The following is a 133331-nucleotide window of genomic DNA, read 5'->3' as shown; positions in this document are numbered from 1 at the left end:
TCTTGTCCTGTGACATCACTGTGTTTATTATCCCTGCAGTGTGACATCACTATGGTTATTATTCCTGTATTGTGACAGCACTGTGGTCAGAGGTCGCAATAACGCCTGTACAAGCGTCATAGACATCTGTTCAGGCCATTTTACTCCCTAGAAAAAGTCTAAGGTGTACCAATACGCCTTAGACTTTTCCCTGCCATTCATCAGCGCAGTGAGCACCGTGAGCAGCACAGACAGCGCAGCGATGCTGCTGCCTGAAACAACCAATAACAAAGGGAGGAAGGAAGAGCACGATCCTCACTGGCGGGGTAAGTGGCCTTGCTGTGAAATTAAATGGGGGTCCTGGATCTGAGCGCCTTGTTTTTCTCTATAATGACGAGTCTGAAGCGCTCAGCCGAGCGCTGTCTCTCCTCCCTGCTGAGCGCAGTACTGAAGACAGCCTCAATAGAAGGTCTAGGGGACCGTCTTCACTACCGCGCTCAGCAGTGAGGAAAAGCGGCTGAGCGCTTCAGACTCCGGCTTATAGAATTCAGCGAGGGTCTCAGCGCTGGACAGGCCAACAGGAGACCAGCAGCAAGCAACACCAACCTCAGACTTGGGTCTGACCGCCAGCTGCAAGGCAGCGAGGACACGGGAGGGAGACCCTCAGGGCAGGTCATGCTATTGTCCCGTAGCCAGAAAAATAAAGGAGGAGCAGCTTATAGATGCAGCAGACTGTGATGTGCCGGTGTACCCGATGTGGGGCCCAGCACAAGCCTCCTGGCTGATACACAGATGTCACAGCATGACTGACTTACAGATACCACTACTCTCATTGCCATTGCAAATCCTGGAGGTAGCAGGGGGAGAAGAGAGGATGTTGCAAGCACCATGAAACGGGAGGCTGCATGAGGGGTAGGGTCGGGTTAACACACAGACAGTAGTGGCCAAGGAAAAGCATCGCTGTCCTACTATATACAGTACACTATTAAACTATGTGCACTATAGTCCAGGACACTATCACACTATATACCGTATACTGTATCGCTATGTACACTGTAATAGTATAACATAGTATAACAGTACACAATCACACTACATCCCACTATGTGCACTACATACAGTAAATTATCACACTGTGCTACCCTAAGCCTACCACCCTGACCCTGCAGAGCTCTCTGTGCCACTCTAAGCCTACATAGCCTCATGCTGTGCCAACCTGACCCTGCAAAGCTCTGTGCCACCCTAAGCCTACATAGGCTCATACTGTGCCAACCTGACCCTGCAGAGCTCTGTGCCACCCTAAGCCTACATAGCCTCATACTGTGCCAACCTGACCCCGCAGAGCTCTCTGTGCCACCCTAAGCCTACATAGCCTCATACTGTGCCAACCTGACCCTTGCACAGCTCTCTGTGCCACCCTAAGCCTACATAGCCTCATACTGTGCCAACCTGACCCTTGCACAGCTCTCTGTGTTGTGCCACCCTAAGCCTACATAGCATTGGCATCCAATCTGAGACCGCTGCAGAGAGGGAAGCTCTCAAGTGCGCGGTGGTTTGTACCAAGTTGCCCCTAAACTCTGTTTCCGCTGAGTGTAACAGTGTCCCCAGCTTTAGGTGTTGGAGGAATGACTGTAATAAGGAGTCTACTGTTCGCATCTATATCGGCAAAAACTGGTGGCACTGTTTAGGTGGCAGTGGTCTTATGTTTAGTATATGATGTCAGCTAAATATAAAATTGTCTAAATTTGCTATTTATGCATGGAAGACAGTTCTAGAGTACTAGTAATGGTTTCCCTGTATAAATAGCAACCCCTTAATGTTATATAGGCCTTCGTATTAACTATTTGAATTACTGTAACTTTCGTACTCCTCGTCGGCTAAAAATACTCCTCAAAAATGGTATAAGGAGTATTTTTCCAGAAAAAATGTAGCGCGACCTCTGAGTGTGGTTATCATCCCTGCACTGTGATATCACTATGGTTATTATCCCTGCAATGTGACATCAGTGTGTTTATTATCCCTGCAATGTGACATCAGTGTGGTTATTATCCCTGTACTGTGACATCACTGTGGTTGTTATTCCTGTACTGTAACATCACTGTGGTTATTATCCCTGTAATGTGACATCACTATGGATATTATCCCTGTATGATGATATCATTGTGTTGATTATACTGGTACTATGACATCACTGTGGTTATCATCCCTGCAGTGTGACATCACTGTGTTTATTATCCCTGCACTGTGACATCACTGTTTATTATCTCAGCACTGTGACATCACTGTGGTTATCATCCCTGCAGTGTGACATCACTGTTTATTATCTCAGCACTGTGACATCACTGTGGTTATCATCCCTGCAGTGTGACATCACTGTTTATTGACAGCACTGTGACATCACTGTTTATTGACAGCACTGTGACATCACTGTTTATTGACAGCACTGTGACATCACTGTTTATTGACAGCACTGTGACATCACTGTTTATTGACAGCACTGTGACATCACAGTGTATTATCTCAGCACTGTGACATCACTGTTTATTACCAGCACTGTGACAGCTGTTTGTTACGCTGCACTTATACATCACTTCACATTAATAATTATCCATGTACTAAATTCACTCACTATTGTTATTTCCCCTGTATTGTGAGACTGCTCTGTTTAGTATCTCTTTATTGTGACTTAACTGTGTTCATTGTCTTTTTATAGCGGCATGTGTATTTATTATACCTAGGATGGGTTATGATCATGTGCATTTGTTCTGTGACACAACTGTAAGAAATACTTTGGTGTTGTGACATCACTGTGAGCATTTTTAAGTGCATAGGTATACGTGAAGTAGAGGAATCAGTCACAACTGGACAATGACGCTTGAGGTGGCTTAGTGTTTTTTTTTTCCATACAGGGGGGGGCACCAGTACTATACATTGTATGTAATATTGAGGAGCCCTGTTACAGCTTTGCATTGAGTCCCAGTAACCTCAAGTTGCTCCTCTTTCAAGAGAAAATGCACAGCTTTTGAAAAAGTAAAGTACAGCACAGTCTATCTCATCTTGGAAAAGAAGTTAAGGAGAAGAGGAGGCATCTAGGACAGTCAGAAACTGATGATTGGACTGATATGCAGGAAGGGTAGCAAATGACACCAACGTACAAGATGCTGAAAACTTAGTCGGACCTCAGATGTGCCAGCAGTTTAGCAGTGCGCAGTCTTTGCTGGCATTTATTGCTAGTCAAATATATACGAATGTAAGAACAATGCAAACATCATCCCTAAAATGATTCAGAGACCAATGTCATTGACACATGAATCCAAGGAGTGTTAGTTTTGGCAGAGTACTGGTGAACTTAATGTTTTGATGTGTTAAAGATTAACCAGTGTAATGAGCTATTGTATGGAGTGTGAACACAAGTGTAAATGCTACTAATCTTTTTTTACAATCATCTGGTGTTATTCACTTCTATGACACAGGAATATAAATTTCCTGGAAATCAGCAGAATGAGCCGTCGGGATATGTTTAAACTAGGCTACTTTCACACTAGCATTTTTGCTGGATCCGGCAGGGTTCAGCAAAAACGCTTCTACGACTGATAATACAACCATCTCCATCCGTTATGAATGAATGCGGTTGTGTTATCTTTAACATAGCCAAGACGGATCCGTCATGAACTCCATTGAAAGTTAATGGAGGACGGATCAGTTTTCTATTGTCAGATTGTGTCATTCTCCGGGTCAGTATGACTACAATTATGCCACATACAGATAGGTGCAAAATATTTGGACAGTGACACTAGTTTTGGCATTTTTGCTGTTTACCAAAACATATTGAAGCTACAGTTATCTAATCAATATGGGCTTAAAGTGCAGATTGTTAACTTTAATTTGAGGGTATTCACATCCTAATTGGTGGAAGGGTTTAATATGTAGCTACCTCTTTTTCAAGAGACCAAAGGTAATTGGACAATTATCTCAAAATCTATTTAATGGGCTATGGGTCATTCCCTTGTTAATCCATCATCAATTAGGCAGGTAAAAGGTCTGGAGCTGAGTCAAGGTGTGGCATTTGCATTTGGAAGCTGCTGCTGTGAACAAAAAACATCAATCAGCGGTGGCTGTGCTTGCACACTATAGAAAAAAGCACCAGTCTATGTGCGCTCCCACAGTCCCGGCCACCAAGAGACTAGCGTTTTTCTATAGTGTTCAAGCACGGCCACTAATTTTGGATTGCAGGGAAATGAACAGTGCATAATGTGATGGAAAAATGCATCCAGCCAGCAAAGGAAGCAAAATGGATAATAACAATACATTAGTAGGTGCCTTGCAGGGCGATCTGTACTTTTCATTGATACCATTTTCGGGTGTGTATAACTTTTTGATCACTTTTTATTAAATTTTTTGTGGGAGGTGAAGCAAAAAGATGGCAAATAAGCCACTTTGACTTTTTTTTTCTGTTTTGCTGTATGAAATAAATATTTTTATATTATGGGCTTTTTCTCAACTGCCGATGGCTATGATTTTTATTTTTTTGTTTATATATTTTTATTATGGGGTGCAGTGCAGTGCAGTGAAGTCTATGAGCATTGCCACAGGCAGGGTCTCCATAGGAATCTATGTGCGGCAGCCTCAGATCATTGGGGACCACGGAGACTGCCAAACACTACATCCAGCTCCCCTGATCCTAACTAGGGGGACCCGGTGCACGGTTGGGAGAGCGCGCTCCCAGTTTTTTAGATCGCAGATGCTGTGGTCAAATTTGACGACAGCATCTGAGGGGTTAAATTTGTGCGATTGAGGTTATCGTCGATTACATACATTAGCCCCTCAAAAAGACCCCTTTCCACCCCCTGCACATAGTCTCCCTCAACTCTCTAGAGACCAGGGTTAAGGCTATGACTGCTCTCTTAGCATCTATGCTTTCTATGCCTTAGTCATAGTATGCTGTACAGTCTGTTATTTGCTCCCATGCCTCCCACCATGGAATAACATCTCCCCTCACTTAGGGCTAGAAAATCTGCTCCTTCTTTGGCAATAAGTTGCCTACTTTTTTTTTTACAAAGAAAATAACAAAATGATTTTTTGAACATCGTATCTTCAACATTATAAAATTTCAAATTTTTACCCCAAACTAAACCCCCCAATCCCTCTCCCTTCCTTACGATGCGTCTTCTATCCCCTTCGTCCAATAGGGGGTTGAACGCGAAAAGACCTAAGACTTCCAAATCCCCCATATCTTTTTCCATTTCTCCTCAATATATCTCTGTTTATATAAGATTTGTTCATAACTCTTAATCTTATTGACCAGATTTAACCATATACACACAGTAGGAGCATTTAGTGAAAACCAACCTCGCGTGATTATAAGTCTCGCCCAAAAAAGTATTTTAATCAGAAGAGTCGTTTTATACTTATCACAATTAGTTTGGGAAAAATCAGCCAGAATCCAATATTCCACCGTTAATGGAATCACTATTTTCAATTTTTGGGTAATAAGTTTGTCTATTGCCTCCCAATATTCTGTTAGTTGCATACAAGACCAAAACATGTGCAAAAAAATCAGCCCCAACCGAGTCACATCGTGGACAATTAGACGTACCTCTCAACCCACATGTTTTAAGCCATACTGGTGTGACATATAATATATGTATGATATTGAAATGAACCAGAACATGATTATAATTGTGTGACACTGCTCTTAAGTTAGTCATTATTTTCCCCCAGTCATCTGGCTGGATCCTTAAAACAGATCCCCAAACCATTTGTCCGGCGGAACGTAAACCATTAAATTGTGCATCAAGAAACAACTTATAAAGTTGAGAAATTTTAAACTTCTGCACCGAATTCCGCATCAAATCATTCAAAGGTGTAAATTTCCTATTTACACTACAAAGTGCTGAACATAACTGTAAATATGTAAACCACGATAGGTTAATTATATGTTCTAACTCCAAAAAAGGAAGTATATCTCCATTACTCACCACTTGTGCAACATACAGAATATAGTTTTTTTGCCAGTACTTATCTTCAGTTAGATCATCCAGCTCCTGTAAATAATAATTATACCACAGGGGCATTCAATGAAGAGATCCCCTTATTCCCAACCAATCTCTAATAGTAAACCACGTCTTAGTAAATAACTTTAAAAGAGACGTTAAAAGAGAGAGCCCACCTTGAATTCCCTTTTTAAGCCCCTTGGTTTCATGGTATCAAGTTTGAATATATATTGTAATTCTTTCTCTCCTCCTCTCCTCAATGGTGGGATACCAGCTATAATCTTGAATCTCAATCGTGAGATGTTGTGTCGACACTTCCAAAAATGTTTCAGCACTGGTAATTCTACCTCATCCCTGTTCTCTTGTCCCTGCTTCTTAGACATCAGTTTGCGGATCGTGTATCTGTGTTGGTTTATTCTATTCTTGCAGGGTTGTGTGGTCTCTCCCACATAGAGCAGACCACACGGGCACTGCAAAACATACAGTTGCAAGAAAAAGTATGTGTACCCTTTGGAATTATATGGATTTCTGCACAAATTGGTCATAAAATGTGATCTGATCTTCACAACACAACAAAAATAGACAATCACAGTCTGCTTAAACTAATAACACACAAAGAATTAAATGTCACCATGTTTTTATTGAACACGCCATGTAAACATTCACAGTGCAGGTGGAAAAAGTATGTGAACCCTTGGATTTTATAACTGGTTGAACCTCCTTTGGCAACAATAACTTCAACCAAACGTTTCCTGTAGTTGCAGATCAGACGGGCACAACGGTCAGGAGTAATTCATGACCATTCCTCTTTACAGAACTGTTTCAGTTCAGCAATATTCTTGGGATGTCTGGTGTGAATCGCTTTCTTGAGGTCATGCCACAGCATCTCAATCGGGTTGAGGTCAGGACTCTGACTGGGCCATTCCAGAAAGCGTATTTTCTTCTGTTTAAGTCATTCTGTTGTTGTTTTACTATGCTTTGGGTCGTTGTCCTGTTGCAACACCCATCTTCTGTTGAGCTTCAGCTGGTGGACAGATGGCCTTAAGTTCTCCTGCAAAATGTCTTGATAAACTTGGGAATTCATTTTTCCTTCGATGATAGCAATCTGTCCAGGCCCTGACGCAGCAAAGCAGCCCCAAACCATGATGCCTCCACCACCATACTTCACAGTTGGGATGAGGTTTTGATGTTGGTGAGCTGCGCCTCTTTTTCTCAACACATAGTGCTGTGTGTTTCTTCCAAACTCAACTTTGGTTTCATCTGTCCACAGAATATTTTGCCAGTACTGCTGCAGAACATCCAGGTGCTCTTGTGCAAACTGTAAACGTGCAGCAATGTTTTTTTTGGACAGCAGTGGCTTCCTCTGTGGTATCCTCCCATGAAATCCATTCTTGTTTAGTGTTTTACGTATCGCAGATTCGATAACAGGGATGTTAGCATATGCCAGAGACTTTTGTAAGTCTTCACTTCATTGAGCAGTCTGCGCTGTGCTCTTGCAGTCATCTTTACAGGACTGCCAATCCTAGGGAGAGTAGCATCAGTGCTGAACTTTCTCCATTTATAGACAATTTGTCTTACCGTGGACTGATGAACAGCAAGGCTTTTAGCGATACTTTTATAACCCTTTCCAGCTTTATGCAAGTCAACAATTCTTAATCGTAGGTCTTTTAAGAGCTCTTTTGTGCGAGGCATCAGTCACATCAGGCAATGCTTCTTGTGAAAAGCAAACCCAGAACTGGTGTGTGTTTTTTATAGGGCAGGGCAGCTGTAACCAACACCTCCAATCTCATCTTATTGATTGGACTCCAGTTGGCTGACACCTCACTTCAATTAGCTCTTGGAGATGTCATTTGTCTAGGGGTTCACATACCTTTTCCACCTGCTTTGTGAATGTTTACATTGTGTGTTCAATATTGTCTATTGTCTATTGTTGTGACTTAGGTGAAGATCAGATCACATTTTATGACCAATTTGTGCAGAAATCCATATCATTCCAAAGGGTTCACATACTTTCGCTTGCAATTGTAGATTACAAATTCTGAAGTACAGGTATAGAAGTCCTTATATTTTTATTTTTTTCCTATACTAGGGTGACAAAAGGTATCACCCTTTATCAGATTGCCGCAATTGCAGCAACCCAAGCAAGGGTAACAACCCTTTCTACCTTCCTGTTTGCTCTTCACAATAATATCTGCAAGTGTCAGATTATCACTCAAATTTCCAGACCTTTTTATAGGACATCTGTCGCGATGCGGTGTTCTGGGAAGCGGGGATGGCCGGGGCGCTCTCGCGTCATCAGTGCGCCTGGCATCGCCCGTTCCCATGACAACCGCAATAGGGCCGAGCGCCGAGCTGATCACTCGGCTGCATCAGAACTCAGGAGTCATGTGACGCTGGTCACGTCACATGACTCCACCAGCGCTCTATTTAAACAGGCAATCTACTGGCCTGTTATTGAGGTCCTTCCCGCATGATACTCACTTGGTTTGTTCCTGCTTGGCTTCCGATTTCCCATCCGTCTCATCCTCTGGTCTTGGCGTGCTCTCCTGGTTTGACTTCGGCTTGTCCTGACGATTCTCTGCTTGCTCCTCCGGTACCTTTTCTGCTCTCTTGGTTTTGACGCGGCTTGTTTGACCCTTCTGTTTTTGTGTTTGTCTTCCATGCACTATGCTAGCTAAGGGTTTGTCGACCAGTTGTCCCTTGTTGCTAGGACTTGTGAGGCAAGTAGGCAGGGACAGGGGTGAGGGTGGAGTTCAGTGGTCACTACCCCACCCCCTGTGTGTGTGTGACAGAATAACAGGCCTACATTACCACTGTCATCATGAATCCTTTAGTTACCCTGACGGAGCATGTTTCTAATCTGACTCTGATGGTTTAGGAATTAGGGGAGAAACTCCATTTACATGAGTCAGGACAGAGTTCCCCCAATCCGCATGTATCTAGTCATCATATGGAGCCTCAGATTAAGCTTCCTGAACCGTTGTCAGGTGACCGTAGAAAGTTTCTTTCCTTCAAAGAGAATTGTAACCTTTATTTCAGATTACGCCCCTTGTCATCCGTGTTCTGAGAGCCAGCACGTGGGCATTGTAATCTCCCGTCTCCAGGGAGATCCCCAGGATTGGGCCTTTTCCTTGCCTGCTGGCGCTGGTTGTCTCAGCTCTGTCGAGGGGTTCTTCCAGGCTCTAGGTACCTTGTATGATGAACCTGACAGGGCCATGGTAGCTGAGACCGCTCTTAAGGCTTTGATACAGGGAGACCAACCTGCCGTAAAGTATTGTACCCAGTTCAGGAGATAGTGTGTTCCTTCTGGCTGCAATAAACCAGCCCGAAAAAGCCAGTTCAGGTCAGGGTTGTCTGAAAATCTTAAAGACCTGTTAGTGAACTACCAGCTTCCTGAGACATTAGAGGAGACCATGACACTCACTGTTCGACTTGACAGACGTGTTAGGGAGGGACGGCAGAAACGTTTGCTTTTTTCCCAGGAGGTGCTCCAGTCAGAGGTCTGTCCTGTGAGCAGAGACGATTTCTCTTCTGAGGAACCCATGCAGGTCGGGATGACTTGTAGAGATCAGCGTCGCCGACAAGGGGCTTGTTTCTATTGTGGCAAGTCAGACCATTGGATAAACCAATGCTCCAAGAAACCTTCTTCCGGTAAATCTACCCAGACGGGGGAGCTGAAGAACCAGGTATTTTCTAATGTGGTCAAGAACAAGTTATTAGTACCTATTACTGTCTCCTTGGGTATTAACAAATGTCCTGGTAATGTGTTCATTGACTCAGGTTCTGCTGCCAACTTTATTGATATGAGATTTGCATTAAAGGTCGGTATTCCGATTTTGACACTACCTACTCCCATCCACATCATGGCTATCGATTCCACCCCCCTGGTGGGTGGTACTGTGAAGTATTCTACCCCGGAGATATCCTTGACTGTGGGGGGGTGTCACTCTGAAATGTGTTCTCTGTTGGTTCTAGAAAACTTACCAGTAGATGTGGTACTGGGAATGCCTTGGCTCCAGTTACATAACCCCATTATTGACTGGACCAAGGGGGAATTGGTGAAATGGGAGGTTGAATGCGACTCGTGCTTGTCTGTAGTGCAAGCGGGAGTCTCAGCAGATTCCAATACATTGCCTTTACTCTTAAAGGAATATATGGATGTGTTCTCCTCCTCGAAACCCGAATTGCTACCGCCCCAGAGACCTTATGATTGCGCCATTGAATTGGTAGAGGGGGCCAGATATTCCAAGGGATGTATCTATAATCTTTCCAGACCTGAATGCAAGGCCATGGAAGATTATGTTGAAGAGAGTCTTAGCAAGGGACACATTAGGCCTTCTGTATTTCCTATGGGGGCGGGATTTTTCTTTGTCAAAAAGAAAGATGGAGGCCTCAGACCTTGCATCGACTACCAGGAGTTGAATAAGATTACGATCAAGAATCAATACTCCCTTCCATTGATTCTTGGTTTGTTTAATCAAGTAATGGGGGCTTCCTGGTTCTCTAAAATTGATCTGAAGGGGGACAGGGGTAAGGGTGGAGTTCAGTGGTCACTACCCACCCACCCCCTATGTGTGTGACAACATCAGTGGAAGAGATTGAGATTCCTCCACATCAGAGAAAGATTGAGACAGAATGTGCTAATTATGTCTCAATATTTCAGTTATCCTTCCACTCATCTTTGTATAAGTGGATACAAATGGTATCCTTTTTGCCTTCTATCGTTCCACTTTATCACTTGGTAACAGTAATTGCTGTTGCTCTCTTTGTCTCGCCTTTAATAAATGACAATTCACCAAATTTCTTGGATACCTTCTATCCCTAAATTTTTTCCTTATTGTCTGTAACCTATCAGGTTCTCGTCTGACACTATCCTTCTAGTTTCGCAAAAAATGATTATATGGTAGAGACTCCACCATCCTCCTAGGATGCGCACTATCAAATCGCAGAATATTATTGCGATCAGTAGGCTATACCAGTGATAGGCAAACTGCGGCTCTCCAGCTGTTGCAGAACTACAACTCCCAGCATGCAAAGACTGCCTACAGCTTTCAGCCTACAGCAGGGCATGGTGGGAGTTGTAGTTTTGCAACAGCTGGAGAGCCGCAGTTTGCCTATCACTGGGCTATACAAACAGATCAGTCTTCAATCTCCCATTTTTCACATATACCAGAGTGTCCAAAAACTGTAAGGACGCTGCTGAAAAGACCTTGGTAAATTTCAGCTGACTATGTAACTGATTAATGTGATCATGAAAGGCATGCAAATCCATGACTGTGCCCTTCCAAATAAAAAAACCATCATCTATATATCTCATCCACCCCCTCACATGTACGTAGAGGGTGGACGGGTAAATACATTGTTCCTCTAGGCAAGACATATTAATATTTGCATATGTCGGGGCCACATTGGACCCCATTGTGGTACCCCGACACTGCACATAGAATATGTCTTCAAACAAAAAATAGTTGCAAGTAAGCAGGATTTCCAACAAGGACAAAATAAACTATTTCATTTCTTCCCTATACTCAGATTTTTCTAAGGCCCATTTGACCGCCTCCAGACCCAATTCATGGTCTATGCAAGTGTAAAGGCTAGTTACATCAAAAGACACTAGCAAATCACCTTCTTCAAATCCAATAGTATTTAACCTAGATAGGAAGTCTGTGGTGTCCCTCACATACGACGCTGCCCCATTGCATAAGACCTTAGCATCCTATCTAGATAAGTGGCGGCATTGGAGAAGACGGAGTCCATTTCCGAAACTATCGGACATCTTGGGGGATTTTCCAAATCCTTGTGGAGTTTAGGGAGGACATACAACAATGGGGTCATCGGATTCTGTGGTATAAGATAAGTATGTAGTTTCTCATCAATCAGGTCATTGGCATAGGTGTTGTCTACCAATAGCCTACAAATAGGCAATTTTCCGTATGATCTCCCATTTTGGATCTTTATTCAGGGGCCTACACACTTCGCTATCTTGTACCTGCCTTAGAATTTCCAACCTATACTTTTCAGTGTCCATCACCACAGTGGCTCCTCCCTTGTCTGCCTTCTTAATAGTGAGTTATTTTCTACTATTTAAAGTGGACAAGGCTTCTTTCTCTCCCTAAGGCTACATTCACACGTCAGTATTTTCCTATATCCCGATTTTCGGTCCGTTTTTTGCGGATCCGTTGTTCCTGAAAATGTTTCCGTATGTCATCCGTTCTTTGCGGATCCGCAAAAAACGGAAACATGTATAAATTTCAATAATCAAATAAAGTTGTTTGGATTTCTTTGAAAAAAAATTGAAAAAAAATAAAATAAAAATTTGTTATGTGTTTCCAGGAACGGATTTCGCATAAAACGGATGACATACGGAATGACATCCGAATGTCTTCCGTTTTTTGCGGATCCATTGACTTGTATTGTACCAGGATCCGAATTTTGCGGAAAAGAATAGGACATGTTTTATATTTAAACGGACATGCGGAACGGAACAACGGAAACGGACAGCACACATTGTGCTGTCCGATTTTTTCCAGGACCCATTGAAAATGAATGGGTCCAGATCTGGTCCTGATCTGTTCCGCAAAAAACGGAACAGATCAGGAAAGAAAAAACGGACGTGTGAATGGACCCTTAGTCGTAGATTAACCTCCACCTGAAACCAATCCACATCAGTTGCTGGACAGAAAGAGAGTCCCTTACTGAGGAGAGACATCTCCTCCTTTTTAGTTCATGAGAAGATATATTTTCCACTAATGTTGTGTCCATAATTTGTTCTTGCATATAGTTAATTTTGTCTCCAACCGTGTTGTAGGGTGTCTGCTCCCCAGTGGCATTCCTAGGGTATTTGGCACCCGTGGGTTCTTTCTCTGCCCCCCCCCCCCCAATACTTGACCACATACCTGTTACATCCAGGGACATCTCCTGTCATGTAGACCTTCTCTTTCCTCTTCTCCTCCGTTAGACCACATGACAAATTCAGCCACATCTCGTCTCTACAGAGTTTGTAATACAGACACGTTAGATTTTTCAGTTTTTTCATCAACCTCCCCATCCTGGTGTCCCCACAGTGTCATCCTGCTGCCACCCCCAATACTGTGCCTGTTGTGCCCCCCAATGCCCCAGGTTCTATACTGCTGAAATTATAGTGACCCCAGTAGAAATAATTGGGGTCATTTATCAAACTGGTGTAAAGTAGAAATGGATTTCCAAAAGAGCTGTCAAAAATGAAAGGTGGAATCTTATTGGCTGCTATGGGCAACTAAGCCAGTTCTACTTTACACCAGTTTGATAAATTACCCTAAATGTCCCTATAGTGTCCAAAGCAGCTATAATGTCCCCTAGAGTGCCCCCAGTAATAATAACACCCTATATTGTACTCCAAGCAATAATCCCTGTATAGTGTCCCCAGAAATAATAGAATTGCCCCTATAGTGCCTCCCCAATAGCAACATCCCCCACGCTGCCCCCATACAGTAATTTCCCCCACACTGCCCCATATAGTAATTTGCACCACACTGCCCCATACAGTAATTTCCCCCACACTGCCCCATATAGTAATTTGCCCCACACTTGTCAAAAAGAAAGATGGAGGCCCCAGACCTTGCATCGACTACCGGGAGTTGAATAAGATTACGATCAAGAATCAATACTCCCTTCCATTGATTCTTGATTTGTTTCAAGTAATGGGGGCTTCCTGGTTCTCTAAAATTATCTGAAGGGGGCACAAGACAGCTTTCAATACACCAGCTGGACACTTTGAATATCTTGTAATGCCTTTTGAACTCAGCAATGCGCCAGCTGTGTTTCAAAACTTTATGAATGATATTTTTAGAGAATTCTTGGGTAAATTTGTAATTGTTTACCTTGATGATGTTTTGATTTTTTTTTCCCTGATATTGAGAGTCATGTGTCTCATGTAAAACAAGAGTTGGAGGTTTTGAGGAAGAATCAATTGGTGGCCAAACAGGAGAAATTTGTTTTTGGGGTACAAGAGATTCTGTATCTTGGGTATGTCCTCACTCCTCATGCTTTTAAGATGGATCCTAGCAAGGTATTGGCAATTTTGGACTGGGTAAGGCCATCATCCTTAAAAGTCTTACAACGTTTTTTAGGATTTGCTAATTATTACCGTAGATTTATAAAGAATTATTCGGTAATTGCTAGGCCCTTGTCCGACCCCACCAAAAAAGGAGCGGACCCGGAGAACTGGTCTGTTGAGGCTACTGAAGCATTTGAGACACTTAAGAAGGCTTTCAGCTGCGCCCCAGTTTTGATTCAGCCGGATCAAGAGAGACCTTTCATTGTGAAGGTGGATGCCTCTGAGGACGGAGTGGGGGTGGTCCTCTCTCAAGGTCCCGCTAGTCTTACCAATTTAAGGCCTTGTGCCTTCTTTTCCAAAAAAAATTCTCCAACCATGAGAAATTATGATGTGGGGAATCGTGAATTACTGGCCATTAAATGGGCATTTGAGGAGTGGAGACATTTTCTTGAGGGGGCTAAACATTGTGTTACCGTTCTTACTAATCACAAAAATGTTATGTTTCTGGAGTCTCCTAAGAGGTTGAATCCCTTTCAAGCCAGATGGGCATTGTTTTTCACATGCTTTAATTTCTCCATCACTCTCAGACCAGGAAGTAAGAATGTGATGGCAGATACCCTATCCCGGAGTTTCTGTGCGTTCCAGCCCACGGACGCACCATCTGAAACCATATTGCCAGCTAGTGTCTTTTTAGCAGCCGTGTCCCAAAATCTTACTGCTCTTATTAAGGCAGAACAACATCTGGCCCCAGCACTCACACCAACAGATAAGTTTGTTTCTGAACAGTTCCGTCTCCGGCTGTTGGGTGTGTGTCATGACTCTGTTTTGTGTGGACATCCTGGTGTCAAGAGTACTAAAGAGCTGGTATCCAGGTGTAATTGGTGGCCCACGTTGTTCAAGGATATCAAGTCCTATGTGTAGGCCTGCGAGGCGTGTGCCAGGTCAAAACCCCTAGAACTCATCCTGCTGGTGAACTGCGACCTCTACCCATTGCCAGTAAATCCTGGTCCCATATTTCTATGGACTCCATCACAGATCTATCACCTGCTGATGGTAAAACTGTGGTTTGGGTAGTGGTCGACAGATTCAGTAAGATGGTACATTTTGTTCCCTTTGCTAAACTTCCGAATGGTAAGTCTCTGACCTCTGTATTTGTGGAACAAATTGTATGTTTGCACAGTGTACCCGAGAACATTGTGTCTGATAGGGGTGTCCAGTTTGTGTCTAGATTTTGGAGAGCCTTCTGTCAGAGGTGCCAAATCTCATTGTCCTTCTCGTCTGGTTATCATCCTGAGAGTAACGGGCAGACGGAGCGACTTAATCAGTCTGTCGAACAATTTCTAAGGGCATATGTCTCTGGTGATCAACAGTTGTGGGTTAAATAACCTTTCTTTTGGCAGAATTTGCGATTAACAACCATGTTAATTCCTCCACTGGTGCCTCCCCATTCTTTTGTAACTACAGTTTCCATCCTCGTTTTCATTCTGGGTCATCTGTCTCCTCGTCTAACCCTGAGGCGGATAAGGTCTCATCTGAACTGTGCACAGTTCACAGCTAATAAGAGACGTGGGGGATGGATTTTCAGGTTGGGGATCAGGTGTGGCTGTCCTCTAAGAATGTGCCTCTTAAGGTAGCCTCCAAAAAGTTCACACCTCGTTTTATAGGTCCATACGAGATTATGGAGGTAATCAATCCAGTGTCGTTTAGATTAAGTTCCACATCCATGATGTCTTCCATAAATCTCTGCTGAAAAGACATGTTACTCCTGTTGTTCCCTCACAGCCCGCTCCGCCGCCAGTACTGGTTAATAATTCGGAGGAATGTGTGGTTTCAAAAATGTTGGATGTTAGGAGAGTCCACAACTACCAGCTAAGAATGTTCACGCCACTAGGCTTGTCAAGAAATTTCATAGGGAACATCCTGAGAAGCTGGGGTCCATGGGTCCGGTGGCCCCACGTAAAAGGGGGGGTACTGTCACGATGTGGTGTTCTGGGAAGCGGGGGACGGCCGGGTTGCGCTTGCGTCATCAGTGCGCCCAGCGTCGCCCGTTCCCATGACAACCGCAATAGTCTTCAATCTCCCATTTTTCACATACACCAGAGTGTCCAAAAACTGTAAGGACGCTGCTGAAAAGACCTTGATAAATTTCAGCTGACTAATGTGGTCATGAAAGGCTTGCAAATCCATGACTGTGCCCTTCCAAATAAAATAAAAAAAAACATCATATATACAAACCGGATTCCAAAAAAGTTGGGACACTATACAAATCGTGAATAAAAACTGAATGCAATGATGTGGAGGTGCCAACTTCTAATATTTTATTCAGAATAGAACATAAATCACGGAACAAAAGTTTAAACTGAGAAAATGTACCATTTTAAGGGAAAAATATGTTGAATCAGAATTTCATGGTGTCAACAAATCCCCAAAAAGTTGGGACAAGGCCATTTTCACCACTGTGTGGCATCTCCCCTTCTTCTTACAACACTCAACAGACGTCTGGGGACCGAGGAGACCAGTTTCTCAAGTTTAGAAATAGGAATGCTCTCCCATTCTTGTCTAATACAGGCCTCTAACTGTTCAATCGTCTTGGGCCTTCTTTGTTGCACCTTCCTCTTTATGATGCGCCAAATGTTCTCTATAGGTGAAAGATCTGGACTGCAGACTGGCCATTTCAGTACCCGGAACCTTCTCCTACGCAGCCATGATGTTGTGATTGATGCAGAATGTGGTCTGGCATTATCTTGTTGAAAAATGCAGGGTCTTCCCTGAAAGAGATGACGTCTGGATGGGAGCATATGTTGTTCTAGAACCTGAATATATTTTTCTGCATTGATGGTGACTTTCTAGACATGCAAGCTGCCCATGCCACACGCACGCATGCAACCCCATACCATGAGAATACATGAGAAATGCATGCGAGCAGCCACAAGACATAGACATACATGTCTGTCACCAGATGGTTGAGGGCCGCACAGAATGACATTGAGGGCCGCATGTGGCCCCTGGGCGGCAGGTTGTGCACCCCTGCTTTAGAGCCTTTAAGTATATGTCATTGTGGTCTCATCCAGACTTTGAAGTAGGAAACACTAATAAAATGTTCCAACACTGGGGACAGAAGGGAATTGATACTATGCAACATTTATTACATGTTAAAGAACAAAGATACTTGACGCTATCAGAATTGTGCGATAAATATGGGCTTCCTAGAAGACAAGAACTTCAGTATTATCAAATAATGCATTTCTGTAAGTCCAGACTGAAAGAGGTCAGCCTGGAATGTAAAGTGAATGGATTCGATTCATTACTCAAACAGTTGGGGAATAAATGGACATTATCAGACATATATAAACAACTTAGAGACCGGGACAATGATAAAACTTTCACTACAATTAGTAGGGGGTGGGGTAAACTCTTGGTAAGCCCGGACTGGAGAGATAGGATAATGATGGGGTGGAATAGGACAAGAAAAGCAGTGATATGTGAAAGATGGAGAGAATCACAAGTGAAACTGATACATAGGGCAATATACGCTTTCAATATATCTGGTACACGTAGTAATGATACCAGAATCATCAAGTGTCCAAAGTGTGGTTTATTGAAGGCGGATTTAGATCATGGGATGTGGCTGTGCCCCAAAACGCGACAGTATTGGGAATGGTTGCTGTCATGGATTAAGGATACGTGGCAGATCGACTTACCATGCGAACCAGAAGTAGTGTTATTTCGTGTATTTCCGGACACAATACAGGTGCCCAAGTTGATAGATGGGGTGTTACTGGTAGCATTGAAATGCCTGTTACAAAAATGGTTAGAGTCTCAGATCCCTACAGTTACAGAATTTTTAAGTCTAATAAGGTATTTCCTGTTAATGGACCAACTAGACGTGGAATCAAATAAAAATAGCGGTTCAACAGGTTTTTTGAATAAATGGTCAACATTTATTGCCAAACACTTATCGACAGAGGAAACACAAGCTCTCATGAGTAACTTTACACATACTGAATGGTACTTATGAAAAGATATTCGAGGGACTTTAGGAAGGTTGAAAGTGTCATAAATAAATGGAGATGAGAGAATATGGTTTATATTCTATTTGCTTTTCCTGACTAGCCTTTTTATGGGCAAGGGAATAATAGTAGAAGGGAAGAGGTGCATCCAGACGGTATAGGGTGGGAGGGAGGAGGGGGGAAGTTTTCATAGTTATTGTGGGATTGATAATGGTGATGTTATCATTTTTGGATGATACTTGATGCATTCAAAATGTATGTAACAATACTCTTGTACTAATGTCCAAAAAATCTGTGATTGTACATGCCTACAGAAATGAAATAAAATATTTTGGAAAAAAAAAAAAAAGAGGTGAAAGAATCCCTTTAATCATCAATAGCTTAATAAGTTGCCTTCTTAGACCTCTTTTTCAGCATACATCTCTTTCTCCTTTCCTCACCCCCAAGTCCCTCTGTCCCCTGTACCTATACTGTAGTGTCCCACTACGTAAAGATGGGCACTACTAAGGGTCAATTGGGTCATGTTGTCCCCCACCTCCTGTGGTAGATTGCTATTATGTTTTGTATTGTATGACTGCATAATTCCATGTTAATTCCTGTGTACCAGGCCTGCTAGGGGTGTAGTTTCTCCTCCTAAGCTGTAGAGGGAGCTAGGTAACCCCTATATATATAGTTAGGCCCAGACAGGAAAGAGTTTGTTCAGTCTAGTCCAGGAGGCTAAGTAGTTCAGTCTAGCCTGCCTGAAGTGCTGAGCAAGTGAAGCTCAGAGGTTAGTCCAGGAGAAGAAGTTTCCTCCTGAAGTTATCCTGCACCTTGCAAAGTACAGAGCAGTGCTAATCCTATCCAGCCAAGTGGAAAGCTGAGGGGCAGAAGTTTATTGTCAGCAAGAGAATTGATACCAGAGGAGGTTTTCCTACCCAAGGATAAAGCCAGCTATTAGGCATACGGGCCTTGGAGAAAGCCAGACAGGATTCTGCAGAAAGTATAGCCTGATCTGTGAGTTTTATTCCCTCTGAGTTACCTTGCTAGGATTCTACCTGCCATTGATGTAAAGCCTGACTGTTACCAAATATTCTTCATATGGAACTGTTTGGAGTCTGTACATAGTTGAACTGTTCAGTAGAGAAGAATTCTAGTTCACTACAATCGTGTGTACCTCCATTATTCCTCCTAACAATCAGTGTGCCACCATTACCGGCACTGGCGTCATGAACTGTAAGGGATCTTGCCATAGGCACGCTAAGCCTTTAACACCCAGGGCACCTCACCTATCACCCGGCCTGGTCCCTATATCCAGAGAGTGCCCCAGAGGATCTACGTGCTAGCCTCTTCATCACTGCGATACGCCTGCCCAGGGAATACTACAAACTGTGAGTACTAAGAGCAACCCTCGGTCTGTCTACTGACCCCCGTGACCTCACACTCGCTCACCCTGAAGGACTGGCGTACTGCATATTTTGGCGTCACGAACAGGATGCGAATATTTCTACACCATAGTGGAATCTGAACTGTGTGCCATATTTGCCTACTGAGTGATTGATGCCCTATCTGTTTATCTTAAAATTTGGGGGCCAAAGAACTGTGGAAAATCGCGGTGTGAAAGTGTGCATTGCGTACTGTTTGCTGGTTTCCGTGCCACCGCTTGCTGTCAGTGAATCGACAGCGTTGTGCTTCAAGATGGCCACCTAAGCTGTCTGGAATTATTGTTGCGCCATCTTTGTGTCCGCCTGGCACGAAAAAGAAGAGAAGGCGCTGCCCCGCCTGCATAGAAGATACAGCTACCGCGAATCCTGAAGCTTAGGGAGGCCAAGCCTATCTCCTGACGCTGCGCATGGGACCTCCGCACAACGTAACCATGTACCTCGCGAGACTTGGACTGCGCATCACCGGAGTGATTAAAACTTCTGTATTAACCGGCCCCTTTGTGTTCAAGTGCCGGGAAGATTCCGATCCTTGCTGGAAGTCTGGGGGGAGATCCCTCATTAGTAATAAAGGACTCGATTCGGGGAAAGCACGTCCAATTTGGATTTTGGCCTGCTACGCCGCACCTTAAAGGGCCATACCCTCTCCGTGGTCACCCTTAGCAATGGCCTGTGAGAGTGAAGTCCAGCGTGAGTCTGCCTACAGAACTTGCATCTATAGACCACGCCATGTCCGCATCTGAGGAAACAGGGCAGGTGGCCCCCAACGAGCCTTCTGTAACTAACGCAACTGGGAACAGGGTGCCCGCCGCTGCGACAGCATCCAGTCTGATGCCGCTGACCATGCCATATTATTTTGGGGCCCCCTGCGATATTCTGGGGAAGCCCACAAATTGAAAGACTTTAAAGACCAGATCATGGCCTTATTCCGGCTCTATCCTATCTCCGCTGAGCAACAGATGGAGATTCTCTTAGCGCAGCTAGAAGGGGCCGCCCGCAGGGAGGTCATGTCATGGCCCAGCTCCGAAAAAATAACATGGAACAAATCTTTGATTGCCTCAGCACCACGGTTGAAGTGAGGACGGTGTCAGAAGTTAAGATGCGATTTTTCAGCAAGAAGCAACAGCCCGGTGAGTCACTCCGTGATTTTGCTTTGTCCCTGCAAGAGACCCTGAGGGCCGTGGTCCAGGTGGACCCCCGGGAGGCTGAGAACCAGGACCGGACCCTGAGAGAACAGTTCATTGCGGGGGTAAACGCTGAGCACTTAAAGGGCCAGCTGAAGATGCTGTAGGCCCCACACCCCAATTGTACGTTTTTGGACTTTAAAGAGCTGGCCATCAGTATCCTGGGTCAAAATCCACCCACAGGGCCGGCGGCCTCCCTGGAACCTCAGGTCTGCCAGCCAAAAATTATTGATGTGAAACCGTCTGGAGCCAGTCAAGCCATCCAGGCTCCAGTAATGGATGTGGTGGCGGCGTTAATGGAGCAAGTTAACCATCTCACTAAGAGCCTGGAGAAGGTGTGCAGGAAAATAGAGGAATGGGAGAAACCATTGTTATTGGAAGACGAAGGCCCCCTACCTCAAATGCTCCTCCCGCCTGCATATAAAGAGGTCTACCCCAAAGATCCCGATGGACAACCGAGTTACCGGTCTAAGAACCGCAAGCAGCCTGTCTGCACCTCTTGTAAAAATATGGCCATACTGAGACAACGTGTTGGCAGTTAAACGGGCCACCCTCGAGACTGAGGACCGCCCCTCGGTAGGTAGAACAGTAGGTCCAAAGGATCCAAGTTGGATACCCAGATACATAGGATCTCGTCCAAAAATTAACATATGTATTAACGGGATACCTTTTGAAGCCCTGCTGGATACTGGGTCTCAGGTCACCACCATCCAACGACCCACCTTTGACAAATTCTGGGATTCAAGTCTCCTCACCCAGCCACCAGAATCCTGGCTGGATATCATTGCTAGCAACGGCAAGCCGGTGAAAGTCCGGGGGAACCTACCCTTCAGGTGGGAGAAGCCACCTTACCACAGCAAGGTGTGATTGTGGCGCAAGCCGGAGAGAAAGGGGGACACCCCGTGATCTTAGGGACTAATGTCTTTAAAAATTGTTACTCCGAGGTACTTAAGGCACTGAACCAATCCATACCTTCAGCTTCACCTGCTTCTAAAAGAGTCATTCAAAAGACTATCGGTGTGCTGTGTGCTCAGCAAAAATTTGCGAATGGAAAAGGAGAAATCTGTACTGCCCGGATCCGGGATAACCGGACGGTAATCCTGCAACCAAATTTTCAGATCATTCTGTGGTGCCGTGCTGTACTAGGGATCCAGGGCCAAGACTATCGAGCCCTGGTGGAGCCTATCCAAATTGAAAATCATCCCGTCGTGCGAGCAGCCAAGAGCCTGGTGACTGTATCTCAAGGTAAAGTGCCTGTCCGTTTGATTCATTTCAGTGATCACCCTGTTGCTCTCTCTAAGCACTGCCCTGTTGCTCAGCTTTTCCAGGTATCCTTCCAGGATGTTATCCGTCTGCCTGCCACGGAGACGTCTCAAACCGCACAGAGCAGCAGCGCCCCTGCCAGCGCCTCTTCAGTATCCTGGTGGGAGGAACTTCATGTGGGGAACAAATCCACCCCGAAGGAACAAATAGAGGGAGTCCTGAATCTGGTGAAAGAGCACCACCAGGCCTTTAGCAAGCACTCCACGGACTATGGAGAGGTCAGTGTAATCAAACACACCATACCCACTGGCTCTCATCCTCCTATCAAGGAGAGATACAGACCCATACCACCTACTACCTACCAGTCCGTAAAAGAGATGATACAGGAAATGAAGGACTCTAATATAATCCGGGACAGTCATAGTCCCTGGGCTGCACCCCTAGTTCTTGTTCGTAAAAAAGATGGCAGCATTAGGTTCTGTGTGGACTATAGAAAAATCTATCAAATCACCCACAAAGACGCTTATCCGTTGCCACGCATTGAAGAGTCTTTGACTGCCCTGGGGTCATTAGCCTGCTTCTCAACTCTTGACTTAACCAGTGGATACTGGCAGGTACCTATGGCCCCGGAAGACCGGGAAAAGACCACTTTCACCACGCCTATGGGCCTGTTTGAATTCAACTACATGCCTTTCGGATTGTGTAATGCTCCAGGGACGTTCGAGCGGTTGATGGAGCGTTGTTTAGGCCATAAGAACTTTGAGACTGTATTGCTATACTTGGATGACGTCATTATCTACTCCAAGACATATGAGGATCATTTAAAGCATATGGCTGAAGTGTTTCAAGTCCTCATTAAATATGGCCTTAAAGTCAAGCCGTCCAAGTGCCATCTGCTGAAACCAGCGGTAAAGTACCTGGGACATGTTGTTAGTGTAGAAAGAATCCAGCCTGATCCTGATAAACTTGCTGCTGTCCGTGATTGGCCTACTCCTACCACCGTGAAGGAGGTGAGAAGTTTCCTCAGTTTTGCAGGATATTACAGACGTTTTATCCCGCATTTCGCACAGATTGCGGATCCGATCCAGGAACTCCTAAGGGGGCATCCCAAAAAGAGTCCAAAGACTCCTATCCCTGTTGAGTGGAATGAAGAATGGGAGATTGCCTTCCAGCTCCTGAAGAAGAAGCTGACCGAACCCCCTGTCCTGTGTTACCCGGATTATCAGAAGCCGCTCCACCTCTATACAGATGCCAGTAAAAGAGGCCTGGGAGCCGTGTTGGCTCAGGTGCAAGATAACAAAGAGAGGGTGATTGCCTACGCCAGCAGATCCCTGAGGGGAGCTGAGAAAAACTATCAGAATTATAGTTCCTTCAAGCTGGAATTCCTTGCTTTAGTGTGGGTGGGCTGTGATTTAAAAATTCAAGGACTACCTTGCTGCCAATCCGTTTGTCGCCTTCACTGACAACAATCCCCTGGCGCATCTGAATACAGCCAAGTTAGGGGCTCTGGAGCAAAGATGGGTCTCCCGCCTTGCCAACTATGACTTTACTGTGAAATACCGGGCAGGCCGCTCAAATGAGAATGCTGATGCCCTGTCTCGGCTTCCCACTACAGAAGCACCAGATGAACCAAAGGATGCCTGGGAAGAAGTGGAAATGCCGGCGTTTTACAACAAGTTTGCTCAGCAAGATAATGTTCACACTGAAAATAACTCAGCTGCTGATCCCTCTCCACCGAACAATGCCGAGTCCAGGGGCGAACAAGAAAGGTGGATTAAGCTCCAGTCAGAAAGTAGAGTCCTCGGTGAACTGTTCGACTTCCTTACTAGTGGAAGAACTCCTGAAAGAGTCCGCAGGAAGAGTGCAGACCCAGAACTAATAAAATTGTGGAGACATCGCCACCAACTCTTCCTTCAAAAAGGCCTGTTGCTAAGAAGGAGCCTGGATCCGGTGTCCTGTGATAGGGTGTACCAGATCCTCATACCACGTTGAGACGCCGGTCTTGTATTAGAGATGTATCATAACCGGTCTGGACACTTCGGCGTGCAGAAAACTGAGGCCACCATTCGCAGAAGGTTCTATTGGATTGGGATGAGGGAAGACATTGAAAAATGGTGACGGGAATGTACTGCCTGTGCCGTCGGGAGAAGTGAGCGCCATGACCAGAGAGCGCCTCTCCACCCTTTTGTGAGTAAAACTCCCCTGGAGCTTGTTGCCATTGATCATGTGAAGTTGGAGCCAAGTCGCTCAGGTTATACTTATGCCATGACCATTATTGATCACTTCACTAAGTTTGTTGTAGCAGTGCCTGTGAAGGACCTGACAGCCAAGACTGCGACGGAAGCATTCTGGAAGCATTTCCTCCTGCCCTACGGCTGCTCAGAGAGAATCCTCACCGACCGGGGTCTGCATTTGAATCACAGTTGTTCCAGGAGTTGTGCCTGCTACACAATTGCCAGAAGGTCCGGACCACAGCCTATCATCCGCAATGTAACGGACTCTGTGAAAAAATGAATCAAACTCTCATTGAAATGTTGAGAGCAGTACCCCCTGAGACAAGGGGTAATTGGCCTACTCTGCTGCCACAGCTTATGTACATGTACAATACAATTCACTGCTCCACCGGGTACACGTCTTTCTATTTGATGTTCGGCCGTCAAGGGAGACTGCCTGCCGACCATTGAGCCAGAGTTTCCTGAGCCAGAGTCGTCAGCCCAACCTGTTGATCCTATGCAGGCTGTTGAGAACCTGTTACATGACAAGGAGCCACTTTATTAGTTCCTAACACCCTGGTTTAACTTGGTGGTACCGGCTCCAGCTCCTGCTAGTCCTCGACCCCAGGATGACCTGTCCCAGGGTGTACCTGAAAGGGCTCCAGAGCCTGTGGATCCCTCTTGGCCCCCTGAGCCAAGGCAAAAAGAGTCTCTGTCAGTAAGGAGGTCCACACAGCCTACTAGGGGGCACCCACCTGTGAGATTCGGAGACTACGTTGTTGACCAGAGTAACCCCTCTCGGGAAACTCCTGTTTAACTGTCTACAAGACCCGGGTACGGACTCATGTTTTTCTTTTGAGCCTCCAGGAACTTTTGTTACTAAGGCATTCTTATCATTATGGACTATCCTGGTTACTCCCGATACGCTGTACCAGGTCAGCGCCCCCATTCCATGTACCAACTTGTGAAGAGAATGACGGCCCTTTTGACCACACTTGTCCTTTTGCCAGCGGAGCTGCCTGCCAATTTCATTGCAAATGTAGTGATTGTTGTATATGCCTGCTTTGCATTTTTGTCTTTCAGGTCACAGTTTCCAGCTGGGCGGGCCCCTGTGTTGCGCCGAGGTCGGGCAACCTCAAAGCAGCGGGGTATGTAGTGTCCCACTACGTAAAGGTGGGCACTACTAAGGGTCAATTGGGTCATGTTGTCCCCCACCTCCTGTGGGAGATTGCTATTATGTTTTGTATTGTATGAGTGCATAATTCCATGTTAATTCCTGTGTACCAGGCCTGCTAGGGGTGTAGTTTCTCCTCCTAAGCTGTAGAGGGAGCTAGGTAACCCCCTAGTATATATAGTTAGGCCCAGACAGGAAATAGTTTGTTCAGTCTAGTCCAGGAGGCTAAGTAGTTCAGTCTAGCCTGCCTGAAGTGCTGAGCAAGTGAAGCTCAGAGATTAGTCCAGGAGAAGAAGTTTCCTCCTGAAGTTATCCTGCACCTTGCAAAGTACAGAGCAGTGCTAATCCTATCCAGCCAAGTGGAAGGCTGAGGGGCAGAAGTTTATTGTCAGCAAGAGGATTTATACCGGAGGAGGTTTCCCTACCCAAGGATAAAGCCAGCTATTAGGCATACGGGCCTTGGAGAAAGCAAGACAGGATTCTGCAGAAAGTACAGCCTGATCTGTGAGTTTTATTCCCTCTGAGTTACCTTGCTAGGATTCTACCTGCCATTGATGTAAAGCCTGCCTGTTACCAAATATTCTTCATATGGAACTGTTTGGAGTCTGTACATAGTTGAACTGTTCAGTAGAGAAGAATTCTAGTTCACTACAATAGTGTGTACCTCTATTATTCCTCCTAACAATCGGTGTGCCACCGGCACTGGCGTCACGAACTGTAAGGGATCTTGCCATAGGCACGCTAAGCCTTCAACACCCAGGGCACCTCACCTATCACCCGGCCTGGTGCCTATATCCAGAGAGTGCCCCAGAGGATCTACGTACCAGCCTCTTCATCACTGCAATACGCCTGCCCAGGGTATACTACAAACTGTGAGTACTAAGAGCAACCCTCGGTCTGTCTACTGACCCCTGTTTTCACCTTCCTGCCCAGGCCATTTTTTGCAAACCTGACCAGTGTCACTTTATGTGGTGATAACTTTAAAACGCTTTTACTTATGGTATACAGGCCATTCTGAGATTGTTTTCTCGTCACATATTGTACTTCATGACAGTGGTAAAAATAAGTAAAAAAAAAAAAACATTTTTATTCATAAAAAAATACCAAATTTACAAATTTCAATTTCTCTACTTTCATAATAGATAGTAATACCTTCAAAATAGTAATTACTTTATATTCCCCATATGTCTACTTCATGTTTGGATCATTTTGAAAAGGACATTTCATTTTTTGGGGACATTAGAAGGCTTAGAAGTTTGAAAGCAAATCTTGAAATTTTTCGGAAAATTTCCAAAACCCACTTTTTAAGGACCAGTTCATAATGGAAACCACCCAAAAATGACCCCATTTTCGAATCTACACCCCTCAAGGTATACAAAACTGATTTTACAAACTTTCTTAACCCTTTAGGTGTTCCACAAGAATTGATGGAAAATGGAGATGAAATTTCTGAATTTCACTTTTTGGGCAGATTTTACATTTTAATCCATTTTTTCCAGTAGCAAAGCAAGGGTAAACAGCCAAATAAAACTCAATATTTATTACACTGATTCTGCGGTTTACAGAAACACCCCACGTTATCATAAACTGCTGTACGGGCACACGGCAGGGCGCAGAAGGAAAGGAACGCCATATGGTTTTTGTAAGGCAAATTTAGCTGAACTGGTTTTAAGATGCCATGTCCCATTTGAAGCCCCCCTGATGCACCCCTACAGTAGAAACTCAAAAAAGTGTCCACATTTTGGAAACTACGGGATAAGGTGCTAGTTTTATTGGTACTATCTTGGGGTACATATGATTTTTTATTGCTCTATATTAGGTTTTTTGTGAGGCAAGGTAACAAAAAAAGGGATGTTTTGGCACCGTTTTTATTTTTACAGCGTTTAACCGAGGGATTAGGTCATGTGACTTTTTTATAGACCAGATCGTTACGCACGTGGCAATACCTAATATGTATACTTTTTTTTTCACTTTAGCACAATAATAGCAGTTTTGAAGCAAAAAAGAATCATATTTTAGTGTCTCATAGTCTGAGAGCCATAGCTTTTTTTATTTTTTCACTGATTCTCTCAGGTAGGGACTTATTTTTTGCGGGATGAGGTGACCGTCTGATTGGTACTATTTTAGGGGGCATAGGCCTTTTTGATCACTTGCTGTTGCAATTTTTGTGATGTAATGTGACAAAAATTTCTTTTGTTTACACAGTTTTTTTAGTTTTTTTTTACGGTGTTCATCTGAGTGGTTAGGTCATGTGATATTTTTATAGAGCTGTTTGTTACTGACGTGGCGATACCTGTATGTATACATTTTTTTATTTTTTTTCACTTTAGCACAATAATAGCAGTTTTGATACAAAACAAATTATGTTTTAGTGTCTCTATGTTCTGAGAGCTATATTTTTTTTTTTTTTTGGGCGATTGTCTTAGGTAGGGGCTCATTTTTTGCGGGATGAGGTGACTGTTTTATTGATACCATTTTGGGGGGCATACGCCTTTTTTATCGCTTGGTGTTGCACTTTTTGTGATGTAAGGTGTAAGGTTTTTTTTTATGTTTTTATTTTTTTATGGTGTTTATCGGACAGGGTGGATCATGTGATATATTTATAGAGCCGGTCATTACGGACGCGGAAATACCTAATATGTGTGGGTTTTGTTTTTGTTTTTTTCTTTTTTTTTTATAAAATAAGGGGAAAGGGGCGTTTTTTTTTTCTTTTTTACTTTATTAATTTTATTACTTTATTAATTTTATTAAAAACACTTTTTTTTAAAAAAAAATGTTTTACTTTACTTTATTTATGATATTCTTTTTTGGGGGTCTGATCCTCTCTGCAATGTATTACAATACATCTGTATTGTAATGCATTGCCTGTTCGTCTATGACACTGAGTCATACACTAACAGGTTGCCTAAGAGACCCTGAGGCAGGATCTCCTCGGCTCCCGTAGAAGGAAGTTCCCGATGCCGTGCAAGGCATTGGGCAGCCTCTGCACGGCATCGGGCTGCCTTGTGTCGCATCGTGTCCCCGCCACAGAGAGCATGGGGACTCGATGCTCTCCCTCACCGGATACAAACCTCTTCTATGTCGTGGTCAGCCGCATAGAAGAGGTTAATCCGCCGGCATCGACTTTTACAGCGATGCCGGCGGATACAGCAGCGGCCTGGCTACCACCGACTGCCGGGCCCCTGCAGTGACCGGAGCGGTGCAGGCGCAATCACTATGACTTACTATTACGTCAAATTGCGGGAACTCAGTGGTTCCCATGACGTAACAGTACGTCAAAGGTCGGGAAAGGGTTAAAGACTAGGCATATTTTCATTTTTGAATTTTTTTTTTCCTACCCACATTCCAATAGCCATAACTTTTTTAATTTTCCATTCAAATAGCAATATGAGGGCTTATTTTTTGCGGGACAAGATGCACTTTTTAATGCCTCCATTTAATTTACCATTTCTTGTATTGGAAAACGGAAAAAAAAAATCTTTGTGGGGTAAAACAGAAAAAAAAAAAACATAATTCCACCAAGTTTTGGGGGATTTTGACATCACGTTGTTCACTGTGCGCTTAGAATGACATGATGTCCTTATTCTGCAGCTCAATATGATTACAGCGATATCAAACTTGTTTTTATTTTGTTTAATTACTTTTCTTTTTATCGCAATTTTCTGACAGACATAACTTTTTAATATTTCTGACAACAGATGTGTATCAGGCTTTTTTTTTTTGTTGGGAGACACGATGACAAATAAATGCCGAATAGCGTATTTTTCCATTCCGTTAATAGTTCAGACATTTTTGGAGGCAGCGATACCTAAAATGTTTATTTTTTATTGTTTGTATATTTTTATATTATATGTAAAATTCTAGACCCCCTCTTGTCCTTTTGACGCGCTCGCTGCTAAGCTGTGCTTCGTGCATAGTTCAGCAGAGAGCTTACCGTGACAGGCCTGGGAAGCTTCCGAAGCGTCCAGGCTGCCATGGTAACCGATTGGAGCCCTGCGATTTCACTGCGGGGGGCTCCGATCGAATGGCAGAGGGAGACACATGCCGGATTCTGCCTTAACTCACAGATGCTGCAAGTGTTGAATGCGGCCTCTGAGGGGTTAAATGATGGGGTTCGGAGCGACTGCTCTTCCCTGTCACTGCGGCTGGGTGCCTGCTGTGTCATACAGCCGCCACCTGTTATAAAGCCGCTTCATGCTTGTCGTCAATGATAAAAGAGAATGTAAGTCCAACATCACAAAACTCCTAGTTGTAAAGAGAGTAATTGAAGTAAAAAGACTATGGGGGAGATTTATCATAACTGGTGTAAAGCAGAACTGGCTTAGTTGCCCATAGCAACCAATCCGATTCCACCTTTCATTTTTCACAGCTCAATTGGAAAATGAAAGGTGGAATCTGATTGGTTGCTATAGGCAACTAAGCCAGTTCTACTAGACACCAGTTTGATAAATCTCCGCCTATATCTGGGAATTGCATCACCAAACCTTGTTTCATTTTGTGCCCAGCCACTATATTACCTTTTGAATGGACCAGCTGTTGTCACCCTCCAGCACCACTGCGCGTCACCTTAGCTGGGCTGCACACCCCATATATTGCTGCAGACAATCACTGGCCATAGTGGTGTATGGTATGAGACCGCTGAGGCCAGTGATTGGCGGTAGTGGTATATGGGATGTCACTGCTGCAGCTAAAACAATACGTTACTATTGCAGAAAGGACAGAGGGGACTGAGCAGCAGAGGGGACACCAGGTAGGGTGGGGACCAAGGACCCCCGTTCTGGAGATTGCTTCAGATTCCCTGGGACCCGCATTTATATCTTGTGGATATGCCATAAAGGTCTAAGATCAGAATTCCCCTTTAATGCAGGCAATATTTGGCAATTCAGTTGATTGTAAATGGAATTGGTTCTTGAGGACAGAGATGTAGCGCTAGGGCGCCTTTACACGAGACAGAAAATCTGCCACATAAGGACTTCCCCCGTCTTATCCTACAGGGCTGAAACATGTCAACCCCTGCCCTGTGTTCTGCTGCAAATAATGGCCGGAGGGTAGAGAGAGGCGCTCATAGGGTGAGTATGTTCAATAAGTGGATAATCCACAATAAAACGTTTTTTAGGTATGCTCACCAATTTTGGTTGCACCTAATTGGGTGCAACCACAGTGGAAGCTGAATGTAGACGGTTCAAAGTTGGTGCAGCCCAGATATGTCCAAACCCCTTGGGCGGGAGCCACCCCACCACTCGGGCGAGACAGTAGAAATGAAATAAAAGGACGCTTGACTTTCTCGGTCGGCGTGTCAGCGTTCTCCTCGTGCTGCTGATACACCGGCCGCGCCGCCCGCACCGCACAAGGTTTTTATTAATGATCACAAAAAAACCTCTGACTTGATAAAGGGGTCAGGAGTACCCCAAAATGCATTGTCTACCATTAAATCTGAAAATTGCTAAATACCCAGTTGTGATAGTGCGCCTCCTACTGTCGGCTGAGAGTCAAGCGTCCTTTCATTTCATTTCTACTGTGTTCTGCTGCGGAATTGCCTTCCGCGGGGTAAGAGTCCATTCGCACATCCGTATGAATGGGTATGCATCCGTTCCGTCTGAATGAGCCCTAAGTGATAGAACTGACCAAATAACTGAAGTGTGAGCTCAGCCCAGTAAGATTACCACTGCAGGTCTGTAGAAAACATCCCGTGATGAGCAACCCGCTGTTATTAGTACCATATGGCGGCATTATTGGGTACAGTGTGGCAGTGTTTGGCCAGTGCAGTGGTATACTCTTTGGTTCACTACACTGTTTCCTAGCAGGGGCACCCTATAGATAGTAAAGTGGTGGGCTGGGCGGTGTGACCACCGGTCCTGAGTCCTGACAGGGACTGTGCTACACTGCACTGTATGAGGCATCATCCCTGTTCTACGTGTACTACCGACAGCCAATCACCGAACACCACATGTTTACTGGTGCACAGCAGGCCCCTCCCACTGACGTCACCGCACGCCCCTCACGTACATTAAGAAAAGCGAAAGGTCTCTTGCCGACTACGACGTGACGCTCTGTTCCGCCATCTTTATTGATGGAACATTGTTTGTAAGGACTCGGGAAAGAACAATAAAGGCAAGGAATAGTGCATTCCACTTAAAAAGACGCATTGACTTATTTATTCGTTCAGAAGTAACGGTAAGGTTTCATAGCCGTAGCGTTTTGAACGCCAACAGCTTAGACTCCGCCCTTATGGGGATTCTGCCCGGAAGAAAGATGGCGCTCTCGGCGCAACCGTTGCTTTTCACGTGATCCGTAACCGACGCGACTCCTCCCCGGAGTGCTGACGTGGTGTAAAGCAGTGGTAGTGTATAGCGTCATCTCAGAGAGATAGAGAGGAGGAGGCGGTGCACCTGGTGGGTTGCAGCCCCAGTTGTCCCTGGTGTGTGCGAGAGACAAGTGCCATCCGTCATCATGGGCATCCGCAAGAAGAGCAACAAGACCCCTCCGGTGCTGAGCCATGAGTTCATCATCCAGAACCACGCGGACATCGTCTCCTGCCTGGCGATGCTCTTCTTACTCGGGCTCATGTTCGAGGTGAGTGGGGCCTGAGAGGCGCAGACTGGGCTCCCAGCCGGTGCACTCTCTGCGGGACGTTGCACCGGGGAGCAGCTTGTGGGACTAGAGGTTCCAGCATGCCTCGGAGCTGGCCAAGTGCGCAGCAGCTTCTCTTCTGTCCTGTACAGTGCACTCGTATGTACGCGTATATGTACACGGGTGGTGTGTTGTAGTCACACGTGTACAGTGCACCCCCCTCCCGAGCATTGTGGGGGTGCAGGGAAGCAGCCAATCACAGCCCACCACTCCTGTTATTTTTTTAGTTTTTTTTTAATGAAAACAGTGCATTGGTTGCTATTGGCAACCTCTCATTTCCATTGTGCGGCTTGTCATACACGTCCCCTACATGGATCGCTTGTTCCATGATCACAACATGCCAACTGCTCCTGACCAGGGCCGATCCCTGCCAACCGGATGGCAGCGTCCGTTAGGGTTTGGTATATTGATATCCAGTATATAAAAATTAGGGAATTAATGTCATCAGCATGAGGCGGGTAGGAGAAGTGTAGCCTGGTGATCAGGTCCTGCAGTGTACCGTACAGACTGACTCACTAAGAGGAAGTCTCAGGACTTGCCTCACGTATGTAAATATCCTGTAGATGCAAAGTAAAAAAAACTCCAAACAATATGGTGCACGCTACCGTGGCTGACATGCAAAAGCCAAAGTATCCAGCTCCATGCGCAAACACTGGAAACGTGGATTATACACAATTGAATTACTACTATACTTATGCCTTGGGTCAAAATTGTGTCAGGCCTATCTACCAACGGCAAGGTGGCTTCTACACTATCCTGAGCCCAGGCCTACAGATTTCAGGGCAGTGCAGGATCCAGCTATAGTTAAAAGCCTTGGACAGACAGGTACGGTCCTGTAGATATAGTCGTCTTCTGTACCCTCTGAGTAAAAGGTTTTTGATGGGCGCCGGCTGGATGCTTTGGCCTTACGTGGCGTGTAGTGTTGCTTTTATGGCCCTGTAGTAAAGTTGACATGTCGGGTAGCACTTCATAAACTTGGCTTTCTTGAGAGCACATTTCTTCTTGGTCCATAGGTTTTATTATTGTACCTGAGCCGTTTTCCCTTACAAGTACCATATTTCCCTACGTCTGTGGTATTTTTATGTTGGGAGAAGGAGGGGGGGGGGGGTTGTTCACATGTCTAAGGACAGGGGTGTTGGTGTATTCATCGGTAGAGCTGGCCATACGTTTTATGGAGCTGATAGCGGTCTCTTCCAACGTTCCCATAAACAGGCAGACTGATTTTTGGCTTGAAAGGGGGGAGAACTACTGGAAGACACCTGTAGCAGCTGTGTACCTCCCAGACATGTCGACATCCAACAGTACTGTCCTCTCCTTGGGAGTCTCCCATACATATGAGATGGCTGGCACACCTGTCATGTTATGTGTATGGTAAGCTTAAAGTGGTAGTCCAGATTATTTTATTTTTTTTTTTAAATCTGCTCCAACCCACGGGACCTGTGGAGAAATCCATACTCGCCTCATCCTTGTCACTTGTGTCTTCACTGGACATTCGCTCCCCATCTGTCAGGATTATGTGGCTGCTGCAGCCAGTGACTGGCCTCAGTGGTGATGGCAACCACTCAGGAGTGCTGAAAAATCAAAGGTGGAATCTGATTGGTTGCTATGGGCAATTAAGCCAGAATGTTAATATGTATCCGGATGCCTTCGTTTTTTCACACAAGCCCTATTCACTTCTATAGGGCCAGGGCTTTGTAAAAAATATAAAACATGCTGTGGTGTTTTTTCTTTTTTTTTCTTTTTTCCTGAACGCAAAGATGATCCGTGATAAACGATTTAGTCTGGATGCTGTCAGTTCACTACACATCTCATTCAGACGGAAAACTCACTCCTGTGAAAGAGGCCTTTATTAGGGCTCATGCACATGACCGTATATATTTTGCAGATCCATTGTAACAACGCCTGCCCTTGTCTGTAAAACGGACAAGAATAGGACATGTTCTATATTTTTTTTTTTTTGCAGAAACAGAATACACACTGAGTCATTTCAGGTTTTTTTGTTGACCTATTGAAATGAATCGTTCTGCATACAGACCTGGAAAAAAAATAAGTTTGTGTGCATGAGCCCTGAAGATATATAGGTAATGATACAAGCAGGATGTCTGCTGGGAGTTGTACACTTTCACAAGAACAGATCGTAAGTGCACGGTGATGAACACGTCCATATGTTAGAGAGGATAATGGCCGCATTTACCTGCAATTATCGGATTCATAAAGGGGAAAAGAATGTGCAGCGTCCGTACAAGCCTGGACAGAAACGACTGCTGGCTACAGGAGGGAGCAGTCGCCAGACCCTGCCTGCATCTGGATCACGCAGACCGGTGTGTGACATCCCCACTATCCTTCTATATTGGTAGACGTATGTTCAAAGTGGGCCAAAATTGCTGGTTATTGATTTGAAAGGGTTAACTTCCACCTAGGGATCTGCCAAACTGTCCCAGGACTGCAATGTTGGGGGTGAAGGGGATTTCAGCATGCCTGATCCAGTTTCCATAGCAGATAAGCTGCTGCCAGACACCGCTCCCCGTCAGTGTAAATGCATACGCTAGGCCACACTTGTGTATTTGTGCTGTAGATGGCAGAGCTAGTGACCCGCCGAGCTCCTTCATGTGTAAGGCCTCGTGCACACGACCGTTGTTGTGGTCCGCATCCGAGCTGCAGTTTTTGCGGCTCGAATGCGGACCCATTTTCTTCAATGGGGCTGTAAAAGATGCGGACAGCACTCCGTTTTGCGAACAAGAAAGGCATTTCTACAATGGGCCTTCCGTTCCGCAAATTGCAGAAGGCACACGGGCTGCTTCCGTTTTTTGCGGTTTGTGGACCGCAAAAAACGGAACGATCGTGTGCATGAGGCCTAAGTAGAGGCCGTTAAGTTGGCATTTGCACTGCAGGATTCCGGATAGCTGGCACAGATTTTCCTGTTTCTTTCATAAGGGTGCATTCACATGGAGGTTTTTAGTGGCGTTTTGGTTAAAAAAAAACAGCTCTAGATGTTAGCTGAGGATCTATAGCAAATATGAAGCGCAGGACGCTACTGGCACGTTATTCATTAGGTGGTGGTTTTTGGCTTTCTGACTCTTTAAAAACGCAGCGTGCTGGAGATCTTGGTGCCAACACCTTCTCTTTTACAGGGGGGAAAAAAACAACACGAAGAAAACACTAGTGGTAAAACACACTGCAAAAAAGAGAGGCCGAGTTCACACTAAGGTTTTTTTGGTCACTTATTTCTATCAGTTTTTGTGAGCCAGTAGTGCTGTCCGCATCTTATACGACCCTATTAAAGTGAAATGCGGCTCGGATGCGGACCCAAACAACGATCATGTGAATGAGGCCTAATTGTACCTTTTTTGTGGGCTACTAAGGCTAGTTTCACATATGCGTCAGAGCCTGGCAGGATGTTTCTGTGGCTCCGATACTGCCGCATGCCGTACCTATTGACTATAATGGGGTCTGACACCTGGCTACAGATGTGAAGGTAGACTACATTTTTATTTTTATTTTTTGTGGCAATTTTCAGTCCCCCAGCCGCCATATGTTAGCTGTAAGCGAGCTATATTTTTATTTTTTATTTTTCTATTGGCATTTCTAGGAAAAAAATGGATGGAAAAAAGCACCTTAATTTTTTTAAAATTAATTTTTAATAAAAATGTATGAAAAACATACTTTGGGTCTATTGATCTGAACGTAGTCTCATAGATCCTTATGATGCTGTTAGCTTTGGATTTGAGGACCTGTGGTCAGGCCAAGATTTGCTGCGGTAATGCTATGACCGTCTGAATGAGGTCTAGGGAAGATTGGGTACACCACGTGCGATTAATTCCCCCTTATGGTACGCTTGTCTGATGCCAGTGTACATTTACCTCCGTCATCAGTAGGTGCCGGGAACATGTTCTCCATTTCTAAAATAACGAATTGTTTATGACCTTGTTGTATCTCTGCATTTTCCGGTGGCTATTGTTTTATGCGGTTGGATTACTATTATGGCTTTGTAGGTGTTTGACATCCTGCACTTGTAACGCATACAGGATGATATTGTGCAGGGCATGGATATTACCGCACGGTTCCTTATAGCGTCGTGTACCTGGGGCTCTGGGTGGCCTGCACTCCTGGATATCCTCTCTGCTCCGCCGGCTGCAGCGTGCCTCTCTGGCTGTGTGCCTAGAACTACAAGGAGATGTTAACGTGGCAGCTCGGTCCTGTCATGAAGAAGCTTAGCTTATGGCGGTGAACGGTTGAGCATATGTAAGCTGACCTCTCAGACTTCACACTGGTATATCTGATGTGTGGCAGCAGTCACTCATTTATCACCGCTAATTAAATTTTTTAACTCTCAACTATGAAAAGCTAGTTTTAAGGGTGGGTTCATACTTTTATTTATTATTTATTTATTTTTTTGCAACCAGATGTTGCGTGCTGGCCAATAGGAAAGTATAAAACGCTCGAAAAAAGCTTTTATTTTATTTTTATTTTTTTAACCCCATAAAACTCACTTATTTACAGTCCCTTCATTTCTGTGCTGCTGTCTTTTTCCTGGATCTTCTTCATGTTCCTTTAAGACAAGTGAACCGAAAGTGACTTGCAGCATCAGTATTGACGAGGCCACTTCAGTTCTTTTAGGACCAGAAACAGCCGGGGCCAAGGCAGCAAAACAGAAATGGTGGGAATGTGGACAGTGGGGTGTGTTATTATTTTTTTTTTCTTTTCTTTGTACTTGGCCACAGGTTACCACGCATGCTAGGAGTGTGATTTTTTTATTTATTTTTATTATTATTTTTTGGGTGGAAGGTAAAACAGTCTTAGTTGTCCATAGCAGCCAATCAGATTCCACCTTTTATTTTTCAGCACTCCTTTGGAAAATGAAAGGTTGAACCTGATTGGTTGCTATGGACAACTAAGACTGTTCTACTTCACACCAGTTTTGATAAATCTCCATCACAGTCTGGGCCCATAGGATTGTCTACTGAATTTAGGAGGAGCATGACACAGATCTACAAAACCTAATTATTTTGTAAATCCAGTACAGTGTCACATGGCATGGCTGGTCCTGACAACATGGCATCCTTTCATCTGGTGTTTCGCCACAGTCCGTGGGGAGCCGTGATAGGTGAAGGTGAGGCTTCTACCGTTGCTGATGGCTTCAGGTTCCCTACTTCTTTTTGGGATATTGGCTATGGCGATCTTCTGCCTGTATTCACTTGTTTAGAACAATTGTACTCTGGAATATAGTGTGCTACAAAAATAAAGATTATTAATTCAAATATTTTTATATTTTTCTCCTTTTTAGATTACTGCAAAGGCGGCGGTCATGTTTGTCACGCTGCAGTATAACGTCACCATTCCAGTGGAAGGTAAGCAGCAAAGAATTTTATCTGTGATGTTGCGTCCAAAAACTTGAAACAATGGGGATTAACATGAAGCCTTGGTTTCATTTGTATTCCTTGCAGACACTATTAGTTATTTTTAGATTTTTTTTTCGTAGTTTTGAAAACACGCTTATCAATGAAATAATTGTTGGTCATTACAGACGTGGCACAAACATATGGGTAATATTTTTATTTATTTTTTTGCAATTTTTTTTATTTTTTTTTTCCATTGATAAGCGTATTTTCAATGGAAAATAGTGACGTGAACAATTAAAAGAAAAATTAAACAAAGTTAACCTAAAGTGATTTAAACAATAGGTCATTTTCTGATTACACATTCACTTTAACCCCTTAGTGACCAGCCTGTTTTGGGCCTTACCCTGGGTTCACACCTGAGCGTTCTGAAAGGAGCGCTCTGTATGCGCGATTGTACCAGCGTTTACAATCGCGCATACAGAGTCAAGCGAACGCCCATTGTCGCGTGTTCCCGAAAGTCTATGTACGGGAACGCGTGACAAAACGCCCCAAAGAAGCTCAAGAACTTTTTTGAGCGTAGGGGAGTTTTTCAGCACGTTCAAACGTGCTGTAAAACGCTCAAGTGTGAACCAGGGCCATAGGGAAGCATTGGTTTTCATGTGTTGAGCATTTTACAGCGCATTTTGAATGCGCTGTAAAACGCTCAGGTGTGAACCCAGTGTCACTGACCAAGCGTATTTCTTTTTTTTCATAGTCTCGTTCTAAGAGCTATAACTTGTAAAATAAAAAAATGTCTTTGCATTGCCGCTTCCAAAGACCCATAACTTTATTTTAGCGGGACGACTTGTATTTTTCATTGGTATCATTTTGGAGTAAATGGCGCTTTTTGATCGCTTGTTAAGTTTTTTTTTTTTTTTTTTTTTTTTTTCAGTGACAACTAAGAATAAATTAGCAATCTGGTTTCTTTACATGCTATTTATGTAGTCTGGGTCGTTACAGACGTGACAATACCAAACATATGGGAAATTCGTATTTTTTTTTTGCAATTTTTTTCATTGATAAGCGTATTTTCAATGGAAAAAAAGCTTAAATTTTTTTATGGGATTTTTTATTGGCTTTTTTTTTTTTTTAACACTTAAGTCAGCTTTTTGATTACTTTTAAAATGCAATGCACTAGCCCTATAATGCATTATATTTTAATGGCAATGCCATTCTGACATTGACCTGCTGGAAAGTACTGAAGGCTGGTCTGGGGCCTACATCAGACCCCAGGCAGCCTTCACACACACACACACACACCGGCACCCCGTGATCGCATTTGCTCGGTGCCGATGGGAGACAAGAGGGAGTCCGCCATTGCCCGCGGCATGTAAAGTGTTAAACAGCTCGGATCGGCACTCTTGCCGGTCCTGGCTGCATGGGTGAGTGGTCGCTAAGGGGTTAACTGATGCCCTGTCTGTCTTTAAGGGGGATGTTGTTTTTATGTAAAAGCTTTAATCATATTATGGACATTTGCAAGCTTCCGTACATACTGTGCATTAGTTGCTTACAGTTTTCAGTGGAAACATTCTTGGTTATATGCAGAAGTTGAAACTTGTCTTTGCCCCATTGTTGCCAAGGTCTCAGAATTGACCACATTGTATCCAGTTTAGACTCTGTCACAGCAACAGCACAAACCTCCTTCCAGTCTGTTTGCCACAGTGTATCAGCCTGTAGTCTAGTTACTTTAAAGCAGGCATGTCCAAACTGCGGCCCTCCAGCTGTTGCAAAACTACAACTCCCAGCATGCCCTAATAGCTGTAAATTATCTAAGCATGCTGGGAGTTGTAGTTTTGCAACAGCTGGAGGGCCACAGTTTGGACATGCCTGCTTTAAAGGGAACCTGTCACGTTAAACCTGGTGTCTGAGCTGCAGGCGGCATCCTATAAAACAGGAGACCGTCACCAGATTTATATTAGAGTTGCACCGGGTATCGATACCCAATCAATACTTTTCGACCCGTATCGATGCAATACTGGGTTTTACTATTTAACGATACTAGGCTGCGCAGCCTAGTATCTGTTAAAGAACATGGCATGCGCTGCTCTGAGTGCACGCCATGTTGTCTTCAGCAGCACAGTGGAGAAGGAGGAAGTCTAGGCAGCTGGTGCCGGCGGCAGTATCACATACCCCGCTTCAATAACAGGGCACAGCGATCCCTCGGACTTCGGCAATTAACCCCTCAGGTGCCGGCGCTCAGGACGCTACTAAAGCCTTGTTGCTGTATGCACAGGGTAGCAGGGACAGTGTAAAGTCCTTTTCACCCTAATAGAGGTCTATTGGGGTGAATAGGACAAGGGGACTAATAATAAGTAAAAAGTAAGAAGAAAAAAAATGCTAAAAGTTTAAATCGCCCCCTTTCCCAATGTTGCATATGAAATATCTAAACAATAAAAAAATAAACATATTACATTACATATTGCATCGCCTGAAAAAGTGAACACCGTAACAGAAAAAATGAAATAAAAACCTTATCACCTTGTCATTGTGCCCCCCCCCCCCCCCCCAATATAGCATAGGGCGGTTCTTTAATGGGCAGGACATTCCATAAAATGTGGAATGCACGCAGCTGGAAGGAGGTTTGTGCTGTTGCTGTGACAGTCTAAACTGGATACAATGTGGTCAATTCTGAGACCTTGGCAACAATGGGGAAAAGACAAGTTTCCCCCCCCCTTAAAGACAGACAGGACATTAGTTAACCCCTTTAGTGACCACCCATACGTGTTTTTGCGGAAGGTACACCGAGGGGCCCGCTGTATGGAAAGTGCTGACCGAGGGAGCGCACTCCCTCTGTCTCCCATCTGCACCCAGCAAATGCGATCGCAGGGTGCCGATGTGTGTGAAGGCTGCCCGGGGTCTGATGTAGGCCCCAGACCAGCCTTCAGTACTTTCCAGCAGGCTGCGCCTCAATATCAGAATAGCATTTCCATTAAAATACAATAGATTATAGGGATAGTGCATTGCATTTTAAAAGCAATCAAAACTATTAAGTGGTAGAAAAAAAAGTAAAAAAAAAATGAAATAACTCATTTATTCAATAAAAAAATCCCATAATTTTATTTTATTTTTGTTTTCATTGAAAATACGCTTTTCTATGAGAAATTGCAAAAAAAAACCTCCCTTATATGTTTTGGTATTGCCGTGTCCGTAACGAACTGGACTACATAAATATCATGTAAATTATCCCCTACGGTGAACACCGTAAAAAAAAAAAAAAAAAAAAAAAAAATACAGAATTGCTAATTTATTCTATGTTGCCACCGAAAAAACTTAATAGCAAGCGATCAAAAAGCGCCATTTACTCCAAAATGATACTAATAAAAAATAAGTCTTCCTGCAAAAATAAATCCCTCACACAACTCCATAGAAAGAAAAATAAAACAGTTATGGGTCTTGGAAAGCGGCAATGTAAAAACATTTATTGCAAAAATGTAAAAAAAAAAAAAAGCTATATGTATTTGGTATCGCTGTAATCGTACTGACCAAGAGAATAAAGATATTATGTTATTTATACCACAAATAACCAGTAGTGCTGTTTTTTCACCTCTCCCTCCTCAGAAAGTTGTGTGTACCCCAAAATGGCGCCATTAAAAACTACAACTTGTCCAGCAAAAATCAAGCCCTCATAAAGCTATTTAGACGAAGAAAAAAAAAAGTTATAGCTCTTGGAATGCGACGATGAAAAAAGGAAGAAAAATGCAGGGTCTGTAAGGCCTAAACAGTCTGGTCACTAAGGGGTTAATGTATAAAATGCAGGTTATACTTTCTCTCTCTTCAGCCTCTGCCATTAACCCTGGTGCAAGTGGCAGGGAGTGAAGAGACCCTGCACAGGCTGCAGATCACCTCTCTGGGTGCATTGCCGAGCTCCCTTGTACCGTCAGTGGGATCTGGAGTAAGTGAAGGATGTAGCTGGGATTGCTGTGGCGGTGTGCGTGCATGGAGTATAGCCATTCTGGATGCTCCTCGTCCCATTACCTGTCCTGTATAACCTCGAGACACAGAGCACATTACCTCAGGGTCATAGTGGTTGGTAAGGGGAACGTGTGAGCGATGTCAGGCCCAGTCTTTTGTAGAGACAAGGATTTTTGCAAAATCGCCCAACCCTTCAATGGAGAGGTGTTATTAAAGCACCTCCCCTGCCCGTGCCAACGCATCCAGGTTTAATTTGAATGCAGAGGCGGAGAGGATTCCGGAAACAACCAAGCTGTCTCATTTCCATAGCTCCCAGAAATGGCCGCGGTTACTGTGCTACAAGCCTCCTCTCTGCTCATTTGCCACCTGGATGCAATGACCAGATTCCTCCCCAGTAAGCGGGTTGGGGGTTGGTGGACCCCTTTCTAGAGATTGGTGGATGGGATTCCCCAGAGGTAGGACCTGCCACAGTCAGACATTTATGGAGTGTCCTGTCTCTCAGATGAGAATAGACTTCTAAGCCCTCTTTCACACGAGATGAGATGCGTGTAGCGAAAACAGGAAAAATCGCAGCATGTTTTATATTGTGTGTTTTTCACGCAGCTCTGGTTCCATAAAAGTGAATGAGGCTTCAGTGAAAACTGATGTAGATTGTCAGTTTTTCTTCACAGGTGTGAAAAACCCACGCAATCTGGATACAACGCGGTAAAAAAAACCGCACACTGAACGCAATGGCAGAAAAAATTTGGCTGAACTTGCTTGCAAAACCAACAGATTTTTTTTCCCTGAATAGGTCCTGATGCAATCTGTATCGCTTGTGTGAAAGAGGTCTTAGGCCCCTTTCGCATTGGCGAGTTTTCCGCGCGAGTGCAATGCGTGAGGTGAACGCATGGCACCCGCACTGAATCAGGACCCATTCATTTCTATGGGGCTGTTCACACGAGCGGTAATTTTCACGCATCACTTGTGCGTTGCGTGAAAATCGCAGCATGCTCTATTTTGTGCGTTTTTCACACAACGCAGGCCCCATAGAAGTGAATAGGGCTGCGTGAAAATCGCAAGCAAGTGCGGATGTGGTGCGATTTTTCACGCACTGTTGCGATCGGGATGGGGACCCAATCATTATTATTTTCCCCTATAACATGGTTATAAGGGGAAATAATAGCATTCTGAGTACAGAATGCATAGTACAATAGCGCTGGAGGGTTTAAAAAATAAATAAAGATAATTTAACTTGCCTTAATCCACTTGCTCGCGCAGCCCGACTTCTCTTCTGTGCGGTGTACAGGAAAAGGACCTGTGGTGACGTCACTCCGGTCATCACATTATCTTTTACCATGATGATGGACCATGTGATGACCGGAGTGACGTCACCACAGGTCTTTTTCCTGTACACAGCACAGAAGAGAAGCCGGGCTGCGCGAGCAAGTGGATTAAAGGGAACCTGTCACCGATATTTTGTGTATAGAGCTGAGGACATGGTATGCTAGATGGCCGCTAGCACATCCACAATACCCAGTCCCCATAGCTCTGTGTGCTTTTATTGTGTAAAAATCCCGATTTGATACATATGCAAATTAACCTGAGATGAGTCCTGTTCCTGACTCATCTCAGGTTAATTTGCATATGTATCAAATCGTTTTTTTTACACAATAAAAGCACACAGAGCTATGGGGACTGGGTATTGCGGATGTGCTAGCGGACATCTAGCAACCCATGTCCTTAGCTCTATACACAAAATCCCGGTGACAGGTTCCCTTTAAGGTGAGTTAAATTATTTATTTTTAACCCCTCCAGCGCTATTGTACTATGCAATCTGTAGTCAGAATGCTATTATTTTCCCTTATAACCATGTTATAAGGGAAAATAATACAATCTACAGAACACCGATCCTAAGCCTGAACTTCTGTGAAGAAGTTTGGGTTTAGGTACCAAACATATCGATTTTTGTCACGCACGCGCCAAACGCATTACAATGTTTTGCACTCGCGCTGAAAAATCGTGCATGTTCCCGCAACGCACCCGGCACCTTTTCCCGCAGCGCCCGTGTGAAAGAGGCCTTAGTGTGTAACATAGGAGTCAGACTTCAGTACAATACATTTTTACTGTGTTTGGCAGTATTTTACTATAGCTCATCAGTCACCTCTTTTTACAGGACTCTAGATGAACGTAGTGTTTGCTGTCAAATAGTCTAGAGAAAAAAGTAGTAAAAGACAAGCCCTAAAATAGAATCTGGTTTCTAGCAGGGAGCTCTTTCAGGACGCTGCCAGAGCTTACGTTGTGCAGCCCACCAGTATAACCAGTCACACACTGAGGCTAAGGCACTGTAATGCTTTTGTCAGTTCTCTGCGGTCATATAAATAGGGACAAAAGAATTTGGCAGCCTCGCTACACCAGTGATGGCTTTGGGTAGGGGGGTTCAGTTCTTGAATGCCAGTCTTGTGGCCAGTGGATCTATGGGCACTGCCCCCTTTGTATTCATGGGAAACATACCGAATTGAATAGAGCCGTGGAGAGAAGAGATTAGCAGTTTATCCGAAATGCCTGCACTGCCACATGCTGAGGCTACTGTCACACTAGCGTTTTTACTGGATCGGGCAGGGTTCGGCAAAAACGCTTCCGTTACTGATAATGCAACCATTTGCATCCGTCGTGAACGGATCCGGTTGTATTATCTTTAACATACCCAAGACGGATCCGTCATGAACTCCACTGAAAGTCAATGGAGATTGGATGTGTTTTCTATTGTGGCAGAGAAAACGGATCCGTCCCCATTGACTTGCATTGGGGGTCATGCCTGATCAGTCTTGCTCTGAATCCCAGGATGGAAAGCAAACTACACCATGTTGCAGTTTTCCCTCCGGTATGGGAACGCAACTAAACGGAACAGAATTCATTTTGGAGCATTCCGTTCTGTTCAGTTTTGCCCCCATTGCCTCTCACCGGCCCTTGGAGTACTTGCACTACCACTGTATACTGTACAGCCTGTACCATTACCCTCCCGGAGTATTGCAACTATCACTGGATCATATATTCCCGGTATCATTGCCCTCCTTCCATAGTGTGTGTATTTACACTTCCACTGGGTACTGTACATTCTGTGACATTATCCTCATTCCATGGAGTAATTGCGCTACCACTGGATCCTATACAGACTGTAGCATTACTCTCCTTCCTTAGGAGGAGTAATTGCACTAATCCAGGTTATCTTCTGTCCGGTTGGATTTCCACCTTCTATAGGTGGACTAGTTGCACCACAATCGCATACTGTACATCCTGTTGCATTACCCTCCTTCTATTGACGGAGTAGTTGCACATCCAGTAGTGCCGACCCACCCTGTACATCTGTCGGGTTTCCCTCTACGTCAGCGGAGTAACTCCACTACCACTGGAAACTGTTTATCCTGTTACATTATCCGTCTTTCTTAGGTGGAGATGGGTACCACCCCTGCATATTGTAGGATCCTGTAGCATTACCCTCCTTCCATCGGCGGGGTAGTTCCACGACCAGTGGTACTTGTTCTACCAGTGGATACTGTACATCTTGTTGGGCTCCCCTCTTTCCATAGCCAGAGTATTTCCACTACCTCTGGAATCTTACGCCCTATTGCATTATCTCCTTGTCGAATTCTATCCTGTTCCAAGGGTGGTCTCCTTGCTAGACACAGACAATCTCCTTACCCCCTGTCATAGGCGGTATTTTGGCACTACCACGGGATACTGTGACTACTTTCACATATCCTTTTCCTCAGGTAGTCATTGTACGGATTTGGGTCGGGCACCTACGTGGCAGCCTGTGTTTCCAGGGTGTTGACCCACGACATGCCTCTCCTCGTGCTTGAAGTCCCTGTGCGGAGCATTATAATTTTGTTGCTTCTCCTTGGTACGCTCTGCGTCCACACTTCTTCAGTAGGTGAAACGTCTGCACGGGTTGCCAGTTTTCTTCCTTCCCTGGCGGAGTATTGCGCTTCCAACAGTTCATGTTGGCTACTGCTGTTTGACCTCCTTTTCAGGTGGAGTCTCCCCTCTGGAGAGGCCATGGGTGCTGGTATGGCTTCCCCCTATGAGGCAGTCTTTGCGCTGGCCATAGATTTTTGGGCTACTCCTGTTCCGTGGGTACTACTGTGTGACCCCCTTCCCAGGGGAGTTTTTGTGTTCTTCCTTCAAATGCCGACACTGGTTCTGGCTTACAGGACACATTGTCAGTGGGCGCGGCACCAGAGGTTCCTGTCGCATCCCCTTCCTCCATGTGGGGTATAGACCCTGGTAATTCATGCAGTTTTCTGCAACACATTTACCATGCATGACTCCATTCACATGTCTGTAGCGTGTTTTTCGGATCCGCAAAACACGGAAACTGGCAACGTGCGTTCCGCATTTTGCGGACCACACCGCCAACACTAATAGAATGACTATTCTTGTCCGCAATTGCGGACAATAGGACATGTTCTATTTTTTTCGGTATCCACATCGTGCGGCCCCATAGAAATGAATGGGTCCGCAATTCCGTTCCGCATAATGCTGAACGAAATTGCGGACATGTGAATGGGGGCCTATGTATGGTGTTCCTGAGGCGGTGGCTGATAGGTTTGCTTATTCCTTATGGCGCTGGTCGAATTCCCATACCAAGCCATGCTACTTGTGGTGGGTTTGCTCACTGCTGGTGGGCACTAGTGTCGTTTTATGTACCTGGTATAACCTACCGATTTTCTGTGGCGCTGGTTTAGCGCCTTGTTCCCTTCACATGTCGTGCCTTGCCTTTACCATCTGCTACGGTGATGGCATCAACGTTCTATCCTTGTGGAAGTTTGGGTATGCACTTATCCAGTTTGCCTCTGTGAGTTGTCTTTGCTACTTCCCTCGCAGAGTACGGCGGTCGTACTGTCCTTGTTTTCACCACTTTCACTAGTTCTCTACTGAACCATATTAGCCTCTTCTACTTCTCCCCTTCCGCAAGGCGAGTAATTGCACTTCCCCAGATACAGATTATGCTTGCTCAGCCAGTTTCTATAGCCTTTGGGTTCTTGTAGGCCCCCTTTCCTCTGTGGAGTATCTGCATGGGTAGTATGGTTCAGTTACCGTTTTTTTTCTTGGAATTTTGTGGCGTTCGACATCCGCACTCCCTTCCTGGCGCAGTATTTATTCCATGTCTGGTTCCGGTCTGGCTGTTTAGTACATTCCTCTCATAGCCGCCTCCTCTTCTTTAGGCGGAGTTGGTCCGCAGTGGCAGTCGATAGTGTCTGATGGGTTTACACAACTTTTATGTTTTCAGACATGTGCGTTGCTTCTTACTGTTCCCTTGGCCTTGGTACTTTTTCTTTAGATTCTGGTTAGGTCTGGCAGCCTTCCATAGGTATCAGAAGGCTTCTCACTTTTCTTGTTATCCTCCTCTCCATGTCTCTACATACTACATTGTTCCTCAAGGAGAATGACATTCTTATGAGACAAACCCTGTGGCCGTAGGTCTAAAGGGGACTTTTTATATATATCCCGGGGGACACTCTTTTCCTACCAGGTTACTCCCAAATTATTATAATTTTTTATTTTTATTATTTTCTGGGTTGATCCCACTGCCTTGTTCCCATTGTGTCTCTTTCTCAATATTCTTTTCTTGTGGGCCATGGTCATGCCTGACATCCAGGTTCTCTAGCCCTGATTTCTTAATGGTTCTGCTGGAGTGCACTTCTCCTTTTGATAGCCTGGTATGGAGTTGGGGGTTGTCGCCTTCTGACACCTCTACTTACCCTATTCGGGGGGGGGGGGGGGGGTTGTCACATCCGCAGTTCTCTGGCCCTTGGTATCTAGACACCATTTTCAGTTTTTCTTCCCAAGCCATGCCTGTGTATTTTACTCTAGGGGGGGTTCTTTTCCTGGGGTTCTGGTCCTTGGGTATCACCTTCCTTAGAAGTCTTCTGGGCCCAGGCTATGTTTTCTCTCTCCGGTATATTCCGTAGTCACTCCGTTTGCTCTGGCGCCTAACTTGGTTTCATTCTTGTCCATCTTGTGGATATTCGTTGTGCTCGCCACTTCTTTCGAAGTCTCCTAAGCCGTGGCTTATGTCCCCGGGGCTGTTCTTCTGCCCAACCGGGTCATCTGGGTATTCAGACGCTCTCTGGCTGGCCTTCTTGGGAATGGCTCTTGCTGTTCTTTTTCAGGGGGCCGGGTGTGTCTAGGCCCCCACCCCCCCTCGCAATTCTGTGCGGGACCTTATGACAGGCCTTGGATTCATTCTGGTCTTGTTCCCTCCCCATGATACTGCTCTCTAACGTCCCATGGTCTTCTGTGTCCCCCAATGATACGAGCGAGAAAGTAGGATTTTTTTTTTTTTTTTTTTTTTTTTTTTTTTTTTAAATCTGTAAAATCCTTTTCTTGCTGAGTTCATTGGGGGCACAGCTCCCACCCCATAAGTACATTGCTGCCTCTCCTTGATGGGTCCCTCCAGTTCTTGATTCTGACCCATCTTTGCCTTTCTTACTTTTTATTGTTTTATGTCGGCTTCTCCTGGCTGCTACTACTGCTTTCGTACAAACTGATTAGCTCAGTGTCTGCAGGAGGGGTGTAGCTGAGAGTAGGAGCTAATACTTTTTTGCTTAGTGTCGCCTCCTAGTGGCAGCAGCTATACCCATGGTCTTCTGTGTCCCCAAATGAACTCTGCGAGAAATGGATTTTACAGGTAAGACAAAAATCCAACTTTTTCCGGTATTGAGCCCTTATGACGGATCTCAATACCGGAAAACTAAAACGCTAGTGTGAAAGTAACCTAAGAAACGTATGTGCCCGGTGAACATTTCCATTGAGTCCTATGTGTCATGTGTTTGTACTGTTCAGTGTATGTATGTGTTAAAGCAGACGGTTTATTCTTATCTTGCAGGTGTTCTCGCTGAACCAGTATCATTGTATCACTACGGCATCAAGGACGTGGCCACAGTGTTCTTCTACATGCTTGTGGCAATAATATTGCACGCTGTCATACAAGAATATGTCTTAGATGTAAGTATCCTTATTTTATTTATTTTTTTGTATTTTACCAGTCCCTGCAATTTTAGCGTGGGGAAAAAAAGCTATGAAAATTTAAAGCTGTCGAATGCTGTGTGAATCCAGGCGAAGACTAGGAGATGCCAGGGAAAACTCCTCCTCATGCATTGTGGTACACCTTATTTTCTATAGATGTAAATTTGCTGGTCTCCCTATAGCAACTGTTTCTGTGAAATATATCATTAGGCCAGTGGGCCTCAGTCTAGAGAATTAAAGGGGTTCTCCGGGAATGATTTAAAATTGCCACCGGCAACCTGTCTTACAATAGTAGGAGTACCGGTTGCCTCCTCCTGCAGAGCTGTCTGGGGGTGAGGGGATGGGATCTGGCACCTGTGAGCTCTGCACGTGGTGACAATCAGTCTTGCTTACATTCAGGTTGCTCTCGGCCATTTTAACTCCTTCTCCGAGAACCTCTTTATGGTTCAATCTGTTTATTGGGCAGTTAATGGCAAAATGACAGTACAACACGACCCAATATATTTTCGTAGTACAGGCAAATCGAATAATAACAAATAAAATAGTATAACTGATAGAAGAAACAAGACAGACAAGAGGGAAGGGAAGGAGGGGGAAGGAGAAGCATAAGGCGCAGACCCAGGACAAGGATGAGGGAAAGAGAAAAGTACCGAATGCATGAGGCTTGCCAAAGCCTAAATCGCCAAGCGGGGAGAGGCATCATCAGCCAACCAAGCCAGGAACAGAGGAGAACTTCTGAACTGTAGCCATGGCTCCCAAGTCTGAGTATAAACGGACAGCTGGTTGTGTGATTCCGCACCCAATTCCTCCATACGCACTAAGGCGTCTAGTGCCGTCGCCCAAGTGATTCTCCTCAAGCTATCGGCAGACTTCCAGTTACGAGGAATAATTTGTCTCATGGATTGGATAAAGGTCCGAAGGGCACCTCTTTTGACCTGTCTGATATGGCCTGGAAATATAGAGGGGCAGAGGGGAAGGTGAGACAGTCGACCGATAAAGGACATTATATGGAGCAAAAACAGCCTGCCACAGAGGGTGTACTCCCGAGCAATCCCACTAGATATGCAGCATTGTCCAGTCTCGGATTGGCAACGGTACCACTGTGTAAGAATTTTGTAATTCAATTCCTGTAAACGACAAGAAACAGTCGATTTATGGGTAAATAGAAGAGACCTGTCCCATTGATCAGCGGGATTGGTAACTGCTAATTCACTTTCCCACTCAGAGGCAAACCTCCGAGAACCTCTTTAAAGGGGTTTCGCAAGAGTGGGTGTTTTTTCCGCTTACCTCCCTTCTCCTCCTGGCCTGCAATTCTCCGCTAGGCTTCCTTGCTGAAAACATCCAGTTTGATGCCGCCTGGCGGTAATCACAGGCTGTGACTGTCACTGGCTCTTCTTATGTCATGACAAATGGTCACATGACACAAAGGGATCTGGCCACCGCCACGGCCAGTGATTGGCTGCAGACTGCGTCGAACTGGATATGGCTACTTTCACACTAGCGTTTCTATTTTCCGGTATTGAGATCAGTCATGGGGTCGCAATACTGGAAAAAAACGCTTGTTTTGTCCCCATTCATTGTCAATGAGGACAGAATGTAACTGAACAGAATAAAATGCTCCAAAATGCATTCCGTTCTGTTTTTGCTGAACCCTGCCGGATCTAGCAAAAATGCTAATGTGAAAGTAGCCTATTTTAAGGGAACCCAGTGGAGCATCATAGACAACGAGGTGAAGGAGCAGAGACCAGCGCCGGGAAGTGGGCAAGCAAGTTTCCCTTTTACAGGTCTTGCCTAGTGGAGAGGTTTGCCAACACCCCCCTCCACCCTGCACCTCATTCTAGCACAACCCCTTTAAGGGCTCCCAGTCTCCTCCTCTCACCTTCCCAACCAGAGAGTTGGTTGTGTGTATGGTCAGCACATATCCTTTATAAATGGATTTGATTGTTGGAAACAGCAACCGCTCATATTAAATGGTGTATCTTAGTTTGACACTGAACAATGCAAAGCTTTTTAAAATTTTATTTTATTTTTTTCAGAAAATTAACAGGCGCATGCATTTTTCCAAAACCAAGCACAGCAAGTTTAATGAATCTGGGCAGCTGAGTGCTTTTTACTTATTCTCTTGTGTCTGGGGGACAAGCGTCATTGTCTCGGTAAGTTCCTTTGTATTGTAAAGGGTTTTGGTTTTATTTTAAGATACTTTGCCTCATTTAGGGTAGTCCATATTTAACTGGGGTAGTCCATATTTAACTCTTTTTAGAGTACCTTCACACTAGCATTTTTGTTTTGCGGTATTGACTTCAGTCACACTGTTATCCCAGTTCTACACCTATTATACCAGGGATGGGCAAACTGCGGCTCTCCAGCTGTTGTAAAACTACAACTCCCAGTATGCCCAGTCAGCCTACAGCTATCAGCCTACAGCAGGGCATGATGGGATTTGTAGTTTTATAACAGCTGAAGAGCTGCAGTTTGCCCATCACTGTATTATACTATTATACGAACAGCCTCTTCCCCTCACAGCAACAGTAAACTAACAATTGATTAAAGGGGTTCTCTGGGCTTTTAATATTGATGACCTATTCTCGGGATGGGGGGGTAAAAAAAGGTCCCCCCCCCCCCTCCCCTCCCTCCCTTCTGGTGTGAAAGACCTAAAGAACAACAATGTAGGTAGTATGAAAATGATATAGCCTTTTTACCCATCTGTCTTGCCCTTTTTATTTGCATGCTGTATCTGTGAATACACACAAGGTCGTCTTAGATAGCCGTCAGTAGAACACTTGTTGGAGTGACTGCTTTTCTTCAGCTTTGCCCCCCAAACACTAGGCACATGAAGACCAGACTATACTGTAGAAATCTGAGTTCAGTCGATTTTATATCTACTGTGTACGGTCACCTTTAGGCATTCTTTATGCCTAGTGTGTACGGTCACCTTTAGGCATTCTTTATGCCTAGTGTGTACGGTCACCTTTAAGCATTCTTTATGCCTAGTGTGTATGGTCACCTTTAGGCATTCTTTATGCCTAGTGTGTACGGTCACCTTTTAGGCATTCTTTATGCCTAGTGTGTACGGTCACCTTTTAGGCATTCGTTATGCCTAGTGTGTACGGTCACCTTTTAGGCATTCGTTATGCCTAGTGTGTATGGTCACCTTTTAGGCATTCTGTTATGCCTAGTGTGTATGGTCACCTTTAGGCATTCTTTATGCCTAGTGTGTACGGTCACCTTGAAGCATTCTTTTATGCCTAGTGTGTATGGTCACCTTTAGGCATTCTTTATGCCTAGTGTGTACGGTCATCTTTTAGGCATTCTTTATGCCTAGTGTGTATGGTCACCTTTAGGCATTCTTTATGCCTAGTGTGTATGGTCACCTTTTAGGCATTCTGTTATGCCTAGTGTGTATGGTCACCTTTTAGGCATTCTGTTATGCCTAGTGTGTATGGTCACCTTTTAGGCATTCTTTTATGCCCTGTTTATGTCCTGATCTGCATGCAGTAGATATCATACATTTTGTACATGTTGTGGTTGATAGTGCCGCACTGAACTGCCTGCAGTGTTTGTGGTATTAGTGTTTCCATAGTAACCATCTCTGAACGGTAATGTTATTTTCAGCAAAATCACTACCTGCACAACCACTAATTAGAATGTTTGGATACTGCTTTAATGGTTAAAGAATGCAGCCTAATCCACCAAGGAGGGAAAATGAGCTTTGTCAGAGATAGACGGCATGTTTTCATGTTCAGATTTTATTGAATTTTTATTTTTCATTTGTGTAGGAGAACTATCTTTCGGATCCAACAAGTTTATGGAAAGGTTACCCCCATACTTACTTTCCGTAAGTAGCATCTTAAATTAATGTCCTAGTTTTGTTTTGTTTTTTCCTTACAGAAGCACTCCCACGTTAAAAAATGTATTCCCTTGACTTGTTAGAAAGGTACATGTTGTAACCTGTAGTGACGGTAATTGTCGCGGTGACCGTAATAGTGAATTATAACCTCCCTTCTGATTCTCAGCTGTGTCATGTGACCAGCATGGTAGGAGCAAAGTTCTGGTATCCAGAACGCTGGATACGCTTTCAGGAGCGTTTTAGTTTCTGCTGTAGGTGGCAGCAGGGAGCACGGGGACAGATTAGTGGCTAATGCCTCTGTTGTACATAACCTGCAGGAGAACGGATATAGACTAAGATTTAGGCTCTGTATATTACAGGTCGTCATCTGTAGCAATTCCTTAAACAACCTCTATTCTCAAAGGCTTTGATGGGGAGCGGTCTGATAATGGAGAAGCCCTGTGACTTTCATCAGAATACAGTATTCTGGTTGTCCTAAAATGCACTACATAGGGCTGCCTTACTAAATGACATTTTCCCATCTCATAATTTTATTTCAGGGAATTATTGTATATGCATTTTCGAACTGTTTAAAGGAACACTAAGCCTAGACATGAAGAATAAAAAACAAGATGTAAATCCCTGTCCATTGTTTCAGTCTGCAGCCTTTTCTGCATGTTGCTGAAACCGACTTTTAGACTAACGACACAGCGCACAGAGGTTAAGATCTTGCTAACCAGTTTAATTTTTCATCTGGCGACGTGGCTTAGGTAAGGGGCAGGACGTAAAGGGGTTATCCTATGATTGATGTAAAAAAATGAAAATCAGACATCATATAGTATATGACAATCTTTATAACTAAGCTAGAACCAGCCCTGCACCTCACATGGATCCAAAGATCACCTCATTCATTGCTCCAATTGCTCTGCTAGATTTATTTCAAGCTGGCGGCTCAGCGGACGTGTCCTTTCTCAAGGTGCCTGTTCTTTCTGCCGCAGCTGGTGGCAGTTAAAGAATGGAATGAAGCATGTGTGTCCACCTTGGTGAGGTGGACATAAAAGTTAGAAAAAGAACAAATGGCAAGTACCGTTTTATAGATGGATCTGAATGAAAAACTCGGTGGCTGTACTACATTTTTAATTATTTGTAATGAAAACTGTAGCTAGAATATTTTCCATGGGATAGCCCCTTTAAAGATATTTGTCCAACTACAAACATTGCAGAAGGGGAGACAGTTGTCATACAGCAGAACAGAAGACTGGGGGGGGGGGGGGGGGAAATCACCTTCAGCACATAACGCAGGACACGTGTAGTATTATATACTGGACATTTAAAGAGTATATTCTGGATAATAAATAATGACCACCAACAAAGCGTACACTAACTCCATAGATTGCCTAATATCTGTACATCCGTGTCTGTGTTGCATAGTAATCGGAGAAGTTGATTTAAATTTTTTTTTATTTATTTATTTATTTTTTTCTCAGATTCCAGTTGAAATTTTTCTACATTTCCCAATTGGCTTATTGGTTTCATGCCTTTCCGGAACTGTATTTCCAGAAAACCAAAAAGGTAAGGTCTTAATGTAACTGTGTACAATGGTACTTGTATGTTCTGTATGCATATATAGGATATTTGTCATCTTGGTCTGTCGAGGTGGTAGGACTTAATAAATGAGTGCTAACGCTTAGGGTTTCACCCTTCTCTTTCAGGAAGATATTCCTCGCCAGTTGGTTTACATCGGACTGTACCTCTTCCATATCAGCGGTGCTTATGTTCTAAAGTAAGTTCTTTTGAGAGTTTCTGCTGCCCAGAAACAATGCAGCTTTAGGAGGATGAAGTTTTTAGTTTTTTTCCACTGATGAGAAGGCAGTTATCAGTGCATCTAAATGTGCCTTAGTCTACCACGTCTTAGGAAAGTTGCATAACTAGATAAATGCACATAGACAGGAAGAAAAGAACCAGAGCAGGTTTCCTCTATTCCTTCTAATGTTGCACTCTGAGCCAGCCATGTCCACCATGCGGTTGAGAGGAATGACACTGGGTATGTTTTGGTCCTGTTTAGGCCCTCACTCTTACAGATGAGGTCTCCTCTGACTGGAGTCATTCATTCCTATTTTCTTGCACAGATCACTCTGACATGGTGTTAGCAACCGTACTATTTATATTGAAAGATTAAAATGAGGTGTTTGTCAAGTGCATTTGTGACCGTGATATCGGTGCACTAATGTTTTTTTATTTTTTATTCTATTACAGCCTAAATCATCTTGGTCTGGTTCTTCTGGTTCTCCATTACTTTGTCGAGTTTCTTTTCCACATTTCCCGTCTTTTTTACTTCAGTAATGACAAATATCAGAAAGGGTAAGTCACTCTGAGTGTTTGATCTGTACAGAAGTCCCTCTTACATCATCAGCCATCCGACTGTTCAGTACCTGTAGTCTATGCATAAAGTGATAAAGGGGTCCTACTAGACCAGTGTTGGCGAACCTATGGCACGGGTGCCCTGTCGGTGGGCATCCGTACCCTGGAAATAAGTCTAAGGCGTACCAATATCCCTTAGCAGCAGCACAAAGAGTGCCCTGAATGTAGGCAGGCTATTATAGCTAAATGATGAAGTACATGGAAGATAAACTATATTGGACTGTAGTGTTCAGGGTGAATTGCCGTGTTGGCACTTTGCGATAAATTGTGGGTTTTGGGTTACACTTTGTGCACTCAGTCTGTAAAAGGTTTGCCATCACTGCCCTAGACTTTCATAATGTACTAATTCCCTAGCTTGTTGTATTGTCAGTATATCATATTTTAACCCCTTCACTACCAAGCAACTTTTCACCTTTTAAAAAAAATACCAAATTTACCAAACATTTTGAAAAATTTGCATATTTCCAAATTTTTATTTCTCTACTTTTATAATAGATGGTAATAACTCCAAAAATAGTTACTACTTTACATTTTCCATATGTCTACTTCATGTTTAGATCATTTTGTGAATGCAATTTTATTTTTTGGGGATGTTAGAAGGCTTAGAAGTTTAGAAGCAAAACCCACTTTTTAAGGACCAGTTCAGGTCTGAAGTCACTTTGTGAGGCTTTCATAATAGAAACCACCCAAAAGTGACCCCATTTTAGAAACTACACCCTCAAGGTACTCAAAACTGATTTTACAAACTTTAACCCTTTTAGGTGTTTCACAAGAATTGATGGAAAATGGAGATGAAATTTCAAATTTTCACTTTTTTGGCAGATTTTCTATTTTAATCAAATTTTTGAAATTTAGGAACTCCAATAAAATGACCCCATTTTGTAAACTACGGGATAAGGTGGCAGTTTTGTTGGTATTATTTTAGGGTACATATGATTTTTGGTTGCTCTATATTACACTTTTTGTGAAGCAAGGTAACAAAATTAGATGTTTTGGCACCGTTTTTATTTTTTATTTACAGTATTCATCTGACAGGTTAGATCATGTGCTGTTTTTATAGAGCAGGTTGTTAGAGGCGACAACACCAAATATGACTAATTTTTTTTTTGTTTGTTAGTTTTACATAATAAAGCATTTTCGAAAAAAATTATTTTTTTAGTGTCTCCATATTCTAAAAAGCCATAGTTTTTTTTTTTTGGCGACTGTCTTAAGTAGAGTCTCATTTTTTGCGGGATGAGATGATGGTTTGGCACTATTTTAGGGTACATATGACTTTTTGATCGCTTGGTATTACACTTTTTGTGATGTAAGGTGACCAAAAATAGCTTTTTTGACAGTTTTTGTTTAATTTTTTTCTTTTTCCGGTGCTCACCCGAGGGGTTAAGTCATGTGGTATTTTTATAGAGCTGGTTGTTACAGACCTGGCGATACCTAATACATTGAACACAATAAAACAATTTTTGAAACAAAAAAAAATATCATGTTTTAGTGTCTCCATAATCCTGAGAGCCATATATATGTTATATTTTTTTTGGGCGGGACAATGAATGCGGTCCGCATCCGAGCCGCCAAAACTGCAGCTCGGATGCGGACCAAAACAATGGCCATGTGCATGAGGTCTTAAGTAGGGGCTCCTTTTTTGCGAGATGAGGTGACTGTTAGATTGGTACTATTTTGGGGGGCATATGCCTTTTTCATCGCTTGGTGTTGCACTTTTTTTTTTTTTTTTTTTGCGCAGTTTTTATTTAAATTTTTTTACGGTGTTCATCTGAGGGGTTAGGTCATGTGATATATTTTTTAGAGCCGATCGATATGGACACGGCGATACCTAATATGTCTACTTTTCTTTTTTCCCCCTATTTTTTTACAATTTTTTTTAATTTTTTTCTTTATTTTGGGAAAAGGACGCCTTTTTTTTTTTTTCTTTGAAACTTTTTATTTTTATTTGTATTTTTTTAACTTTATTTTTTGACCCACTCTGGGACTTCAACTTTTGGGGTCTGCTCCCCTTTACAATGCATTACAATACTTCTGTATTGTAATGCATTGGCTGTAAGTGTATTACCACTGCCGGAGCATATCAGTGACTGCCAAACTCCTGCCGCTGATCAGGCGGGCGCAGCTCCTGCACCCGCCTGATCAGCGCGCTGTACATGTACTGTGCTGGGATTTCTGTCCTGCGTTTCTGCGCCGTACATGTACGACGCTGGTAGCAAACAGGTTAAGAGGTTAAGATAATGGGGGCACTATAATACATGGAAATGTATAGAGTAAGATTAAACCTGATTTCTCCCTGTCTCATTGGATCTGTAAAATGTAAAGTCAAAGCCCATTCTAATCTGATGATCTAGAGCAGTGGTCCCCAACCTTTTTTGTACCAAAGACCGGTTTCACGCAAAACAATTTTCCCGTGGGGATTGGGGATAAATCACGCACATAACAAAACACAGTAATTAAAAATCCTGTTTAGGCCCCCACTCGGTGACCTACAGATGATGTCTCCTCTGACTGGAGTCATTGTTTTCTACTTTCTCAGTCTTGCACAGATAACGCTGATGTCTCGGCCCATAACTTTATTCTGCATATCTGAACGCACCTATTTAGTATTAATTCCTGCTTTTATGCCCCTACTTAGTAATCATCCTGATTTAGGCCCCAGTAGATATAATGTGCCCTCTTCACATATAATGCCCCCCCCCCCCCAGTTGTGGTGCCTTTACATATAAGGCCCCCCTCCCCAGTTGTGGCATCTTTACATATAGTGCCCCAATTAAATTATACGTCCAACCCCTCTTTTTTTGGTGCCCCCAGTAGTGTTCACAACGGAAAAAATTAAATAAAAGAACAAAATATTCACCTCTGTCCGGCTGTCTGTGATGCAAGCCTCTTCCAGCCTGCCGCCCCAACTCCCTGGACTACAGTACAGGCAGTCGTAAATGTCATTGCAACCTTCTGCTCCGGGTCTGTGGTGGCGTGATGACGTTGTCTCGTTGCCTGTGACCTGGCCCAGAAGGTTGCAGTGATGTCCTCATCGCAACTATCATGCACCTTAGCACCGCTTCATAGACCTCAGGCCTAGCAGCTTCTAGCCTATGAGGCTAAAAGTCAGGGGACAGATGCCAATAGTTCCACGCCGGCACTCCCCGCGGACCAGTACCAGATGACCTACGGCCCAGTACTGGTCCTCTGATATAGGGTGTTCAGAGAAGTACAGAAAGAAAGGAGTTGTGAATTGTTAAACCAAAAAAATAGGTTTGGCTGAAGAGTGCATAACAAAAAGAAAAACTAGCTTTAACCGCAGATCCATGGGGACTAGGGGACCAGAGATGTCTATGCACTGTTATGGTTTCTGAGATCTTACATTGTCTTCATTATAAATGCATACATCAAAAGCTGCTGTATCCTTTGATGCTCAATCCAGATTTATGAAAGCGTACTTACTGGAGAAAATATCCCATCTGCAGTGATAACCATGTCTGCTCACCTTTTTCTTGCACTTGCATGTATGGGGAGTTCCAATGTGCCCTGTACCCATACCTATGTCATTTTGGCTAAACGCTATTAATCTGTTCTTGGCAGGTTTACCATATGGGCTATCCTGTTTGTCCTGGGCCGCCTCCTGACTCTCATCCTCTCAGTTCTCACTGTAGGATTTGGACTTGCCCGTGCAGAGAATCAGGTTTTGGACATAAGTACTGGAAATTTCAACATTCTGGCTATAAGGTACATCTATGTGCATGGACAAGCCTCTGAACCAAGTGCAGTAAGAATATAATCTGCTAGGAGAGGAGACCATAGTGTTGACCAGTCAGGTCAAAATGCAGCCTGATGTGACCATTTTCAGCTTTTTCTCTTTTTATACTGGGAATATCCTTTTTAAATATGTAAAATGTCAGACGTATGTTATATTGGTAAGATGTGCCGTCAATGTCAGATAGGTGCCGGTCCTACCTTTAGGACCCATTCTTATCTTCGGAATGGGGACCCCGAATTGAAAGGGGAGAATGTGTGGCCGCTTTGGTAGTTCTGAAAATGGCCAATTGCTCAGGTATTTCTGTAAGTCCCATAGTGGTTAATGGAGAGCATGCACAATGTGCTCACTTAAGGGACCTCTTTCGGAAGATAGATCTGATATTGATGTCATGTTGCAGTTGGGAATAACCCTTTAATCTGGTTATGTCACCAGGATTAACCCTTTTAAACGAGACATACTGCGTGGTAGGGCTGATCGTACTAATTTAAACAATACCTTTCTTTTGTCTGTATGCATTTCTAATTATATGCTAGGGGTGGGCGGTATAGGCGATATGCGATATAAATTTGTGCCACGATATGGATTTTGTGTATATCGCTGGACTGCAATGTCAGTGAGCAGCATTATATTCACGTACGTGGTGGCCGCCGGCCGCTCCTTCTGTCTGTGCGGCGCATTGCTAATGCTTATAGCTCACGTGCGCCGTGGCCGCCAGGCTCTTCTTCTTCTCATAGGTCTGTGCGGCGCATTGCTAATGCTATAAGCATTAGCAATGCGCTGCACAGACAGAAGGAGCGGCCACGGCGCACGTGAGCTATAAGCATTAGCAATCCGCCGCACAGACAGAAGGAGCGCCCGGCGGCCACCACGCACGCGAGTATAATGCTGCTCACTGACATAACATGGCAGCTAGGACTTCAGTAGCGTCCTGCTGCCATGGTAACCGATCGGAGCCCCAGCATTACATTACACTGCTGGGACTCCGATCGGAACTGCTGCTGCCACCAATGATGTGGGGGGGGGGGGGGGGGAAGGGGGTCCCTGCCACCAATGATCAATACTGGGGAGGGAGGGGGGGGGCCCACTGCCACCGCCACTAATGATTAATACTGGGGAGGGGGGGTGGGTTTGAGTTAGCTGGGGGGGCTACATCAGAGGCTGGCTGCCATGGTCAGCTCCCTGCTGTTGTGTGCACAAAGCACAGGGCAGCAGGGAGACTGTAAAGTCCTATTCACCCTAATAGAGCTCTATTAGGGTGAATATGACAAGGGCTCTAGCCCTTAAGAAAGCTAATAGTTATTAAATAACCCCCCCAATATAGAAAATATATCGCACATGCTTAAAATTATATTGCAATATAAATTTTAGACCATATCGCCCACCCCTAGTATATGCTAATGAGTAGTTTGAGCACCAGGAGGCGAGGCTGAATCCTTTGAGCACTGCTTTGTAATACCGCCTGTGCTTTGCACGCTCCCCCTTCTCTTCATTGATAGGGCAAGATATGCTGAGGGAAGAGCTTTGTCCTAGCATCTACATATTATACTCTGAGTACTATAGCTACACCACATAGAGATCTGCTCAGAAAGCTAATATACATATGACTGCTTTATTCACAAGCGCAATATGTGATTATAAAGACTCTGGTAACCTGTGTTAACCTATAAGCATAGAAAAAAAAAAAAACATCTTTATATGGTAATGCTACAGCTTGGAGGCAAGTGCTTGGTTCTGCTTGTATAGATAAGAGGTTTGAGTCCATACATAATTTTTTTTTTTTTTTTTTTTTTTTAACCCATAATAAAAGGCTATACTACAATAAACAATATATTATCGTATAATAACAATAAAAGGCCTTACTATATTGAGAATAGTGCTTTGTTTAGAAACCTAAAACTGGTTTATCAATATATGATTATAAAGCTGGCAATATTTATTAGTTTTTTCAGCCTATAACATTATTCTAAATATAAGGATGAAGGCTTTTATTATGGGTTAATTATGGAAGAAAAAAAGAGAAGGTTTGAGGGGAAAAAAGCCTTAAAGTTTTTCTCCCAGGATTCAAACCTGCAATCTCTACATGTAAAACCAAGCACTTATTACCAAGCTATAGCATTACCACATAGTGATGGATGTTTTTGTTTTTTTGTTTTTTATGCTTATAACCTAAAAAATAATACTGGTGTCTGACATAATCATACATTGTCCTTGTGAATAAAGCAGTAATATGTGTATTAGCTTTCTGGGCAAATCTCAATATGGTGAAGCTATAGTATATAGAGTATGATATGTAAATGTTAGGACACAGGGCTAGACATCGCCATGCTGAGAGCAGAACTGTCAATCGTGGGGAGTGTGCAGAGCACAGGGGGTGTAGCAAAGCAGTGCTCAAGGGATTCAACCCTGCCTCCTGGTGCTCAAACTTCTCATTTGCATATGAATATAAACACAGGTTTTTCTGCAGCTGTTTAGCATATAGACCAAAAAAAGGTATTGTTTTAATCCGATGAGCCCTACCAGGCAGTATATCTGGTTTAATAGGGTTGATCCTGGTGACAGAGCCGCCTTCACATTTTAAATGCTCAGATGTAAGATGCAACAGGATTTCCAGGTTTTTATCAGAGTATTAAAATGTGTTTCATGGTATCCACCACTAGTCTAATTGACCCCCTTCACAGGGTTATACCACCTTAGATGGCTCACAGTTATGCCCCCCTTATATTTTGCAGCCTTTTGTGCACACTCAGTTATGCCTCCTTAGATCTTGTGAGGATGCAGATACAGTTGAGAAACATGCAGGTGTCCAGACAGCTAGCAACTGCTGTCCTCCAGTTGAGAACCCCTGATTTACAGGAATATTTTTCAGAGTACCCATTGGTGTACCAGCGGTGTTAAATCATTTTTAGAAGCATAAAAGCTTGTTATCTGATTTTTAAGTGAACTGAACTTCTGCAATGTGAGCTATAATTATGCTACTTATGCTGTCTCCTTTTTTTCTGCTTCCAGAATCAGTGTGTTGGCATCTATTTGCATAACTCAGGCATTTATGATGTGGAAGTTCATTAATTTCCAGCTGAGACGATGGAGAGAACATTCATCTCCACAGCCTTCTCAAAAGAGAAGACCTGTTGCTTCTAAAGGCAAATCATCTCGGAAGGAAAAAGGTGAGGACTGCAGTATGTTATAGTTTCCTTGATGACTGAGATTTTAAACCATAGGTTCAAGTTTGTATACCACAACCCTTCTGGTCTTGACTTAGAGGCCAATTTCAAACGAGCATGTTTGGTTTGGGAAATGTGCTTCATGGTACAGCCACATTTTCTGGGCCGAACACTTCACTTCTCCTCTGACCTGAATTCACAGCATCATAATTTATTATGCTGCGAGTTCTGGCCTGACTGGGTCTGCAGTACTGTTTTCACGGCATTATGTGAGTACAGTATAGCAGACACGTGGTCCAGATGCTCTTGTAAAATTAGCTTAAAGGAGAGCTTTAAAAATAGTCCACATACTGCTGCCTGTCTTTACTTCTCTCATGCTGGTTGTCTATTTGGGAGACCCTCTAATGTTCTCTTTTTGCCCGCCTCTGTGACTTTGTGGTAAAGACAGGTCTCAGGATAGTGTCATGTACTAGATTCCCCAATTTTTTGTTGTGTAGTGAAGAGTGTGAGGGGCAGTTCATGAAACCATCCCCTGGAGCATGCCTTGTGTTGGGGAGACCAGGTTAGAGGTCCAGAATGGGGTCAATGGTAGAGGTAAGTTGGTGGGTTTAGGGGTAGTGCAAAGAGCCCAGACAAAACTTTGATTTTGGATTTTCCTTCCAGAATGTTGCTATAAGGTATTATTTTTGTAGGGAACATTTTATTTTTTAACAATTAATTTTATTGATATACAAAACAATATAACGATAGAGCAAGTTACATAGTACATATTTGACTCTTATGATCCATGTAGGGACCCTCCATATAAAAACAAGAGCCAAGGCTTGCAATCGCTTTTTTATTGCTTCATAAACAGTGAGATAACAACATGTTAGAGGTAAAAATGAGAGTATAAATAAAAGCAAAGCTAGGCGCAAACCACAATCCCGTTTTAACATAACTTTACGGTCATAGGTAAAGTGTATTGTCTCATTTGAGGAAAACCTGCGAACTTGAGAATTTAACCCACAGTTCCCATTTTGGGGCTAATTTGTCCCATGTGTGTGTTCTAATAGCAAATAGTTTCTCTAAGTCAAAAGCTACTTGGACAGTAGAGATCAATTCCCGTATCTTTTAAAGGCCCACTTGATTTCCAAGATTTTGCAATCATTGCTCTGGCTGCTAATATAACTTGACCACACACTAACCTTATGTGCGGGGGCAGGTCAGCTAAACCTACAAACATAAAGCCAAGGACGGTGACATCGGGATTTCATTCCCTGTGATAGAGCGAAGGAGAAGAAAAACAGCTTTCCAGAAGACTGAGACCAAAGGGCAGTCCCACCACACATGTTTATATGTACCAACCAGCCCTCAATTTCTCCAACATTGAGGCGAGTATGTAGGGCTAATTTTGTTTATATGTGCTGGCGTAAGGTACCATCTGAGGAGGGTCCTAAAGGCTGTCTCCCAGTGAGTAGCTCCCCTTGACACTTGCTTTACAATAGTGAAAGCCGTGTACCAGTCATCTACAGAATGAGTTATCCCCAATTCCCGTTCAAGCACGAATGCAGGTTTCTCCGCTATGTCTGGGGAAGATGGAATGCTATAAAAGAAAGATGCCTTTAACGGATTTTTTTGAAGATGAGAGAAAGTTCTGAATTTGAGCCGGGAAATTGACACTGGAAATGTCTGGCTGAGATGAGGCATGTCTGATCCTTAAATATTTGTAACAATCTCTATAGAAAAGCTTTGAGATATATTTTTGAAGGTAGGCAAGAGTGCCCCGTCATATAGTGGATTGATATGACATAGACCCGCTGCTACCCAATTATCTAGGTAAAGGTCAGGAATCCAGACATTTAGGAAATGTAATGGGAGTTTCTCTAAAGTAGTTTTAGGCAATTTGGTCAAATAAGGAAACATATTTTTCCTCGCTATCAATGAGGCTTTCACACTCAACAGAAGTAACTGGGTTCTTGCTGTATTCTTGGGATTCATATCAAATCCCGCTATGAGGGGGTGTCCAAAAGCAGTTGATTCTAGGTGTACCCATCTTTGGTGTTTAACCACCAATCCTTCATTTGTGTAAGTATAGTCGCCCAGTATAGTATTTATTAACATCTGGGATGCTCATTCCTCCCTTAGCCCAGGGTCTAGACATTGTGGAGAAGCGAGTTCTGGGTTTCTCCCCGCCCACGAACAGCCTCTGTAAAGACTGAAAGTATGATGCCCGTACTGGAATTAATACTGTACGGAAGACATATAAGACAATTGGGAGCATCATCATTTAAATACTAGGTCTACAAGCCCAAGAAATCAGTGGTTGCAAGAACCGTCCTATCATGGAGGAATTCTTTGCTAATAAGGGTTGAAAAATTCGCTGAATAGAGATTTTTGCTGGAATTAGTTAGGGTCATCCCCAGATATGTGAAGCCTTTCTTTTGCCAGATAAATAGGTATTGGGGAACCAATTTTACCCTAAGCATGGGATCCATACGCACGGTAAAGGCCTGCGTTTTGGACAAAATAAGTTTATAATTTGAGACATTTTGGAACACATCAATTACCTTTTGTACCCCTGGGAGAGAGGTCTCTGGACTAGAAAGCGACATTATGACGTCATAATGTAGGAAACATTTATTATGGGCTTTTCAGTTTAGTGTACAGTAGACTGGTGCAGGTTATTATTGCTGGGATGGCAGTTCTCTGTAAATGGGGTTGTCCAGGTCTTTCTACTTTTAAAATTCAACCCAAACCTGCTGTATTCTGTGAGGGGGAAAAAACATACTCGGCTGCTGAGATCTAAAGCATGGTATTCACCATAAACCTCTTCCTTTATTTAATCCAGCGTACACATACAGCAAGGAGGAGAGGGTAATGCAGGAAAGACTGCCTACGGCCTAACGTGAAATGGCCATAGGCCGACTCCTCTCCTGCATTACCCTGCTTGCTGTATGTGCACGCTGGATTAGAGGGGTTGTCTCACTTCAACAAACATTTTATCATGTAGATAAAGTTAATACAAGCCACTTACTAATGTATTGTGATTGTCCATATTGCCTCCTTTGCAGACTTCATTTTTCCATCACATTATACACTGCTCGTTTCCATGGTTACGACTAGGTTTCGGTTGAAACATCCCTAGTCGATTCGCATAATACTTCGTTTGAATACTGTACGCTCCGTACAGTATTAGTGTATCGGCTTCTATGAGCCAAAGTTATTACTTTGCGTAGTCTTGCGAGACCGCATAACTTCATAAATCAATTTCTACTGTAAAAAACATTTCCCGAACTCTGGTTCGGTTCCAAGTGGTACCTTTGAACCGAACCAGAGTTCGTGAAATTTTGTATTTATTTTTTTACAGTAAAAATTGGATTATGCAGTCTCGTGAGATTTCGCAAAGTAATAACTGGCACTCTAGCGAGTCGTGCTCTCCTGATTAGCCTGTCTGCCCCATAGGCTGATTTTAATTAGTCTCAGTATAAAGCTGTGGCCTGCTCTCACTACTTTAATTGGAAGCCGTCTGGCACAAGGAAAGGTATAGAGTGGGCTCAGCATGCATGTTGGTACCTGCATCCCTTGGCAGTAATAAAGGCCATTATGGCACCAAAAATGGTAAAAAGCAGAGAGGACCCAGCATGCGTGTGGAACCAACACTTCCTGAACTTTGTTGGCCATTATGGCGCATAACGGGTCGCATTTAGTGTTAGGTTTCTGTCTTACAGAGATCACCTTGATGTTCGGCAGACGGGCCCAAATGGTTCTGTACAAAAAGCATTTGCCAAGCATCTCACTTTATAAATAAGCGTAGCATTAGCACTATAATATATTTTGTGACTATGGCATTATTGTACTTTATCTGGTTTGCAGAGTGCTATTGTATTGTCTTTTTTTTCTCTGTTTTAAGCCATGGCAGCATGCACCTGCGCATTGGGATGTGCTGACTAACCCCCTTTTCTTTGCAGCTCATAGGAGCTAATACATTCTAATACTGTACGGAGTGCTCGCTCAGTATAGTATTCAAACAAAGTATAATGCGAATCGACTACGGATGTTTAGTCTGAAGTCGATTCGCTTATCCTTAGTTACAACCACCCTGCAATCCAGCAGCGGTGTCCGAGCTTGCACACTACAGGAAAAAGCACTAGCCTGTGTGCGCTCCCATGATCCCGGCCACCAGAGAGGCCGGTGTTTTTTCAAATAGTGTGCAAGCATGACCACCACTGAAGGAATGCAAGGTGGTTGTAACCATAGAAACGACCAGTGTATAATGTGATGGAAAAGTGAATCCAGCCAGCAAAGGAAGCAATATGGACAATCGCAATACATTAGTATGTGTCTTGTATTAACTTTCTCTACATGATAAATGCCTTTTGCTAAAGTGAGAAAATCCATTTAAATAACAGAAGATTTGTATGGTGAGTGCCATGCTTTGGATCTTTTTTTTTTTTTTTTGTTCTCTTTTGGACTCCTATTGGATTAATACTGCTGCATTGGGCACCACCATATTATTGTGGCACCGATCGCTAGTGTGGTGTTTTTTTTTTGTTTTTTGTTTTTCTCTTTTAAAAGGACAGTTCCGGACGTTTTGTTTTCTCTTTCGTTTTGTGATACTCCGCTGCTCTCTGGTGCTCCATTCGGTCTCTCTTCACTGGTCTTCTGGTCCCTGTCTTGTAAACTTCCGGATGGATGGGGTCAATGATTGGCCTCAACAGGAACGTACTCCAAAGCAGCAGTGACATGCCACTTGGGGACCTGTTACCACTGAAGCCAATCATTGGCTCCAGCAGCTTATGTGACCACATCCATCTGGAGGATTACAGGACAAGACCAGAAAACAAGTAAAGGTATTAAAAAAAAATAAAATAAAGAAACAAATCTGGACAACCCCTTTTTAAAGTGTTTTCTATTCAAGCACTTAAAAGGTTTCTCTGTGACCGTGCCCATGCTGCACCAGATGTCTACATTGTAGAGACCTTAACATAGAGCCACTGGAGGCAGCGTGAAGGACTCAGTGGGGAGCAGATCTGACCACAGGTACCCTCAGTAATTAACATTGAATACCTTGTGTGAAAGCAGTGGTACACATGTGTGAACATTGCTTTAGCAGGACTGCTGAGTACAATGCTTGTCTCATTGCCATAGGAATGAATGGACATACAGGTCATGCATCTGTACCACTGCTCCATTTACACTGGGGACTCGGGACCTCCGCGTGATCACTGGGGGTAACTGTTGATGAACACCCAGCAATCACACTAACCTATCCTGTGTATACATGATAAATGTTGTTCATGGGTCAGCCCCTTTTAAAGGGCATTTAGCACCATAACGGTTATCTGACGGCTATCACAGGAATAAGGTGCCAGATTCCACGGAGTGAATGTAGCGGAGGTCACACATGCGCGCTGAAGCTCTATTGAACTCTATGGGACTGCTGGAAATGAGCAGTACGTATGCACGACTGGTTCCATTCATTTCGACAACTCAATTCTTGGCACCCCCTAATCGATCAGATATTTATCCCCTTTGGCTAGGGGATACGTTCTTATGGTGTGACAACCCCTTTAAATCATAAGCGTTATGAAATGGAGATGGAATTGCACATAGTCACGGTAGTAAGTGTGAGGTTTGGAGGTTAGAGAACTCCATTTAATAATTTACCTTAGTGTAAATTCATAAATGCTGAAAAAATGCCTTGTCTTCAAATACTGACCATGTGTTTCCTCCCTTCCTATTCTATTTCTTCAGAGAACGGAGTCAACGGAACAGTAACCTCTAATGGAGCAGATTCTCCTCGCAGCCGTAAAGAAAAATCCCATTAAAAGAAGATAATTTGCAGTTGATGTACTCTGCTCCCAAAGAGAAGTTGCCTTGTGCTGTACAGAGCCCCACAGCACTAGAAATCTTACTGTTACAGCAGATGATGCAATGTGTTTCCAAACAATATAATGCTATGGTCTCCAGACTGTACAGGGTGTTTGTTTTAGTTTTTTCCCCCGTTTTAATTTTCCATTACTTTTTAGCATTACTTTAATGCTAGAACTGTCAAAATCAGAACAAAGCAGAAAAAGTGGGCTGAATCTCGAAGTAGAAAAGAAAAAAAAAAAATTGGCTTTCCCTGTTTTGCACTGGTGAGAGAAATAGAGACCGCTCCCCTGTTTCCTGTCCTGCCAGACACAATATTGGCCACGGAGTCAAAGCCAAATGTATATTTCAAATACTCATTTTTACTTGCAACTGATGCAGCGAAAAGCAGTGCAAAACCGGATTCATTGTAACACCACTTGCTAGTGTTGCTAATACCCTCCATCCATTGTACAGTTCCAGCATCCTACTCTTTTGATATGCCAACTAAAATGTTTAAAAGATGTAAATGCTGTGATAAATGTATTTTCACTTCTGTTTTTTATAAGCCAACTTTTTTTCTTATTTGATTAAAAACAATAAAATAGAAAAATTGAATTGTGATTTAGGATAACTTTTATTCACTTTATAACTGCTGATAAATTGTCATTTTTTTTCAAAAATCAGTAGTATATGTGGTTATGTAAACTTTGTAAGGCCCTGTTCACATATTAAGGACCCTATGCTGCAATCTCTCACTGTATAGTAATGTGGTGGGATAAGTTGCCCTTGGGCTACCTTCGTACACTGGAATAGCGAGTAGCCTGTCTTCCATGTGTTAACGTCCCCTTAAAGGGGTGTTCTGGGTCTACCATATTAATGGCCGGTCCTTGGGATAGTCTGGAATACCCTGCCCACCTGCTGTAAGGCATGGGATGCAATCTAATCAATAAAGAGGTCACAACATTCACCCGAGAGGCATCTCATGCACACAGTACACAAATTTGACCCGTGATGCAGACTTGGAAATCTGCAGCATGTTAATTGTTTCTTTGGATTTCTAGTCCAGATTTCACCTTTTTTCATCTGGTGCAAATCTACACTGCAAGTAACACGTGGCTTTAGGTGTAGAAACTTATCAAAAACTGCACAAAAAAATCCATGTAAACGATACTATCGTGTGTGTACTGTTATCACAATTTATGCGATTCTTGGATGCGCATGCTGCAGTATTGTCTCCATCCAAAAACCGTAGGGTGACAGTGAAGACATCCGGAAAAGTTTAACTGAAGTGTGAAAGTACCCTAACACCGTTGGAATTTGATTTGTTTGTGATTTCCTTCTTGTCCAGTATGAAACAAACAATACGACATGCAAAAACATTATAGCTCTTATAGTCCTGGCACTTGATTGCAATATAAGCAGATCCAATCAGGCTCTTCTTCCAATTTGACAGCAGTGGCGGCAGTTATCAGGACTTGATGTAGATTTTCAAACCGTAGCTCTAGAACTTTCCGCACATCTCTCATTTCACCACTATCCAATCTCCTGATTGTAAAGAATGAATTGCTTCTATACAGTCTGGATTCTAGAAAACAACTAAAACTTGGAAATACACATCAGCCAATTAATTTGTGCAACAGACAACATAATTTGAAAAACTATTCTGCTGCATCTGGAGCTGTTGGGGGAAATAGAGACCTAATCTAGGGGCTTTCCCAAAGAGTACTTCATAAGGACTTAGGCCTATCTTCTGGTTAGGTGTGTACCGGGAGGAGAAAAGACCCAGGGGTAGGTACTTTCACCTCAGTCAGTTTATTTTAGCTATAGCCTTTGCTACAGGCCAAATCTCAGAATATCTTGGAAAGAGATCAATACAGATGCAGACATATTCACATTGTTCCACCTTGGTTCTGAATGTAGTCAATCTGCAGTCTCTGAGATGGGGAAGATGACCTTGGCATATGCCTTCCTGGAACTCCCATATTTCTCCTATCATTATTACAGCATTCACCTTCAACTAACCTGATGCCAGCATTGTTGAACCCAGGAGCCATACACCACAGAACCCAATCACACCTCTCTTGATTTGCCCATGTTCTAAATGCATCCTCTTAGGTAGAGTGCCCTCTGAAGGAAGTTTCTTACCAACCCTCCAGAGTCCATTCTCAATCATCACTTCTACCTTTTTCCTTTGCTGTTTCCTTTCAGCCTTTGTAGCCTGTATCTGAAAAAGATGAACTTTGGAATTCCACTTGCCCTAAGCCATCCTGTATCACACAGACTTCCACTTAACGTAGACTTCAGGTAATAGTTAAGCCTCTACCTTCTCAGGCAGCATCAAACATCTTTCATACACTCAGCATTCATTATTGATGGCTTGCACATGGATTAAACAAAATCTCTGCTTCACCAGATTAAACAATAATAAGTAAGACCGAAGGCATACCTAGATTAATATTGATGTTAGCAGTCTTACCCTCACCCATCTTACAAACCTCAGTCTCCTGCACTAACATTGCTGGAGGGAGTGGTTCTTACTTGACAACATAAGATTAAGTAGGAACAGCATCTCCTGTCTGAGATGATCCATCTTCCAAGAACCTGAAGTTATCTACAAGAAACTCAAATTTGGTTATTAATTGGAGACAGTCATGTGAATTTTAAAAAATTATATATATATATATATATATATATATATAATTTATTTTTTAAGGTGGGAAGGCACTACTCCCTCCCCCCTCCAGAGGCAGCAGAGTAGTCAGATCTAAATTTGTACACCCTTAAGGCGGTGAACATGAACAATTTGTGAGAGGAGTAGGAATTGCATTACTATCTACTCCTATACATGTGAAACTACACTTAGCCATGAGAGATCATGGAACATGTTTGCTATGAGGCAGACCTTTCCAGATGAGCCTTAAGACCATCCACAAAGGCAGCACTTAAGATTTTCTCATGCATATCTAAGGTGAGCTCAAAAACCCAAATCCACCCAACTTTCCTGGAATTTATGGACAATTCTATGGGTGACACCCCACCTCTCTCCCCTCCAGGTGACTAGTAACCCATTTCCCAGTCTGGGAAGACCCCAGAGCTCTCAAGTTTGGACTCTCCTGGTTCCTCTGGGTGAGAGGTGCATTTTGAGGGTACCTACATTTTTGGGTCATAATTCCATATAGCCCCAATATGCTTTTTGGGGTTCTCAGAGCACGGTTCACATGTCTCTCCTATGCGCTCCCCCTTCCTAGCTATCTCTGCTTCTGATGTGTAAATTGAGCAGGCTGCAAGGAAGGGCCAACTAGCATGTGTTTAACTTTCATGGTTTCAAGGTGGGCAGGAGACGCATGGGCTGGGGTTTGTCCTTAGAAGCTGTCCGTGGTGTGAGGTGATCTCAGCAGGGGGTGACTGTTGTCTCCAAAGGTCTACAGGAACGACCATATATGGACGTCCTGTTCCCTGATTAGATGTGGTTCATTTTTTCTAAACTGACAGTCATTTTTTAATAAGATCCGGACTGGGACGTGACACCGCGTCACAACCTCGTCTGATGGTTTTGCGAAAGTTCTCTTGTGGCGTTTGAATTGGAAGTTACGCAAGCTGTCTGCCCACCCAGAGACGCCAAAATTGTTATCGCAATTTATGCGATACTCATCTTCTTTGTGTGGTGCCAAATCAATTAGAAGTATAAGTATGTACGTATCATACTGCTTTCATAATGAGACCAGACAAACCAGTTGGTTTCCTGAAAGCATCTTCTCATCCCCCTGAGCCAGAGCAAGAAGAGACCCTTTATTCAAGTTTCATTAACTTAAATAGCAGACATGACATCTCAAAAGGGGTGTTCCTTAAAAATAGACTATTGGCTCCTTAACCTGATAGGAGTGGTTTCAGCAACTTCAAATCTGAGTTCATAGGTACAAAAACTGCAACCTAATCCCCCTCTTCCCCCTCCCCTAGTGACCTTAAGACAAAGGAATGCACACGTGGCTCATACATCTGGTTTGCGGCCATCTAGTGGACGAAAATGTGTACTACAGAATGTTCACATTATACATATAGAGAAATAAAACCTATCTCTCACAGTACCCTTAAACAGCTGATCTGTGAGGGTGTTAGAATTCGCACCCCCACCAATCTGATATTGGTGACCTATCTTAACCACCTCCTGATCGCCTAACGCGCCGATGCGTCCGGGAGGTGGTTGATTTGTTGTTCCTGGACGCATCGGCGCGTCATCTCGCGATACCCGAGATTTCCCGTGAACGCACGCGCGCACGCAGGCGTGCGCGCTCACAGGAACAGAAGGTAAGCGAGTGGATCTCCAGCCTGCCAGCGGCGATCGCTCGCTGGCAGGCTGGAGATGTGATTTTTTTTAACCCCTAAAGGTATATTAGACGCTGTTTTGATAACAGCGTCTAATATACCTACTACCTGGTCCTCTGGTGGTCCCTTTTGTTAGGATCGACCACCAGAGGACACAGGTAGGTCAGTGAAGTCGCACCAAACACTACACTCCACCCCCCACCCCCCCCTGTCACTTATTAACCCCTTATAAACCCCTGATCACCCCATATAAACTCACTGATCACCCCCCCCCCTGTCAGGCTCCGTTCAGACGTCCGTATGATTTTTACGGATCCACAGATACATGGATCGGATCCGCAAAACACATGCGGACGTCTGAATGGAGCCTTACAGGGGGATGATCAATGACAGGCGGGTGATCACCCATATAGATTCCCTGATCACCCCCCTGTCATTGATCACCCCCCTGTAAGGCTCCATTCAGACGTCCGCATGTGTTTTTGCGGATCCGATCCATGGATCCGTAAAAATCATGCGGACGTCTGAATGGAGCCTTACCAGGGGGGTGATCAATGACAGGCGGGTGATCACCCATATAGATTCCCTGATCACCCCCCTGTCATTGATCACCCCCCTGCAAGGCTCCATTCAGACGTCCGTATGATTTTTACGGATCCATGGATACATGGATCGGATCCGCAAAACACATGCGGACGTCTGAATGGAGCCTTACAGGGGGGTGATCATCCCATATACACTCCCTGATCACCCCCTGTCATTGATCACCCCCCTGTAAGGCTCCATTCAGACGTCCGCATGTGTTTTTGCGGATCCGATCCATGTATCCATGGATCCGTAAAAATCATGCGGACGTCTGAATGGAGCCTTACCAGGGGGGTGATCAATGACAGGGGGTGATCACCCATATACACTCATTGATCACCCCCCTGTAAGACTCCATTCAGACGTCCGCATGTGTTTTTGCGGATCCGATCCATGTATCCATGGATCCGTAAAAATCATGCGGAAGTCTGAATGGAGCCTTACCAGGGGGGTGATCAATGACAGGGGGTGATCACCCATATACACTCCCTGATCACCCCCTGTCATTGATCACCCCCCTGTAAGGCTCCATTCAGACGTCCGCATGTGTTTTTGCGGATCCTATCCATGGATCCGTAAAAATCATACGGACGTCTGAATGGAGCCTGACAGGGGGGGTGATCAATGACAGGGGGGTGATCAGGGAATCTATATGGGTGATCACCCCCCTGTCATTGATCACCCCCCCCCCCCCCCCCCCTGTAAGGCTCCATTCAGACATTTTTTTGGCTCAAGTTAGCGGAAATATATATTTTTTTTGTTTTTTTTTTTCTTACAAAGTCTCATATTCCACTAACTTGTGTCAAAAAATAAAATCTCACATGCACTCGCCATACCCCTCACGGAATCCAAATGCGTAAACATTTTTAGACATTTATATTCCAGACTTCTTCTCACGCTTTAGGGCCCCTAAAAAGCCAGGGCAGTATAAATACCCCACATGTGACCCCATTTCGGAAAGAAGACACCCCAAGGTATTCCGTGAGGGGCATATTGAGTCCATGAAAGATTGAAATTTTTGTCCTAAGTTAGCGGAAATTGAGACTTTGTGAGAAAAAAACAAAAAAATATCAATTTCCGCTAACTTATGCAAAAAAATAAAAATTCTATGAACTCGCCAGGCCCCTCATTGAATACCTTGGGGTGTCTTCTTTCCAAAGTGGGGTCACATGTGGGGTATTTATACTGCCCTGGCTTTTTAGGGGCCCTAAAGCGTGAGAAGAAGTCTGGGATCCAAATGTCTAAAAATGCCCTCCTAAAAGGAATTTGGGCACCTTTGCGCATCTAGGCTGCAAAAAAGTGTCACACATCTGGTATCGCCGTACTCAGGAGAAGTTGGGCAATGTGTTTTGGGGTGTCATTTTACATATACCCATGCTGGGTGAGAGAAATATCTTGGTCAAATGCCAACTTTGTATAAAAAAATGGGAAAAGTTGTCTTTTGCCAAGATATTTCTCTCACCCAGCATGGGTATATGTAAAATGACACCCCAAAACACATTCCCCAACTTCTCCTGAGTACGGCGATACCAGATGTGTGACACTTTTTTGATGCCAAGGTGGGCAAAGGGGCACATATTCCAAAGTGCACCTTTCAGATTTTGCAGGCCATTTTTTACACATTTTGATTGCAAAGTTCTTCTCACACATTTGGGCCCCTAAATTGCCAGGGCAGTATAACTATGCCACAAGTGACCCCATTTTGGAAAGAAGACACCCCAAGGTATTCCGTGAGGGGCATGGCGAGTTCCTAGAATTTTTTATTTTTTGTCACAAGTTAGCGGAAAATGATGATTTTTCTTTTTTTTCCTTACAAAGTCTCATATTCCACTAACTTGCGACAAAAAATAAAAAATTCTAGGAACTCGCCATGCCCCTCACGGAATACCTTGGGGTGTCTTCTTTCCAAAATGGGGTCACTTGTGGCATAGTTATACTGCCCTGGCAATTTAGGGGCCCAAATGTGTGAGAAGAACTTTGCAATCAAAATGTGTAAAAAATGGCCTGCAAAATCTGAAAGGTGCACTTTGGAATATGTGCCCCTTTGCCCACCTTGGCATCAAAAAAGTGTCACACATCTGGTATCGCCGTACTCAGGAGAAGTTGGGGAATGTGTTTTGGGGTGTCATTTTACATATACCCATGCTGGGTGAGAGAAATATCTTGGCAAAAGACAACTTTTCCCATTTTTTTTATACAAAGTTGGCATTTGACCAAGATATTTTTCTCACCCAGCATGGGTATATGTAAAATAACACCCCAAAACACATTCCCCAACTTCTCCTGAGTACGGCGATACCAGATGTGTGACACTTTTTTGCAGCCAAGGTGGGCAAAGGGGCACATATTCCAAAGTGCACCTTTCGGATTTCGCAGGCCATTTTTTACACATTTTGATTGCAAACTACTTCTCACGCATATGGGCCCCCTAAATTGCCAGGGCAGTATAACTACGCCACAAGTGACCCCATTTTGGAAAGAAGACACCCCAAGGTATTCCGTGAGGGGCATGGCGAGTTCCTAGAATTTTTTATTTTTTGTCGCAAGTTAGTGGAATATGAGACTTTGTAAGGAAAAAAGAGAAAGAAAAAAAAATCATCATTTTCCGCTAACTTGTGACAAAAATAAATAAATTCTAGGAACTCGCCATGCCCCTCACGGAATACCTTGGGGTGTCTTCTTTCCAAAATGGGGTCACTTGTGGGGTAGTTATACTGCCCTGGCAATTTAGGGGCCCAAATGTGTGAGAAGTACCTTGCAATCAAAATGTGTAAAACATGACCGGCGAAACCCGAAAGGTGCACTTTGGAATATGTGCCCCTTTGCCCACCTTGGCAGCAAAAAAGTATGACACATCTGGTATCGCCGTACTCAGGAGAAGTTGGGGAATGTGTTTTGGGGTGTTATTTTACATATACCCATGCTGGGTGAGAAAAATATCTTGGTCAAATGCCAACTTTGTATAAAAAAAATGGGAAAAGTTGTCTTTTGCCAAGATATTTCTCTCACCCAGCATGGGTATATGTAAAATGACACCCCAAAACACATTCCCCAACTTCTCCTGAGTACGGCGATACCAGATGTGTGACACTTTTTTGATGCCAAGGTGGGCAAAGGGGCACATATTCCAAAGTGCACCTTTCGGATTTCACCGGTCATTTTTTACAGATTTTGATTGCAAAGTACTTCTCACACATATGGGCCCCTAAATTGCCAGGGCAGTATAACTACCCCACAAGTGACCCCATTTTGGAAAGAAGACACCCCAAGGTATTCTGTGAGGGGCATGGTGAGTTCCTAGAATTTTTTTTTTTTTGTCGCAAGTTAGTGGAATATGAGACTTTGTAAGAAAAAAATAAAAATAAAAAATCATCATCATTTTCCGCTAACTTGTGACAAAAAATAAAAAGTTCTATGAACTCACTATGCCCATCAGCGAATACCTTAGGGTGTCTACTTTCCGAAATGGGGTCATTTGTGGGGTTTTTCTACTGTTTGGGCATTGTAGAACCTCAGGAAACATGACAGGTGCTCAGAAAATCAGAGCTGTTTCAAAAAGCGGAAATTCACATTTTTGTACCATAGTTTGTAAACGCTATAACTTTTACCCAAACCATTTTTTTTTGCCCAAACATTTTTTTTCATCAAAGACATGTAGAACAATAAATTTGACGAAAAATTTATATATGGATGTCGTTTTTTTTTGCAAAATTTTACAGCTGAAAGTGAAAAATGTCATTTTTTTGCAAAAAAAATCGTTACATTTTGATTAATAACAAAAAAAGTAAAAATGTCAGCAGCAATAAAATACCACCAAATGAAAGCTCTATTAGTGAGAAGAAAAGGAGGTAAAATTCATTTGGGTGGTAAGTTGCATGACCGAGCGATAAACGGTGAAAGTAGTGTAGTGCCGAAGTGTAAAAAGTGCTCTGGTCATGAAGGGGGTTTCAGCTAGCGGGTCTGAAGTGGTTAAGGAGCAGTTGGCACTTCTACTTTTGTAATGGGGCGACGAATAATCTGAACAGCTGTCTGGGGATGTGTGGGCAACCAAAATAAGGTTGAAGAAGCTGCTCACTCAAAATATACAGGAAAGTAGTAGATCAGCAAACGCCATGGACAGATACGGTAAAAGAAATTCAATTTGCAAGGGAGATCCAACATTTCTGGCATCACTAGATCAGCGGCTGCCGGAGTGCTAATTATTTATGTTCTTGTAATAGTAGATGGTCATTTCCGTCCATTAGATTGCAACATTGCTAATTAGACCTTGAACTAAGGCTGCCTACCCAGTTACTCTATATGGCCACCAGCAGAATACCATGTGGAAAATCTGCAGCATACAAAGAGAGACATTTGTGGCCAAAGTGCAAATGTCACCTAGTGCAACACCTAAGAGTCTAGCACATAACACAACAAAGAGAATCCCTGTGTCATGCACTGGCCCCATTAACCCTACACGATGCATAACTATCCGATTTGCCTGTAGTGGTTTCTTTTAGTTTGCAAATATTCATAAATAGCTCAATCTTTCGTTAGGATGTGACAATATTGGCAAGCACAGTAGTTGCTCTCTTTGCCATGGATTGTTTCTTCACACAGCCTTCGGGTTCATGCACACAAACTTTAATTTTTTCCCGCATTCAATCCACGTTTTGTGCAGGTTGGATAAGAACCCATTCACTTCAATGGGGCCGCAAATTATGTGGACAGCATACCATGTGCTGTCCACATCCGTATGTCCATTTCATGGCACCCACAAAAAAATAGAACATGTCCTATTCTTGTCTGTTTTACAGACAAGGATAGGACTGCTCTATAGGGGGCAGGACGTTCCGCTCCACAAAATGTAGTACACACATGGCCAGTACCCATGTTTTACGGATCCACAATTTGCAGACCGCAAAGCAGCCTACGGTCATGTGCATGAGCTCTTAGAAGATAACATTCTAATGATATCTATAAAAACTACACTATATGGACAGAAGTATTGGGCCAGACCTCTTAATCACTGAATTCAGGTGTTTCATTTAGTCCCATGGCCACAGGTGTATAAAATGCCCTAGTCATGCAGACTGCCTTTAGGATCCATTCACACGATCGTAAGGGTTTCGCGCCCGCAAATTACAGGTCCACAAAATATGGCACCAGCAGTGTGCACCCTGTGGTGCCAATGCGGACCCATTGACTTGAATGGGTCCATAATCCATGAGATACAGAAACAGGACATGTCCTATCTGTTGTAGAATGGAGGCACGGATTGGAAGCCACCAGAAGCGCTTACGTGGGCTTTTGGGTCCATGCCTCCGCGCCGCAAAAGATAGGACATGTCCTATCTTTTGCCGTATCTTGCAGATTGAAGACCTATTCAAGTCAATGGGTCCGCATCTGCACACGGCTGTTTGTGAAGTTCTTCCCTCCTAGATATGATACGATCAGTTGTGAGTGGTATTAGAAAGTGGAAGTATTTAGGAACCACAGCAACAAGTGGAGATGCGAGTCGAGCCCTTTAAGGTTGTGTTCTGACAAAAGGCTTTTATGTCCTATCTATGGGATTTACAATACATATATGGTGTTTGACCCCTGGGATTCATACCTATCCTTGTGTCCCCATGAGTAGGTATGAACTGCTAGTGGTGCTTGGTCAATGATCACACAACCAGTGTGGGGTACTGTTAATAGAGGGTTCTGAAGCATGGTTTATGTTGAGGAAGAGTTGCGTTCATACTGAGTGGCATCTCCCAGTGCTACGATACAGTCTGACACTCTGGCCTGGTAATGGTCATACAGCTAATGGATATCCCCTGCGGTACTAGTTCTTTGAAAGCAGCGCCAGTAATTCCATGGCGCTGTACATCTAAGAAGGGGTATACAGTACATTTAGAAAGTCTTCAGACCTTTTCACATCTTATGTTGCCGCATTGTGCTGAAATTTAAAAAAAAGTTCAAATTTTCACCCACTATTCTGCACTCAATACCGGATAAGTAAAAAACTGAATATTTGAAATCTTTACTAATTTATTGAAAAGGGAAAACTAAAATTTTGAATTGACATAAGTATTCAGACCCTTTCATCTGGAATTAGTTGAAGCACCTTTGGCAGTGATTACAGCCTGCAATTCTTCTCTGCAGATCTTCTCAAGCTCTGTCAGGATGGATGGGGCTCTTCAGTGGACAGGCATTTCAGGTCTCTTCAGAGATGTTCGATTGTGTTCAAATCAGGTCTCTGGATGGGCCACTCAAGGACATTCACGGGGATGTCTCTAAGCCACTCCTGTGTTGCCTTGCTGTGTGCTTAAGGTCAATGTCTGAGATCCAGAGCACACTGGTTCACGTTTTCATTAAGAATATCTTTGTACTTTGTTCCACTCGGTTTTCCCACAACCCTGAGCAGTCTCTCTGTCCGAGCCGCTGAACAACACCCCCACAGCATGATGCTGCCACCACCATGCTTTACTGTAGGGATGGAATTGGGCAGGTGATGAGCACTGCCTAGTTTCCTCCAAAAATGATGCTTAGAATTGAGGCCAAAAAGTTCAATCTTAGTTTCATCAGACCAGAGAATCTTGTTTCTCACAGTCTGAGAGTCCTTTAGGTGCTTTTTTTTGGTGCAAACTTTCAAGTGTCTTTTACTGAGGAAAGGGTTCTTTCTGGCCACTCTGCCATAATGTCCAGATTGCTGGAGTGTTGTAGTGATAGTTGATCTTCTGGACGTTTCTCCGATGTACATACAGGATTTTGGAGGTCAGCCAGAGTGACCATTGGGCTCTTGGTTACCATTCTTACTAATGCCCTTTTCCCCTGATTACTTTGTTGGTTAGAGGACAGGTTTTGTTGGAGAGGACAGGTTCTGGACAGCCTTACATGTATTTGTTAGTATTTTTAACTGAATTTGCTGGGCAATGAGGAGCCAGTGACAGGACTGGCAGAGGGGAGGTGGATGAGCTGGGCAGCAAAGTTGAGAATAGATTAGAGTGCGAGGGTGCTAGATGGGAGGCTACAGAGGAGGATGTTGCAGTAGTCCAGCAGGAGATGACAAGGGCATGCATTAGCATTTTACTTGAATCAGGGTGAGAAAGGAGCGAATACTTGGTATGTCATTCCAAGCTTTTTCAACTTAGACCCGTAGTTCAGCCAAGGTGTTTCTTTGGCTGCTGTGCATGGGAGATCTAACCCCCCATCCAGTCCCAGCAATCTAGTGGAAATCTCTCCTGGCCAGCTCAGATATCTCCCCCATTGAGAACAGGTGCGGATTGGCCATAGACCTTACAGGAAAATTTTCCGGAAGTTTTCGGGGATTTTTTTTTTGCGCTGCTGGCAGCAGTTATTTGTGATGGACCTAGCTATGGTCTCAAGCAATTTCCCAAATTAATTATCAAACCAGTCCTATAGATAACGAAGACAAAGAAGGCACACCGCGAAGGGGGTGGAAATCGAAACTATTAATTTGATTAGTTATTCGTATAAGGCAATACTTTCTGACCATGCTAAAAGCATTTTAGTAGTTAAAAAGTGTGTGCAGGTCTTATCTCAAGGTTAGCCTTCTTTAGCAACATCATAAGACAGAATGAACAGAACCTGTCGGGCCTTAAAGCTACAGGTTACCACAGTTCAGACCATTTCCTTCACACTTGCTTTAATTTGAACCCGACTACAAAACGGGGCCACTTTTAGTATTTCTTCCAGGGCCATTTTAAGTTTCCAGTCCGCTCCTGATTGAGAATGTCAGGTGTTCTTTTTTTTTCATTTCTGGCAGTGTATATACAGCACAGGTGGACATTTGGAAATGGGTCTACACCATCAGCAGTGGGTATCAGATGTTACATATAGCTAATACCCTGCTGCAAGTGCCAGGATAAGAGAGAACTATCCTGGCCATTTAGGCCTGGGCTACACAGCGACGTGTTTTGCGACATATAGGGTACAACTACACTGCAATATGACCGCCTTCAGATCCAAAATGGGGTGAAGGGAACCATCCTACTTGGGAACGGTGAAGAGGTTTGAGTAAAACCCCTGAAAACGTTCTGAGGTCGGGATGGGAACAATCACTCCGTGTGCGTGAAGTGAATGAATGGGCTGAAATAAAGCGCCTGCCTGGGAGGGGCACCTGGGCGGTGACGACTGGAAGAACCGATCCATGGGAAGGGCGGAGAATTCTATCTTGTATACGGAGGACACAACCTCCAGTCCATGCTCCATTGCTCCTGAAAGTAGAGCAACCGACCCCCCACTCGAGGGTGGACTCCTCGGAAAGAGGACGTCTGAGCTCTTGGCAGGCTGAAGACGCTTATCTGGATGACGCCACTCCTTGGCCAGGAGTGCATCCAGATCTGCATGGTTAGGGAAAACCAAAGCGGGGAGCCTGGAATGGCGGAAAGATACGGATTCCTGAGCCGAAGAGGAGGAGTCTTCCTGCACGTGGAGAGCATGCCTAACTGCCCTGATGAGATCCTGCATGGCCGCAGACAGGGCTGTGCTCTGCTCCGATCCGGAATCAGAATCAGAGGTGTCCCCCGAGGTGGCAGAAGGTGCGGCAAGGGAGGATTCGTCGCCAGCCTCAGACTTGTCCTGGGAGTGACCCGAGGAGGAGTGGGACATGGTTGTGACAACCCGAGGTCGTTTGCGGGACCTGGTGTCTAAACGGGAGTGTGCTCCTTTCGCTAAGGAATCCCTGGAAGGGACCGAGGCGGCTGCAATTTGGGCAGGCAAGCGGTCCAGCGACTCAACCATGGATTGGGAGAGTCGGGCAAGGTTCCCTATGGCTTGGGACAAGGATGCAGCCCATTCATTAGGAACCGACCCAGAAGGGGTAGTCAGGGCGTCCTGAGAGGGCCTTGGGGCAAGGCACTGCGCAACAAACAGGCTAAGGTTGACCGCATGGCAACTTTTTATTACAACGGGCACACATATAATACGTGGCGACCCTGAGGGAGGTGCTGGGGATGGGAGTCTTCTCTGGAAAAGGACTTAGGCCTCATGCACACGACAGTTGTTTTTTGCGTCTGCACATTGTGCATCCGCCACAAAAAACAGATGCGGCATCCGTTTTTTTGGGAGGATCCGTTTTTTTTACAGATCCCTTGTAATAAATGCCTATCCTTGTCCGCAAAGGTGAAAAAAGTGGGACATGCACTATTTTTTTTTTTTGCTGAAGGGAAACACGGACAACGGACGCGGAACACAAACGGATGAACTATCAGCATTTTTTTGCTGACCCATTGACCCCATCCTATCTGCAAAAAAAACGGAACAGAGGCCGAGAAAAACAACTGTTATGTGCATGAGGCCTTATTGGGAGCCTGATAAAAATGAAAAGCAGCCAGCCAGAGACTGTCCTACCAGACCCCAGGTGCTGAGTCCTCGAAGAGGTGCTGCAGCAGCCGCAGGAGAGTGCCAGGAAGGCTGCAGAGAGATCTGGAGAGGGTTCCTCAGGAGTGCTGATAAGATGGGAGACCGAGAATAAAAGCAAGCAAAAAGTAGACAAAAACTGCACCCACAGAAAAAGCCAGTGCAAAATTAGGATAGGAGGGAGACCACTCCCAAGAGCCGGGGGAAGCGGAGAAGGGTCAGCCTCCTAGTGGCAGCTGGCATAAACCCATGGTGCTGTGTATGCCATTCACGAGAAAAATAAATGCTTATATAGTTGCAGTGACTGTTTTTATAGTTTTCAGTCACAGCTTTCCGGGTTGTGGGGAGGACCAAAAAAATGGCAGCGTACATATGAAACATTTGGAAGGTCTGCTGAGAAAAGCGGGCTCTGTCCTCCATGGATGTGTACTGCAGACATACAGTAGGCCAGGGCCACTGACTCTCCAAATAAGGGCTCATGCACACGACTCTCAGGTGTTTTGCGATCCGCAATACACGGATACCAATTGCAGAATGTGGACATACACACACAGAATGTACATGGAGTCTTTTTTTTTTTAAGGCCCCATTGAAGTGAATGGTTCCGCATAGAGGGCTGCAAAAAAAAAAAAAAAAAGACACAGAAAAAAAATACATAGGTATTAGCCCTTATACTACTGAGCTTTAATAAGCGACTATTCTGGTGATCAGTGGGGTCTTTGCTGTATGCATTGTGCTATGAATGCCTCTCCTGGGATTACCCCTCTAGAATCTGATTTCCCCCCTGTAGGTGCAGCTCCTCTGTGACGCTTCTCACAGTGCACTGGGCAATTACACCGTGTGCACATTCAGAAAAAGGCATTGTAGATACGAGAGTTATGGAGGAGCAGAAGCCGAGTGACTGCTCTGAGGGCTGTGACTGCCGCGTGCCGGGAGGAAGTGAGCGGCCGGGGGGCGGGGCTGAGCGGAGCTGGCGGGACTGTGCGGTGTGACGTCAGCGGCTGCGCGGAGCCCTCACTGTAAGTACCGGGCTGTTACATGTACACTTACCTATGTTCTCCGGGGGCTCACCGCCCCGCCACATGGTCCTGACACGCCTCATACACTGGACCCCCAGGCAGTACTGGTCACAGGGTGCCCATGGTGTGGATGCTCTGTGGTCAGTGTATGGACATGGGCTTTTCCTCTGTGAGCTCTGTCTGTACACATATACATGCAGCCCCAGCAGGCTGCTGCCACTTGGCTTGCACCCCCACTGATCAGACATTGATGGCGATAGAGGCGACCCCCTTAGGTTATATTCACACGTCGCATATTTGTTGCTGAAAACTTGGTGACTATCCAGTAGGGTTTGAAGACATCCATGCACCGTGTTCAGTGGTACGCAAGGGGTTTCCATTGCAGACATTTCTACTATAAATCCGCACAGAATGCACTCTGCTGTAGAAGATCCCCAGCGGATTTGGTGCAACTCGGTGTCAGAATCCATGTGGACTTTCGTGGATTTGCCATGGATGTTACCCTATGCATTGCAAGCGTGACAACCGAAGTAATAATTGACATCCTGCAGGTTTAACACCCCATGCTTCATGTCAGTTTCCATGCGGATTTCACACAGATTTTTTATGTATTGCGTGGATGGGATTTCTTTAAGGCTACTTTCACACTTGAGTTTGGTGCAGATCCGTCATGGATCTGCACAAACGCATCCGTTCAGATAATACAACCGCATGCATCCGTTCAGAACAGATCCATTTGTATTATCTGTAACATAGCCAAGACGGATCTGTCTTGAACACCATTGAAAGTCAGTGGGGGACGGATCCGGTTTCTATTGTGCCAGATTGTGTCAGTGAAAACGGATCTGTCCCCATTGACTTGCATTGTGTGCCAGGACGTTTAGCTTAGCTTCGTCAGATGGACACCAAAACGTTGCAAGTTCTCACCACCTCAAGACACATTTTAGTTACCATTCTGTATTAAGAATGCTATTATTTTCCCTTATAACCATGTTGTAAGGGAAAATGATAAAATTAATAGAACACCTACCTAGGGATTGAACTATCACAGCTCAGGGGGCAGTTGAAGGATGAAACTGAGCATGTGCGGCCTTCTTAGTGAGCAGGTCCAAGAAATAAGAGAAAAAACTAACAGCAGGTGGCGCTATACAGATATATATTATTGAATAACTCAGTGGCTATACACAATTTTATAAAAGTATTCAGATCCAGGTGCTGGTTTGACAACTGTAGAATATTTTTCATAGGACAACTCCTTTAACATATTTTTAGAGGATGTTTAATGTTATTTTTAATTTTTCATATCAATATCTATAACTAGCACCACAGTTAAAATCCTGCAGTTTTTGCACTATTAAGCCTGGTAATAGGCGTAACCTCTTGGTCTGTACAGATCACTTTACTGCAGTTACTTGCTTATCTGTTACTCTAAGCCCAATAGCATGCTGCGATTTAAAAAAAACAAAAACACCATTGCCTCAAAAAACGTACCTCGAGGTTAAAAAAAACACCAGTACAAAATAAAAGCCTGTGTCCTGCTTTTAATTTTTCCCATAGATTTCCATTCAGTGTTTGGAGCTGGCATATTTTGCCTCAAATATACTACAAAAAAAAATCAGACACCAAAAAAAGCTAAATTTTTAAAACGCCCCCAAACAACCCATCTTGCAATTGATGTGGCACGCTTCAAACAGCTGATCGGCCACTAGTCAGACCCCCACCGATCTCCTATCGATGACTTATCCGGAGAGCAACCCCTTTCACGCTAGGGCTTGTATATTCAGCAGGCTGTTCCGGCAGGGGGCAGCCTGCCAGATCTCTGCACTCCAGCATTGCCAGTAGTTACAGCGTTGCCGTCCGGCCCTAGTAACTTTAATGGCTGCAACTTGGCAAATATGCCGAGAATCAGCCGGACAGAAACTGCTGCGCTCTGCGTTTTTCCTCCGTCTGATTTCTGGCATAATTGCCGGGGTACGGCGGGCTCTCCACTAGTCCTCGTTATAGTTAATGGGGCCGAACAGCAACGCTGTAACTTCTGGCAATGGCAAAGCATCCAAACTGAATATGCCTCATTGATTTCAATGGGTTTTTGCACATGAGCGTAGTTTTTCACGTGTCATTTTTGTGTTCAGGAGAAATCGCAGCATCTTCTATATTGTGCGTTGTCACTCAGCGCGAGCTCCATAGAAGTGGATAGGGTTTGTGTGAAAAACGGAAGAATTTGTTTTTTACTGGTGGATGCTAGGAGAGGCTGAGTGTTAGGCCGAGTTCACACGAACGTGTGGGACCCGTGCTCGTGCTGCGGCCCGCAAATAGCGGCCCGCAATGCACGATCGCCGGCCGTAGGTCAGCCGCATCGGATCGCGAACCCATTCACTTTAATGGGTCCGCGATCCGCCCGTTCCGCTAAAAGATAGGACATGTTCTATCTTTTTGCGGAACGGAGGTACGGGACGTAACCCCACGGAATCACTCCGTAGTGCTTCCGAGGGGTCCCGTCCCGTGTGGCTGTTCCGCGATTCCGGATTTGCGGACCCATTGAAGTGAATGGGTCCGCATCTGTGATGCGGAATGCACACGGAACTTTGGCCGTGTATTGCGGCCCGCGAATTGCGGGCCGCAATACGGCCACAGATCACACACGTTCGTGTGAACTAAGCCTTAGGCCCCTTTCACACGGGCGAGTTTTCCGTGCGGGTGCGATCCGTGCGGCGAACGTATGGCACCAGCACTAAATCCTGACCCATTCATTTCTATGGGGCTGTGCACATGAGCAATGTTTTTAACGCATCACTTGTGCGTTCAGTTGAAATCGCAGCATGCTCTATATTGTCCGATTTTGACGTGACGCAGGCCCCATAGAAGTGAATGGGGTGTGTGAAAATCGGATGGCATCCGCAAGCAAGTACGGATGCCGTGCGATTTGCACGCATGGTTGCTAGGAGACCATCGGGATGGAGACCCGATCATTATTATTTTCCCTTATAACATGGTTATAAGGGAAAATAATAGCATTCTGAATACAGAATGCATAGTAAAACAGCGCTAGAGGGGTTAAAAGAAATAAAAAAATAATTTAACTCACCTTAGTCCACTTGCTCGCGAAGCCCGGCATCTCCTTGTGTCTCCGCTGCTGATGAACAGGACCTGGGGTGAGCTGCTCCATTAAATAGAGCTTAAGGACCTTCGATGACGTCACTCCGGTCATCACATGGTCTTTTACCATGGTGAATCACCATGGTAAAAGATCATGTGACGTACCATGTGATGACCGGAGTGACGTCATCGAAGGTCCTTAACCTGTATTTAATGCAGCAGCTCACCCCAGATCCTGTTCATCAGCAGAGGAGACACAAGGAGATGCCGGGCTTTGCGAGCAAGTGGACTAAGGTGAGTTAAAAAATTTTTTTATTTTTTTTAACCCCTCTAGCGCTGGTTTACTATGCATTCTGTATTCAGAATGCTATTATTTTCCCTTATAACCATGTTATAAGGGAAAATAATACAATCTTCAGAACATCAATCCCAAGCCCGAACTTCTGTGAAGAAGTTCGGGTTTGGGTACCAAACATGCGCGATTTTTCTCACGCGAGTGCAACGCATGACAATGTTTTGCACTTGCGCAGAAAAAATCGCGCATTTTCCCGCAACGCACCCGGCTCTTATCCGGGCAAAAAAACTCACGCCCGTGTGAAAGAGGCCTTACTCTTTCGTTTTTCTTCATGCACAGGAAAAATGCACGCAATCCAAAAAAATGCAGATACTGAACGAACTAAATAAAGATATGAGGAACTAAACGTCAGAACTGATTCTTTTTATTTGCAGTTATTATGTTGAAGTGAATGATGAGTGCGGTAGAGCATTCCCCGTATCCGGAGGAGAAGCTTCAGAGGCTGGAGAAGCAAGCCATCTGCCGAGAAGCGCAGCTATCCACCTTGCTTGCAATATTCGGAGAGGTATTACTTGTCCTGTGTTTTTCTTCTTGGCTTCAGGCTTGGAAACCTTTTGAATGCAGCCTTCTATTCAGCTGTGAATGTACTGCCTCACTTAAAAGGGTTTTCGGAGATTTTTATACTGATGACTTGTCCTCTGGATGCTCTATCTGGCACCAGGAGAGGTATAGAGTGGTCTCAGCATGCATGTTGGTACCTGCATTCCCTGGATTTAATGGAGGCCTTTATGGCACAAAAATGGTAAATGGCAGAGTGGACCCAGCATGCACGTGGAACCTGCATTCCCTGTATTTTATGGTGGCCAGTATGGCACATAACAAGTAGTATTTAGTTTTCCCGTCTTACAGAGATCGCCTTGACGCCGGCAGACGGGCCCAAATAAGTTTGTATAAAAAGTGTATTTGCCAAGAATCTCAAAATTAACGAAATAAGCGTATCATTAGCACACTAATATTTTCTATAACTACGTCATTATTGTACGTTATTCGTGTTAGCAGAGTGCTGATGCATTGTGTTCTTTTTCCTTGTGTTTCTAGCCATGGCGACGTGCACCTGCACCTTCTCAAAAATCTGATCGGCGGGGGTCCCGGGAGTCAGACCCCCACTGATCAGATACGGATTGCCTATCCTGAGGGTAGGTCATCAGTATAAAAATCTCGGGAAACTCCTTTAACCTTCAGATTAAAATAAAATATCCTTATAAAAGATTCCACCAGACCTTCCTCCTCTCAGCTTGATTTTCCTCGCAGTGACATGGTCTGGTTTCTTAGATAATCTTCTTTCTTTCAGCGGTCACACTTAAGCTTTCCATCTCTTTTTATTTACGGCCACACTGGCACTGGAAAGACGTACATCCTGCAGACAGTGCTGAGCACGCTAGAGGTAAGGGTTAATCTAAATGTCATTTTTGTTTTTAATTGTCATGTGTTAGACTGAGGCTTTGCCCATGACACGTGTCACACGGCTAAAGATTCAACTGGTATAAGTGAACATGTCCGTGCTGCACCTGCAAGTTGCTGCCATGACACGACAATCCTAGGAAATCTGGGCGGGTTGGATTACTTGAGACTGTCATGTTCTCTATGCCCCTATTCACTGGCGTTGTTCGCAGTCACTTGTGATGTACCCAGCTCTGCACTGCAGTCTTCTGCCATTTCACCCGGCAGTGGATATCAGGGGGATATAGACTGGTGCGGCCTCTGGGCTCTCCGCTGATGGCAGATGCTGACAGCTGTCTATGGCCAGCCTGAAGGGTTAAATAGAGGGAGCTTACTGTAGTCCACAGAGAACCTGAATGCCTCTAGGGATTATAAATCTATAATAATTAAAATATGTACAGTTCCAACCTGGCAGCCGTCGGAGAGCTAAATACTTTTCCGTTATAGTGTCAGATATTCAGTTACAAGTCCCTGAAAGGTGCATACAGTGTGATCAGAGTATTAGAGTATTGTGACACTTCGGCTGCTTGTTGTTGTTTTTTTGGAACGCAAGTAGAATAGTGTATGAGCTTATAGAAGGTGTATGAGTCTTTACATTGCTGTCCGAGAGCCTATCTGAGCTGGAGGGGCACAACGCTCTTCTGGGTGCGTCCATATTAAACCAAATTTCAGGTCCCATTTATCTTTCCATTGGTTGTTTCCTTCTTACTTTGACCGAATACATATGCTAGGGACTACTTTGGTTCCTCAGTTGGATCACTCATACATGGGAAGCTATCCTGCTTTAGGCAGGTGAGTTAAGGGAGTGGGTATTCCGGTTGTTAAAAGTTATCCCTTATCCACAGTATAGGGGACACCTATTAGATTGGTGGGGGTCCTACAATGGGTACCGCGTAAGGAACAGAGCGGCCGTTCCGGAAATAGCCAGAACTCCTGTGGATATGGGATAACTTTTAACAATCACAGTACTCCATTAAGGGATTTAGTAAGGTAAGCCATTATGTCCCTGATACACTTTCTCTTACCGCCATTATCTTTGGTATATTTTATCTATCCCGGATTTAGTAGCAGGGGGACTGCTCCTTTGTTGTTTTACAGGAAACAATGCTGTTTCCACACTGCATCTGCATTTCTAATCTAAGGTTTCTGTTGGGAAGATTTTCTGAAATTATGGGCGCCCATGTTTAAACCATAGGCACCCATGGTGAAAAAACATGGGCAGTATACGGTACTTCTTTTCTTTAATGGATGCCTCTGTATGGAATAGCACAGCAGGGAACCTAAAGTGCCCCTGGGAAAAAATAAATTGGAGTGGCCCCATGCTGTAGGCGGGTTCAAGTTGCCATCTCTGGTGCAGGCTGGAAATGCCTGTATTCCTGTGCCCTTTTGTACACTGCCTCATGTTTTGGCTTATGAGGGTGAACACCAGGGCAGGGAGCCATGCACTCTGATGCCCCACCGCAGTATTCATCTGTACTGAGGACGGCCATACAGTTGAATTCAGGAGGGCATCTGCGGCCACCAGCCCAGTACATAAGTAATGATGCTCCCAGCATTAATTAATGCAGAGAGCTTCAGATCATTAAGTACTTGGGCGCATGCATACTTCTTATTGGGCATCGGCCCACCAGGAAACTTGCCTGTAGGTTGTATGGCCCCTGCTTTTCAGATTCTATATTACAGATGTTTGTAGCTCCTTCTCAGCAAATCATGACTGTCATGGCTGTCATTCACGGAGCAGATGTCACGCACGGCATCCGCTCGTGTGAAACAGCCCTAACGCTGGGTTCACACCTGAGCGTTTTACAGCGCATTCCTACGCGCTGTAAAACGCACAACAGGCAAGAACCAATGATTCCCTATGGGAATGGTTCTCACCTGGGCGTTTTACAGCGCGTACGATCGCGCTGTAAAACGCCCGACGCTCAAACAAGTGCTTGAGCTTTTTTTTGGGCGTTTGTCGCGCGTTCCCTCACATAGAAATTTGGGAACGCGCGACAATGTGTGAACGCCAATCTCTGTATGCGAGATTGTAAACGCCCGTACAATCGCGCATACAGAGCGCTCGTTTCTGAACGCTCAGGTCTGAACCCAGCGTAAGGGTTACATAGCATTATAAATCAATATAATGCTATGCGACCCCGGCAGTGCTGGGAGGTCAGGACGGTAGCAGCCGCATACTCGCGCTCCGAGTCTGAGGTGTACAACTCGCGGCCATTCTATTAATCGTGAACTGACGATGGTTAAGAGCTTGCTGGCCGGCTGCCGATGGGCCCGCATCACTCGTGTAAGTGTGTGTTATAGATTTGTGGCTCTTGTTTTGCAGCTTCCTCACGTCTTTGTGAGTTGTGTCGAGTGTTTCACAGCCAGACTTCTCTTTGAACAAATACTTAACCAGCTTTACAACCACTGCCCTGGTCCTGAAAATGACTTTTCTTCTTACGAGAGATGTGACACTTTTAATGAGTTTGTCCGCTTCTACAAGAGGGCGACGGCAAGTCAAGGATTAGAAAATGAGACCGTTTACATTGTGAGTAGTCACTGAATGGCCAACCTTCTGCAAAAGGCACATGCTGCATATTACCAATCTGTCCAGTCTTACAACCAGAGCAGAGCCTGTAATACAGATCTAGCTGGTCCTACATGTATTCCATATCAATTTCAGACATAACGGGGAAAAATGCTGTTAGAACTGTTTTGTGAAGAGAAACCGCATAATTGTCTTAAAGGGGTTATGCTTTCCAAGAAAACACCTGGCAGAATGCGGGCCCCTGGATGTCCAGCTGGTTGCCCCTGTCCCGCTCTTCACACCATCAGCAAACAGCAGTTTTTCCCAGGGGAAAATGCAGTCAGGAAGGAAACCCCCCTGCAGGAGCAGTGTAGTATTACATGGTGACCAATCAGATGCATATCTGTCCATGTAATACATGATTGGCTTGAGTCCACAAGTACAGCTCTCCATGCTGGCTCATAGAGGAGGGTTCCCTTATGATGTCCATACGTCCTAATAGGGCATATGGACAGTTGTCGTCTTCAGAGGACAATCTGTACATTTCTTACACCATATCTTCTGATGCAGCTGCGCTCTTTATCTTTACACAAGCCTTTACATTCATCTAGGCATATTAAACAAAATAGAAGTCTAAGAAAATTCTGATGATCTGGCAAAAAACATCCCGATGCTAGATTACAAGTTTTCATCACTAAAACCTACAATATCCCCTTCCACATTGTTAAGCAATTATGCAAATAAAATACAACTTTTATTAATTTTCACAGCCGACTAAAAATTCTTCTTGCTTTGGATTTCCTTGTATTATATGAACTATAATTAGTATCTAAGAAGGCTAAACTTTCTCATAATAGGTCCTCGATAAGGCAGATGTACTCCGGGAAATGGATGCAAACCTTTTGCCAGGATTCCTCAGGCTTCAGGAACTGGTAAGCGCACATACTGTAGCTAGCCGCTTTACTTCGATTTGCATACACAGGACACGTCCGGGAAATGATGGTTGTCAGAATGTCCATAACCTGTTTTCTTTGCATATTGCAGACCGGTAATAATGTAACTGTGGTTTTCCTGACTGAAATAGCCTGGGAAACATTCAGACCAAACACAGGCTGCCTTGAGCCGTTGACCATATATTTTGCAGACTACAGTAAAGGTACGTTTTCCCTATTTGAAACTTTTTGTGTAAGGGGTTGTCCAGGATTTTTATCTTGCTGTTACCTTGCTCTGGTCCTGGAACTACACAGCTCTGTCCATAGTGCAGTGGACAGAGCTGGGAGCCGTTACCAGCTGCATCCATTACACAATGGACGGGTTTGTGTAGTTCTGGTGGCAAATGCCAGCACTGGAGCTCTCTTTCGGCGTGGCAGATAAGTCATGTTTTTAACTTTTTTTTGCCACAAGTTGGATAACCCTTTAAGGGCTCGTTAGATGAGCAATTTTCACATCTGAGGGTTGAACGGACTATAATTCCATAGAGAGAAAATCACAGAATGCAGCATTTTGATACAGACTGGCCTATAGAAGTCAGTGGGGCATTGAGAAAAAAAAAAAAAAAAAAAAAAAAAAAAAGTTGTGTGGTCCATTTTTAACATATGGTTGCTAGGAGCATTCTTTGACAGACGTGAAAAAAAAAAAGCCATATAGATGGAAAATGCCCCATTTGGTTTGACATGCGTGACGGTTACACTGAAATCCTCACCTATAGACACGACATGTCCTCCTGTCATAGTTATTGGACGGGCCGTAAACAATCAATAGATTTGGATGATGAAAACAATTGCATCTTCACTAACATCTAACTGAACGTGTTAGCAGAATATATCGGATCACACACAGAAAGTAGAAATCCAAGATATTTTCATATGATTGTTCTTGCAGATGTCTTATAATTTGATTGATACTCAACATTTTTCTGAGAAGGGGCCTGACGTTTCCCCCCTAAACTTGCAAGTAGATTTGTGCAGTGAATAATCCTTCCATACCTTTCTTCAGTCTCGGTTTACATTGCTGCAGTGATGCCTCGTGTCTTCTGAAGCCAGTAGTTTGCTGCAGCAGTCACATTTTGGAATCGCATGTTTTTGCTGCAGCGGTGTAAACTGCACCCATCAGGGAACCACTAACGGGGATTTAAGATCCTCTATTTGCTTCCCAGTGTACATATATGTGATGGTGATAATGCCAGGGGCATTTGTCTGCCGGACGGCGGCTCAAGTAGAAAGCTGTTCTTCAACACAAATGGTTAAATTCAGAGAATACAGAACCCTTTTTGCATTGAGGCCACTGCCAACTGCCTGGCCCAGAAATATTGTGCTTGCACAGGATGGACCACGATGGTGTGTGGTACTTGTTATGCACCAAGGGTGTAAGAAATGGAATAGGCATGAGATTTCAGGGCCAGGCGAGACAATGATTTTGAAGCCTGGTCAAAAGTGGGGGGCTGGTGGAGGAAAGCATTGGAGCGGAGGTGCAGCGAGGGGCCCGGGTCCGCCCAGGTGCACTTAAGAGCTCAGCTGCATATGGATTAAAACCTGTTTTTCTCATAGATGCAGTAACGGATGAGAAAATAAAAGCTATAGTTATTTTATGCTGAGCAAGGCCTACCAGGAATTGTGCCAGGTTTACAACTGATTTTCCGGTCATAGACGCGTTCTAAAGGGGTTATCCAGTCAGGGACCAGGTGGTTTGCTGCGGTTCATGGTTATTGATGCTTTCCATCCACAGATGCTCTATGATTTCACTGACTGGACTACAGTATACTACTGCATTAGATGTTGTACTAAAATGCTAATTTTTGCCCCATTTTTCCAGGTGATCTTCAGAAGATTCTGTCCAGTGACCATCCTGAAGAATACTCACCTGAATTCTTTGCATCGTACATCAATATTCTGCTGGGAGTCTTTTACACCGTCTGCAGGGACATAAAAGAGCTCCGGCATCTGGTGACAGTTCTGATTAGTTTAAAGGGGTTGTCTCACTTCAGCAAATAGCATTTATTATGCAGGGGAAGTTAATACAAGGCAGTTACTAATGTATTGTGATTGTCCATATTGCTTCCTTTACTGGTTGGAATCACTTTTCCTTCACATTATACACTGCTCGTTTCCATGGTTACAGACCACCCTGCAATCCAGCAGTGGTGGCTGTGCTTGCACACTATAGGAAAAAGCACTAACCTATGAGCGCCCCCACGGTCCTGGCCAACAGAGAGGCCAGCGCTTTTTCCAATAATGTGCACACACGACCACCGCTGATGGATTGCAGGGTGGTCGTAACCATAGAAACGAGCTATGTATAATATGATAGAAAAATGGGTGCGGCCTCCACTTCACTTTTTTTGAGTGAATAGGGCATCGGTGCGGTCACTTCTCTCTCTTCAGCACTGAGACCCTCGGTGATCAAAACCTTTGATATGATGCTGTGACATATCCAAATGTTTTTGAAAGTTCAGTGACACTTTAAAGTATAACTGCAGTTTTTAACTAATGAATAAGTATCAATAAATAAAATAAAATATGCCTCATGTGCAGCAGACCGTATAACGCGCAGAGTCCTCTGTAGCGCTCTTTGCTGCTCCATGTGGTTGACATATCTCTTTTGCTTTTAGGGAATAAAATTTCCTTAGTATGGCATCTCATGTCACATTTTTTTATGGTTGAATTTTGTGCAAATACACCAGAAAATAAAAACATCTATATGCCGTCATATGATATCAGAGGCATACAGAGATACAGTATAAGGGTCCATTCACACGTCCATGGTGTGTTGCGGACCTGCAAATTGCGGATCCGCAACACACCCGGCCGGCACCCACTATAGAAATGCCTATTCTTGTCCGCAGCTGCGGACAAGAATAGGACATGTTCTATCTTTTGCGGAGCTGCGGACCGGAAGTTCGGTGCCGAAACCCGGAAGTTCGGGGCCGCGCTCCGCAAATGCGGAAGCGGAGAGCACATAGTGTGCTCTCCGCTTCACATCCGGGCACATAGAGAATAAATGGGTCCGGATGTGTGACTGGACCCTTACTTTCACTATATATTCAAAGTCAATCAGTAATTTCTGATTTATATTTGTTTTTCTTGTGTTTCACACAGGCTGCACTAAACTTTCCAAAATTTTGTGAACCTGTGGTTAAAGGAGAAGGTAAGACTGCTTTCATGCTGTAGAATGGCCTCATCTAGCAGACAGACTTTTAGGATTTGTCTCTGGGAATGGTGCTTTGTACGAAAGAAACCGTGAACGGCCAGAAAGCAATCAAAATATTTTTTTCTGCAGACAGGATTCTTAACCCCTTCCCGACCAGCGGCGTAATATTACGGCGCTGCGGGAAGTGACTTCCCGACCAGCGCCGTAGTAGTGGTTGCAGGAGCTGCGCCCGCCCGATCAGCTGCAGGGGACAGGCTGTTCCCGTTAGCCGGACACCTGCTGTAGTATGCGCCGGCATCGGTGAAAACACTAACTATACCCTCACTATGCCGTGGTCAGCGCTGACCGCGGGGTGTGTGGAGGGAGGGAGGGAGCTCCCTCCCCTTCGCCATCTAGTCCCTGCGCTGCTGTGATGGGGACCTGATGGCAGGAAGGCAGCCCGATGCCTTTCACAGGCATCAGGGCTGCTTTCCATGTAAAAGCCTGTGAGATCCAGCCCCCTGGATCTCACAGGCAGGAAGGCTGTAAGTGTATTACAGTGTGTAATACACTTACAGCCAATGCATTACAATATAGAAGTATCAGACCCCCAAAAGTTGTGGAAAAAAAATATAAAGTTAAAATCAAGTTTTGCATAATAATAATAAAATAAAAAAAAGCCTTCTTTTCCCATAATTAAGTAATGAAAAAATAGGAAAAAAAAGAAAAGTATACATATTAGGTTTTGCCGCGTCCGTATCGATCGGCTCTATAAAAATATCACATGATCCACCCTGTCAGGCGAATGCAGTAAAAAAAATGTGCCAAAACAGCAATTTTTGGTCACCTTCCCTCACAAAAAGTGTAATACCAAGCAATCAAAAAGGTGTATTTAGCCAAAAATGGTACGAATCAAACCATCATCCCGCAAAAAATGAGACCCTACCTAAGACAATCGCCCAAAAAAAAAAAAAAAATGTCTCTCTGAAAATGGCAAAACAAAAACGAGATTTAATTCTGTACAAAAATGCATTTACTGTGTAAAATAAAAATGATAGACATATTCGGTATTGTCACGTCTGTAACAACCTGCTCTATAAAAATATCACATGAGATACCCCCTTAGGTTAATGCTGTAAAAAATGTTTTTTAAAAACTATGCCACCTTGCCTCAGAAAAAGTGTAATAGCAAGTGATCAAAAAGTCTTTGGTACAATTTTGGGGTACATATCAAACCACCATCTCACCCCAGAAAAAATGAGATCCTACCTAAGACAATCGCCATAAAAATAAAAAATAGGGCAGTCAGAAAATGGCAACACAAAAACAAGATTTGATTCTGTTCAAAAATACATTTACTGTGTAAAACCCCTCAGGTGAATACTGTAAAAAAAATATAAAAAAACTACGCTAAAACAGCCTTTTTTTCACCTTGCCTCACAAAAAGTGTAATTCCAAATGATCAAAAAGTCTTATGTACCCTAAAATGGTACCAATGAAAAAGTCACCTCATCCCGCAAAAATGAGCCCCCACATAAGATCACATTTAAAAAATAAAAACCAATGGCGCCCATAAACCAATCCATCAAAATCTGTGCTGCAAAACCATATGGCACTCCTTTCCGTTCTGAGTCCTGCCATGTGCCCCTACAGCAGTTTACTACCACATATGGGGTGTTGCTGTATTCAGCAGAAAATGGGTAACAAATTTTGGGTGCATTTTCTCCTGTTACCCCTTGTGAAAATGAAAAATTTGGGGCTAAAGCATCATTTTATTGGAAGAAATGAAACTTTTCATTTTCACAGCCAAGTGTTTTCAAATTTCGTAAAACGCTTAGGGCGTCAAAGTGCTCAGTACCCCCCTTAATGTATTCTTTAAAGGGTGTAGTTTGTAAAATGGGATCACTTTTTGAGGGTTTCCACTGTAGCGGTACGTCAGGGTCTCTTTAAATACAAAATGGTGCCCAAAAACCATTCTAACAAAATCTGCCTCCAAAATCCATATGGCGCTCCTTTCCTTCTGACCACTGCCACGTGCCCATAGAGCAGTTTACCACCACATATGGGGTATTTCTATAAACTGCAGAATCAGAGTAATGCATATTGAGGTTTAGTTTGCTGTTGAGCCTTGCTGTGTTGCAAGAAATAATTGATTGACGTGAAAAATCAGCATAAAAAATGACATTTTGAAATTTCGCCTCCATTTTCCTTTAATTCTTGTGGAACACCTAAAGGGTTAACAAAGTTTGTAACATCCGTTTTTCGAATAATTTGAGGGGTGTCGTTTCGAAAATGGGGTCATTTATGGGTGGTTTCCATTATGTAAGCCCCTCAAAATCACTTAACTGAATTGGTGCTTAAAAAAATGGTTTTGAAAATTAGAAAAATGGCTTCTAAACTTCAAAGCCTTCTAACGTCCTAAAAAAATTAAATGACATTTACAAAATAATGCCAACATAAAGCAGACATATGGGGAATGATGACTGATAAACTATTTTATGAGGCATTACTATCTGTCTTAAAAGTAGAGAAGATCAAATTTTTGGTAAATTTGGGATTTTTGGGAAATAATGGAAAAAATGTTGACTCAAATTGTACTTCACAACAGTGCTAAATGTGTCACGAGAAAACTGTCTCAGAATTGATTGGATAAGTAAGTGTACTAAAGTTATTACCACATAAAGTGACACATGTTGGATTTGCAAAAAATGCTAATGAGTGTTCATAGGAAAGCTTGTTAGCGATTATCTGATGGTGTAAATTTACTGCCGATCATCCGATGAACGAGCGAAAAGCTTGTTCATCGGGTAATCTGATCGTTTTTACATAAACAAAAATCTGTGTTTGCCGGCAGCAGATCGTCCTGTGTAAACACAATCTGCTGTCGGCAAACAACAAGTATGGGGAAGAGCAATGGCATTAGCGATCGCTCCTCCCCATACTATGGAGGAGTTCGATGCATGTAACTGTAAAGGGACCTTTAGCTTCTGAATCCTTACTTTTCTTCTAGCTCAAGGTCCCTTTACACAGGACTACAGAGCAGCAGATTATCGGGAAGGAAGCGTTGGAGGAGACCACTGCATGTATTATGTCTGTGGGGTGCTGTAATGTAGTCGCATCACCTCTATTATTATTATTGTGTGAGCAATAGTCGAACACAAAAGGCATATAACCTTAACCCCTTCCTGCTCTGTGCCCCAATAGTATAGCGCTGCGGCCATACTATTGCACGGCAGTGATGGCAATGGCATAGGAGCTGGGACCTATCTCCATTGCTTGTTGTACACATCCGACACCCCGCACTAACAACCGAGATCAGAGATTACGTCGATCCTCGTTGTTAAAACCTCTTAAAGATGCTGCACTCAGTAGTAATCACGGCATCTAAGTAGTCAGAGAGAGGGAGGGGGGCTCTATTACAGTCTTCCAGGAAGTTTCAAACCCCCACCCCAATGTCTTGATTATAGCATGTATTGCCATCTACAGGTGTAATGGCTCATGATTAGTGTTGAGCGAACTTCTGTTTTAAGTTCGGCGTCTAAAGTTCAGCTTCCGGTTAGCGGAGAATCCCGATATGGATTCCGAATACCGTTGTGGTCCGTGGTAGCGGAATCAATAATCGGCCATTATTGATTCCGCTACCACGGACCACAACGGTATTCGGAATCCAGGTCGGGATTCTCCACTAACCGGAAGCCGAACTTTAGACGCCGAACTTAAAACAGACGTTCGCTCAACACTAATCATGATGTGTCTCTGCCACACTCTTCTGTTTTTTAATGTGTTTATATTCTCAGCAAAGGAAACTGACGCTCATAAATTGTGGAGGAATATCGAGCCACATTTGAAGAAGGCCATGCAGACTGTTTATCTCCGGGAGATATCAAGGTATGACGCCTCTGTTAGTAACGACTACATAGACTGCTGCAGCGAGGCTGGATGTAGTTATCTTTATGATGATGAATAAATTCTGCTGGCACCATTGATTACCATTGATTAGTTAAATGCAAAGAAATAAAGGAATGGGCTTATCTGCAATCCTGCCATAAAATAACCCAGGCCGTTGTTTGGACCCTTATTATGACGTTCCTCTATTTGAACCACATCAAACCATTGTCTCCAGGAAATTCACAGTTAAGGTGGTGTTTTTTGGCTTGTAAAAAACACACCAGAGAATTCCAATAGGTTTTTTGATTCTGGAGAAAACATACTTTTAATCCATGTGCAAACAAGCAGTTAAATGCACTGATGGCGGCCCAAGCCACTCTGTTCACCCTTGCATCTGCTGCTTCCTCTCCAGCGTCCCCCTCCCCTTGATTGACAGGGCAAGGCCAGGTGACTATGCAGGAACCCGGCCATGTCAATCAAGAAGAGCAAGGGGCTGGCTGAGGAAGCAGGAGGAGCAAGGGGTCACTGAAAGGCTTGGGCCCTTCCTTCGGTGCACTTAAATGCCTATTGCATATGCAAATCTAGCAGTCCTGTAGATCTGCCCTAAATTCCCACGGTATAAATGGCGCTTGAGAGTAAAGATGAGACTACACTTGCGCTGAAATGGTGTTTGTAGATCTAAGTTTCTCCAGATTTATGACTGGGACTTCGCTATCAAACTGTTTGCATAGACACCAGGGGTGGCCCTGGAGAAAAAAAAAACTAAAAGTGGCCCCATGTTGTAGGCGGGTTCAAATTGCCTGAAGGCAGGCCAGCACAATTAGGCAGGGATAACAGAAATAGGAGTGTCAGCAATTCTTATGGTGCACCATTAGATACTGCTCCTGCAAAATCAAATACCACGGTGCAGCATAAAATACTGGCACCGCCACCGCAGTATTCAACTGTATCACCACCCCTGAGGATAGCGATACAGTTGAATTCAGGACGGCACCTGCAGCTGCTGGCCAGGTGCATAAGTACCTGATGCTCCTAGCATTAATTAATGGTGAGAGCTTCAGATTGTTATCAACCCAGCTGGCGGCTATGAGGAAGTCTCGGGCAGCCCCATGGACAATGGTCCACCAGGAAATTTATCTGTAGGATCTATGGCCAGTCCACCCCTAATAGACGCATAGCTGTGGTCCACCTGATTAAAGCACATTTTGTGTTGATCTGAGACTCCTTTCCTGAGTTATGATACTTTTTCTTAATATACAAGTTAGGCCTTTGGTGCATTAAGGGCGTCACCACTGCTTTTGTTGCACCCAAGCTCCGCTCCTTTTTGTGGCCAGCCCCTCCCTTGCTGCTTTACCCCTGCCTGGCCCTGACAATCAAAGCAGCCAGGGAAGGCCAGGCCACATAAAGGAGCAGAGCTTGGGTGCAACAATAGCTATGTTGATGTCCTCAATGCACCAAAGGCCTAATTTAAATTTTTAGAAAAATTATCATAACTAGGGAACCGAGCCTCGGATCAACAAAAGAAAAACAGCATTTAATCAGGTAAACCCCATATATGCAAACAGCTGGTGACCAATTCCCTTTAAATAGTAAAAAAAAAAAAAAAGTCCCAAACACGCTTGCACAGGGGGATGATGCAGTAAACTAGAGTAACATTTCTAGAAAAAACTTTAGGTTTAAATTTTAGTCAAATTTAACCCACAGTGTGAGCCATTTAATAAATTTGATGCAAACTATGTCCACACAGACTCAAGGGAAGGTGACTTCAAATGTTACCTTGATGTTAAATTCCAGCCAAGAGTATTGTTTTATGGAATTATTTCTAAGGAATGTTAACATTTCATGTTTTTTCTCAGCTCTCAGTGGGAAAGAATCCAACAAGAAGACAGGGAAGCATCCCAACTGAAAGGTGATTTTTAAGGCATTGGCCCACACTTACTAATCCTGTGTAAAAGTAAGACTGTCTTCAACTGTGTCAGATTTATCGCAGTGGCTGGTGCTGAATGAACCAGCCACTGTCCGGTCTGCGTTTACACCCTCTTTGTTGGCTTAATTTACTCTAAAAATACTCCCAAATTTTTGTGTCTTTCCAGGACTGTCGGCACATGCTCACGTAGAATTGCCGTATTACTCCAAGTTTCTCCTCATAGCCGGCTATTTAGCTTCCTACAATCCCGCAAGAACAGACAAAAGATTTTTTGTAAAGGTATGTTGTGGCTTTTCATATTTCATTTGATTTTGACCATTGCAGGATTACTTTAAGGGGTCCCTTTAAAAAAATCTTGAACAATGGTCTTAAATAGAAAAAATACATGATACTTGCCTCTTTCTGCAGAGGGGTTTTCTGCGCCGTTGGGTTGGTCCTCCTGTCACTGCTTGTTTACAAATGGCAGCGGTGATGTGCTGCTATATGGTACATGGCCACCACAGCAAATCGCTGTCCACAATGGTCACCAAAAGACCCACTCAACCCTACTATATATGCTATGGATGTGCTTTAATGAAGTAGTCTGTAGAAATATTTTTTAGATTCTCTGGGGGGAAAAAATACATTTACAAGATGTGAACATATGCAGACAAAAAGCTTCCTCTTCCAGTATGTTTTGTCAGTGAGGTGCTTCAGTACGGACTATTAGCTGATATATTACTAAATTAAAAGTTGGAGCCTGAGCCAAACATAAGAAGAAGAGAAACAAAAAGAAAATAGAATTCTTGTATTCTGTTCAAGCGTTTTTGTAAAAGTGACACAATTATTGGTTGTCATCTGCGAATTTGCTCCTCAGTGACAGCCAGTTTGTTCTTAATAGCTAATTTTGAGAAAGCAATATTATAATATATTCTGAAGTCACGTATACCCTCTTCCTGACTTTATTTTTCCAATCACATTTTAGGGCTTGTTTTTTGCAAGGCAGGTTGTACTTTTAAATGGCACCATTTATTATTGCATACAATAAAGTGGGAAGCGGGAAAAAAATTCCAAATGGGGTGGAATTGGAAAAAAAAAATTTTTTTTAAAAGCTGTTCCGCCACAGTTTTATGAGCCTTGTTTTTAAGGTATTCCCTATGTGATAAAATTGACCTGTTACATTAATTTTCGGGGTCAGCATGATTACATGGATACCACATTTATATGAGCCGCCCCAACCTCAATCAGCCTCAAATAGACTGACTTACCCGCATCAGCCTCAGATCAGACCCTACCAACCTCCATCAGCCTCAGATCAGGCCCCCCAGCCTCCATTAACCTTAGATCATACCCCTAATCCCCCATCAGTCTCAGATCAGACGTAAAAAAATTATAAATAAATGTATGTCGCTTGCTCCGGACAACGCTGCAGATCCAGGATTCACTGCTTGCCGCACCGCTTCTTCCGGCCCGCGCTTCACTGTGACTGGACGACGCACAGCCTCAGGTCACGTCTTGATGCGGTGTGTGGTCAGGGAACAGTTGGACCCGGAAAAATACCAGGGAGGTTGATCAGCGCTAGTGCGTCTTATAGTACGAAAAATACGATATATATATATTTTTTTACTTTTTATTTTTATTTTTTTACTTTTAAGTCACCGTAGGTGGCTTCTGCAATACATTGCATTGAACTGGTAAAGCAATTCAGTACTCTGTTATGTCATTATGGAGCCCTGCCACCTGCAGGGCTCCATAGGAACTACAACTCTTAAAGACCGTGGTTTCTTCAGTGTGACCAGGGCTTTTTTATTTTAAAGGGATTCTGTCACCTCATTTTAGGTTATAGAGCTGCGGACATGCAAGGCTAGATCGCCGCTAGCATGTCCGCAATATACCTGTCCTATAGGGCTGTGTGCTTTTATTGTGTTTAAAAAATGATTTTAGAGATACAGTACAGACCAAAAGTTTGGACACACCTTCTCATTCAAAGAGTTTTCTTTATTTTCATGACTATGAAAATTGTAGATTCACACTGAAGGCATCAAAACTATGAATGAACACATGTGGAATTATATACATAACAAAAAAGTGTGAAACAACTGAAAATATGTCATATTCTAGGTTCTTCAAAGTAGTTCTTTGGTGTGTCCAAACTTTTGGTCTGTACTGTATGTAAATGAGCCTTGTAAGGAGCCCAAGGGGCTGTACTAACCGCATCGCGAGATTACCGCAATCTAACTGTGAAGAAAGGAGGAGTTTCGGAGGACGCAGGCGGTGCTGGGTTCCTTCGCACGGGGGTGTGGCTGGGCTCCAAGAAGGTTAGTACAGCCCCTTGGGCTCCTTACAAGGCTCATTTACTTACCTCTAAAATCTTTTTTTAAACGCAATAAAAGCACACAGCACTATAGGACAGGTATATTGCGGACATGCTAGCGGCGATCTAGATCAGCTCCCTTGATCACCTTTTTGATCACTTATTTGGATGTGAAGTGACAAATCGGCCAGGTATGGGATAAATATTTTTATATTTTAATACTGTGGGCTTTTTCAGGTGCGGCGATGTCCATGATGTTTACTTTTTTTATTGCTTATTTATTCATTTTTAAGTATTTTTTTTATTATTTTTTATAAACTTTTTTTTTCTATCCATTACAGAATACAGGATCCAGAATATTCCAATGCAGTGCTGCCACCTGCAGGCCAGCACTGGACTATACTAATCGGCTTAAAGCTTTGTACAGGGTCAGGCCTATTCCTAGTACGGAACACCTTGCCCGATCTCAGCCAGGGAAACGTGTCCCGAGACAGAAAGTATGCGGCTTCCGGTTTTAGCTGTCTCAGATGCCGTGGTCACATTTGACCACAGCATCTGAGGGGTTAAATGTCTGCGATAGACATTATCGCTGGTCGCAGACATTAACCTCGGGTCTCTGCTGTGTTTTTTTTCTTTCTAAAAGCAGATATCCGGCCGTTATCTTTAAAGATCGGACTTACGGTGGAGGTCCAGAAGGGGTTAATACTTGTTCTATCTTGGTACAGAAGTATTGCAGTGTATTATTCAAGTAATCACATACTGTAGTCCCCTAATGGGACTAAAAAAAAATATTAAAAAGCTTAAACACGCCTTCTTATGTAAAAAGCCCGCAAAATTGGTATTACTGCATCACGTTAAAGTTATCATATTATTTAACCGGGACAGTGAATGCCAAAAAAATAAAAAATAAATAATTCCTGTTTTGCTATTCTTTCATATTCCACCTTCCAAAAAAGGAATAAAAAGCAATGAAAAAGCAAAATGTACCCCAAAATGGTGCCAAGCATACTATAGTGGTATAAAATAGTATCTTTATTATTTTTACTGACCCAGAAGCATACTTAAGGTGTCACCAGTGCTGGACCGTAAAAGCAGTAAAAAAAAAAATACTGAAACCTGCTGAATTGCTGTTTTTTCCATTCACCACTAGTTAAAGGGGTTATCAAGGAATTTGATATTGATGACCTAATCTCAAGATAGATCGGGGGAGAAGGGGGCGACTCCTGGCACCCCGCTGATCAGCGGTTTGAAGAGACTGCTGTACTCACACAAGCACCGATGAGCGCGGTGTTCTCTTCACAGCTCACCAAGGACAGTGCTGTACAAGCACTGTACAAAAAGGATACAAAAGCATAGCACACCACGCTTTTGTATCCTGCAGACTCCGGTAAAAAAAAAATATACACGCTATGGGTGTTTTCACACTAGCGTTTTTATTTTCCGGTATTGAGTTCCATCATAGGGGCTCGATGGCGGAAAAAAACGGATCAGTTTTAACCCCATGCATTCTGAATGGAGAGCATTCCATTCAGGATGGATCAGTTCTGTCCCTCTTATGTATTTTGACCGGAGAAAATACCGCAGCATGCTGCAATTTTAACACTTGCCAGAGTGCCGGATCCGGCATTATTTTCCATTGAAATGCATTAATGCCGGATCCGGCCCCAAGTGTTCCGGCAAAACGGATCCGGTTTTGCGATCTGCGCATGCGCACACCTTTAAAAAGGAGAAAAAAATAAATACCGGATCCGTTTTTCCGGATGACAACCGGAAAGACGGATCCGGTATTGCAATGCATTCGGGAGACGGATCCGCATCCAGATCCGTCTCACAAATGCATCCATTTGCCGGAGTCTTTTTACAATGGGACTGTATGGTGAACAGATGCCACTGTAAGGGGTTGTCTCACTTCAGAAAATAACATTTATTATGTAGAGAAAGTTAATACAAGGCACTTACTAATGTATTGTGATTGTCCATATTGCATCCTTTGCTGGCTTGACTAATTTTTCTATCACAATCAATACACTGCTCGTTTCCATGGTTACGACCACGCTATAGGAAAAAGCACAGCCCTATGTGCACTCCTGCGGTCCTGGCCACCAGAGAGGCTGGTGCTTTTTTCTATAATGTGCAAGCACGACCGTCAGGAATGGATTGCAGGTGGTCATAACCATTGAAACGAGCCGTGTATAATGTGATGGAAAAATAAATCCAGTCAGCAAAGGAAGCAATATGGATAATAACAATACATTAGTAAGTTCCTTGTATTAACTATCTCTACATGATAAATTCCATTTGCTGAAGTGAGAGAACCCCTTTAACGTATACGTTTTTTGTGTACATTAAACGGATGGCAAAATTGTGCCTTTTGGATACAGTTGATGTTACATTTTAAGATACGTTGTCAGAATTGTAGTTGTAAATATTTTCATTTTGCTAAAGCTCAAGGAAGATCTTTCTTTTTTTATTTTAGCATCATGGGAAAATTAAGAAAACAGATTTTCTGAAGAAGCATGAAAAGGTGAATAGAATATTTAAAATACGTTAATAGAAATCTGTGTAAAATACTGTGTGAATGTACAGAGGCTATTTCCTTGTTATAAAGATCTGCGGTGAAATAATCCTACATAGATCTAAGTTACTTTATTGAACAGATTGCAAACTAAAATGGACTGAAATCTGTCTGCAGCCGGGAGGGTGGGAGATTTCTAATAAGTCCCTCAAAACGGACCTTCCTTAAAGAGGACCTTTCACCAGGATACATGTATTAGTTATATTACCTTACAGTGCGGCCCCCAGTGATGTCTTTCAGTTTTCGTTTTTTCTTCAAAGGACCCCCCCCCCCCCTTTCGCCCGCTGTGGTCCCCGTTTGTTTTGGCGCCTTGTATGCTAATGAGGCGATTTCGGTTCAACTAGGCGGGGACTTGAATTTGTCCTGGGCGCGGTTATCTTCTCCCTGGCTGCGAGCGCATCCAATCGGCCCGCTCATAGCTAGGGAGAAGGAGCTCAAGTTCTCGCGAGAATCGCAGCACCTTCTCCCGAGAGAACTTGAGCTCCATTCTCCCTGGCTAAGAGCGGGGCGCTCTGATTGGATGCGCTCGCAGCCAGGGAGAAGATAACCGCGCCCAGGACAAATTCCAAGTCCCCACCTAGTGGAACCGAATCTCCTCATTAGCATATAAGGGTTGTCCTTTGAAAAAAAGAAAAAGACATCACTGGGGGCCGCACTGTAAGGTAATATAACTATTTCATTACATGTATCCTGGTGAAAGGTCCCCTTTAAAGGCAGCGTTTCCCTTGGATTCCCTGCAGCCTGGTCAGGGGCTTTGTGCAGACAGAAGATGTCAGAACTCAGGCTACTTTGAGCATACCCAAATGGATTCTGCATATGTCATCTCCAAAAGTCCAAGCCAATCAATGGTTCTGTTATAGTCACATGTGATGCTGTACCCTTCCCCTTACCAAATCATGTTTTCTCGTGCTTTTTTCCATTGGGGGACACAGACCATGGGTATAGCTTAGAGGTATTAGTAGGAGGGACACTATGCAAATGAAAGAGCTCCTCCTCCTCGGGCTATACCCCCAGACTCCACCAGGAGGAACTCAGTCTTTGCTTAGTGTCTGGTGAAGGAGGTTGACACTCTCTGATTCTACTCCTTTTTGTTATTTTTATTCTAGATGGGGACACAGGTCGGCATGGCGCCTTCCTGGTCCCCCGTGGAGTGCCCGCCGCCGTCTTTGGGACGTTGCCTGGCTGCCTCCATTTCCCCCCAAGAAGATAAGTGGATCCGGGCTCGACCTGTTAGCTCCGGCATCCCACCAGCTGCTGGGACGCCTGCTGCCTACCCTCCTCCAGAGCACTGTTCTCCTGGATTGGAGTCAGAAGTCTGAAGAGGCGCATCCCTGCTGGTCTGGACATCGAGGGAGCATGCTGAGCAGATAAGTGTTGCCCAATCCCTCCCCCTCCCTCTGTGTCTATTTGTCTGTGGCTACCTGGGTGAGCTTGAAGAAGGATCCTGATGGGGCACTTTCTTCATTTTGGCACTGGAGTACTGGCATCTCTTCCCCCTTAAACTGTGGGCTTCAGCGCTTCTCTCGTCGGGCCTTGGCTGCTGCGCTCCCTCAGCGCCCGCCGGCAGGCCGCTCCTCCACGTGGTGTTTGTTTAAATCACGCGCGCGCTTATTTCCGCGCGCGTGCGCTTATTTCCGCGCATATTTCCGCGCGTGCGCTTATTTTCGCGCCTATTTTTCATGCGCGCGCTTATTTTCGCGCGCTTTTTTCGCGCCATAATGACGCGTTCGGGGAGGCGGAGTCTCGGCATGCCGCTCTGACTCTCCTTACACCGGAGACTCTGTTTGCTCATGGCCGTGCAGCTCCTTATCACTCTACTCCGTTTTGTGCCAGGCAAGCTGGTAGCTCAGTGGTACTGCTGCTGCTGCCCCATGTCCAGGCTTTCTGAGTTCAAAGCCCCTTTCAGCCTTCAAAAATTGTTTACATTATTCTAGATGGGGACACAGGTCGGCATTGCGCCTTCCTGGTCCCCCGTGGAATGCCCGCTGCCGTCCTTGGACGCTGCCTGGCTGCCTCCATTGCCCCCCAAAGAAGACAAGTGGATCCGGGCTCGACCTGCAGCTCCGGTATCCCACCAGCTACTGGGTCTCCTGCTGCCACCCTCCACCAGAACACTGCACTCCTGGACAAGGAGTCAGAAGCCTGATGAGGTGCATCCCTGCTGGTCCTGGAGTCGAGGGAGAAGTTCTGCAGGAGCAGATAAGTATTACCTGCATCCCTGCCTTACCCCCCTCCTCCACCCCTCCTCCACGTCCCTGGGGGCCTGCGGTCCCCGCTTGGGCATCTGCCATGTCCAGCGCGGCCGCTAAATTGGTCTTAGTCGCCAAGGCAACCATGTCCTTTAATCCTGTGGCGCTAACGACTCCATCTCTCTCAGTGGTCCCCACAGTGGGTGACTGACTACGAAGAGGCAGCGTGAGCGGCAGCATCCCACCTCGGATGTCTCCGTCTCTCCACCCCCCTCACCTCGCCGGTGGCGCTTGCGGACTGCTCTTCCCCCTCCCTAGGGAGAGTAATCCGAAGGAGAATTATCCGGCTCGGACGAGCCAGGTCCTTTTTGGACTATAGGGCATTTTCAAATCCTGTGACGCCAACCACCTCTCTAAGTGGTTTTCCACAGAAGACGCCCGACTACTAACAGGGAGCGTGAGCAGCAGCATCCCTCCTCGGATGGCTCTGGCTCTCCCCCCCCCCCCCCCCCTCGTCTAGAGGCGCGTTCGGGCGACTCTCCCCTCCCTTAGGGAGCGCAAGTCTGAAGGAGAATTTCCGGCTCTGATTAGGTCATGGAGCGGGACCCCTCGCCTAAGCTCTCCACCAGGGTGGCTGACTTAGTGGTGACTGTCCGAGACACCTTTATTCTCCAAGGGGATTCTCCTCCTTCCACTGGTCAGGAGTTCCCCCTTTTTCCGTCCAGGCAGTCGGAGACTACCATGTTCCCGGTCCATGAGGGATTTTTCCGCGGTCATGTCCAGGGCCTGGGGTAGTCTTAATAAGGTTCTCGACCACCCAGCGCATGAATATACTTTCCTTTCCCTGCTGACGGCGAGGAGAGGTGTCTCCTCCCCCTAAGGTGGATCCTCCGGTGGCCGGATTAGCCAATTATGTGGCCCTTCCTGTCTTAGTCAGTTCCTCTTTCCAGGATGCTGTAGACAGACGCATAGACTCTCTTCCAGGTCCTTTTTTCGCTGGCAGCGCGTCCCTGTGACCTACCTTTCACTCAGCAGGGGTAGCCAGTGCTCTCTCGGTGTGGTTACAACACCACCACCAGGAACTGGCGGTACGAGATGCGGCTACTAACACACTGGAGTTGGTTCTCCAGATGTCTCAGGCTTCTAAGATTCTTTGCGAAGCTTCTAGGGACATTGTTTCCCTCTTTGCCCGCAGGTTGGCCATCTCTGTCACTCAGCGCGAAGAGATCTGATTGAAGGTGTGGGACGCTGACGCCTCCACCAAGCGTTCCCTTGCTAATCTCCCCTTTGGGGTTTCCAGACCTTATGGGGATCAGCTGGACGAGTTCATCTCTGCATGCCTTTTGCCGTTTCTCATCTGGTAGGCCGTCGCCTGCTTCCTCCGCTGGGGGTCTCAGGTCGCCCGCAAAGAGGCCTTCCTTTGCACCAGCCTTCCCGGCACTAGAGGGCCCAGTCAGCCCGCCCTGCTGCTCCTAGGCCTATCACATGTCCCGATTGCGGAATCCCACCATCGATTCCTGCGCTTCGCCATTATGGGTCGACACTGTCAGTTTGTCGCCCTTCCTTCGGGTTGGCGACCACCCCGCGGGTCCTTGCCACGGTCCTGGACCGCTCATGGCGCTTCTTCGTATCAGGGGCATTCCTTTGCTGCCCTATCAGGACGATATCCGGATAGAGGCCCCCCTCTCTACCGCAGACCACGGACAGCGTCCGGATCACTATTCAGACCCCGGAACGGTTCGGCTGGCTGGTAACTTTCCCAAACTCCTGCCTCTTCCCGTCCCAGAGGCTCTCCTTCCGGAGGGTGATTTTGGACACCTCGGCTGCCAAAGTATTCTACCAGCCTTCAAGTCCTCCCAGGTCCAGGGGGCAGTGTCGCATCTGCTGCGCTCCCCGTGCCTCTCCATTCGGGAATACTTGCAGGTCCTGGGTCTTATGGTAGCCTCTTTCGAGGCCTTCCATATGCCCAGTTTCACACTCGCCTGGCGCAACAGGAGATCCTTTACCTTTCAGCGGGTTCGGGCAGCTCTCCCTTGGTGGCTGTTCCCAAAGAACCTGAGGTCGGGGAGTTCCTTTCTCGCATTCTCCTGGACGATCGCCGCCACCGATGCCAGCATCCTGGGTTGGGGGGGCGTTTTCCAGTCTCGCACGGTTCAAGGAATTTGGTCGGCGGCAGAGTCTCGCCTTCCAATCAACTTTCTGGAACTGAGGGCGATTTTTTCCGCTCTCTCTCTCCTATTGGACCTCTCTCCTTGCGGGCCTCCCAGTGCGGGTTCAAACGGGCAATGCCGCGGCCGTGGCCTATATCGACCATCAGGGCGGGACCCGCAGCCGGATGGTGATGCAGGAGGTGAAGAGAATTCTGACGTGGGCGGAGACGCACGTTCCGGTGTTGTCAGCAGTTTGCATTCCAGGAGTGGACAACTGGACAGCGGACTTTCTAAGCCACAACACGGTGGATCCAAGCGAGTGGTCTCTGCATCCAGAAGGGTTCGAAGAAATCTGCCACAGATGGGATCGTCCGGATGTGGACTTAATGGCGTCCGGGTTCAACAACAAGATCCCAGTGGTCCTGGCTCGCGCCCGCGATCCGGAGGCGTACGGATGGATGCGCAGGTGTCTCCGTGGCAGGACTTCAGCCTCCTCTGTTTTCCTCTCCTACCAAAGGGTCTACGCCAGTTCGAGGCGGAAGGGACTCCGACCGTTCTCATCACCCCAGAGTGGCCTCGCCGCGCGTGGTTTTTCGGACGTGGCTCGGTTGCTGGCGGACGCCCCATGGCCTCTTCCCGACGGACAGGACCTACTGTCTCAGGGCCCGTTCTTCCACCGGAATTTGCGGTCTCTTCGTTTACCGGCGTGACTGCTGAAACCGCCATCCTGATGAAGATGGGGTTCTCGGATTCAGTGGTTAGGACCATGATCAGTCCGGGGAAGTCTTCTTCCTCCCGGATTTACTATCGTACCTGGATGGCCTTCCTATCCTTTTTTGAGGGTTCGGGGTTCCCTCCCCTTCGGTTTTCCATCTTGATGGTACTGTCTTTTCTTCAGTCTGGGCTTGTGCAGGGACTGTCGCTTAGTTCCCTGTAAGGTCAGGTTTCGGCGCGGGCCGTCAGAGGTCCCTTGCTCTTAAGGGTCCGGTGGTGACCTTTCTTCGGGGGTGGCGCATTCGGTTCCCCGTATGTTCCCCCTTTGTCTCCTTGGGATCTCAATTTGGTTCTGCGCGCTCTGCAGTCGGCCCCCTTCGAGCCTTTGAGGAGGGTCTCTCTGACTGTTCTCATCTGGACTTCCTTGTGACCATAGCTTCTGATACAGCTACATAGCGTAGTGATTAAAGTTCTGGGCTATTATGCAGTGGCTGTGAGTTCACATCCCATCACGAGCTTTTAAGTCAGACTGGTGTCGAAGCTGGCCGCTCTTTCCTGTCAGGAGCCTTTCTGGTTTTCCACCAGGATTAAGTTGTGCTCCGCCCAGTCCCCTTCTTTTTCCCCAGGGTGGTCTCTCCCTTCCGCCTTGATGAGGATCTTGTCCTGCCTTCCTTTTGTCCTTCTCCGGCTAACCCCAAGGAACGCACTCTGCATTCCCTGGATGTTGTACGGGTCCTGAAGGTGTGTCTCGCGGCTACTGCTTCCGTCCGCCGTTCTTGGCGCTCTGGATCTGCTTGGCTATTTCCGCGGCTTGTCACGCTTGTGGTGGAGTTCCCCCGGCTAGAATTGCCGCTCACTCCATTGGGGCGGAGGGGGCTTCCTGGGCAAGACGCAGTCGTGCCTCTGCGTCTCAGCTGTGTACGGCGGCCACCTGGTCGTCCTTGCATACCTTTGCAAATTTTTGTCAGTTGCATTCACTGGCTTCGGCTGATGCGGCTTTGGCCGCAGGGTTTTGCAGGCTGTGGTTCCTGTTTGACCGTTGGGGCGTTCCTCCTGGCGGTGCTGATATTTTTTCCCACCCCATGGACTGCTTTTGGACGTCCCATGGTCTGTGTCCCCCAATGGAAAAAAGCACGAGAAAAGGAGATTTTTGTGAAACTCACCTGTAAAATCTTTTTCTCGTCTTTTCCATTGGGGGACACAGCTCCCACCCATTATTCCTGTTGCAGGAGGGGTCTTTAGTTCAGTTTTTCTGTTTCTGGTTGGACCTTATGGCTTGGTCCGATGGTTTCCATGATTTTTTCTTGCTCCTTCTCCTACTGCTTGTGCAACGCCTGAGTTCCTCCTGGTGGAGTCTGGGGGTATAGCCCGAGGAGGAGGAGCTCTTTCATTTGCATAGTGTCCCTCCTACTAATACCTCTAAGCTATACCCATGGTCTGTGTCCCCCAATGGAAAAGACGAGAAAAAGATTTTACAGGTGAGTTTCACAAAAATCTCCTTTCTCCAATCAGAGACGACTCCTTTCAAAACCTGGTCGCTCCCATGGCAAACAGCTGATTTGACCGCAGAAAGCCGCAGCCAGCCATGCGTTTCCCCTGCAGCAGTGTTACATGGTCGCCATTCAGATGAATAACCGTCCAAGTAATGCAAGAACGGCTCTAGTCCACCATAACCAGGGTTCTCTATGATGTTCATATACCCTATTAGGGCATACGGACAGGGGATGTCTTCATCAGACAAACCCTTTTGAAGCAGGCTACGGTTAGCGGAAGGTGCATGCTGAGTACATTGTTATGTATTACAGTGTGAGGAGATGCGGCTGTGTTAGGACTGACCTTTCTGTGTGTGTTTAGTAACATTGGTAAAAAATAGATGAAAACACTTCAGTTTTGTCCCCATTCATTGTCAGTGGGGACAAAACTGAACCGAAGGGAATGGGGTGCACCAGAATGCATTCCATTTCTCTTGGTGGCGTTCCCATGACGCACACAAAAGCACAGCAAGCAGCGTTTTTGAGTGCGTCCTGGGATGCAGAGCAAGATGGATCCGTCATGACTCACAATGTAAGTCAAGGAGGACTGATCCGTTTTCTCGGACACAATAGAAAACAAATCCGTCCCCAATTGACTTTCAATGGTGTTCATGGCAGGACCGACGTGGCTATTTTAAAGATAATACAACCGGATCTGTTCATGACAGATGCAGACGGTTGTATTATTATGATGGAAGTGTTTTTGCAGATCCATGACGGATACAGCAAAAACGCTGGTGTCTAAGTAGCCTTAGAATGCCTTTTTTTTTATTATTGCATTGTACTTATTTTGGATATATATTTTTTTTTTTTATAAAAAAAATATTTCAGCTGTTTGTCTTCTGCAGCCTACACCTTATGCGAGCTGCCCTCACCTTTACAGTAAAATCCATCAGAGTAGCTGTCCTATGTCTCAGTCTGGTCTCTTGAGAGCTCATATACATAGTTAAATGGTTTCCAAGACTTAGGCTGGTTTCACACGGGCGTGACGGATTTGATCCGGATGCGTTCAGGGTGCGTTCAGTGAAAATGCTGCGATTTTGGCACTAAAACAAGTCAGTTTTGTCTGCGATTGCGTTTAGTTGTTCAGTTTTTTCCGCGCGGGTGCAATGCGTTTTGATGTGTTTTTCACGCGCGTGATAAAAAACTGAATGTTTACAAACAACGTCTCTTAGCAACCATCAGTGAAAAACGCATCGCACCCGCACTTGCTTGCGGATGCAATGCGTTTTTCACGCAGCCCCATTCACTTCTATGGGGCCTGTCCTGCGTTACAAACGCAGAATATAGAACATGCTGCGATTTCAAAGCATTGCAGAAGTGATGCGTGAAAAAAAACGCTCATGTACTCAGCCCCATTGAAATGAATGGGTCAGGATTCAGTGCGGGTGCTATGCGTTCACGTCACGCACTGCACCCGCGCGGAAATCACGCTCGTGTGAAAGGGACCTTATGGTTGACAGTCCAGCTCACGACACCCCCTACCAATCAGCTGTTCATAGTAGTTGCAGCATCAGAACGGCACAGCTGTGTACACTGCATGGTGGCCATGCCTGCTTACTGCAGTGCTGCTCCCACTCACTTCAATGAGAGCAGTGCTGCATGTAACCAGGCATGGCAGCTACACAGTGCACAGAGCCTTTTGGTTCCGGCACCACAACTAGTGAAAACAGCTGATTAGCAGGGGTGCTGGGAGTCTGACCCTTGCTGATCTAATATTGATGACCTGAGTCCTGGAAAAAATCCCTTTAAGGCTCCATTCACACGTCCGCAACCTGTTTTGCGGCTACACGGAGCCACGGAAAGCGGCAATGTGTGTTCTGCATTTTGCGGACCGCACATTGCCGACACGAATAGAATATGCCTGTTCTTGTCCGCAATTGCGGACAAGAATAGGACATGTTCTATTTTTTTGCGGAAACGGAAGCACGGATGCGGAAGTGCGGATCTGCAAATGTGGATGCGGACAGCATATTCCGGCCCTATTGAAAATGAATGGGTCTGCACCCGTTACGCAAAATTGCGGAACTGATGCGGATCCATTTTGCGGACGTGTGAATGGACCCTAACTACTTTCCTGCAGTCGCATGACTTTATACGTTGAAGCTGTAGGCTGTTGACCTATAAACATATAACATATAAAAGCTTACGTTATGATCTGCTAGTCCCCCTTGACTCTGCAGATTGCTGTGACCATGCTGTTACTATACAGCTGCGGTCACAGTGAAGACCCTGGAGATCCATCATATTTTTTCCAGGGCATTTTATCACTGTGACAGCCTGTCACAGTGATCGATCTTGAAAAATGTGTAAAGGAATGAGTTTCTAAAAAGCCAGCACGGCCTCTCTGCTAAGATCATGCTATTTCTTGGCGTCACCCTGCCTCAGGAACACAGCAGGAACAATGTAAGTAAATTAACCCATTCCTGACCATTTTTCTTGTTAATGTCATTGGGGGACACAGCACCATGGGTATACGCCCAGCTACCACTAGGAGGCGACACTAGATATGAAAAAGGTTGGCTCCGCCCAGGTGGGCTATACCCTCTCCGCAGACACTAGGCTAATCAGTTTTAGTCTAGTGTCCGTAAGAGGCAGACATGACCTGCTGTTTTTTTTTGCAGGTCTTGCTGCTTTTTTAATTTTTATTCTTTTATTCCTTTTGCTTTTCATCTGCAGGTCTCTGCCTGCTAGGGCTCCTTTGTGGATAACCACTTTAGTTGCGCCCCCTGCGGGCGAGTACTTTGAGTACCTCGCCGGTCACCCAGTCCCCCTTTACTGCATCCGCAGTTGCATGCCGGCAATCCCACATAAGTGTGAGTTTGCTGAAAGGGTGACCCTGTCGCGCCTGAAGACGCCGGACGGTAAGTATTTCCTCTGCGTCCCCTACCCCGTGGGGTCCCCCGGGTTAGCCCCCCTCTCCTGGCCAGGGGATGGGATTCCATATTTTTCGGTGGTCTTTTGTCGCCCCCCCCCCCCCCCCCCCCTTTTCTTTTTTTTACTTCTCCCTGTTCCATCCTCGTGGGGTGCTTTTTTCTCCCCCCTCCTGGGTTCCCTTCTCCTCCCTGGCCACCCACTCCTCACCATCCTGGTTATTGTGTGCTACCTCCCAGTGCGTCGCTTTTCCACAGGAGGCCCCCCTCATCTGTTTTTCTTTCTCCAGAGGGCCGCCGTTTTGCAGCGGTTCTTACCCACCGACGGCGCACCTTTTCAGCCACTTCATAAATCAAGGCCCCGGCTTTTCCTCCGTCTAGATCGCATTCTTCTCCCATTTTGGAAGTACTCTTCCAGTACTCTCCTGCAAGCTTCCTACATGTTCGGTGGCTGCTGCAGCACCTCTTCGGGGGGACAGCACCTGGGGTCCGGTAGGGCAGACTCTGGCTGGCAACTTTTTTGCTTTTCAGACTTCCCCTTAGTCTCCATGTCCTCTTCCTGAGTAGACTGTCTCAGTCTCCCCCCGGGGTCACCACATACTACGTGCACCTGTTGCAATAGGAGGTTGCCCCCCCCCCCCCCGGGACTCCTCTGTTGTAAGGGGTACACTAACGCTCAGACACCAGGTCCAGTAATCCACCTAGGGTTGTCTCAACTAGGTCCTGTTCCTCTTCTGTGTCCACGGTTCATTTCCAGGACAGAAATCTTTTCCCTCATTCGGCAGCATCGGCCCCCCTGGGAGTCCTTTGCTTCATGCCTCCGGTCCATATCAGGGGGCATAGTCCAATAGCAGCCTAGGGTCTCCCCTCATCCCGCTCACCCTCTGCATCCTGGTTTCCTCCTAGGACGGAACTAGCACTGAGGGAAACGCCACCGGTTTCTCCTGCCTCATCGGGGGACTCCTCTGCACCGATTCTGACTCGGAACAGAGCATCAGGCGGTCTTCCACCATACAGAATCTCTCTGGGTGGTCAAAGACAAATCTCCACTGAGGAACCTCTCCTCCGGGGTTGGTATCCCCTTTAGTGGAGTCTTTGCTATTCTTTCCCTCAATCGTTCAGCCTCCAGTGCTTCCTTGTTTCCTTTCTACCCTGACCTTCACATGGTGTTTGCCATGGACAGGCCATGTTTTAGGTTTGAGATAATTTAGAGTTTTTTTACTTGCTGGGTCCTCTTACTGGTCGGGTTCCCTTGCTTCCAGGCCTTATGGGATAACATTCCTTTTGCCGAGGGATGGTCCACAGGGTCTTCCTTTAGCTTGTCTCCAGGAAGTTTTTTCCTTGGTTCAGGACTGCTCCTGTCCTTTTCCCAGGCATTTTCTCTCCTGCCAGGTTCCCTCCTTGTCTAATTTTTCTTGTTGGGTGTGTCCTCTTAGAGATCCTCCTCCTGGAGCATCCTTCTATATGCAGAGCGCTAGGTCATTACCAACAGATGCCTTCCAGTTGTGCTGCTCTCCTTTATCTTCAGGGGAGCCCTGGTTCTTCCAGATCCTTCTTTGGGCTCTCTAGTGTGTACTTCTTCCACTCTTGGTTCTTGCGCAGGACTTCTAGCCCTGCTCACTATTCTGTAGCTTCTTGTGTTTCCCTTTGTTCCTTTCTTGCATATGGCCTTTTTTCCTTGGCACTTGTCCTTGGGATCCTGGCGATCTCCCTTAAATTTTTTCTTTGGACACTTCCTGGTCCTGGAGCCTCTCGGCTAACTTCCTTAGTTTTCTATCTACCATTTCATGCTATGGCCTCTCCTGGTCCTGTTGGGTCACATGGTTTTCCTGCACCTGAGCGCCCAACTTTTTGCATGAGATTTCCTTCCCACTCTCGGGGACTGCTTTGGATCGTCCCATGGTGCTGTGTCCCCCAATGACATTAACGAGAAAATTAGATTTTTGCATTTACCGCATAATCCGTTTCTTGTTCAATTCATTGGGGGGGGTAGACAGATCCCACCCTTTGTTTTCATTTCTCTCCCTGTCATCAGGCTGCTGTTCTTCTTCCTTCCCCTGTCAAGGACATGTTGGTTCTTTGCTTTTGTTTCTCTCTCCTACTGCTATTGGTGCAAACTGATTAGCCTAGTGTCTGTGGAGAGGGTATAGCCCACCTGGGCAGAGCCAACCTTTTTCATATCTAGTGTCGCCTCCTAGTAGTAGCTGGGCGTATACCAATGGTGCTGTGTTCCCCAATAAATGGAGCGAGAAACGGATTTTGCAGTAAGTACAAAAATCCAATTGTTATAGTTATTAGTTTTAGCTATAGTTAGTATAAGTCTTTTGTTTGTGCAATATAAACACGTCTTTCATAAAAAAAAAATATATTCTTTAGTTTTAGTGTATAGCGGTCTTTTGCTTACATCAAATAACCGCGTATACATCTCTTTGTGTGTGCACACAGGTCTTTACTTTTCTCATAAAAAAGAAGAAATAAAGTGTTTAGTAATAGTATGGCAGTCTTTGTAAAATATTGTCTAGTAACTAGTATTGTTTGCATATAGTGGTCTTTTCCCTGTATTATATAACCATCTATACGTATTTTGTGTCTGTATGCCCATACATCTTTTCTGTTCTTTTAAAAGCATAATATTTCTGCATATAATTTTTTTTCATTAAAAAAAAAGGTTTGTTTTACTTATAGATAGAATAGTAATCTTTTGTGTTTCATATACACGCATATACCGTAGGTTATTTTTTTGTGCATACACACCTATTTTTATGTATATTTTCACACTTCTTCATTGTAATACATTTTTGGCCATTTGCATAAAATAAAATTGCACGCAGACATTTCAGTGCTGAAGAGGCATATGCCTTTCTTTTTCCAAGATAGTGTGGAAGAAAGAAAAAATATAATATTTTTTTTAAAAAATTCAGTTTTTTTCCTTCAATATATATTTTTTTCAAATATTATATCTGTCTAATAAGATTATATTATTATTATATTATATCTGTCTTGTGGAAAGTAATATCAAATACATGTAGGTTGGCTTAGAAATTAGTTATTTGCAGTAGGGTTGTTGCGGGTATCGAAATTTCGATACCCAATCGATACTTTTGTCCCGGTATCGATACGATACCGGGATTTCCGTTTTTTCGATACTGGGCTGCGCTTCTGCGCAGTCTAGTATCTCTGAACATGAGCGCGCTGCTATCGGCACGCACATGTTCTCTCTCAGCAGCACGGGGAGAAGGAAGCTGTCCTCCCTCCCCCTGTGCTGCTGCCGCTGCCACCAATGAGAAGCGAGGGGCGGAGGAGGGGCGGCAATGAGAAGAGAGGGGCGGAGGAGGGGCGGCAATGAGAAGAGAGGGGCGGAGGAGGGGCGGGCGCACTGCGCCACCAATGATAGGATTATTTCCACACAGAGCGGCGCCCAGCGATGCCCCAGCACTCACCATTAGTCCTGGGCGCCGCTCCGTTCTCCTGCAGTGCTCCATTACTGTCTCCTCTCCTGCTCCACATGCTGCTGATTACTATTGGAGCGATGGGAGGAGACATCAGCTTCACTAGTGGGCGTTCCTTCTCCCTGCGCTGCGATTGGACAGCGCTACAGCCAGGGAGAAGGAACGCCCACTAGTGAAGCTGATGTCTCCTCCCATCGCTCCGATAGTAATCAGCAGCATGTGGAGCAGGAGAGGAGACAGTAATGGAGCACTGCAGGCGAACGGAGCTGCGCCCAGGACTAATGGTGAGTGCTGAGACATCGCTGGGCGCCGCTCTGTGTGGAAATAATCCTATCATTGGTGGCGCAGTGCGCCCGCCCCTCCTCCGCCCCTCTCTTCTCATTGCCGCCCCTCTCTTCTCATTGCCGCCCCTCCTCCGCCCCTCTCCCCCTGCTGTGAATTTCACACTTTGCAGCGCAAATGGTAAAATCAGCGGTGGGTTTTGCTGCCGGTTTCCATGGGTTTCGCTGCAGAAATGCAGTAAGATTCACAGCAGACTTACCCTTGAGTGTGCCCAAAGCAGCGGAAATTGAGCAGATTTGCTTTTGGGTTTCAGCTCCAGCTCCTGGTGAACATGAAGCAGTATACCCCTCCTCTGTCACTACCTGACATACTGTACCAGGTCCTGTGCCAGTCTTTGTATAACCAGGCTGTCTGCAATGTCCTCTCAGGAAATCAGGTTGTACAGAGACTGGCATGGGATGAAGGGAGGGCAGTATAGCTATTTTTATTTATTTAGGACTTTTGCTGTGGCTGCATGGGTAATTCAGCAAAATGTGAAACATTTTAGGATTGCTGAGGATATGCCACCTACTTCTAAAACGGGGCTCACAAAATGAACGAAAGCGAAGCGGACAGGTGCAGCCACCCTCGATTCACTTCTGTGGAAGTTCCGAAAATATTTCCGGCAGTCCTATAGAGGTGAACGGAGGAGATGGGCATGCTTGGAGCACTCTGCTGTTCTTGGATCTCCCACAGAAGAGAGCGGAGAGCACGCCGCGCAGTGCGCTCTAGTTCTCTTTGGGGGTCCCGTTCCAGAGGACATTGGTTGTATATCCTAGTGACGTGCCACCCCTTCTGCAACAATCCTGTCAGAAATGGACAGGCTGTGGATTTAAAAATGTATGCAGATGGCTTTGCATAAATCTTACTCACTTTCTCCTACTATAATCAGCTGCATATTTTTGTATGCAAATCCAAATGGAAAATCCGCAGCGCTTCAGTAAAAGGGGGTCCACAGCATATCCACCAGATCCTCAGCCATGTTTGTGTTTTTTAGCCATTGGTGGTGCAGTGGTGCAGTGGCAGCTTCTGATCGGAGCCCCAGCTGTGTAAGCCTGGGGCTCCGATCGGTTACCATGGCAGCCAGGACGCTACAGAAGCCCTGGTTGCCATGGTAACATCCCTGATGCTGTGTGCACAAGGCACAGAGCAGCAGGGACAGTGTGAAGTCCTATTCACCCTGATAGAGATCTATCAGGCTGAATAGGAAAAGGGATGAAAGATCCCAGGTTCTAGCCCCTAAGGGGGAAATAGTTATTAAATAAAAAGTGTAAAAAAACAAACAAAAAACACTAAAATATGAAGTATAAATCACCCCCTTTTCCCAATTTCACATATAAAATATATAAATAATAAACATATTACATCGCCACGTCAGAAAAGTCCAAACTATTAAAATATATTAAAAAAATCTAGGTGGTGAATGCCGGAACAGAAAAAATAAAATAAAAACTGCGCGATTCGCCATTTTTAAAAATGAGGAATGCACGTGGCTTTTTTTGTTTATTTTTTTCGCGTGGTATCGAGTATCGCAATACTTTTTCATGGTATCGAAACCGAATCAAAAAATTGGTATCGCAACAACTCTAATTTGCAGTTAGGTAGGCTCATTTCAAAAATTGAAAAATTCACCTGGTAAGGAAGGGGGTGAACTCTGTGGTAATGAAGTGTTTAACCCCTTCCCGATTGCCATATGGCTATATACAAGCTATCTGCACATAGCACGTATATAAAAGTTATGGCACCTCTTTAATCCAAGTGCTGCCATTTATTACAATAAATAAGTGTGCAAATATACATAAAAATAGGTGTGTATGCACTTATGTACAATCGTTTTTTTAATGAAAAAAATCACCTATATGTGTGTATATGAAACACAAACGATTACAATTCTATTTACTAGTAAAAATAACTTTTTTCTTTTTTTTATGAAAAAAATATATGCAGAAATATTATGCTTTTAAAAGAACAGAAAAGATGTATGCGCCACCGCCATCAGCAGCGAGTGTCAGATGTATGCTGACACTCTGCTGCAACCCGTTAGATCCCGCAGTCAGCAGCATCCAAGGGGTTAACAGAGGGAGGGGGCTTCCTCTTTTAACCATCTCGGGCTGCTGTGCTGCGATGGCAGCGGCCCGATGGTTGCCATGGCAACCTGTCGCCTTGCCATCTATCAGTGTAAAGTATAGTACAGCTGTCAGCCCCACTGGATCTTCAAGATCCAAGTGGGACTTGATAAAAAAAAAAAAAGTGTGAAAATAAAAAAAGTAAAAAATAAATGTCAAAAAAAATACGAATAAAATAAATTGTCCTTTCCCACATACGGTTATTTATAAGAGATAAAAATACAAAATAAAAACTACACATAATTGGTATCGCCACATACATAATGACCTGATCTATAAAATTATCACAGTACCAATCTCGCATGGTGAATGCTGTAAAAAATAAAAATAAACAATGGTTGAATTGCTGTTTTTCCCTTTCATCCTCCATGACAGCATATCATGAGAGATGACCCGCCACCAACCAGGTAGGGACAGGAAGAATAAATTTGACCCTCCTCCGGCTCCTCCTCAGTATCTTCCAGTCCCTCCAGATGGGAGATGGATCATCCTCATGGCACTTGCTATGAGCCTGTTTCTGTTCTAAGGCAGGCAGAGGCGGTGGATAGAAGAGAATGGAATGCCTTATACACATTAGGGAAGCAGGCAGTACCCATGCCCTAGTTGGGGTGTTTATGTAAACTGCAGAAGCGGGGTAATAAATATTGAGGGTTGGTTTTGCTGTTAACCCTTGCTGTGTTATAGAAAAAATTGGATTCAAATAAAAAGTCTGCACAAAAACTGAAAATTGTAAATTTCACCTCCATTTTCCTTTAATTCTTGTGGGACACCTAAAGGGTTAACATAGTTTGTAAAACCAGTTTTAAGGCCTCTTTCCCACGGTTGAGATTTCCTCACGGGTGCAATGCGTGAGGTGAATGCATTGCACCCGCACTGAATCCGGACCCATTCATTTCTATGGGGCTGTGCACATGAGCGATGTTTTTCACGCTTCACTTGTGCGTTGCGGGAAAATCGCAGCATGCTCTATATTGTACATTTTTCACGAAGTGAATGGGGCTGCGTGAAAATCGCAAGCATTTGCAAGCAAGTGCGGATGTGGTGCGATTTTCATGCATGGTTGCTAGGAGATGATCGGGATGGGGACACGATCTTTATTATTTTCCCTTTATAACATGGTTATAAGGGAAAATAATAGCATTCTGAATACAGAATGCTAAGTAAATTAGGGATGGAGGGGTTAAAAAAATAAAATAAAAAATTAAACTCGTTCGCGCTGCCCGGCTTCTCTTCTGTCGTCTTCTTTCATGAGCTGGGAGAAAAGGACCTGTGGTGACGTCACTGCGCTCATCACGTGGTCCATCACCATGGTGATGGATCATGTGATGTGCGCAGTGACATCACCAAAGGTCCTTTTCTCCCAGCTCATCAATGAAGAGAAGTCAGGCAGTGCGAACAAATGGATAAGGTGAGTTAAATTTTTTTTTTTTAACCCCTCCATCCCTAATTTACTAGGCATTCTGTATTAAGTTATAAGGGAAAATAATAAAATTTCTCGCCCAATTTCCTTGGGGGACACAGAAGACCTTGGGGTATAGCTCATCTCCATAGGAGGCGTGACACTAAGTGAGAACTGTTAAGCCCCTCCTCCACAGCTATACCCTCAGCCTGGAGAGAGAGACTGCCAGTTTTTGCTTAGTGTCCAAGGAGGCAAGACATTCCCTGCTCTGCAGGGCTGTTTTTTCTCCTGTTTGGTTTTTTAGTTTTGATTTTTGCTTTGTTTTTTTCTTCAGATCATCAGGGACAACAGAGACGCACTAGACCTCTCTGTTTCTCCCGGGGTCGAGCTGCGCCAGTGCCGGTCATCCGCACTGCTGCCTCCCCCACAGAAGGCAAGGTGGACCAGGGCAGCCCAGCTCTCCTGCATCCCGCCAGCGCAAGGGTCGTCCGCACGCCAAGTCCCTCTTCCAGCGTCCTGCCACTACGGTGCCAGTAGCTGAAGGGGCGACCCTGCTGGAACGGACCGAGGGTGAAGACGGCTGTGGTAAGAGAGAGGCTTCTCCAGCCCTACGTTCCCCTCAGTCCCTCCCCGGTCTCCTGCGTGCTGGACCCCCATACTGGTCCCTGCTGGACCTAGGCTGGCCCCTGAGGTTCCCAATAATCATATAGCCCCACACCACCACCATACTGGTGACCGCGGGGCGACTATACACTGCCCCTCCATAGGGCATTGCACATGGAGGAGTTCTGCTTTAGGGCCGGAGACCCGCTCCTAGCTGCCCCTGACACAGGGGTTATGCCGGCCCTCCCCCTTACCGGTCGCAGATTAAGTGCAGGGGGCCCGCGCTGGCTGCCCTGTCCCTCCTCCACGGGCGCCTGGTCCGTTAGGGCAGGGGGTGCAGTGCTGGACTTCAGGGCCCCCCCCCCTCCCCCCGCCCTCCTTACCGGTGTCTAGGGCCAGGGGCCCGCTCCAGAAGCTGCCGGACGCAAGGCCCTCACGGCCTGCATGTACTGAGCGCGATGCTCCAGCGGGCCCCGGCTGACTGTTGAGGCTTCCGGTCGGCCGGGTGCCGCAAACTTTTGACCCAGGCTTCGGCCTGCTTGGCCGCAATCCGGCCGTTTGTCTCTGCCGGCACGCGGGGTGGGCACCCGCGGCCGTCAGTACAGGCGTCAGCCGGCTCCCTCCCGGTCCCGGCCGACCGCTGGTACTCCCGGTCGGCCGGGCGCCGCAAAAATCTAGGCCCCGGCTTCACGGCCTACTAGGCCGCAAACTTTGGAGGGGGCGGGAACTTCTCGCTGCGCGAATTCTTACCGCCTGGTGGTCCCCCGCCCCCAGGGGTTCTCAGCGCCGCCCCCTAGGCCGGATGTTTGTTAACCCGTTGGGTACCGGCCATCTCCAGGGGCCGGCTCCCATCTAGAGGACACCCTCTCTGTTCTGGGCTTCCTAGCTGGCCTGTACGTGACTGTGCCATGTATGGTGGCCCCTTTTTTGCCTCAGAGTGGCTGTGTTTAAAAAAAAAAATATATATATAAAATAAATAAAAATAAAATAAATAAGGTTAATAAATAACGGAATGGCTGCGCAGGACGCTGCAGCCTGATGCAGTAGTGCTGGCCGCACGCTATGCCCCCCTTCCGTGGGCGGCATGTTGCGCTCCTCGGCTGCGGTTCTGGCCAGCTACATGTTCCCCTTCTAGGCGAACCCTTGCCATCTTCCGGGATACGGCGCTGACCAAAGGTAGGCGCCCCGTCTATAGGCGGAACGTCGCCTTTCCAGTTACAGGCTGGCCATGTGCATGACCCCCTTCTTAGGCGGAGTGCTACATTCACCGGATCGGTGCTGCCAATGTGCTCGCCCCCCTTTCATGTGCGGAATGCTGCGCTCTCACTGGATTTAATGCCGGACAGGTGCATGACCCCCTTCTGGGGCAGAATAATTGCACTCTCACCGGATACGGTGCTGGCCATGTGCACGACCCCCCTTCTTGAAGAGCGCGGCACTCTCGCTGGATTCCTGCCGGCCATGTGTGTAACCCCCTTCTATGGCGGTACGCTGCACTCTCACTGGGTTTGCTGTCGGCCATGGGTATGAAACATGTGCACGTCCCCCTTCCATATGCGGAACACTGCACTCACTGGATTCACTGCCGGCCATGTGCACGTCCCCCTTCCATAAGCGGAACGCTGCACTCTCACTGGATTCGCTGCCGGCCTTGTGCATGACTCCCTTCCATAAGCGGTAGGCTGCACTCTCATTGGTTTCGCTGCCGGCCTTGAGCATGCCTCCTTCTCTCCGGCGGCATACATACTCTTCCTGGCTGGGGTTGTTCTCTCGCGGTAGGTTGCTGGCCACGTGCTTGACCCCCTTCCATGGCGGGGTGCTTGCACTCTCACCGGATCCGCTGCCAGCCATATGCATGGCCCCCCCCCCTTCCTTGGGCGGTGTACCGCACTCTCGCTGGCTTTGCTGCCGGCGTGGGCATGCCTCCTCTCCTCAGGCGACATACATGCACCTTCACTGACGGTGTTTGTACTTGCGCCAGTACGTTGCTGGCCATGTGCATGGCCCCATCCGTGGCGGGGTGCTCGCGCTCTCCTGGGATGCGATGCTGCCGTGTGCGGTTCATTGCACCCTCACCGAATACATTGCTGGCCAGGAGCATGGCCCTCTAAACATGGGTGCGCTGCTTGCACTCCTTTTGGAAACGGTGCTGGCCTTGTGCATGACCACTTCGCATTCCATGGGCGGTATTTTGCGCGCTCATGAGATTCACGGCTGTCCTTCTGTATGCTGTACTGGACGTTCCCCTTTCATTGGCGAACTACTCGTTGCACTCTCACAAAATTCGGTATTGGGTGGATTATTGCACAATCATTTGGTGCTAGGATAATCCTGTGCATACCCTTCCCCCTTCACTAGGTCCTTTTGGTGCGGGCCTTTGCACTCTTGCCGTCTGCAGAGTTTGCCAGGTGCCTTTCTCTCCCCTTTTCCGGGCGGACTGCTTGCGTTCCATAGCATGCCTCCTGTACTAGCCTTGTGCATGACTCCCTTTCGGGTTGCACTTGCACTTCCATGGATACTGTGGGATGCTGTGGCTGTGCGCTCTGTGCGTTGTTTGGGCCGTGTTTGCCTTCTCCTCCAGTGGGTGGGTTGGCCTTCTCGCTGCCTGCGGTTTCCTAGTACGTATGCCTCCCTTCCTCCTGCGACATACTTTTTTCTCTTGGGGTGAGGCTGATTGTCGCTAGCTTTGCACTCTTTTCTGAGGAGGTCGTTCAGTCCACCTGTATGAGCCTAAGGTGTTGTCCAACACACAACAATTGAATGCCCAATGTATTCACCGCTGTCTACCTTGTATATATGTAGACGGGCTCTGTTGGCTCGCTACTGCACCGAGCTGGGTGGCACTCATTCTCTGGTGTGGTCCCGTTGTGACTGCACCAGCCATGTTCATTGGCCCTTCCACCTGGGGAGTGTTCGGGGTCCCTTAATGCGTACCCGTTCGTCCTCCCGTGACATTGCTTCCCCGCGCGAGCCGTCGGGGGTCAAGAGTGTTGTCTTTGGCGCCTTCTGCACTTCAATCTGATCTGCTACCAGGAACTGACCGCTCCTCTCGGGTAGGTCACCCAACTTCTCTTGGGTGCTCGTCTATCCAGGTCTGAGGGACCTCCACTTTGGGTTCTTCAGGGTATTCGCCTTCTGCGAGGCGATGTGCAGGTCGTCTCACAGGGTAGCCGGTATTCGGCTTTTGGACTGTCCTGTGGCTTCCCTGTTTGCCATTCCTCCTTTCGGTTTGGAGGGTGTTATGCCGGCCTCTGTCTCGGTTGCTTTTCCTCGCCGGCTCGGTTTTTTTGGCTTCCTCTCTGAGTTTGTCACTCCGAGGTGGCTTCTGCACCGGCCAGGCCTCAGAGGCTGTTTCGTCATTGCCCCCTCCCCCTCGGGGGTGAGCATGGTTGTTCACTTGGATGTTTCTGGCGTTACTTGTGGTCTCGTACCGTCTCCCTCGTTTTCGCTGGCAGTACTAGCTGTGTGCCTGTTGCCGGGCCTATTGCATTCTGTCCTCCCGCTGGGTGCAGATTGCCTTTCCATTCTGGGCATATGGTCCAGCTGGACTTACCTTTTCGTTAACTTGGGAGGACTACCCTTCGGTCACGTTTGTCCTTTGATCCCACCAGGACTGTAGAACTCCTTCCTGTGGTGGCTACGTCGACTTGGACTTGGCCTGTCTTGTCCTGGCATCTGTTGGCTGCTGGGCGGACCCTTCCGGTTTCTTCTGTCTGTCCTTCTGCTCCCCCACTCCGGTTGGATACAGGACTATGTTGTTCAGGGGCCGACGAGACAGTTTTTTTCCGACCCTTGGGCCATGTTACTGGTCTGCGCCTGATCACATTGGGTTTTCTCCCGCTTGCCAGGCGATTCCTGCGAGCGCGCTAGTGTTCGCTCCCGACTGTGCTTCGTCCAGGTTCGGTTGTCGGACTTAGGGTTCTTGCCTGGGTTTGTGGTGAGCGGGGCATTCCCCCACTCTGCTTTTCTCTCCCTTTGGTTCTGTCTTTCTCTAGTCCGGCCTGACCCTGGGACTGGGACTCTGTTACTTGAAGTGTCAAGTGTCGGCGCTGTCCTTCCCCTTGCAGCGTTTTTTTCTGGCCCTCCTGGGCCTGTCATGACCTTCTTCCACAGAGTGGCTCTTTGGTTCCCTGGTACCGTCCTGGGAATTACACACTGAGCTCTTGGCGCTCCACTCTTTCCCTTGGTGCCGTTGTAGAAGTTCTCCCTACTCCTTCTGTCCTGTACAGTTGTGTTTGCTGTTGCCATCATGTCTGGCGGGTGCCTGAGGGGTGGCCTTTCGTGTTCTGTGCCTTCTGTCCTTTCCAGGACAGGGCTGTTTCTCATCCCGTCCCTTCCTTCTGAGGGTGGTATCTGCCTTCTTATCTACGAGGCTTGGTCGTCCCCTTCCCGTCTCCGGGAACGGGCGCTTCACCGCTTGGAGATTGTTTGGGTTTGCAGTTGTTCCTTGGAGATCTCCGACTCTAGTCGGCGTTCGGTCTCTTGTGTTTCCGGGATGTCCGCGCAAAGGGTTGACGGCCTCCAGGGTGGCTTTCCTTCGCTCTCTGAGTGTCTATTGCTGTGGTTACCGCACCACGGGCAGGGTTCTGCTTTTGGTGTCACCGTTCATTTCACCAGAGCGGTCGGTGCCTCCTGGGCCGGAGGCATAAGGCTTCGGCCATGCATTTGTGCAAGGCGGTCACTGGTCTTCCTTGCACACCTTTCCGAGTTCTACAGGGTGCGCACTGGGGCTTCGGCGTATGCTGCCTTGGGCCGCCTGGTCTGCAGGCGGCGGTTTCTTGATGCCTTCGGGTGCCTTGCCTTGGTGCTGTGGTCCCTCCCCTCTTGGACTGCTATTGAACGTCCCAAGGTCTTCTGTGTCCCCCAAGGAAATTGGGCGAGAAAACGAGATTTTTGTATAACTTACCAGTAAAATCTCTTTCTCGCTCTTTCCTTGGGGGACACAGCGCCCACCCATTCTTTGTTTTTCTCTGCACGGTTTCCAAGTTTGTTTTACCCGTTGGGTAGTTGGCTTGTTGGTTCCACTTTTGGACTTTGCCTTTTCTCACTGCTTGGACACGCAACTGGCAGTCTCTCTCTCCAGGCTGAGGGTATAGCTGTGGAGGAGGGGCTTAACAGTTCTCACTTAGTGTCACGCCTCCTATGGAGATGAGCTATACCCCAAGGTCTTCTGTGTCCCCCAAGGAAAGAGCGAGAAAGAGATTTTACTGGTAAGTTATACAAAAATCTCGTTTTACACAACACCTAGCCCAAACCCAAACTTCTGTGAAGAAGTTTGGGTACCAAATATGCAGATTTTTCTCACGCGTGTGCAAAACGCATTAAAACGCTTTGCATTTGCAGGGAAAATTTGTGCATTATCCCGCAACGCACCCGCATCTTTTCCCGCACGTCACCTGCAACGTCTGTGTGAACCCAGACTTAGTAATTTGAGGAGTGTAGTTTCTAAAATGGGGTGAATTATGGGTGGTTTCTATTATGTAAGGACCTCAAAGTCACTTCAGAACTGAATTGGTCCTTGAAAAAGTCGGTTTTGAAAATTTTATAGAAAAGTTGAAAAATGGCTTCTTAAATTCTAAGCCCTCTAACGTCCTAAAAACTATCTAATGAGAAATCACTATCTGACTTTAATGCGTAGAAATTCAAATTTAGAAAATTGCATTTTTTTTTCTCCAAATTTTCGGTACATTTTGATTTTTTTTTTAATAATATAAAGGTACAGTTTACCCAAATTTACCCCTAACATTAAGTATGAGATGTCACGAGAAAACAATCTCAGAATGGCTTGGATAAATAAAAGAATTCCAAAGTTATTAGCACATAAAGTGACACATGTCAGATTTGCAAAATTAAGCCTGGTCACGAAGGTGAAAAATAGCTTGGTCTTGAAAGGGTTAAGCTGAATTGTTATCAAATTGATAAGAATTTAACTTAAAGGTAACATGTCACCATTGAATGCAATGCAATCTGCAGACAGCATGTTATGGAACAGAAGGAGCTCATTTGTCTCAGAACGAAAAAATATATAAAATTACAAGTTTTACAGAAACTTTCTATATACGGTATATACATTTGCTCAGCTTCTTCTGCTGTATAACATGCTGCCTGCCGAAGGCAGCTACTCGGGGAACAGACTAGCCAGCATTACATGTGAAGGTGCAGGCTGCAGAAGACGAACGATTGAAAAAATGTTAATTAAGATCCACAGTAAAAATGTTTTAGCCCAAAATAAGTACAGTGCAATAAAGTACTAAAACAAAATGCATTTAAAGGTGTCCATATCTGTCGACAAACAAGTGCATCCTTTTTGGCTTATCTGCAGGGTGCTGCCACACTTCTAGGCTTTTTGATGCCGTTTTTGAAGCCACAATCAGGAGAGAAAGTTTTAAGGGCAGATACAACATCTTCAAATTTTTTCAAAACACTTCTGGTTTTGGCTTCAAAAACTGCATCAAAAAGCCTGAACGTGTGGCACAGGCTCGTTGTCAGGAATCGGCAATCCTTATAATTGGCCTGAAAATCGGGCAGTGTAGTAGAGTCTACAGTTTATACATTTTCATCTTGTACTTGCTTTTGTAACAGTCGTTAAAGGGGTTGTACAATAATGGGTGGCAAACCTCCCTACTTGGCCATACCTGTAAAGGGAAGCTTGCTTCCTAGCGCTGGCTCCCCCTTTCTCCTGCTCCCGGCCTGCGATGCTCCGCATCGTTCCCTAGCTGAAAACATCTAGTTTGACACCGCCTGCGGTGACTGGCTCCCCGTACATCATGACAAATGGTCACTTGACGCAAGAGGATCCGGTCACCGTTGCGGCCAGTGATTGGCTGCAGGCGGCATCAAACCGGATGTTTTAATACATGTTTTATAAAAAGGGCTTTGATTAGGAAATATTAGTCTTGTTCTTTAATGTGTTTTATTTGCAGACTAGCAACCATCTTCTGGGCCCCAAGCCATTCCCTTTGGATAGACTGTTGGCAATTCTGTACAGTGTTGTGGACAGCAGAGTGGCGCCCACTGCCAATATTTTTTCCCAGGTAAATTGGATGCTGTATGCTGAAAATCCTAGCTTTGCTTTGCTACCCATGCTTGTCCTGACATTGGTTTCACCATGTGTGTAGCCCCGAGTCAGACAACCTGTGCTGTTCCAGCTGTTCAAACCCAGTTGCAAGCTTTAAGAACAGTCCACACGAGAGAAGCGTGAACAGAGGCGCTGCTCCTCATACAGCACCTGTACACAGAATATTTCAGTTCTCACTCTTTCGGCTGTAAGTAACGATTTTTATTTCTTTATTAGATATCATCTCTTGTGACTCTTCAGCTTTTAACTCTGGTGGGCCACGACGATCAGCTTGATGGACCCAAGTACAAATGTACTGTGTCATTGGATTTTATCCGAGCTGTAGCAAGGTATGATGCGTGAGCATCCATGGTCGTCTGTATGTACAAAGATGCAATTCGGTGCTGACTATTTGACCATTATTATTATTGTTTATTTGAAAGTGCCATTAATTCAATGGCACTGTACGTGAAGGGGTTACTCATACAAAATGTACAAAAATGCGAATACGAGAAACATGAAACCATTAACAAACTAGTAGAGAGGGGGAGAGGACCCTGCCGCGAGTGCTTACAATCTACAAGATCATGTGCATGTTTTATTATGTTGCTGCGTCTATTCACTACACAGCACTCATTGCGGCACATTCATGAAAAGGCTTTGGGCTCATGATCTGCTGGTAAAGTTCAACATATGTTGAAAAATATGGATGGGCACTCATATATGAAGATATTTATTCAAACGCAATTTATTCAAACATATAATCTATAATAAAATATACTCTGTTAAAATACACTGTATTAAAAATATGTGAAATAATTTTTTTTGATGCATTTTGGCTAGAGATAAAATAGCACAAAAAATCCTCAATCCTCACTGGGCTATCCCCATAATAGGTTTATAGCTGGTAAGGGGAGGGAGAGGACAGTTGTGCAATTGATCTCAATCCAAACAGATAATATTCATCCAAAATAAATCAATCAAATCTATAAAATGGCATAGATATCCAATTCATAAGAACGCATTAAATATTACATATCCGTCCTATATTCAAGTATAGAAAATGCATGCATGTGCTGTATTGCCACTGACTAATCCTGGTTGTTAAAGGTGTATCAGAAATACATGAACACGTTCCACATATGTTGCTTTTCCTTTGTGCTTGATATTCTTTTGCAAAATGTATCTAATCTCCGTTGTGTCAACAGAGTAGTGATGCAGTCCGACCTACTACCGGTTGTTAAAGGGAACCTGTCACCGGGATTTTGTGTATAGAGCTGAGGACATGGTTTGCTAGATGGCCGTTAGCACATCCACAATATCCAGTCCCCATAGCTCTGGGTGCTTTTATTGTGTAAAAAAAACCGATTTGATACATATGCAAATTAACCTGAGATGAGTCCTGTACGTAAGATGAGTCAGGGACAGGACTCATCTCAGGTTAATTTGCATATGTATCAAATCTTTTTTTTTAAACAATAAAAGCACACAGAGCTTTGGGGATTGGGTATTGCAGATGTGCTAGCGGCCATCTAGCAACCCATGTCCTCAGCTCTTTACACAAAATCCCGGTGACAGGTTCCCTTTAACACAGAAAGGTCCTTGGCATATTATTAAATGCAGTATGCTATCTCTCCTTACGGTAGCTTTGCCTCATAGATTTTGTACTCAGTGTCTGGGCTTACCTGACCTAGACACTGGGTACAAAATCTATGAGGCAAAGCTACCGTAAGGAGAGATAGCATACTGCATTTAATAATATGCCAAGGACCTTTCTGTGTTAACAACCGGTAGTAGGTCGGACTGCATCACTACTCTGTTGACACAACGGAGATTAGATACATTTTGCAAAAGAATATCAAGCACAAAGGAAAAGCAACATATGTGGAACGTGTTCATGTATTTCTGATACACCTTTAACAACCAGGATTAGTCAGTGGCAATACAGCACATGCATGCATTTTTCTATACTTGAATATAGGACAGATATGTAATATTTAATGCGTTCTTATGAATTGGAGATCTATGCCATTTTATAGATTTGATTTATTTATTTTGGATGAATATTATCTGTTTGGATTGAGATCAATTGCACAACTGTCCTCTCCCTCCCCTTACCAGCTATAAACCTATATGGGGATAGCCCAGTGAGGATTGAGGATTTTTTGTGCTATTTTATCTCTAGCCAAAATATATCAAAAAAATTTATTTCACATATTTTTAATACAGTGTATTTTAACAGAGTGTATTTTATTATAGATTATATGTTTGAATAAATTGCGTCCTATATCTTCATATGAGTGCCCATCCATATTTTTCAACATTTTAATCCAATTTTGAGGGGTGTCTCAAATTTTGGTTGGTGCACCTGCCTTGAGAGAGCAGAGGTGAGCGGATCCCTAAAAAATCTTTTAAAGTTCAACATATCTCTCTTGAGAACAAAAGGATCAGATAAGCCACCACTAGGGGTGTCTGGCATCGACTTATTCTCCTCTTCCCAGTGAGAACGCATGCACACTTGGCCAAACTGAACATGTAAGAGGAAGAGGAATTTAGAGTAATGTCTGAACGCTCGTTTGGCGGGCAGCTAACAGCCATTGAAGGCGTTTAGCCACCTTATGACTACAGTCACTAGTACAATGCACCCAGTTGAGGAGTTTGTAGCACGCCATCTATGTGTTGTGCCGCTTTTCAAAAATCTTCACTGTCTTGCGTTTTGTTCTTGCAGCTGTGTTGAATTCCTGCATTTTGTGCACGTCATCCCATTTATTAATAGTTACATTTTCCCTTTTTTTTTTCTTTGTGCAGGACTGTGAATTTTGATATTGTCAGATATTTGTATGATTTTCTATGAACCTCAATTTCAATTCCGACTGAAAGCGAAGACCTGATACAGTATTTAAGAAAATGGCACCATTCGTGGTTAAAAATGTTTTGCATTGTTCCATTTGTAATAAAATAAGTCTAAAATAGAACCAAAGTTTCTATGGAATTTTTTTTTTTAATGTTTAGTACAAACAGAGGCACAGTATACTATCTCTATATTACTCATTTATATTATATAAGCCTAAAAAGCATACCTCCAAGAAGAAAATAAAAACTTTCCAGAGTGCCTTAATCCTTACATATAGTAGCTGTACAGCTGTTTCCTTATAACATCAGGCGTTTGTCTTTGATGCTATTTGTCAGCCATATTAGCTCTCTGTCTAGGATGTATCACTATCTAACGCTTTACCCCTGCAGCCAACCACAGTGACACAACCTTCTTCCTGTGCAGTTATATGCGGTAATAAGTCCCTGCTAATTGCTGTAGATGTAATGTGTGTTTCTCGTTTTTATTTCCTTAGTGTTGTGAACAGGTGCAAAGTATGTGCCACTGCATGATACTATACATATGCCTTATACATTTACATTCTGCATATCCACTGTGGCCCATGAGGTGCTTGAAAGCACCTTTGAAAAAAAAAAATGGTGCTTGATAGGGAAAAAAAATGTGCATTTTTGTGCTCAGTTTATTTTTTTTAAACCACTTTTTTTCTTTTTTTTGCCTTCTAGGGGACTTGAAGCTTCAAACCTCAGATTTCCCATATAATACACTTCAATACATTTGTGTTGCACTGTATTATTTGGCCATGAATTGTAGATGTGGTGAGAGAGGGAGTGTCCCCCCTTCTTTAACCATGCTGCGGTCAGCATGGACCAAAACATCTAAGGGGTTACACTGCCACGATTGGAATTAAGTTTGATCCCTGCAGTGAGGTCAGGAGGCCAGCTGTATAATATCTGCACAGCCCTGAGCAAGTGCCATCACTGTGCGTCCGGCGTACTATTACACCACTGGGCGGAAAGGAGTTAAGACTCAAAATACGCCAAGGCTTAAGGGGTTAATGAAGTCTGATATTTAAGAATAAAGTCATAATCCCTTCCCCAGAAACGGCGCCACTCCTGTCTATGGGATATGTCTGGTATTGCAGCTCAGTCTCATTCACTTGAATGGAACTGAGCTCCAATATCAGAAACATCCTGCGGACACCAGTGGTATTATTTCTAGGCGGGAAAACTGTTTTTCAGACCCGTCTAATGTATATGAGTAAAAAATATGATATTTTGTATATTTGTTCTCTCGAGTTGTATATAATTGTTGCGGTTCTGCTTTCTTTAATATGGTAAGCGTATGCAGCGTTAGCTTTGCAGTGACAATTAGTGTCACTTGTAATGATTATACAGTATGTGTA

At 44.9% G+C, this 133331-nt stretch overlaps 2 protein-coding genes across 2 annotated transcripts; both read left to right on the top strand.

Annotated features, from left to right (window-relative positions):
* The first annotated feature begins 31593 nt into the window (after positions 1-31593).
* TRAM1 (translocation associated membrane protein 1) lies at positions 31594-67821 on the top strand. Its single transcript, XM_044294452.1, has 11 exons — positions 31594-31845; positions 37187-37250; positions 48064-48182; positions 50240-50356; positions 51980-52038; positions 53517-53601; positions 53742-53812; positions 54286-54390; positions 58030-58173; positions 61211-61368; positions 67102-67821. Exons 1-11 carry the CDS (start codon positions 31723-31725, stop codon positions 67173-67175), a joined length of 1119 nt encoding a protein of 372 aa, XP_044150387.1. The 5' UTR covers positions 31594-31722; the 3' UTR covers positions 67176-67821.
* Positions 67822-82419: 14598 nt separating this feature from the next.
* ORC5 (origin recognition complex subunit 5) lies at positions 82420-132065 on the top strand. The gene is made up of 15 exons (XM_044294397.1): positions 82420-82475; positions 86301-86431; positions 87218-87310; positions 89693-89896; positions 90733-90807; positions 90920-91031; positions 92687-92817; positions 93970-94018; positions 97798-97888; positions 99745-99797; positions 99982-100094; positions 104585-104632; positions 128963-129073; positions 129334-129446; positions 131905-132065. The coding sequence occupies exons 2-15, from the start codon at positions 86318-86320 to the stop codon at positions 131948-131950; spliced, it is 1353 nt and encodes a 450-aa protein (XP_044150332.1). The 5' UTR covers positions 82420-82475; positions 86301-86317; the 3' UTR covers positions 131951-132065.
* The last annotated feature ends 1266 nt before the right edge of the window (positions 132066-133331 follow it).

Source organism: Bufo gargarizans, chromosome 5 (assembly GCF_014858855.1).
Source record: "Bufo gargarizans isolate SCDJY-AF-19 chromosome 5, ASM1485885v1, whole genome shotgun sequence".
NCBI lineage: Eukaryota > Metazoa > Chordata > Amphibia > Anura > Bufonidae > Bufo > Bufo gargarizans.
The sequence above is the reverse complement of the archived record's forward strand: the minus strand, read 5'-3'. Positions and strand labels throughout refer to the sequence as shown.

What these genes read in the sequence shown, in the direction of transcription:
- ORC5 (XM_044294397.1), top strand. Translation starts at nt 86,318, where the DNA reads ATGATGAGTGCGGTAGAGCATTCCCCGTATCCGGAGGAGAAGCTTCAG. An exon ending in TCCTCAGGCTTCAGGAACTG is followed by an intron (nt 90,808 to 90,919) that starts GTAAGCGCACAT and finishes TGCATATTGCAG; the next exon opens with ACCGGTAATAATGTAACTGT. An exon ending in ACAAAAGATTTTTTGTAAAG is followed by an intron (nt 100,095 to 104,584) that starts GTATGTTGTGGC and finishes TTTTTATTTTAG; the next exon opens with CATCATGGGAAAATTAAGAA.
- TRAM1 (XM_044294452.1), top strand. Translation starts at nt 31,723, where the DNA reads ATGGGCATCCGCAAGAAGAGCAACAAGACCCCTCCGGTGCTGAGCCAT. An exon ending in ATTTCCAGAAAACCAAAAAG is followed by an intron (nt 53,602 to 53,741) that starts GTAAGGTCTTAA and finishes CTTCTCTTTCAG; the next exon opens with GAAGATATTCCTCGCCAGTT. An exon ending in AGCGGTGCTTATGTTCTAAA is followed by an intron (nt 53,813 to 54,285) that starts GTAAGTTCTTTT and finishes ATTCTATTACAG; the next exon opens with CCTAAATCATCTTGGTCTGG.